At 35.3% G+C, this 108,426-nt stretch overlaps 7 protein-coding genes across 12 annotated transcripts; 5 read left to right on the forward strand and 2 right to left on the reverse strand.

Annotated features, from left to right (window-relative positions):
• Positions 1 to 13,164: 13,164 nt before the first annotated feature.
• On the forward strand, positions 13,165 to 32,445 carry LOC128231842 (keratin-associated protein 5-9-like). 2 transcript variants are annotated; one of them, XM_052945068.1, is made up of 6 exons: positions 13,165 to 13,241; positions 16,575 to 16,712; positions 20,269 to 20,415; positions 22,426 to 22,497; positions 27,552 to 28,423; positions 29,031 to 32,445. In XM_052945068.1, exons 2-5 carry the CDS (start codon positions 16,620 to 16,622, stop codon positions 28,398 to 28,400), a joined length of 1,161 nt encoding a protein of 386 aa, XP_052801028.1. In that variant the 5' UTR covers positions 13,165 to 13,241; positions 16,575 to 16,619; the 3' UTR covers positions 28,401 to 28,423; positions 29,031 to 32,445. The 2 variants fall into 2 exon arrangements, with proteins under 2 accessions (XP_052801028.1, XP_052801029.1); XM_052945069.1 differs by lacking the exons at positions 27,552 to 28,423; positions 29,031 to 32,445 and adding an exon at positions 23,495 to 23,569.
• A 9,316-nt stretch (positions 32,446 to 41,761) lies between these two features.
• On the forward strand, positions 41,762 to 49,656 carry LOC128232174 (INO80 complex subunit E-like). The gene is made up of 8 exons (XM_052945583.1): positions 41,762 to 41,887; positions 42,474 to 42,610; positions 43,038 to 43,108; positions 43,903 to 44,025; positions 44,479 to 44,557; positions 45,000 to 45,042; positions 47,343 to 47,493; positions 49,043 to 49,656. The coding sequence occupies exons 2-8, from the start codon at positions 42,542 to 42,544 to the stop codon at positions 49,104 to 49,106; spliced, it is 600 nt and encodes a 199-aa protein (XP_052801543.1). The 5' UTR covers positions 41,762 to 41,887; positions 42,474 to 42,541; the 3' UTR covers positions 49,107 to 49,656.
• A 2,709-nt stretch (positions 49,657 to 52,365) lies between these two features.
• LOC128232801 (uncharacterized) lies at positions 52,366 to 63,973 on the reverse strand. Its single transcript, XM_052946538.1, has 11 exons — positions 63,803 to 63,973; positions 63,082 to 63,218; positions 62,286 to 62,414; positions 60,920 to 61,063; positions 58,842 to 59,171; positions 57,436 to 57,628; positions 56,742 to 56,932; positions 56,015 to 56,138; positions 55,333 to 55,493; positions 54,399 to 54,551; positions 52,366 to 54,238 (listed from the first exon to the last, which is right to left on the reverse strand). The coding sequence occupies exons 1-11, from the start codon at positions 63,921 to 63,923 to the stop codon at positions 53,594 to 53,596; spliced, it is 2,328 nt and encodes a 775-aa protein (XP_052802498.1). The 5' UTR covers positions 63,924 to 63,973; the 3' UTR covers positions 52,366 to 53,593.
• A 1,480-nt stretch (positions 63,974 to 65,453) lies between these two features.
• Positions 65,454 to 68,729, reverse strand: LOC128229813 (uncharacterized). Its single transcript, XM_052941632.1, has 4 exons — positions 68,554 to 68,729; positions 66,792 to 67,298; positions 66,270 to 66,348; positions 65,454 to 65,963 (listed from the first exon to the last, which is right to left on the reverse strand). The coding sequence occupies exons 1-4, from the start codon at positions 68,727 to 68,729 to the stop codon at positions 65,631 to 65,633; spliced, it is 1,095 nt and encodes a 364-aa protein (XP_052797592.1). The 3' UTR covers positions 65,454 to 65,630.
• Positions 68,730 to 75,480: 6,751 nt separating this feature from the next.
• On the forward strand, positions 75,481 to 90,399 carry LOC128232232 (uncharacterized). 2 transcript variants are annotated; one of them, XM_052945673.1, is made up of 9 exons: positions 75,481 to 75,560; positions 77,070 to 77,629; positions 78,232 to 78,457; positions 78,889 to 79,059; positions 80,058 to 80,217; positions 81,178 to 81,308; positions 82,148 to 82,255; positions 88,171 to 88,312; positions 88,815 to 90,399. In XM_052945673.1, the coding sequence occupies exons 2-9, from the start codon at positions 77,388 to 77,390 to the stop codon at positions 88,943 to 88,945; spliced, it is 1,311 nt and encodes a 436-aa protein (XP_052801633.1). In that variant the 5' UTR covers positions 75,481 to 75,560; positions 77,070 to 77,387; the 3' UTR covers positions 88,946 to 90,399. The 2 variants fall into 2 exon arrangements, with proteins under 2 accessions (XP_052801633.1, XP_052801634.1); XM_052945674.1 differs by lacking the exons at positions 75,481 to 75,560; positions 88,171 to 88,312; positions 88,815 to 90,399 and adding an exon at positions 86,632 to 86,724 and having other exon boundaries at positions 77,056 to 77,629.
• LOC128232233 (tRNA-specific adenosine deaminase 2-like) lies at positions 75,567 to 76,992 on the forward strand. Of its 3 annotated transcripts, none has more exons than XM_052945676.1 (2): positions 75,567 to 75,770; positions 76,264 to 76,992. In XM_052945676.1, the coding sequence occupies exon 2, from the start codon at positions 76,387 to 76,389 to the stop codon at positions 76,987 to 76,989; it is 603 nt and encodes a 200-aa protein (XP_052801636.1). In that variant the 5' UTR covers positions 75,567 to 75,770; positions 76,264 to 76,386; the 3' UTR covers positions 76,990 to 76,992. The 3 variants fall into 3 exon arrangements, with proteins under 3 accessions (XP_052801636.1, XP_052801635.1, XP_052801637.1); XM_052945675.1 differs by having other exon boundaries at positions 76,361 to 76,992; XM_052945677.1 differs by having other exon boundaries at positions 76,386 to 76,992.
• Positions 90,400 to 90,747: 348 nt separating the features above from the next.
• On the forward strand, positions 90,748 to 98,647 carry LOC128232234 (ganglioside-induced differentiation-associated protein 1-like). 2 transcript variants are annotated; one of them, XM_052945678.1, is made up of 5 exons: positions 90,748 to 90,834; positions 94,873 to 95,065; positions 95,831 to 96,013; positions 96,415 to 96,621; positions 97,717 to 98,647. In XM_052945678.1, the coding sequence occupies exons 1-5, from the start codon at positions 90,763 to 90,765 to the stop codon at positions 98,064 to 98,066; spliced, it is 1,005 nt and encodes a 334-aa protein (XP_052801638.1). In that variant the 5' UTR covers positions 90,748 to 90,762; the 3' UTR covers positions 98,067 to 98,647. The 2 variants fall into 2 exon arrangements, with proteins under 2 accessions (XP_052801638.1, XP_052801639.1); XM_052945679.1 differs by lacking the exon at positions 90,748 to 90,834 and adding an exon at positions 92,759 to 92,877.
• Positions 98,648 to 108,426: the final 9,779 nt, after the last annotated feature.

Here is a 108,426-nt window from a genome sequence, read left to right on the forward strand (position 1 = left end):
AATTGGAGTTATGGTCCGTAAAAATCAGGACGGACACATGCACGCACATATAGCGAACATCAAAACCTGGCGACTAAGGGTCGAGTTCACCGAAGGTGGGCTCGACAAAAATGGAAGGAAAATAAAAAAGCACTACTCTGTTTCTTAATAATATCTTTCTCAAGTTTACAGTTGATATGTTCTATACAAACTACTTTAAGAAAAAAATCCCCCATTCATTTCGCTTGAAAATTGCAAATTGCTAGTCAAATGCTATAACTCTTAAAAAAAATAATTGAAATCTGGCCAATAGTCTTCAAGAAATAGCCCGGAAACAAAATTTGGACGGACGGACAGACGGGACAGACGGACGGAGGGCAATCCTATCTCGGTTACACCGGTAGGGGAGTTCCATAAAAAAATTCAATGTACTTTTGGAGATATAGTGGAATCCAGTTAGGTTAAAGATGTGTTGAATGTTTTTTAAAGCAGACAGACAGACGGACGCAAAAACGAAAAAAATAAATAAATAAAAAGACGTGCATAATCTCCATATTGCCCTTTATCACTATTCCAAGTTTCATGAATTTTTTTTAAGTATTTTGAAGATATCGCGGGATCCAGATTTTCGGACGGACGGACGGACAGACGGACGGACGGACAGACTGACGGAGGGCATTCCTATAGTCCTCGTAGGGGACTAATAAGCCTGATCATATTTGACTGACAGGTCATAAACAGCTGGTACATTGACATATCAGCTGGCAACCGTCGACGGCGTTTAAGTTACAGAACTATCAAAATTTAATTTAATAAACTATGGTTTTCCCGTAAAAATACAGAACTATCAAAATTTAATTTAATAAACTATGGTTTTCCCGTAAAAATACGACATATATTTACAGTGCTTAAAAAGAAATGCAGTTGCTTTCGCACATGGCCCTGTTTCACATGGGCGGTCGCTTTGCTTGTAACTAATCGTAAACTGCGTAAAATCTATTTCAGTTTACCACCACTCAACAGGTGCATTACCGATACGTCTCTACCGCTCCAGTAACTAAAAATCTCAAGTTAAACTGACTACAATGTATTACAACGTTTCAAATGAGTACGGTGGTACAGAGGTGAAATACCCAGTAGGTTGTTTTCCACCATCATTTAGCATTAACTTCACCGTCAAACCACGTGAAGACTGGACATGGTGATTTTATCAATATAAGTATATTGTAACTTAGCAAACTGATCCTTATAGAAATATGAGTCGCATCATTACTTTTATGCATAATAGTGACTAAAAATGAGCAGTGCAACCGTTGGTACTATGTGAAGGGCGTTTTCTATGTGTAGGGGAGATGTAAAATTATGACCCCCAGTCACAGTTTATGACCGGGGGCACAATATTATGACTCTGCCTCACACAGAAAATAACCCTCATATAGTGGTTTGTGTGAGACTCATTTTCCTATGTGTGGAGGAGTCGTAATATTATGACCCCCGGTCACAGTATTATGACCCCCCGGTCATAGTATTATGACCCCCGGTCACAGTATTATGACCCCCGGTCACAGTATTATGACCCCCGGTCATAGTATTATGACCCCCAGTCATAGTATTATTACGGGGGTCATAACATTATTATGCCCTGTGGTGCCGCATAGCGGTGTTGCCGCATAAAGGTGGTCGGACTCGTTTATGCGGTGATTTTCAACGCATATAGAGGGTGACCACCTTTATGCGGCGACATGCCACGCATAAAACAACTAGATATGTGTCCATAGGACACTGGTGCACCCCTACATGATGCTTAGTAACATGTTATATCATTTGATCTTTAGCGCATATTAAGTTTGTCTTAAAAAGGTTGTTGTGCTCAAGCATGAAGAAAACTAATAAATAAATAGCAAAGTTTTAGTCACTTTTGGGAAATTTCAAACTTTAAAGTCCCATAAGGCTTTTATTTTTATGTTAAAAATGGGTTTAACATTTGTCTAAATAGGGAATGTCAACAATAAAACGTAAAGAAACACTCACTTTTAATTATCCTACATGTAAACATATAGTAAAAAGAATTAAGGGAGGTAATAAAATATTTTGTTTTCCTTATAATGCTTATTGGATATACAAATCTGTTAAAAAGCTTTAAGAAAACAGTTATTTCTTATATAATTTAACTTGAAAAATATATAATTTCTTTAGTATACTTTAGTCACAAAAATAGTGGCAGCCACTCCAAACACAAAGGCCTTATGAGGCTTTAAATTTGAAGGTCAAGGTCATTCAGAGGCCAAGGTTATCTTCATATTAATTTTTTGAAGGTCCAGTTCAAAGCTTTGTTGTGTTCAAATATGAAATTAATAAGTATATTAATACCAAAATTATTACTTCACAAATATTTCCTTATATAATGTATAGTGAATAAAACAACAAAGGGCCATAATTCTGCTAAGACTAAACGCAGCAAAAATTCCTGTCTGTACGATCATCAACATATTAAGGTTGATCATCTGTGAAAGTTTGAACAAAATCCCCCAAGCGGTGTAGGAGGAGTTGCGTTCACAATTTTTTTTCCATATATAATGTATAGTGAATAAAACATCAAAAGGCCATAATTTTGCTAAAACCAATCACAGCCAAAATTCCTGTCTTTACGATCATCTACACATTAAGGTTGATCATCTGTGAAAGTTTGAACAAAATCCACCAAGCGGTGTAGGAGAAGTTGCGTTCACAATTTTTTTCCCTATATAATGTATAGTGAATAAAATATGCCCCCACTTAAGATGGAATGACCTTCGGAACTTAAGACTTTTTCAGAGGAAGAGAGAGTGAGTACATAAAACTAGATCCTGGTCTGGTTGAAACTTCATAGAAGTAACTAGTAATTATCGTTTATGTTTTAATGGGTTTCTTTATGCGGCGAAAGGGGGCCTTTCTGCCGCCTAAACATGCCCTCTGCATGCGTTGAAAATCGCCGCATAATTTTGTTTGACCATCTTTATGCAGCAACACCGCTATGCGGCACCACAATGCCCCGACATATATTGTCTACGAGTCAAAGTCACCAGGGTCTACCAAAGCAGCCCAACAAACCGACAGACAAAACTTACCCTGATAAGAGGTTTCTAGAGGACCTATAAGGTCCATGCCCACTTGCTTGAAAGCCTCGGCGGGAACTGTGATAGGTCGCAGTGGCTTCTTTGCTTTCTTCAGGTTCACCTTTCTTTGACAGTTGTCGCAGTTCTGTATAAACGTGTGTACATCTTCGAAACATCCTTTCCAGTAAAACCTAGTCGAAATCTTTTCCCATCTGAAACAAAGCAAACATAACTATTAGTCCAGATAAGTTACCAAAATACAGTCAACCTTGCCTTAGCGACTCACTGATTTAGACAACTTCCTGCCGTATACGACCCTGTTTACGACCGCCTGACGTAAAAAAATCTATATAAAGTCACTGACTGAATTAAAAGACTCCCTGTCTGACGCCACAAACGACCGTAATGTTTGCACCCCGTGATGATAATATGGCTTAATTAAACGAATTTCATGCATTTTTCAGTCATTAACATATAGCGCTTCGGATCTTGGATTTCTTACCAGCGTGTTAACTTTACTGTGTGCTATGGCAAAAATGTTTATTTTTCTCTTTTATTATCTGAGTTAAGTCAATTTAACCATAACTTCTAATATGTCCAAAATTGGACGATCTGTGGATGCACGAGTTCATTTTATATAATCCGTACGAACAACTTTTCTTGTGAGAAAATCGAATTGGAGCTACCAACCTAATTAAAATTTCGAAATTTCAAAATCCCTGCTCCTTTTAGTATTACCAAACAATAATAAAATATGATGGAAATATAATCTCATATAAACCTATCCATTACCCGATGAATAAACGCGGGATTTGAAAACTCAACCGATGTGCAGTAATATGATATCACGGCAGACAAAATGGCTTGCAAAACAAGTAAAAAGGAATTAGACAAATAATAATGCAAATACGTATACATATTCTAAATAGGGAATATCTTATATCAATTTAAATACCATAATCCAAGAAAAAGACAGGCATCAGGATTTACAAGAACAAATAATAAATTGAAACACTTGACGTTAGTGGACCTGAATTAAAAGACTCCCAGTCATACGTGACCTTTTTGTTAAGGTCTCACGGAAAGTCACCTATTACAAGTTTCACTGTAGTATCATTACTAAAAATAAAGCTAGCCATGGATGCACCTGAGACAAGTTGAAATCCAATACATGTTGTTCTAAATGTTCTAAATGACGATAGAATTATTAGAATTAGTTTTGAGTTTACATAAGCAACTTTCAATGACTGTGGCGTAGTGGTATAATGGAAGAATGCGGAACACTACACATGTTATGATCATGGGTTCGATCCTCATAAGTGCACAGATACAACCTTTTCCTTTTCGGCGGAATTCAAATACTTTCCTGGCATTCTTATAGTTTACTTGGAGGATACTGTCTACTTATTATGTGTACTCGGACCTTATTTGAATTATACATGCAAAATCGAGATAAGTGAGGTTCTCGTGATTTAGATTTTTACATAACATTACTAAATACAAACTATGTAATTCTTTCCAAAAATGAAATAACAAGAGCTGTCACTGTAAGAGACAAATGCCCCCCTAGCACATTGACCTTAATTTGACCTTTGACCTTGAAGGATGACCTTGACCTTGAAATGTTTGAACTCAAAATTTGCAATTCTGTGAAGTTTGATTCAAATCCATTCAATAGTAAAGAAGTTATGGCTGAGACACGAAAAAATTGAACTTTGACCTTTAAGTGTGACCTTGACCTTGGACCTGGGGGACCCGAGAGTTGGATGCGACACACCGTCTCATGGTGCTTTACAATTCTGTGAAGTTTGATTCAAATCCATTCAATAGTAAAGAAGTTATGGCCAAGACACGAAAGATTTGAACTTTGACCTTTAAGTGTGACCTTGACCTTGGACCTGGGGAACTGAGAGTTGGACGCGACACACCTTCTCATGGTGCTTTACAATTCTGTGAAGTTTGATTCGAATCCATTCAACAGTTAAGAAGTTATGACGAAGACACGAAACGGGACGGACGGACGGACGAACGAACGAACGGACGAACGGACAGACAGTGCAATCACTATATGCCTCCCACTTTGTGGGGGGGGGGGGGGGCATAAAAAAAACTTCCTCACTTGAGGTTCGAACCCACAACCGCTATCGTCATAGATCTGAACGATACCACTGGGCCAGCGACTCTATATGAGAAATTAATATCTGTAATTTCATTAAGTACAGAGCATTTTAGAGGACAATTAAATTAAAGTGAATATGCTAATGCATCAAGTAAATAAAATACTTATCAAAACAATAACATTTACCTGGAGTCATCCGATCATTACACCCCTATTTATTGACAATAAACTCGTATCTCATAATCAGCTTTTTTAAACGGACTATACTTTAATATTGCACACTGCATATCAAAATAAACCAGTATCATTTACTATTGGCATGAAAAGCGGACAATATATAGACAAAACACTTTATTTCAGTTTTATCTAATAATGGAATGATCCAAAGACCTGTTCACCTATATTATAAACTTTAAAATCAAGTACCGTTATATATTCTTTACCTTTTTCAGTATAATGGTTTTGTCAGCGAAAACCAAAATATTGCGTTCGGACTGTTCTCACAATATATTTACAGTTATTATAATCGAAAATTAATCATAACTGATACAAAGATCTAGAGCTTAATGTTAGTTTGTAAAACGACTCATCTGATACGCCTTATTTATACATACATGACTGTTTTAAAGCATGAAATAACTTTGAGAGTATCCCCTGCCTGTCGGTTGTTCGCTCTCAGTGTCCGTGTCCGTCATAATCCGTACAAGTCTAATAACAAGATAGTTGTCTCGTTATAACGAGATACTTAGTCGTTTTTACGAGATATTTATCTCGTTATTACGAGTTCAGTCACGTTTTGACGCTTTTGTTATTCAGCTTTCGTACTAATTTAAATAATCTTAAATGTCATATCTAACACAGGCTCACAGGAATCACAAGTTCCTTTTTGGTCATGATAATGAAATCATTATATCAAACTTACGTTTTTGAAACTCCCAAATGTCCTCCGTGATCTGATGCATGCATGCTCTGAATGATGTCATCTGTCTTCCCTTTCTTAACAACTTGCAAACGTTTTGATGAGCTGGTTTTCTTATAATACAACCCGTCATCAAAAATAAAAGGTTTGCACTTTCTACGAAAATTCCTCTTTTTGTTCTTGTCTTTTACAGAAACGGGATACTTCCCATTTTTTACAAACTCTACAACATCTGTGTAATCTTTCTCGTCCATGCTGCAAGGTTGGACTGACTGCTTACCACAGACCTTTATATATACACGCGTTTACGTAGAACTGCTTTCGGTGTCGCTGTCGTTTTCTTTGATGTTGAACGAGCGGCTTTTCTGAGGTAAATCAAAGGAACTATTTTTAGAAATGATGCAGTCTGCATAAAACATAAAAAACACCGCTCAGTGACATCATGGACTTTGATGTAAGTCATGGCACGAACAGTGACTGCTTAAATAGCTCCTCAAAGCCTTGCATTTTTAACACATTCGTTTTAAGCAATGCCTCCACGGTATGAACAAAGGCTATCTAACGTCAGATGAAGTAGAACAATGTTGTCTTTGAAGTTGAATCATATACAGCTACGTTAAAGCGACTTATGTATATTGTATTACATTGATGATAATTTAAATGAAATTCAAATGGAAGCAATTTTATATTTCATTTCAATAGATGTAGACACAGCAGCTTCTGCAGCAGTAACATGCAGCGGCTCCAGAAGCAAAAACAACAACAACAAATATAAAAGCCATAGAAACACGACAGTGACTTGAATTGATATAGATATGTTAGTAACAGGCTAAGTGGGGGGGGGGGGGGTCAATATTTTACAGATAAAATCGGGGGGTCATTATTTTATAAGGGGAGTCAGTATTTTATAGAAAATGGTCATTATTTTATATAAAATAATGACCGGGGGGTCATTATTCTATGGGGGTCACTTTACAACGTTACACCGGCATTCCATCTTATCTGAAGATTCCAAGCTGAGCTAAAAAAAACTTGCAGCATGGCCTGCTATTCTCCGGTCAATAGACGCGAAATCCTTTTATATTCAACTACAGCTTGAAAGAGCATATCTTAGAAGCGGATACATTCACCAAATACTAAGGTGTCCATCTTTCTGAAAATATCTCCTAAAATACAAACCACAGGCCAACGACACTTAAATATGATTTCTTCGACGGAATTTGCGAATCTATAATGCAACTGTTAAGAGCAATGGCTATACGTTTATCTGTCCAACGACGCCATTTTTATTATTACTCCACTAAATTATGGAATCTATTAATCAAAACCCAGACTCATAAGATGATAAGCTATAAAAAGGAGAGCTCGTACCTAAGCTATAAAAAGGAGAGCTCCAAGGTACGCCACCAACCGCTACTATAACCATAATAGCAATGAACCCATGCTGGATCAACTGCAGACGGAAACACGGAAGAACAGATAAATCAAGGCAACCCTGAACATGCTTTTCATGATGGTCAGTGACCTAGTAAACATTAGGCACGATCAGTTCTTAACACCAGTCAGAACAAACACTCCAGCTTCAGATTCTCCGAAGTACATCAACATCTTCATCATAAGTTACTGTTTGTTTCCAAGATCAACAAAAACTTAGAACAACCTGTCTACAGCCAGAGTACCCTTCAAGCGGCTGCTGTCAAAAGTATATATAAATATATTTCAAATGTAGGGTCCCAGCTGCAAGAAAAATGGCCATTGATTATGTCTGTGGTTGAGTTTTATAACCGGAGAGACTTTGGCGAGTAAACCAAACACGCAGAAGGGTAGTACTTCCTTGTTTCCTCCTTTTATATATCAAGATGTTCTTTTCAGCCTTCACTAGCGGATCCAGAAAAAAATCGTCCAAGTTTACGTTTCAGTTAAATATATGAGAAAATAATAACAAAATACTCCCAAAATGCACCAGTTCGGGCTAGATATTGGTAAATTATCTGGTGGGGGTACCCGCAAACCACCATGCTCACACTTTTAACCAAACAAACTTTCGCTTCTGAGAAAGGGGGCAAGTCAAAATGTTACGCCCTGTAGTTACGCCCCCTCTTACGTGAAAACTGCCCCTGGCCTTACTTACTTCATTGCTATTCATGCTTTATTTATAACCAATTACCACCGATCACATAACATCCAAGTGGGACAGAGACAATGTTACCTATCAGTGGATGCAACTATAAATGTTAATTTTGCCGTGTAATAATGCACTCTTGCGCACAGTGGTCAGGAATTGGCTCCTGAAGTGTGAGCATTATTTGATAAGCTCATAGAGAGCTGAATTTTCTACCTTCTGTACCCTGTGCGTAGGAGTGAATGGCACGTCGTCATAAACTCAACATGTCTAATATACATGAAAATTGTCAAATATCGACAAAATTTAATGTTTGATGATCAAATCAAATTTTATTTTCAGTCGGTATGACATAACAGAGAAAACATGAGCTATGAATATCTATTGACCGACTACACACACACACACACACACACACACACACACACAGATATATATATATATATATATTATTACAAGCATATATCTATAAAATATTTAAGTATTAAAGAGATTGTATCTAATTAAGAATTAGCACATGATTAAGACAAAATACAGATATCACATACTTATACATATGTACAAAAACTAAAAGTGAATTAGCACATGTGTTGTACCGTGCGTTTTTAGCTATAAACGCGTTATTTGACACCTATGGGGAATTAGCTATTGAAGTCCAAAACAAAATCCTTTTCACGACACCAAGTTCTTTTCACGATTTTATTATGTTGTTCTTTCATTAACAAATACTTGATGTAATAACACAGTGTGTGTAGTCCAAAAATTAACACCAAATATATTGTACAACAGCGACAACGCTATAGATTGCTGGACTGTGGTAAAACCACCATCGATCTCAGACAAATTTCAAGAGTCCGTTTTCTATGAAGAACTACATTTTTTTGCTCTCTTTTTTAACAATTAAAAAATATGTTACTTTATATTGTTCAGCCCGGTCATGCCTACCATAAATTAAACCAATAGAAAAACAGGAAATACTTCATAAATGCTGTCAGCTCAGCTCAAACTAATTACTTCTGATTTCAAATAGTTCTTAATCAAAACGTATGTCAAGGTGCTAAATTAGATACAAAGAAACAATAAAACAGTAAGCTAAGGTCAATATGGCTTCGACTGACACCTCCTTTGTTTGGCAATTAGCAACATCCTAAATCGTTGGCGTTTGCCAACCTGTTACAAACACAGTTGCATATTTCAAATAACAGGCGTCAAAACATCTAACAAATAATTTGTAAATAACCCAACGCTGAAATTATGAAAATGGTTTCAATTAACAAAACAATTTTAACCAAAGTATAGCGTGACGTACAGCATAACACATGATTAAGACAAAAAATACAGATATCACATACAGTATACACATTTAAAAACTGGGATGCTGGCGCTAATCTTGACCGTAGTCTAAAAAGATCTTGAGATGAAAATTTATTTAAAAAAAAAAACTGAGCGGAAAAAATAGCGTGCATTTCTTAAAAGGATACTAAAACACATATCAGCTTGAATCAGATTCAAGATGGCCTGATTAGCACTAGTCTCTCAGAAGTTGCAGCAAACATTTATGCAGTGAACATACAAGCACATAAATATAATTTAAAGCAAAGGATATCTATGACAAAAACACTGATTAGAAATAGATATGATTGATGCAATACAGGCTAAGTAAGCACTAAGCATAACTAAACCAAAAAGCATGGCAAAAAGCAAAGCATGACAAAAATCAAAGCGTGGCATAATGACAAAAACAGTCAGGGTAGAAACAAAAAGAGGGGAAGGTTTAACTATGAAAAGCGCAACAAGAACACCTACAACTCTGTCCGTTCCATGCGTTGACCAAACTCCGAAACTGACTCAGGTTTGTTTCGTCACGAAAGTGCTGAGGTAGTGAATTCCAGAGTTTGGTCGCTGCTGAACGGAAAGAATTGAGGCCATACTTTGTGGTCCCTACCTGGGGTACCTCTGCGGTGTTACTATGCCTAAAAGAATAAGAGTTTTTTTGTTTTATTTTAACTAAATCGTGAAGATAAACTGGTGTTTGTTTGTTTGTGATCTTAAAGGTTTCTAAGGCAATAGTTCTCAGTCTTCTAATTTTTAATGATGGTATATGTGACTTAATTAATAAAGAAGAATAATTTGATGTATGATCATTGTAGATATTAACCGTAATGCTCTCTCTTGAATCTTTTCAATCTTATTAGTATTTACTTCTTCACAGAAATGCCAGGTTAAGGCACAGAAATTTAAGTTTGACATAATAAAAGAGTAGTAGATGTTAAGTTTACCTAATTTGCAGAGATTTTTCTCAATGCGTTTTAGCACATTTAATTGCCTTGATGCTTTCTTACAGGTGTTTGAAACATGAGTATTGAAATTTAATCTAAAATCTATAGTAACATCTAATAATTTTACTTCTTCTTCGCACGGGGTGATACTATTCTCAAGTTTGATGGTTAAATTGCACTTTTTAGATTAAGGTCTGGACCTATAGCTATGGCTTGAAATTTGTCTAGGTTTAATTGCATTTTGTTATCTGAAAATTTGATTAAGTTAAGTGCATTTTCACGGCGCGTTCAAATTTTTTTGACATTACTGGAAGAATACTGACTGGACGATAGTTGCCCTTCTCGAGATTACTGTTCTTTTTATGTAAAGGAGTAACTTGTGCCATTTTTAAACTATCAGGAAAAGTTGATGTTGAAAATGTCTTGTTTACGATTGGCGATGACAGGTTTAGCTAATTTGATCAGTTTAGATGAGATACCATCGGCGCCTGTTGCTTTTTTGATACATAATTTATCAATTTGTTTATCAATAAAGCTAGAATTCACAGGTTTAAAATGAAGTTCGGTTTGTGTTAGGTTGTTTTGTTTAATTCATACAATACTTGGATGGTTTTCATTTACATCAAGAGAATTATTTCCAATATTTTTGGCTACGTTGACAAAGAAATCATTGAAAACATTGCATACTTCTTGTTGATCTGTTACTAGTTTTGTGTTTTCAAGTATGATGGTATCTTTGTGCTTTATGTTCCCCTTATAAGTAAGAAAAGGTTTGACAGTAGGTCAAAAATCAGCTGATTGGCAACCCCACACATCTGTCAATGAAATATTTATTTAAAGATTTTCTACTCAAACTAGTTACTAGGTTTCTTTGTTTCCTGAAATTTTCCCAGTTTTTGGTTGATTTGTTCATATTGAATTTATTGAAAAGCATTCTTTTTTTATAAATGGCATTTTTTATTCATGAATGGGTCTGGTATTTGGGGAATCTTTCTTTTTTAATGGGTCATGTTTGTTTGCAGTTTCAGTAAAAGTTTTGCTAAATTCATTTTACATTTTGTTTACATCTGTCTGGCACATATCTACAGTTAAAAGGTTTTTAGATAAATCATGGTTAAAATTTTCAATATTAAGATGTTTAAAACTTCTATAAGTGCAGAACCTATTCTTCATCTTATCTATTTCCTGTTTGAACTGTACACCAATAAAATTATGACATGAAATTATCACTAAGTCCACAATCAAAATTAACAATGTTGCCGAGTAGGTTCTTGCTTGTGGTTAAAATAACATCTAATAATGTAGAGGGCTACTGTTAACAGGGTAGCAAGTAGGATCTTTAACAATAGTTTCAAGGTCAAAAATATCACAGCAATTTCTAAGAGGTACACATTTGTCATCAATAAGCATGTTAAAATTTAGGTCTCCAATAATTAACAAGTTGTCATGTTTGTTTAAAGACTTATCTAGAGTTAAATCAGAGTTTTCTTGAAAAACGACCTTGTTCAAAGATGGTGGTTTATAAGTACCATAGATGATCCATTTAGAATTGTTTAATTTTACCTCAACACATACAGATTCTATGTCTTTGAACTCAAGTCCTGGATTTTCTTTTACCGGCAATGTCTGAACGCAGGTGGGCTATGATGCCTCCTCCCTTCGATGTCCTGTCAGCTCGCCTCATATGGTAGTTGTCCACTGCGAAATGAGAATTAGGAAAGGAGACATCAAGTTTAGTTTCTAGAATAAACAATAAATCAACTGTATTTTCCAATAAAATTTCCTGGATGCCATAACATTTATTTCTTAAACTGTTTATATTTAAACATGCGCATATGAATCTTCTAGGGTGTTGTTGCTGTAGTTTGGTGAGAGGTTCGAAGTTGTTGATTTTTTTTCTCTGAAGATGTTGAACAGAAGGAATCGTTAATAGAGTGACATGACTGATAAAAAAAGCTGTCTGTAAAATGAAAGTTTGAACACTGGAAACATAGCCATGGGGTTTCACTAGTTACAAGTTTGTTATATTCATTTGAAGTTACACGGGCATATTCTATATGCCACCAGAAATAACAACCATCACAGTATATGGCATGGTGGCTTTAAGCAACTGGCTTAGCGCAGTCTCCACATGGATACCGGACAGGTCCAGGGTTTGTAGCAACATCACCTGATAGCAGGATCAAGAATAATTTGACACAGTATCTAAAATTAACTGGTCGAGATCTAACGCGCCTGGAATGGTTGAAATGGAAAAATATCATGTATGACACCCTAATATTCCACTGGTTACTAAAATAGATAGAGGAAGATGGTATTCTTGAGTCTGTTAACTGAAATGTATGGTTCAATAAGTCTTTCTTAGAGTGTTGTGCTATAATAACAACGTTTTGTTGGGTACATGTGCTGTTTGCTGGCTCCACTCGGGATGTATAATCATCAAAACTCACTACTGATCACTCATTGTTATATGAAATTGATTATTGAAATATACATGTATATCTATGCTTCATTTATCGAACACATAAACCATGATATGCGTTTTTCCGAGCCGAAACGTACAAATAAAATTAAAGGGTAAGAACCGGTGCATGCTTGTGGAAATGTTATATAAAAAAATGGTAGTCTGTAGCCGCATTGTCGTGAAAGGCGCTTTGCGGTATGTTTGATCACGTGACATTTCGTCCTGCTGCAGCTTGATTTTCTGTCAATTTTTCTACATTTTCAAGTACGTTATGGTACAATATTTGCAGTCAAGCTCTTAAAAATGATATAAATCATATTTCCCCTTTGTCTGATCATTGTTCAATACCCACTCAACGACTCAATTTTATTTCAATTCCATTATTCCAAGAAAAAAATATAGCACCTCAATTTCAGAACACTGAACAGATGAATTTAAATGTCCAGAAATAAGTCAGTACAACCTAATTCAGACAATAACTTTAATTATCCAGTCTTGAAGAAATGTAAATCGCATTAGTAACTCCACAATGTTATGCTTCTTTTGCGTTATTTAAAAAGTAAACAGCCTTGTTTAGACGACATTTTCATTATTTATTATCCAATCATGATAAACATTTTCAAGACAGCATTTCAAAGCATATTAAATTGCTCAAGTTTGTTCGCCTTATATATTACAAGTTACAAAAGCACCGTCACAACACATGTATAATAAAATTCAATTGTAGCTCAATTCACCACAGTTACTTGGTATTTGGACTGCATTTTTTGTCCAGTCAAACGATTGGTCACTAGGGTGATCTCTTGGACTGATACAGTACACTCAACAAGTTAGACCCACTTTCCTCACTCACTCCGAGGGATAAAGTCGATGATTGCGGGTTTCCTCCGAGGGTAAAACTGTTGCCCTCGCTAAAATCCCCCTGAGTTCCTCCGAGTGGCTGGCTTACCGCCGAGTTTAATATGAACGATAGCGTTGAGAATCGTCCAATTTTATGATCCCACGGCGGAACTCCCAAGTCTAATCAAATAAGCAAGAAATCGTTCTTGTTTAAAAGTTATTTATTTTTATGCTTATCCACATTGTTAAGCGTAAAAGATTCTTACATGTACCAATGTTTGATTTGTATTTATGTCCGTAAACACCAATTGAATATTTCTGAAATTATAAACATTGAATCATTAAAGTATATCCACTAAGTTATTGCATTATAAAGCAGCCGACTATTTACACGATTCTGAAACATGACCTCTGACGTAAAGCGCGTGATCAATACAATGTAGAATATACTATTTATTATTGGTGGTTAAAAATAGCTATGACGTTTCATGGAATTTTCCACATAAAACGAGGCAAGAAGGCCTTCAAAACCATGCGCTGTGAACTTTGAACGCGTGTTTGACCTCCTGATTTTCCGAAAATGTGTAATATAGAATTTCTCGGAAGAAATGTGTTTATCAGTCATCAGCAAAAACACGTTTATAAGATCATACATGCCATATCACCCGGAGGGGGATAAAATCCCGCGGAATTTCGGTCCATCCCCCGGTCCCCCGGCGGGAGATGCAAATCCCCCGGAATTTCCAAAAAAAAAAATGATTATTTTTTTTAAACCTCCGCTTACGAGCGTGTTGTCACTGGTTTTATTACCCGAGATTTGATCCGCGTATTTACGGTAAGGAATTTGATGCGCTGTATTTTACATCTGGATTATCGATTGATGGTGTGTATACAGCCTTGCACAAACTGCCAATCAGTAGGGTACATGTTTTGATTGTTACACAGTGTGCCATGATAGCGCCTTTGATCTCTGCGTTATACGGTCGAAAGGTCGCAATAAATTTGTATAGGGGTCACTAATTGTTTGTTTGTTTTTAACCCTGTAAGGGTGTTGACATTAAATTACAAATGAAGATGTTAACACGCAACTATTGGACAATTTTCCGACGTGTGAAAATGTTACGGTATACTGTACTCTTTCTGATAATGATGGATTATTCGACAGACAGCTGCCTGGCAGATCACAGAGGCAGTTTCCTACCATTCCAAAGGTTGCTCTGGCATGCTTGGCAATTCCGCATTCAGATGCTGACCCAGAGCGTTGTTTCAGCATCTTGAGAAAAATTCAGACAGACTCAAGGTCAAGATTGACTTCAGAAACAATTCACAATCTGCTGAGTGTAAAGTTTAATGAACATAACATTTGCAGCTCATTTGTTCCTTCCAAGGACATGCTATATAAATCAATCAATTCATGCAATTAAATGTGCATGTGTTTGCTATCCTGATTGTCATGTGGACCTAGTGCTGTGAAGTGCCTAAAAATTCATTTTTTTTAGTAGTGCTTTTTGTAAAAATTCACTTTTTTTATTATTTAACATTTTATATATATATATATATACATTGAAGTGTTATATGCATAATATATTATGAATTGATGTTAGTTCAGTTGTCATTGCAATATTGAATGAATATTTTTATATAATTATGTGAATAAAATACAAAAAATTGATATTTCGTGAACTTAGACTTTCGATATAAAATCCCCCTGAATACTTTCCAAATCCCCCTAAATTTTAAGCATTTTGACCAAATCTCATGGAATGGTCTCCAAAAAATATGGCATGTATGTAAGATACATGTGCAACTAGTGAAATACGACTGCATTCTTGTGGTAAGCTAACTTTATGCAAAACGGGCAGAGGAAAAATAATAATAGCATTTTACTGGAGCTGTCTTAATCGGTTTAAAATATTAATAAAATAAATATAACTTTAGCGTAGATTCTTATCTAGTGTCGGCAGAGTTTCGCGGAGTTAACCCCTCCGAGGAACGCCAAGTTCGTTATTCTTCGGTCGACTGATCACCCTCCGAGGGCCTTAAATTCAAACTCCGAGGAACGCGGACAGTTGATAAAATCATTGTGTTGGCCGCGATAGCAAAAATCCGCAGAGGGAAACGGAAAGTGGGTCTAACTCGTTGAGTGTAGTGTAATCATAAAAAATGTGTTTTGGTACTTTATTATACACATAATAAACAAATAATCAACTTTTTGTGTTCTTGGCAGAGTTGTCAAAGAAAATTGCGAAAACGCTACTAGTTTGTGCTTGTTGAGCGATTGCACCTTGGAGATAACTTCCTTCTGAACATGCATGCGACGTATACAGTTGTTTTATCGAAAAATTCTTGTAGGTCTGAGCTCGTTTCCACATACATTCTTTATCATTCACAAGTTATGAAGGTTAGCAGATTGTATACAAAAAAAGACACACATTTTTTATAAGTTCATCATGAATACTTCATTGAGTGTAGGCAGAACAAGAAAGGATCGTTAGTCTCTTTTAATCGTGCAGACACTCAGCACCCAATTGGCTAGAAAACAACAAGATTGCATAGCCTTAAATTATGAAACATTAAGTAAAAATAGTGAAACTACAGACATTGACATACTTATTCATACTTATGGTATCCAATAAGTTGTTATTCCACCAGCTACTGATTTTTTTGTACAGATCTAAATTCCTCAGCCCAAAATTCAAAGCAAGATTATAATGTTACATGAAACCTAGACATACACAACTTTCTATTTTTTTGCAGGTGACAGGTTGAAGCAGAAGTGACCATGGACATGCGGTGATCAAGATGGCATTGCCTATTGCAGCGATAGTGTGTATCGTGCTCGCATGCTGGGTGCTGGTAGTTTTAGGACTATTTGCATTATACATTTTCCTGAAGGTAAGATTCGTTTTAAAAGTGAAGTGTTTTTCTACACAGGAAATTTTGAAGTATGAAAGGATTTTTTTGAAGGGATGTAGGTGATAACAGCAGTCATGGAAATTAGAGTTCTGGCTGAACAAGCCCTAATTCTTCTACTATCGCTCGGCATCAAATTTGTTAACAAGCCATGCTATAAAAATTCAGAATTTGAGCAGCCTGGAAGACAATTAAACAGTGCAGGGAGTGGTGTCCCCTCTACTTTCCAAAAAAATCTTATTCATTAATTGTGCAATCCTTACATTGATTTGCATAGTTTCCAATTTGATCCAGGTTTTACCATGTCTAATGATAAACTCTTGAGAACTTTTAAGAAGTGCTTATTAGTTTTAGTGTGTTCCGGCATAAGTACTATACATAACAGTTACGTTTGCATGGGTTAGAATGTTCTTACGGGGTGTGTAAGCACCGAAATGTACTTGCTATGCAATCAGTTCTCAAAATATGCACAAGTCTTATTCGGGAGAAAAGCTCCTGGCACCACAGTTTGCACAATATTGAAACAAAATAGTAACCAGCCTACAGTAGAAGTGTTCTTACACGGTACCACATTCTCCGATTTTCGAAATATGTCCGTTTAATGAAATTATCAAATAAAATATAAGTCATACTCACGTTTGTTCATGTAAACATAGGGCACAGCTCCATCACGAAAGTGTTGACAGCTCTTTTTCTTTGCACCACCGTAAAGTGGTGGAGCTGGCATTTAGAGGCCGTGTATTAAGAACATAGTTTTAAGACAACAAAATCTATAATTTTGAGACCAATAAGTATATAATAACTAATCATGAAAGATTGATAAAACAATTCTTATCAAAAAATTAAAGATCAGGAGTATCCCAATAAACACATTTATAAATACTGGTATAACTTTATATAAATTATTATTGCCTTAGAATATTAGAGGAAAATGATACCAAAACATTTGAGATAATCAACGATCAATGCAAGTAAAGAACAATTTTAACACTATAGTACAACTTCATTTTTTATTTTTTTAATGTAATTAGTAGCCTTTTTCTGCATTTGTATTATATAATAAACGATACCTTAAATCTAATAAATTTTAAATGCTATCACAATTAATTAGTAAGTATGACTATAAAACATTCGTTCTAGTAATTTAGTAAAGTTAAATAAAATAGACGTTTGAATATTAACTTAGTGAATACCATAACAAAAACAAATTTTTCACCTTAATAGTCAAATCAAGCATCCGAACATTCATAAACGTGAAGACAATTTTAATGATAATTATCATTCATTTTCTAGTATTTAACCCCAGCTTCACCGGTAAGATTAACAATTAGCCAGAAAAGTTCCTGGGAAAAGCAGATACGGTAACTGATTGTAGCACCTCTGTTGTTGAATAAATACAGCCTAATTTATTGGTAAAAGGTTACAAGTATAGTTAGCACCTTTTTCCACTGTAAATAGTTTACATTTTGTTTGGATGAATGTATCAACTGTACTTGGAACCTTTTACCTGAACAAATTTTTCCTGTAAGTAGTTGCTAAATATAATTCTATTAATTTTGCCCAAATAAGGAATGAACTTGAACTAGAAAATTTACCCACACATAAAAGGTACATTGTATAATTGAACAAACACAAAATGTCATATTTGACCAAAATTGATGTTGGCACTCTTTACATTTGAGCCCTTGCATTGATGGATTACCATATTACTTGGTACAAATTTTGTCCTTATTGAGACAATGTGCAGTGACCTTGACCCGGATCCATACCTCAATGGTCAAGGTCACATCTGACATTTAAAGGTCATAGTACATAGTCACATGCTTTTACATTTACATTTAGCAGTGTATCCATGTCAATTCTTACTGGCTTTATTGACCTTAAACATTTCATGTACTTTTAGCAACAATAACTTTAATGATCAAAGTGAAGAACTCAAACCAATTGCAATTTGTGCCAGTAATCCATCATGAAGTTTCAGGTCCATATTATGACATTAATGCTTAATAGAGGATAAGATATAAATGTTAATTGAAGGTGTTAAACAAGTGGCACAGATTGATACTTAGTGCACTCTACCAAGCATTATCATTATGTGCAACAAGTTTAATATTTAAAAAAACAATGAACACAAATGTGAAAATATATTTATAACATGTGTTATCTCTTCAAAAGCAGTAAAACAATGTTATGACGTCACCACAATATATATGTATCACTTTATCGAAACTACTTAAGGCTTGCTATTTCATCGATGTTATAAATCAAGGACTCATTTTCCTTCCTATTTTTAGCCAAAATAACCTTGACATTGATCTTGAATACACTACACACAATATGAAAAACTTTAACAAATATCCTTTTATAATATCATTTTATATGTTCAAATATCCAAGAATATTTAAGTTACCTATCAAACAACTTGTATTTCCTATATTCTAACTCTTGACCAGTGGGTGTGTACAATTTTTGTCAAATTCAACGTACCTGTCAGGTTGCGAGAAAAACAAAATATACAAAAAAAACAACGGAGGGGGATATAGCCGTCCTTTGGAATGCCTTGTTTAGATTATAATTGGTCTGGCTTACGACTAATAAATATCCTGCTTTTTGTTCTTGATCACTTGATGGTCTGCATCGTCAAATGTAATATTTTTTCCCTCTTCAGCACCTGGACAGTCTTTACAGCAACTGCATATGACATTGGAATTCTAAAATATATTGCATTCTGCTCAAAACTGGGGCAATGTTTAAAGTGCCAATCTACTACAATGTAATAATAAAATTAGCAACATTTTTGCTTATTTAAATCCTAAAGCAGAAATTGGCGTAAAATATAGTTTTTATACATTTGAGCATGCTATTTTATATGAATAGGCTAGCATTTGCAATACACTGCAGAAAATGTTCTTTGTAATTATTTTTTGACATACTAAATACATGTAAGAGATTGCAACGAAATGGTACCCAGGTTTGAGGAGAGAAATTTTACTCACATTTTACAACTTCATAGGCAGCTCTTGACCACTGGTTTAAAGCTGCACTCTCACAGATTTACCATTTTTATAACTTTTTTATTTTTTGTCTTGGAAAGAGCAAATGTTTTCATAAATATCTGCAAATCAATGATATAAGTTTGCTGACAAAAAATCAGATCTTAGATTTTCATATTTCCGTTCGAAAATTTATGTTTAATGGCTTAAACCGTTACTAACAGTTTAAGAAAAATGCATAAAACATCATTTTTTAAACTTAAATATAAAAATTTGCACTCTAATATTTTGGCAGCAGTCTTATATAACAGGTTTCCATGGATTCTCGCAAAAATTGGCTCGTCCCAAGACAAAAAATAACAAAGTTGTCAAAACGTTCAATCTGTGAAAGAGTAGCTTTAAAGGAGAGTGAAAACAGTTTGATACACTATAAAATATGATACACTATAGAATATAAGGAGTTTGTATCCAGAATTCAGCCATTCAAGCTCTGAATACATTTCATTGTCTTTGATAAAGTTGAATAAATGTTTTTATCTTCGTAGGGTCGTGGTTCGTGTCAATGTGAGTGTCAGGCGTGCGGCAAAGAAGGAGACGAGAGCTGTACTTGTTGTAGAAACCTTGGTCAAGCTGAGTGTTGCGCCTGCGATCCCAGCTTGCAACGCTGTCTCAACTCTTGTTGTCCAAAAAAGGTTTGATATATATTTTATAAAACCCCTGAATGTATCAATTTGAACTGTAGATTGTCATAACTTTGTGTCTATTTAAGAGTACTGGCAAAATTGTGAGGTTTAAAATTTTGCAACTCTTGCATTAACATTGCAAACAATGATAAACTGATGTTGCATGAGGTTTTAAACTGCAACTTGATCCATTCTTGAATTTTATTTAATAATAACCTTGAGCAAAAGATCTGTATATAAAATATAGTTTTTCACCATTCCTTAAATAAACTGCCTTTTGGCAATTGCAGTTATCATCTGATGAACGCAACATCTTCCGATATGTTTGGAACACAAATCATATTAAAAATCATTTATCTTGTAATTGTTTGTATTGTGTGAGCAGGCACCAAAAACTTAAATCAACATGTTAGAAAGTGTATATTTATTATGTGTTAAATGTATTGTTGTCATTAGTGTTGAATTTCAAGTTAAAAAGTGATTTTAAATGATTGATTTTTATCCGTGTAATTGTGACGTCATTTGATAAACTGTTTCCGATTATGGACGGTTCGTTCTATTTACATGGATGAGAAAGAATTACTGTTAAGGTTTTCTTTAATGAAATGAAGTATTTTTTTTAACAATTCATGAATGAAATATTGCTGGTGTTGATATAAGTAATGAATTGCGGGATTGATGTCATTATCAGGGATTATGTGGATATGAACACAATTGGGCTAGTTTTAGTTTTAAGTGTGGAGTCCTCAGGAGCAATCCTGCAATTTTTTCCTTAAGTGAATCTATTATGGTTAAATCATGAATGTATGTTTTAACTTCTTCATGACTGTGTTTGTTTAAGGAATGAATTGCGGGCTTGATGTCATTATCGGGGTATGAACGCAATTGGACTGGTCAAAGTGTGTGGAGTCCGAAGGAGATTCTGTAAATAGAACGACCCGACTGTTACCGGAAGCATTTATTTCAAATGACGTCACAATATCGCGGGAATAGATCAACCACTTGAAATCACTTTTAGACGTAAAATTCGAACAGTTACGGCAACTACACATTTAAATTTAAGAAAAATAACACTTTCTAAAATGTTGATTTATCTTTTACGGGACCTTCTGACACAATACAAACAATAACAAGATAAATATTTGTCATGTATATTGTTATGTAATGAATTTAGATCCGAACATATCCAAAGATGTTGGGTTCATCGATTGATGAACGCAATTGCCAAAAGGCAATTCATTTAAGGAATGGAAGTTGAGGTGTAAATATTTATTGTTAGAAATGTACTATACGCATAATGCTGAAAATGGTGTATGTTACAAGAAAATCTCCGTGTTAATCAGTGTTATAAACTTGAAACAATGAATTAGAATTTCTTCAAAAGGACTTGGAGATTGATATCTGCCTAATGGAAAAGCAAAGGAATCTTAAATTACTGTTTGGTTCCCTTAAGGCTCACTGTTTCTTCCTATTATTGCTTAAAAAAATCATAATAATAATATTGTCCTTATTTTATGTGGAGAAGATATTTGACAATGAAATACGGTCCACTCATAAAATAATATGAACTCAGCGTCCACACGAGAGGGCGACTCGGGTGAAGTTGTCACCTAAAATCTCCAGGCTTTCGTCATATGTAACATCAAAGTAATATTGACTTCTACAATTTTTAGATCTGTCAACCAGCGAGTATTTGGTCACTGCTCCAGTCAAAACATGGCAATTATCCATTTATAATCAGTAATCTCCTAATCTGATAATTGGGTCGTGAATCATCCAATTATCGAACAACGCCAGTTGGTGGAGCTATTGAACATCAACTAATCAGAATGTTCATTCAGAAGACCTTGTTATAGTGAAAAAAGTACAAAATGAACACAGAAATTTATCATTTCTAAAAGAAGTATGAGCTCATTTTAATATCATATGTACATATCAGTACAACAGCAAACAAGAATTAAAATTCATGAATATTTTATGCACATGGTTATATTATAAAATACATGTTTTATATTACAGAAGTGCAGTTGTGTTGACATACTGCTGTGCCAGTGTTGCGCTGAGGAAGGCCAGGACTCATGTCTTGTGAATGTAAGTGAAACCTGTCTACTTTCTCAATGTTGTTTGTTGTTTTGTTTCATTCCGGTTACAAATGTTAAGCATCCCCCTTCAATGTTCATCGTGCTGTTAGGATCTGATGAGATTCATCTAAAATTTAAAATAATTTCAAATTTCTAATGCAGAACAATTTGCTAACCTTTGGCTAAAATATGAGATCTAAAATGTTGTACACAATATTAATGTCAAAATAAGTATAGGCCTGCAAGCCAGCCCTTCACTGGTAGAATGTTTGCAGAGCTAGTTCAAATTCTGAATGTTGTATAGCCGGGCCTGTTACGAAATCGGGCTTTAACCAAAAGTCTCATTTCAATGACTGCAGTTTGTGCATGATACTAAACATGTTAAGCTAAGTCTCTATACAAATATAAAATATCGGATTGAAATTTTACCCGTACACTGTATTGATAGGAATAAAATGTTAAAACGTTAAGGCTTTTAGAGCAAATTATAAAAATCGTTTTCAGTCAATGCTATACTTGATTTCTTTGTGTCATTTGTTATAAGGATGAGCATGTGGGATGTGGCATCTAGTTACAAGATGCATTGGCTGCACATATTATATCAATTAAATAGTATAAGTATTGCAAAAGGCTATAAATGCCCTGCTTTCTTTTAAAAGCAAGCTTTGTAGGCATAGATTAACTTTAAATTTAAATGCTTTTTCTTCATTTCATTTTATGGTTTGATTTTTTTTTTGTAAATTTATGATTCAGTATTTCCAATAATTTAAATGTGTCTTTTTGAATATTATCTATGTATAAATGTGATAAAATAAGCCACCAAAGCCAGATATCTAACCCAGGTCGCTGGATTGCTGGTCTAAGCTATTATATGTATACAGGGGTAATAAAAAAAACCGCTGGAATTTATAATAGCACCTTTTCATTTTGACTAAGATTTATAGATCATCATTACTTTTTTCTACTGTTCATACCTTTCATGCAAGCATGTTTCTTTTTTTGTCCAGTTGTGCAAGGACTGTGGAACGCTGCAGAATCAGCCTATAACAGGCAGATAATCGCACAGACACTTATTTCCATATAGTTTCATACACTCATGTGTTGTCTTTCTGTTGTAAGTATGTCAAGGATATAGAGCAAAGGGGATATTGCCAGCCTTGATTTTTGATACTCTTTTAACAAGACTTCACTATCATAATTACTTCCCTTGGTATCAAACATGGCCAGGTTCAAGCATTAACTATGAAAACTAAGGTTCACTCTTGTCCTGTCAATCTCAGTGTTTGATATTAGCACAAAGCTGCAAGCCCTGCACTTGTCCTTGAAGTTGTCGAATTCTTGACTTTTAATAGGAGGTCTTAATATAATTTGAAATGGCAAGCACTTGTATAAAGACTCAGAATTATTCATCCAAAAGTCTTATTCTAATGACTACACTCTTCAATTGAAAGGAGGAAAAGTTGTACAGAGGTAGAATATTCAAAAGAAAACAGACTTTATTGCTATAATACTAATAAAAATAATGATATAAATTACAGGGACAAGCCCAGTATAAAGAGTCCAAACGACTGCAAGAGACAAACACATACAAACACTATAAACAGATCATAGACACATAGCTTACCACAGCTTAAAACAAAGAAAAATAAAGAAAAACTTGTAAGTTTTGGGTCATTTATAATGTAAAGTCGGAATACCTCCGTTACATTGTATAACTTTCAATACTTGACTGAAGTGCTACAAGAGTGAAAAGATTTGAGTCTAATTAATATGTGTAATTGCGTGAACCTAGTTACCATAGTTAGCGCTTAAAACTGGCCACTATATTAACATCATCATTAACAACTGTTGGACACTGAAGTATTTCACTGTATCATTTCTAACCTGTACTTGTATACTTGTACATACATTAAATAACATGTGAACATAATAATATTAATTTGTGTTTATATTGAGCTAGAATGCATTATTCGCTTGACATTTGTCAGAATTTTTGCTGATTTTTTAATGAACTTTTTCTTTGTGAAAAAAATGTGATAATTATTTCAGAAAAATGATAAAAATTCTGGCAATGTAAGTAAACTATTTAAAAGCATTAATCATGGGGCAATTGTGTGAGCAATATGTACTAGAATTCATCAAACATTTAATAATACCATAAAGCTTATGTTGAGTCAGAAAAAATGCCAGCTTTCATATATTCAGTCTTTCTAGAAGTGTGTGTTCCTGTGAGTTTTAAGACGCTATTGCTCTCCAGGTCGTGGTGCAACCATTTAGAGCAAAATGATAAGCCAAAAAACTACTCATGCACAGAGTTTTGCTCATTTTAGTTTTTTTTATAATGATATATAATATAAATTACAAACATGAACTTGACGGGTGTTCTGTCAAATCTACTGCTTTAGGGGACACTTGTTTTTATGTAATTTATGAACAATTGTTTTTTTTTAAGTCGTATCAATTTTCAAATAAAAATTATTTGATTTCTAGAGTCCTCTTGTATTGACAACACATTAAAGTGCTGCTGCTGCTGCTGCTGTAAATAACAGAAATATAGGTTTACATTTGCCTACATAGATCGAAGAGCCTTCTGAATAATAATCATTTAAACAGTTTTATGTTCAAGGGAGTACCCCCACTAGAGGTGTATTGTTACAGAAGTTTCTGTGAAACCCACAAGCTCTAAATCTTTGATCATTGTTTTGCTTAATAGACAAACGCTTATATCGCTTTACCTTTAATTTTAAAGATACATGATTTAGCACGATTGCTTCTGACACACAGTCATGTTGCTTTATTTTGTTGATAAAATCATTTTATGCTTAAAATGTTTCTCTGTGGCAAGTCTTTTTTCTTTTATTTTTACAATATTAAAATTTAGAAAAATGCAGGAAAGTGCCCAGTAGTTAAACCTACAGTCCAAACTTGCTATGTCGAATTTGTCGGGACCTAGGAAAAAAGTTCGAGAAAACGAACAATCGACACATCCGCATACAAAAATAAAGCACCAAACCCAACCCATTTGAGTCTGAATTTTGTCTAATGTTTAAATCCTCAATGTAATATATCGAGTTTGGACTGTATTAGAATTTACAATATAAATCAGATTTAGAGGTGCATGGTGAGGGCACAAGTGACACTGCTAGTGATGCAATCACCACAAACAGACCTCATAAACCACGACTTATATTTGCTCTTCATATGATCCATTTTCATTTTTTTTTTCAATTTGTTTGTTTTTGACAACCAAGTAAATTTCTGCTTTTTAATTGGGCTTTTTCCTACATAGTTGTATTACACATTTATAATGGTCACTTTACATTCAGACTTTTCTCTCTATTTAGAATATGCTTTCCAACAAAGTGCTTTGGGTGCTTTGCTGGTGAAGGTTTATTAATTCAGCATTCCCTTACATGAATGTAACTGGCAAGGGTTATGAGCAAGATGTTGTTGAACTTTTTATGTGCAAGTTTTTCTCTGATATAATGACACTTTGATTTCATACTGCTTCCATACAAATTATTGTGAAGTAAAATAACTAATTACTTGTTATTACTGTTAGCAACATTTCCCAAATCAATGGATATTACAACATTTCATCCACAATTTGTTACTGCTGCTTAGAATTTACGTTTTATGTTGCATTATTCATACATGATTCACATCTTCCACACACTTACTCAATTCAAAGTTAATGTGTCATGCAGTACAAATGGACTAATCTTTAAACATTCTTTTTGAGTCTTTATGCCAACAAAGACTTTATACTTCAAAGTAATCAAATTACATTTAACATAAATTAAAAAAATAAACTTATTTGTACTTGATGGCCTGTGCTTTAAATCCAACATTACCACAAAATATACGAGTTTCGAAAAAGGTATATTTACTTAGAGAATACGTCGCCTCACCTCTTTAACTTGTTTTCAATTATTAGTAGAAATGTAGCTGTGGTGACAAAAGTTGATCAGATGATTTTATGTTTTGTCTTAGTAACTGTTTTGCTTTTGCTATGTTTTATGTACTTTGCACAGTAATCATACACATGTCAATTAATAATAATAAATCAATGAAAATGTGAAAAATATTTTATTGAAGTTTTGTCTTCATATTTGCGGTCTGTTTTCATTGACTGTCGGTATAGTACTGATTATATAGATAGACATATTTAACATATTGTGTAATCATTAGCATTCCGTTATTTTAACATGTTTATGATGTGTTTGTGTGAAGGAAAAAAGTACAGATTACAGTTTGTAATATTCATGGGATTAAAAAAATTTAGAATGCAATGATTACACAAATGATAGTGATATGATACTAATCTTCATCAACTAACATTTTGTGTGCTTTTCTTAGGCAGTGTTTGCATTATTTGTGTTGCACAAATTAACTGACGAAATAAATTCCATTTTAAACCTAAAATACTAATGACGATTTATTCAATATGTGTTTAAGAAATAAAAGTTCAAATTATTTCATAATTGAGGATTTGTTAGGTCTATTATCTGCTTACCTGTTAACTCTGTTCAATTCAAGAAAATTATTTGCTTAACTGTGTTCATTTCAAGGAACATTATATTACATTTCAAATTTTATCAGAACAATGTTTATTTTGACTATCAAGGTTAGCATTGATTACAAGTTTTTGATAAAATACAGTTTAATAAACATAATAATAATTATACTAGTATCACTCCATTTCCTGTAGGTGTTTGGGGTTCATAAATTGTACAAATATCTGCACTTTGTATATAATAATATTTCCCTCTCCTATTAACAAAACTTTTTTGCTGCTTTTAATGAGTGTATGGAACTGTCCGTTTTTCATAAGCTTCGATTCTTGTTGCAAATGGAAGTGGAAAAAAAAACATGCTAGCTTTGATATGTCAAAATAATGTGTTATTTGCCTGTTTGTTTTGTGTATAAGTTTTGTGAAATTCAATCATTTGTCCGACTTAAATTTTATAGAAAGATTTCATGAATTGCTATAATTTTATCAGCATGTTTATGTTTGAATGTATGATATAACTTTTAAATTCAATATTTCCTTTCCTTTCCCAGAAGCTAGGCTGCAAAACAGGGCTCGGGTGTTGCGGTACTGATTGTTGCGATTGTAGGCCTAGCTGCGATTTGTGTAATTGCTGTGAAAGCTGTGGACCTTTTATATGCTGTTGCCTAGAGATAAGACTTGTTTCCAAATCTTCATCAACTGCAAAATATAGAACACAGTCTTCTTCATCGTCTGTTGACCAGGCTGGTATTTTTAAACCCCAAGAGGAGAAAGAAACGCCAAGAATTGTTCCCTCCGAAAGAAATGCAGTACAGAACCAAAGAAAAAGGCCTGTGCAGACCGTGAAAATGCATAGTGACCCTAATGTATCTTTAAACAAAATGAAATTCAAAAGTAAAAGTCAGCCGTTTGATATAAAGGACAGTAAACCTGTAAGAAAGGTAACTATAGATAGAAAGACTCCGGGAAAGACACCAAGGTCTTTACCCAAACCTCCGGATCTTGGAGAAAATAAATCCGTTCACAAAGCTGCTAGAACTAAACTACCAGCAGCCAGTGAATTGAAAGAAGTGCCTGTCAGTTGTCTAAATAATGTGCCTTTACATCACTCTAATGGTAGACATTCAGGGAGAGTTCAAAGTGATCCTGACCTTATACTTGGACTACCTCAGCACTGTGACATTTTATCTCTTTCATATGGAAGTAACGCAAGTATGTCAAATATACGATTGAGTATGAATGAACAGTTGGAGCCTGGTTCTATTCTTGATGGTTCTGGAACACACAGAAGTTCTGCAGGAGACTCTGTGTTCTATGGTGTAACCAGCACACCTAGAGTTCAAGGTCAGGTGCCTACCTTGACCTCTCCACGACCCCTGCCAGTGCCAAAGGATAGATAGCACATTCTCATGTTCTGTTCTATGTAAGTTTTACATTGGTAATCTATATTGTATGCGCATCTTTATGAACACATTAACATAGCTTTCTTTCTTAAATACAGATTAACAGACTTAGTGAATTGAAAGGTGATATGGTAAGGCATGGTAAGGGTTATGTTGACTGTTTAAAAGTTTAGTTAAGTTGCTGTTATTAAGAAAACTACATCACAATTGTATTTGCCAACTGTTGCAAAGGAGCTGTGAAGAATAACACGATATTGTTAGATGTAAATTTTAGGAATCGAGTAATTATTGTTCTGAAAAATAATTTACCTTATATGAAAATATGTAAACAATTTGAAAGTTTTGAAATGATAACATTTTTACTCTTTTCTTATAAACATTAGAGTAACTATTATTACCATTTTGTAGATAACCTTAGTTGGGTGAAATATGTCTAAATTGGCTTTTTCAAGCAAAATGATCGGGGTTTCTTTTCTTTTGTGTCTTTCAAGCTTGACGATTTATTTTAACACATTACTCTCATGTCTTTGAAATAAGTAAGCTACAGCCGGTTATTTCTTATTTACCTGCTTGACCTTTTATTCTTCTCAAATCTTTTATGTGTTTTTTATCATTGTTTGCTTTCAGCTGTGTAAATGCCAGTATGACTGCAAATATACCATCGACGACTGGAGCGACAGACTCCAAATGAAATGTAGCCAGTGCCAATGCGACTGTTCTCGCTTAGCCTTTAATTCTGCCTGCTGTCTTTGCATCATTGCCAACAACTTGTTCAGTAAGTTTAAAACAGACTTAACGGAGTGCCAGATTGACCAATCCAACTATAAAGAAGTTCTGATTTGCTGCAGAAGAATCGTATGTTGTTGGCCCACTGACAACTACTGTGCACCATGTTGTTACTTTTGTAAGCACCAACTCTGTAAAAAGAATGATAATTGCTGTAAAGCTCCAGATTGTTCTGATTGTAAAGATTGTAAAGATTGCAAATTTGATTTAGATTGTGATTTGGATGATTGTTACTGTTGCCAAGATAGAACACGTTTCAAAAAAGGTTGTTGTAGCGACCAATTTAGTAACATTTGTACATGTGTAAATTGTCTAGAAAATGGGAAACAAGTTCACTGGGATGTTACAATAGACAATGACACCTTTAAAGTTTGTCAAGGGTGTCATATTGTGTTTCAAGAGTTATCCGTTAGTGATGCAGAGTGCTGCGATAGTTATGAAAGGCTTCATATGCATGGGAGAAGATGCACATGTTTTGGATGCCACATTTATGGCATCCTACCATACCCTTTAAATGGCAAGTTTAAATGTTTAGGGCTACAGAGGAAAGACCAAGACTATTATTCAAAATGTCCACTTCATTGTACTGCTAATAATTTTGTTGTAGGAACCGTTGCAATTGCTTTCCAGATATGTTACTTCTTCGTTTATAATGTTATCTCGATTGTGCTTGCCATTTTAGCAGTGCCACTTAGTATATTGATTAAGGTTTTCAAAGTACTGTTTTGCAAGTGCTCCGACTTGGTTGACAGTGGGTTTATCCTGTGTCTACATTGGAAACAGACACAGGGGGAAAGTAGTGAATCTTCAGGTATACCCCAACCTGAAACTGTTACCATAGATGAACAGTACACTGCATGTGAGTTCTGCTGCTGTTGTGCATTGCACTATTGTAATATCTTAGACTGCGACCTTAGTCCAAAATCTCGGAAGCAATTACATCAGTCTATTGACCAAACGAGGCGTGCCCAAAGTGAGCCTGGGTTTAATAGTGGCTTGATACCAGCTGGATTACAGTTGAGGGCAATACATTCATCTCCCTATCCAGGATCAAACCCATCGCATTATACCGGTAGACATCCCTCTCCACTTTCTCTTGTGGTTGAGGAGAATGAAGATGAAGATCAAGCAAATGATGAGGCTCTTCAGAGAAGTAAATATACACATAGAGAATCTAATTTAAGAGCACAAATGGGTAGTCAACATTATGATTTACCAGATAACTACTTTTCAAGTGTAACCCAACAGCCAAGTAGATTACCAAGCACAAACCTCGATGACATTTCTAGACTTTTTAATCGCCCGGAGTCGCGATTGACTGAAAGAAATGGTGAATATTATGAAAACTATGATCCATACGCTGAAACAAGCACCCCTTTGTATGCAAATATTGATCGTGGTCATTTAAGGGAACATTTCCCCCAAAGTGATGATTCAATTCAACGTCCAGCATCAGCACATGATTATGAAAACATGCAACAGATAATTACTGCACAACCGTCATCAAAAGGAAGTTCCCATGCTGCAACTTTGTCTAGTAGACATTCAACACAGGGCAAGCCTGGACCCATGGAAGACAGAACTACTTTTAGAGAACCAACTAGTATGGATGAGCTGCCGATTCGTCAACCTTTGGATAGAAGGCGTTCTCATGAGATTGCCAGTAACCGATCTCTACGTCACAAGTACTCTCAAGAATATCTAAATAAACGAGAATCTCGTGGCGAGTTGAGATCACACTTACGATCAAACGCTGAAGAGTTGAACAATTTATCCAGCATGTCATGTGAATATGACGGAAGTGATGTTACTAGTACTGAAGAATCTGAAAACGAAGTGACACAAAATCAATTGTATCTAGATCATCTTATGAAAGACGATAAAACAGTCCGCATTTCAAATCAAGGAGCTCGTTCAAAGATGCTAAGCACGAAATCAATAAATGTAAATCAAAGTAAGCTTAGTTCCCAGAGCAGCGGTTACTTAAAACCACGAGTGGGTCGACAATACTCAGAGCATGATTATGATGAACCTGTGTTCTACGAAGATTTGCAGAAATATTCCAGTGAAGAAGAAAACATTTATGCTTCACCACGTAACTTAAGTCAGGCATGTATGCCCTCACAGAGAGCCAAAAGAGCAAGTCGCGAATATCAAAATCAGAAAAGCATGGAAATCCTAGTTAAAAAGTCAGAAAGTAACAAACGAAAAATGTCACCAGTAAAGAAAAAACACGATGTAGAATCGAATGGTGGTCTCGAAAAAGGTTACAAAGATGGAACAAATGAAAATGGTAATGATGGAACAGAATATGGAAAGGGTTCTAAATCTTTAGAGAAGTCCGGGACAATAAGTGAACGGCTGAAAAAAATACGGTCACGGTCATCAGTTTCAGTAGATCCAGGTACTAAATCGTCTGCCTTTGAAGAGGAAAGTTCAGCTAATAACTCGGCGACGGTAAGATCCCCATTTGAATTATTCCAAGCAAAGTCAGTAGGTGGGGAAGAGATGACTGTTGTTGACATTGAAGGTTTTGAGGAAGATCGATTGTAATGGAATGTATGAGCGTAAATGTGGTGCACTCGAACTTGAGACATGCAGAATGGTACTAAATGAAACGTATTATTTTAGTTTAATTAGATGAACCAGTACTGCCTTCACGCGTTTAATATAACTGATTATGAACATAAACGTTCAGCCCTACTTGCTCATATTCTTTATGCATGCATGTGATTTTGTGCATTGTCACATGGAATTTTATTCCTGTGTAATTTACGCAAAACATATTACGAGCAACTGTGATGTACTGTATTCCGTCCAAATGTTCTTTGTTTTATTTTTCCTTTCTTTGTTTTTGAACACAGTATAATATGTAATCCATATTTTATTGTATTTATGTTTACACTCTTTGGGAATGTTTTAATCTTAGTCATGTAAATGTTATTGCACTAAATGTTTGCTTTTATGACCCATTATTCTCTTAAGTAGAATTTCAATTCAATTTGTTTATCGATTTCATGCATAATTAGGAATGGTTATGTATTATTATGCCATTGAACATTTTAAGTATTATTATGAGGAAAACTCTTTTCTTATTCACTGATAAAGGTACCTGTCATTTTTAGTCATTTATAGATAAATTGCCTCATAATATTTCTTGAAATGCGTTTTGCAAGTTAGTTTATGCATCTCTTTCATCATGTATTAATTTATTATTGTTAGTTGAGAGTTTGAATAAATAATGCTATTAATTGTACTATTCCCTTTCTTGTTTGATTGGACCGTTTAAACATGAATACACAATGCATACAATCAGTTATAAACTGTTCATGGTCAATTGTTGAAAGTCACGGTGCGGATATTGAAATAATTCAAGAAAAACATAACGCGATGACAAACCTTATGAACGTCCTCGATGATAACATTTTGTTGTCCTCGCTGATAACATTTTGTTGGCATTATGACTTCGTGTATATTGATGTTTGTAAATGCAAATGGTGATGGTGATGGGTTGCGTGCAAGTGTCACAGTTTGGGTATTTACGACAACGTTACAATTCACTGATACAGTGTGTATATACCACGTGTTAAATTGCGTCATAAATGCTTTGTTGGAAGGCAATATCTTTTCTTTTCTTCACCATTTTAAATTAAACATTGCGCAGTCTACTCCGCTTACAAGATAATTATTTTGGAAACAGGTTTGTTGAGAAAACTTCATCATCTATTCAAATTCCGGTAATAAAACGAAGTTTAGGGTTTAGTTGGCATTTTCACTGATATCTCCAATACCCTTAATTCAATTCGCTTAATACTGCACATAGTTGTTCAGGACCATCTTACAATGAGGTTACATATATCCCTATAACACGTATCCTAAATACACATTGTGGTACCTGATTGACCCAGGAACTTGTTAAATTGTTAGGGCAACTTTTGTCTGGTTAAAGTTCAAGGGCAAGTTATATATTCACTCATCACTTCTATACCCTCTGATTTAATTGACTGAATACACATAGTTGTTCACGGCCATCACACATTTAGGTTACATAACTGCGTATTTACTCTAAATAGTAAATACAAATTATCACCCTTAATTGACTTGGTATTTTAATTGCCTTTGACTGGCACGTTTGTTTTTATATTTCTAACCAAAGTGAAACCTGGTTATAAGAATGATGAACGTCGTCGCTAAGGTCAAGATCAATGCTACTGAAAATAGATAACCGTTTGGTACTGAATAACTTGAGTTAGGGTTGACATATTGTGACCAAACTTGGTATAAAGATAGAGTTTATATAGACCTTTCATGGAATTGTGTATGGACACAGAGAGTCATGGTCAAGGTCACTGTTACTAAAATAGAAAAATAGTTAGAACTGAATAACTTTATAGTGCTGACATATTGTGATCAAAGTTGGAAGACCTTTCATGGGATAGCGTTTGGGGCCCCTGGGGTCAAGGTCACTGTTACTAAAAATAGAAAAAATGTTGGTTACTGAGTTAGTTAGGGTGACATATTGCGACCAGGCTTGGTATATAGGAAGAGTTTATGGAGACATTTCATGGGAATGCGTTTAGGCCCATATGGTCAAGGTCACTGTTACTTAAAGATAACCGTTTGGTACTGAATAACTTGAATTATGGTTGACATATTGTGACAAAACTTGGTATGTAGAAAGTGTTTATGGAGGCTTAACATGGGCTTGCATTTTGGGTCCATAGGGTAAAGGTCACTGTTAATACAAACAGAAAAGAAGTTAAAACTGAATCTCACAACGAAGGCTGAAGTCTTTTTGTCAATCATTGAAAACCTGATTTCCTGGCATTGTGGCATTTCTTGTTTACTCTTCAATTTGCTTTTTATTACTTTTGCCTTTTGAAAGGCGCATATTACACCATAAGTATTATCAGTTCTAAGACGAATCGACGTATAGTCGAGCACGCTGTACTACGACAAGTCTTATTAGTAGATGAGATGTATCGCTTTCAATCAAAAGGTCAATACAGTCACGTCTAAGAAAAATGTTTCCCCAGAGAACACAAGAAAAAAGTTGATGCATAGCATCAAGTCAGCGCAATGAAATTAGAAGAAAAACGTGCATGCAGATAACAAAAAAATGGTTATTATTTCAATGATAATATTTTTATGTTGGATGTAGGACGTTATGGACATAATGGTTAACAATAGCCCGGAATTATAGATATTCTGTTGTTGTTTTCCTAAGCTAATCATCCGGTTAAAACTAAATTATGACAAAAATATACATACGTTTCTCGGAAGAAATAGAGTCAATGGTCTAATACATAGATTTCAATAGCATGAAATTCAACTTTTATTTGTACCGGTATGTTATGTGAATTCCTTGCTTTATATTTTGTATAAGATTTTGTAACACATTTCACTCATATGAGTATATAGAACGGGGATAAAAATACTATACATTAAGAGGGAACTAACTGGAGTTCATTCTTTCGAATGACATTTTCAAAACAAACAAACTCAAGGTTAGTTTTTCAAAACTCGGCATTTTTTGCTGTCACCAAGGGAGATTACTGCGTAGGAGGTTTACAAACATAAATGATATTGTAATAGTACCGTGTAGCCTTTATCTATCTGGACGGCAAACTCCGCGCAGTGTTACTTCCCTTGCAGTACAGTAATCACTGCCACCACAAGATTTTCATCCAAAATTGGATGAAAACTTTTAATGGCATTTTTTTTAATCATATATATTTATTCTTATATCCTTTCTTAAATAATTACTTTACGCCAGTTGATAGGCATAATATGTTTTATAAAAAAATAACAATTAAAAAAAACATTCGGAAATGTTCGGTCTTTTTTCAAATTGAAAGTAGGATTTACAAATTGCAATATCAACATGGATGTGTTGTTAGCTATTCAGACATGTATCGAACGTTTTCGTCTTCCGTTGCATTTTTTCCTTTTATGGAATAAAATCGTTTATTTTCTAAACAAATGAAACATGTTGCTGGAATTTCTTTTAAAGGTGTTCCGTCCATTTTGTAAATTGCAATCACGTGCCGTTTCTATCATCACGTGATATTTGTGAAGGCAGTGATTACTGTACTGCAAGGGAAGTAACACTGCGCGGAGTTTGTCTGGACGGATGCAGTCGGAGCTCCTCGGCCATTTTTTTTTCAAAAACAACCTCGGATGTATGCCGGTACATCAGTTGAAGTAGATCGTAAAATTTTGAATTATATCATTAATTAAATGTAGTGTTTTAGAGTTGTATTTATTGATCTAAGTTTAAATTGATTGCCATTGAATTTTATTATTGCAAACATAATTAAGAATCCCAAGAGTTAAGTCACAAAGTTTAACTGCTAAATAAAATTACTACGCGATCTACATGCAGCGGACTTAAACGTACCACTTTTTGAGTATGTAAACTGTCCCAATACATCCGAGGTTGTTTTTGAAAAAAAAATGGCCGAGGAGTTCCGAATGGGACGGATGGTGATATCAATCGGAACACCATTGCCTGTATCTATCTCGGAGATGGCCGAGTTGTTATGATTGAGTTGGTATTAAAAATCAAAATTTTCAAAATGATAATGAGGGCTATTATAATTTAAAGTTTCATTATCAATTAAAGTGTAAAGTTTTATAAAACATACTAAACTTCATATTTTATCATGCAACGTGGAAACTATTGAAGGCATTGTACTGCAATTTATGAACTAGTCCCTAAGTTGGAATATTTTTAAAGTAATAACAAATATAGTCGGCGCCCTTCTGGGCGCAGAAGGGCGCCGACTAATAATAAGAAACTACGTATTACACAGGGAAACAAAATGCCATATTGTAATTATTATAGTTAGATCTTGACCAGCACTTGGTGTCAATTCAATTTGTGCATTATGTCGGTGGTAAATGTAACAGTGACACTTCTATTAAAACTTCTTGTAAAAACTAGGACATAGCCTAGGATCATGATCTCAATAGGCACATTGCTTTTCAATAGTATTTGACCTCTCTTGAAAATCAGGACGAACGTTCAGCCATTTAACGGTACTTTGTTCAGTCAATTAAAACATAACGGGCCTTTAAATGTGATATATATTAACGTCAGAAGCAACGAAGGAAACAGTTCATGTGTGTGTGTGTGTGTGTGTGTGTGTGTGTGTGTGCGCGCGCGTACGTGTGTATGTGTACTTGAGTTTGTGTATGTGCGTGCGTGCCTACGTGTGTTTCCAGTGAAACTCACTTAAAAGTCGTGATAAAGTCGTCGTCAGTGCCACGAAATAACTTGGTCGTATTTCCAACACCATCGGAAGTATATTGACATGAATATTGCAATATAAACTAGGTACAACCCAGCAGCCTTAAAGAATATCACAATGACACACACCTTCTTATTCATAAGAGGTTTGATAATGATAAATGGTACGCATAGCATCATCACTCTGGGGACCGGGGCACACAAGGATCAAGGACTGACATACTCGACAAGTGGAGCAACTTCACCAGACAACAAACGCAACATTCAAAATAGCGTTATTTATAAATGTTGACATTGCCGCTGCAAAAGATATAAGGATAAAAAGGACGTGCTTTTGCAGCTGAGCATGACTGCATGCAATGGCTATGCAATTAATTTATAGCACATAACTAAGTAATCTAAATGCTTGTGCAAGGTAAATTGCGTTGCTACTTGTTATTTATGTTACGTTTAGAGACCACAACTGCTTGAAGTTGTTACTAATGTGAACGCTATTTATTGAAATATAAAATACATGTATATAAATTGAAAGTAAAGCCGAATTAATTCAGTGTTTACCTTGTTTTGAATTGAACGCCATCCTGCTTAAATCGCCTGAGATATTCAATAAAGTGTACTTGACAGAGAACGAGGGAGGTGTATGACTCTTTTTTAAATAAAAATAAAGTGCCTCCACAGCCTGTTTGTTGAAAAATTTATTCAAATGTATCTGAAACATACAATAAACAACAAGAAAATGGTGTGCCTGTATCTGTCACTCTATGTGTATTAGTGAACATTCATGCCTCCACTGGGTTGATAGGCTGGTGGCGGATTAGAGGGTATGACTTGCGTGTAAGGCGGCGGTTGGACGGGCAATTGGCCATAGGGGGCGGCATATTGACTGTTGATGGCCGGGTTAATCTGAACGACGCCTCCTGGAGTGCCGTACGGGTGGCCATATTGCTGACCAGTATACACCACTGAATAAAAAGATAAACAGAATAGAAAAAGATTGTGAACATCTGAAAGAGAACCATAGATCAGTTTTCACGCACCATTCAAGAAATAATGCTACACTCTCCTTAGAACTATTAAAGAACGATTTGACTACTTACATAGTCTGAATCACTGCGCGCATATACATGACAACCACGAATTGTCACATATCTATACGCACACTATTTTCACCACGCACTTAAGAGTTCAGCGAAAAAAAACATTTACTTTATTTAGTGGGAGAAAAAGCATCTACCATAGCCGCTGTTGCATGTGAGCTCAAATATTCCATCGTTTACCAGTTAGTGTTACATTAAAATATCAGCCACAACGAAACCAGCGTCGCCTTGCTCCAAAAATAATGTCGTGATTGGAGCTGATTATCTAGGCCTCCAAAAAGAAACGGATACTTAATTACATTAGCTTTATCGAAATAGAATTAAAATCTTTAGCTGGCTTTACAGTCGAACTGCATATTATTAATAATATTTGAATAATTAAATGGTAGCATACATACGAACCTGAAAGTGACTGGTTGACGTTTTGAGGGTTTATCACGTGACCGGGTCTCTTGTTCTTTTTGACAGCTAGGACAACACACAAGGCGCATATGCCGAGGACAACGAAAGAAGCGAGCACGATACCAACGATTGCTCCACCACCTAAGTTAGCGTATCTGCTGAAAGAATAACACATTGATTATATAGCCAGTATATTTACCAGTTTACATTTAACCGTATTTCTGAAGTGCCAAGTCATCATGAGTATACTGTTAACATATACTATGCTTTACGAATATTAATATATTCAGAGAAATCGTGACACGGAATATGAGTCAAAGAAGCTTGGACTGACAATACACGGAGCTCCTCCATTTTTCAAACGAAGAAGTAGTAGTAGATCGTAAATTTTAAATATTATTTATATTGAATTGTTGTGTTTTGACGTGTTTTTTTGGTATTACTAAGTTTAAATTGATCGCCAGTGAAGTGTATTATAACATGAACATAAATAAAATGGAAAATAGCCGAGGAGTTCCGAATGCCAATAGATGATCTTCATTGGGGCCATTCGGAACTCTTCGGCAATTTTTATCGAAACCAACTTCGGATGTATACTGGTACATCAGTAGAAGTAGTTCGTAAAATTTTGAATTATATCATTAAATAAATGTAGTGGTTTAGCTTATATTAGTTGATCTAAGTTTAAATTGATTGCCAGCGGAGTGTATTTTAGCACACATAATTAAGATTACCAAGAGTTAAGTCATTAACTTTAACTGCAAAATTAAATTACTATACGCGATCTACTTGCAGCGGACTTAAACGTACCAATTCCTGAGTGTGTAAACCGTCAAAATACATCCGAGGTTGTTTCCGATGAGAATGGCCGATGAGTTCCGTATGCATGGGGCTAGCTCATTCGGAAATCCCCGGTCATTTTCAATCGAAAACAACCTCGTATATGTCGGCACATCAGTAGAAGTAGGTCGTAAAATTCTAAATAATAGATAAAATATTTTGTAGTGTTTGAACCTATGTGTATTGCTAAGTCTAATTATTTGCCACTGAAGTGTATTATTGCATAAATAAATACGCTTCCTAAGTGTTACATGGCCACCAATTCCCCTGTTAAAAAGACAAAATATCTGTACACATTTTCATCTTGTATGTCTCTTTTTGTTTTGATCATATCCAGAAATGTGTCGTTCGTGGTGGCATAGATCATCACTAGCAGGCAAGGACTCAACGGTGCAATGTGTAGAATAATCGAGAATATAGAATTAATGAAAATGAATAATCAGATTTATTGAAAATAAATTATGACTTATACAATTAAGTTAAGAATATTTTTCCACTGTATTTCAAAAATGCAAAGAATGCCTTCTTACTAATACTATCCGTTTGATGTTGTTTTTTATCTGAAAATGATATTTTTGCCCCAAAGGAAGCAGTTCTGCAGTCCATGTCACAATTTATGTATTTGAACCTACCAGCACTGCATGTTATCCTCGCAGCAGTAGTACCCGCTCTCACAGTATGTATAGGCGTAGCCATAGTGGTAGCAAATGTCCGTGTCCGCCTTGACCGGCCACGCTGGAGATGTAGAATGTTCGGTTAAGTTTTATTGTCAACATACAGTAGTTCTGTTTCTTTGTCTTATAATCGTATCAATAAATCGTGTACCAATGTAATATGTTTGAAATTACTGCATTGCGTTCTGATCGATGTATTCGACACGAATATATTTGTGGTGATATCAAGAGCGTTTTGTGACGTCGTACTAACTTCGAGCAATGATACCTTTTAGGATGTGACGTCAGAAGAGTGGAATAGATTAACGTTTGTGCCTGCAGATTGTGAAAGTCAAAATGAATATAATATGATACTTAAACATATTGTGTACCGCTATGGGGCTGCCAAGCATTTGACCATGTAGCTATGCAAGTCTTTTGGGGGAAATGAACACGAATAGACATGAAAGTGAAATAAATGGGTTCAAAAATTTCAAGTGCACCCTTATTCAAAATCAATACATACACATGTATAACAAACATCCATTTTGACTGATAAACCTTTAACTACTTACTAAATAATGCATTTATGGAAAATATTAATTACTGATAACAAGATTATAACCGTGTATTTAACAGAAGAACACGCCAAAATGTTAAATGATTGGCGAATGCTAAAATATTTACTGTGATCTTTTATAGTCTCGCAAGGTAGAAATACCGTGTTTTATGCACACTTCTTTCAAATTATGCTCGGTGTCCGTCGTAAGAACCATTGTTTTTCGACATTCATTCATCCTTTTTGGAATATTAAAACACTATTATTCATTATCACGGGTTAGTCTTATTTGTGAGTAGGAGTGCATCTTCAATACACTTGCAAATGATTACAGGGGCGGATCCAGGAATTGACGTTAGAGATGTTGTAACCTAGGAGCACAACTTTTTGACCGTGATTGGCCACTCCCTCAGCACCGAACTAAACTGGTTTAAAATGTTAGCGGGGTTAAGGGGTACTCGCCCTAGAAAATTTCTTGTCCGGATTCGTGCATGTTTAGCGTATTTCATTACCTTTTTCTCAGATATTGACATAAAATGTAATCTTGGACGATTCTAAAGGGGCGAACGCCGGGTGCCCCCACCCCCCTTAAATCCGCTAGTGGGTCATACATTATTCAGCTGATTCGGTACCCTTCTGTGCCTAAGCATTTCCGTGGTCATAATACCAAATCATAGCAAAACAATCGTGACAGATGATTTAAAGATGCACTCTTATTTCCAAATAAGATTTACCACAATTAATAATATTGTTTTAATATTCCAAAAAGATGAATAAATTACGAAAACAATGGTTCTTATGAAGGACCCCAAGTTGAATTTGAAAGAAATACGCACAGCAAATATTTTAGCATTCACCAATCATTTAACGTTTTTGCGCTTTCTGCTGTTAAATACACGCTTACATCTTGTTTACAGTAATTTATATTTTCCATAAATGCATTATTCAGTAAGTAGTTAAAGGTTATATATGTTTTTTTATGAATAAAAGGATCACCTCTTAGTGATTCCAAAAAGAAAAAAAGTAGTTAAAGGTTTGTCAGTCAAAGTTGATGCCTGTTATACATGACAGTGTATGTATTGATTTTGAATAAGAGTGTCACTTTAATTAACTTACCAATAAACACTGTAAGATATATAAGAATAAATCCAAATGAATGAAAAGTATGTCTCATTTGGATGCAAATGTCCATTTTTAATTACAAACTTTTAAAACGTATATTTTTCACCAAGTCAGTTTAAACATTGTGTGTGAATATCTTATATAAAGTAGTACATTTATACGAGCATTTGTTGTCAACCGGTCAGCGACCGTCTATTATGTTTTGATTGAAGTTTATCCATTAATCAATACTGATCGGTTTAATAATTTTGACCATTGTCGATTACATAAAATAGTTCAATTGGTACCTCGGCTAAGGCCAATATTCAGCAATGACATTCATCACCGTACTTCCACATTGTAATGTCCAATACTTAATACATAATACTTGTGCATAGCTTTTATGGAATAAAAAATAAAACAAAATAGAACGAAACCTTGTTCTAAATGATTATAAAAACGGAATATGTTTATTACAATATCATATGTTTTATCATTTTTATGATTAATCCCTCAAAATCCTCAAAATATTTATTGCAAAGTAATTAATGCAGAAAATAATACTAATAAAGCATCACAAATACAAGTATCTGGGAGTAGGATTATTATTGGTCCGATTACATACATGTATATTTATCTAAATTGCCAGACATGTGATTAAAGTATTAGTTGTTTGTAGCCCCAATTTATTCGAAGAGTTACTCCCCTTCGACTGAAATTTGAAGAAGTGATGAAAACACAAACCTGATTTATTTCACAACTTGCTGGTTAATTCAATTTATTACTATAATCAGGTATGCTTAATTTACCTTTATCACGTTTGAAATGGACGAATTAATGATCATAGTATCATATGCAGTCGCTATTAAACTGAAACCTGCCCGTTTTCGGACGCAATTATGATTCGGACAAGCGTTTTATTTTACTTTTGTTATTGTCAATTTATTTTCCATAGTAGTAAAGTATGAAACTGTATGAAAATGACAGAAACGCAAAAAATGAAGTGTAAGCAAAAATGTCATTTCATATGTCACTATTATTTAAAAATATGTATCATTTTCGAAAGCTACCACACCTGTTTAAATATTGTGTGTTGGAAACTCGCACAACAAGTTTTTTTGTAATCCTTTACCCAACTTTAAACCACTGCATTCACGCTGCACTGCGGGGCCACCTGGAAGGTAAAAACACGTCCCATTTCATAATGGTGCATAAATATAAACTGATTAATCGTCGAAAAGCTTCAAGAATGGCTTGAACCAAGGATGCTCGTTTCCAGTGTGTGATACCTTCAAATTTGTAAGAAGATACCTGATTGTGCAAACAGAATCTATTTTTTCTATTATTCATGCAATAATTATCTACATTTATTTTTCTCAGTTTCAGCTTATACATTCAGTGACAGTCACTAGTTAATCCATAAGTCACCATCTAGTGCAACTTCTCGAATGGATAACCAAATTGACTACAAACAAAAGTACAAAGTCCTCAAAAAGAAATTGAAATTTCTTGTCTATGTGAGTATAATCTTGATTGTTTGAATCTTACAGAACCACATATGATAAAAAGTTAGTAAGTATAAATAGACGCCAGAGGTCTTGAAAATAATTAGTTGTGGTTTGTTAATCGAAGGGAAACATGAAAATGCCTTTATTAATATGATAAAAAAGTGAATGCTCTCTATTGTGGCTAGATAAACAGATATGTCATTTCTGATGATTGTGTTCATTCTAAAATCAAATATAATTTTGTATGTTAAACTTTTTTGTATTATTTATAAATTAAAAATACTGTTGCTTGAAAATTACCATTCGATAAAAATATTTTATGTTAAAGAATTAAAGGATTTTTTTCCAAGGTAGCGTCAGTATCATTAAAGGGTCATGATGCTTTGGGAAAATTAAGTTCCTCATGTTAGTTTACTGAACTCCTTTCATGTTACAGGAGCAGGAATGTTTTCTTGAAGAGCTGAGAAAGTCTCAACGCCGTTTGCTGAAGGTTTCCAGGGACAGAAGGTTACACTTTCCAACATAAATCATTATTATCAATATCTTTCATAACGTGTTGAGTACTGGTTGATAAAAAAAGTTTTACATCATGTTACATTTTTCAGGGATATATATATTGTATACAATGAATTATTCTTCAATAACCCTATATTGTCATTGTCTTCACAGCCAAGTGATCTAAGCTGCTGTTTAAAAGGGTACAATATAGGTTGATAGAATTTTATCTAATTTTAAGGCAATTGAGTTAAAAAGTGATAATGCATTAAAATTTAAAAAAAATGTATTAATTAACCTTTATTGTGCTCCTTTAAGTTTGTAGTGACAAATAATGCATAGTTAATTTAAGCTTTTGCCAGAATACTTATTTCTACAGGAAAACATTAGAGTTTCTATGCATATTTCTGCATTGGTACGCTGCAGAACCCTTGAAAAGACCTCATAAATTATTTTTGATTACGATATTTTTCAAGTCGCCCATGGTACAAAACAACACATAGCACAGTAGTTTATGGGGGGTTTGCGATGATGGTTATTTGTTTATCATATGTCAGTGAGAAAGATGTGGAATTTTAGTATGAAGAATAAATAATGTACCAAAATTTAGCACCGGTAAAAATCTATAAACAAACTAAATAAGCAACATTTTAGGATAAACACATTCTGAAATGTTTTGTATAGGCCCATTTCTGTGTAACAGTTAGATGGCAACATAAATTGCCTTTAATTTGTCTCCATAAATGTACATGTGTATTACTTCATGTGGAAATTAACTTTCTAGTAAGTTATTTTTTTTCCTTTAGTTTTCTTCTTGACCGGCTTCTGCAGTATGAAAAGGTTGACGAATCGTCGGGAGACTCAGACATGACAGCCTCCAGCGACAGTGAACCCGAATCTCTCAGGCCGGAAGGCTCATCTGCTAAAAGGTACGTTACCTTATCCCTCAGTCATGGGTTTGATCTTACTAGAGATCAGACAGCATTATTTCTTTCTTTATAAGTGCCTTTATAAAGAAAATATTTTTATGGTAAATTTATAATATTCTAAACTTTAGGACTATAGACCTTCTTTAACTTTAACTTGTTTGTGTGGATAATGTTGTATTGATTCAGGATTACCGTTATAAATATCATTTATTTAGGGAAAAATTGGTTATGCCTATCCCCAGTCCTGTATTGGAAGAAATTGAGGAAATTGTGTGGATACTTTATTTTCTCCCATTTGTTTCAAAAAGTTTAAGCCAAATCCAAAAACAAAAAAATAAAGCGGTGTGTTCTTGATTTATAATCTTGGTAGATACTGCAGAACACATTTTCATAATAAGTATCAGTTACCTTTTGAAATGGTATAACTACTGTATACATTTTTATTCCTGTCAGAAAGAGGAGCAGTCTACCAGCAGGTTTCGACCCCTCAGCAGTCCTGGGAGGTATGGGGTTTACCACAATCCCACAACAGGTATGTCAGTGTTATACATGTATGTATATCTCAAGTCTTAATGGCAATTAATCAAGATTGCGAATTTACCAGGTGGGATTTCAATGTTGTATACCACAGGCACTCTGCCAGTTGTTCTACATTTTTTGCTTGTCTTTTTTTCTGAGGGAAAGTGAAGATATTGTCATAGCCATGGTATTTTCGGCATTAGAGTTAATTTATATAAACTTTAATCTTGGCCATAACTCAAAAACCCTGCTGAAAAGTTTGAACGTACCATATAAGTTCATCTTCTGGAACCAGCTACTGAACGGTTCACAAACACTGAATTTGTTCACCTGATGGTACCAGTTACTGAACTGAAGGGTTACCACAAAGTGTATTAATGCACCATTCTGATGGTTCCTGTAACAATGAATGATAATTTATGTTTAAATAAATTCCATTATTTGTTATTTTGTAGGGATCGTCTAAAAAGAAAGCAAAGACAAGTATTAAAAAGAAACGTAAGTAATGAAACTTATGATCGATTAAATTATATGATTGATTTAATTTTAATTTCCTGAAACAAGTATAAAAGTGTTACAGTGGTAAAATACCTTTCAAATGCTATGAGAACTGATCTAAAAGTGTCACATGGTTTCATCTTAAATTTGGAAAAATGATACCATCCTGCAATAATTATTATAACAGCAGTTTAGATACCAGTATATGTACAGGGGTAATTTGCATTTTATAGTTATCTGTTTTGCGGAATAAAGTTTCAATTACTAAGGTATATTCTATTGTATAGATGCTAAGTGTGAGCTAAATGGTAAACTGCGAGGTATGTTCGGAAAGTTCCCGGACTGTACTAATAACTTTGTTAGTTTTCAACGTAGAGCTTTGAAACTTCGGCCAAGTTGAGACACATATATATTCATTTTGATAATAAGCGGACATTCGCCTAAGTCAATACATTCTTAACATATTGTATCCATAGCAACATAATATTTGCTGTTGTGGAGCAAGCCATATATTTTCCTATAATGTTCACATTAAACGCATTTTGTAACGTTAAAAAACGCGGGATACGTCATCTTGACGTCGAACCACAACATGACGTCATTAGTAAAATACGCATGACGTCATTTGAACAGACACCGCCTCGCAAAACAAACTCCAAAACAGGTGCTCAAAGCAAACATGCAACGCGAAATTATTGAAAAACAGCGTGTCGTGATACAGTTTCTCCAGAGTTTAGATGTTTCACCGTCGAAACATTGATACAGTTGAAGAAATCGTTTGGAGACCAAACTTTGAGTCGCACAGCTGTTTTTGAGTGGCACAGACGCTTTAAGGAGGGGCGCGAGTCAACATCCGACGACGAGAGATGTGGGAGGCCGGCACTTGTGGCGAAAAAGCGCGAAATGGTAAAGTGCATGCTTGATAGGGACCGACGAGTGTCTACACGGGAAGTGGCCGAGGAATGTGACATTGGGGTAGCAACAGTTAATTACTGTTAATTACTGAAGAGTTTAAGATGACAAAGGTGTGCGCACGTTGGATACCAAGGCTGTTGGATGACAATCAGATGAAGGATAGGGTGAATAAATCATTGAACTTTTTGAGGTCCTATCGACGTGAAGGGGACATATTTCTTCAAAGAATAATCACAACAGATGAAACGTGGTTTCAGGACAATGCCCCAGCGCACAGGGCCCGGTACACAGAGTTGGAGCTGGATGTTCTCGGGATCGGCAGATTGGAGCACGCCCCCTACAGCCCAGACCTTGCGCCACTTGATTTTGCGCTTTTCCCGGCCGTCAATGCCCAGCTACGCGGAATCCGATTCGACGATCTCGAGAGCCTACGTTGTCACGTGCAGACAATTATGTCTTAATTTGATAAACAATGGTTTCAAACTGTTTACACATCATTGGTCAGGAGACATGAACGTTGCGTGCAAGCACATGGCCGCTATTTCGATAAAGAGTAAACTGAATTGATGTTGACGTTATAAATTTTAACGTCGGGTTGCTCCGCCATATCGTTGGTAGATGTTTTAAATTTATTGTACCTTTTTTACTGTTATATGTATGGAATCAAAATTTTAGAGTGAAATGGAATAAAAGATGTAGTAAATCCGTACTAAATTTTATTATAATACAATGAGCCTTTCAAAAGGAATGCGTTCAATCCGGGAACTTTCCGAACATACCTCGTATATAATGTGTGTATACCACATGATAAACAATGTCATAAATGCTACGCCAGAAGGCAATATTTTGCTTTAAATGAAGACTCAGCCCTGCCTTCAGTCTTTTACTAGTTTGATTGAGAGTTTAGTTTCTTAAAACACTTTGACAAACCATTTTGCAGGACTGATGGAGCACTGTCAAAACATAATTTTGAAAATAGGTTTGAGGAAACTAATAACCTAATCAAATTCTGGTAATAAAACAAAGGTGGGGCTCTTGAAATGACATAGACTGCCATTTGTTTCATTTAAAATGGTAAAAAAAGGAAAAGTTACCTTTGTTTTAAGACATTATTCGAAACAAAATGTTGCCTTCGAAAGTAGCAAGTAATTTACACATGGTATACACACACTGTATATGGTGAAATGTCATATTTTCAGACCTCTAGTGAAGTTTATACACTACATATTCTTTACTGTTTGAACAATCAAAGTCCAAATATATTATACTTATCTTCAATAATGTTATACTAAAATATAATAAAATATATACATGGAACAACTTCTCCTGATATGCTACGACATAGTAGTTGCTCTCTTGTAACCACTCTAGATTTTTTTATTCAGCCACCAAGAAGCAAGCCACTAGTTCAAATCCAATGTCAAGGGCAGAGTTAGAAAGACATTTAGAGTCCAAACAAGAACTATTCAGCATAGAAAAGACGCCATCATTTCTGCCTTCAGAGATCTTCAGCAATGACAACTCTAACATAGACAGGTATTCATGCTTATATTGAAGTGCTGGTTCAACAGGGGAATAAACCTTAGTTTGGACTTGCACCAGTTGAACCTCCCTTGTAACTCAATGATAGTGTCTTTCTAGGCCAGGAAGGCATGGTGGACATATGATAAGTGGCCCCTTCACCTGGAACTCTGCTTAAAGAAATTTGGGGAAACTTGAAGTACTCTGACAGTACTGATCAAACCCAAGGTTGTCTCCTGTGTACCGTACATTTAAGAACCAAGGTGTCTGTTTAAAATAAGAGTAAAGATAACTCATCCTGACTCCCATTTATCGCATGGACCTGATCATCAATTACCCACCATTACCTGAATACTCAGCTGAGCAGTATGTTCACGACATATATAAGTAACCAAGAAACCATGTGGTCTGAAACAGAATGTTCACTTTGACAAGCAGCAGAAGAAAAGGCTTACTTAATAACACCCCATAAGCACCAAACTATGTCTATGGATGGTATTGCTGCATTGCTCTGGGTCCAGGAACTTGTACCAATGTATCTGTCAAAATGTGCCCTGCCTCTGAGTACCATGTCCCACTCCTGAGTAACAACTTAACAACCCTTCTGAATTTAAGAACATTGCACCTTCATGGGCTTTCTGCGAGCTGATGACCCTGGACCCGTATTCATTAACATCTGTCTGAATTTCAGGATCAGGTTCAGAAAAATGATTTTTTTCTCATCTTTCCAAATATTCGTTATATAACTTATTTTGACAAAAGATGTGTGCCTGATTGTAAAACAGATTATTTATAACCCCCCCCCCATTTTTTACGGTCTTTGCTCATAAAATAGCATTTAAACAACAAAAAATCATTTTTTTTTATTAAGTCTTAGTCTTATATTCAGACTCAAGACATTAGTGAATATGAGGAATGATACACATAAATACAGTGGAGTCTGAAGTTTTATTTATCTTACCAGGATATATATATAACAGATCTGTTGCTGTAACTTCAATGTCATAGTACTGATTAAGTTCAATATGCAACAATATATACATCAATACATATATATTGAAGTATAGATATAATGTTTGACAATATGGTATCGCAATACGATTTCCATCATGTCGATATATTGTTTATAAATTGATAAAAAATCAATGAAGTGTTAACTGTGTTTAGTTGTCAATGTTCATATTTTTAGATGATAACAAAAAAAAAGTAAAAATGAATGGTTTGTTTATATCATTTTATTTGAACCTTTATTATTTATGGAAATCCTTATGATGGGTGATTCAAATCTTATATTAAGAAATCTTAATTACAAACAGAAGAGGCGAAAGAAAATGATCAAATATCAATATATTGCAATAAGGCATTTGCATGTTGCAATATATTGCAAAACAGTAAACTGTATTTGGCATATAATTCTACTATGGTTTTATCAATGCATTCCCATACACACATCAATATTTCTTGAGAATCGGTCAAGATGGCTGAAGGTGGGATAAAAAGTATGTCATATTATTCATATGGTACTTACCGTATTTAACATTATGACTGTTTCTTCTCTTTGCAGTGATGCGATGTTAGAAATCAAAGATGAAGATGACGAAGATCTCATAATCGATACTCCACAATGAAACAATCAACATAAACATTGAATAATACTTTCAAGATGGAAACATTTTGGACGGACAAATGGCTTAAAAGAAGTTTCTTACATTGGATATCTGAATGTGATTGTAGAGTTTTGTTGCTAGCCTCCCGGAGAGCCAGGCTTTTATTGTCTGCCTTTTCATTTGAAAAGTGCAGGATGTATTGATAATGGATAATTTACAATGCAAAACATTTGTTATTTGAAAACAGCATGACTTATTGTTTGGTATTATTGCATGTATTGACACTTGGTACTTTGTTATTTGAAAACAGCATGAATATATTAATGTTAAGTACATTTTATTAATTTTATTTTCCTATACTTTTTAAATATTTAACACTTTTCCATGACTTTGCCATCATTCTTTTTTCATGATAATGTAGGCTAACATATTGTGTACACGACAAAATAAAACAGAACATTAAGATAGAACAAGAGGCTAGGAGCATGCAAAATGTTTTACAAGAAGTTGTATGTTTACTTTAACCTCTGTGAGAGTTAAAAAGTCTGCAAAATAAATGATTGAAAATGAGTTTTTGTCTTCCCCCTTATCAAGAGCAGGCTGGCATGTTGCTGGTGTGTTGAAACATCATACTGGTGTTTGGGTCTGTAAGTTTATTTACTTGCACTGGGGTAAGTCCCATTTAACCCTGGTTCGAGCTACACTGGTTCGTTAACATGCACGAGTGTAAAGCACTGTCACACAGGACTCCCAAAAGTATTTTTAGTGGTGCTGCAGGGAATCGAACCTGCAACCCCTGGATTGACAGTGAAGTGTTGCCACTAAACCACTGATCAGCCACTCCGTGTACTAACAGGAGTGACATGTATCAACGATCAGAATTTAGCAAAAGGATTGACCCTTGCTAAATAAAATGCCTATTCTGCTAGTTGTAAGTTTCAACTTACTGATTTGTTTATTGTTAATTGTATGCTCCGGTTTAGCACTGACAAGGTACATCGGTAGCTTGTGAACGGCCTTTTACCATTGCGAACTTAAGATGTATTAAGGAACAACATATTTCACATTCATAAAAGCCCAAATATACGTTATTTTGACTATTGAACCTTCAAAGAAACCTTGACCTTTAAGACTGGGTTTTGAAGCGCAAGAAAATTTGATTATTTACCCCAAAGTGTGCCCTTGACCTATGACTTACAGATCTTGATCTTTATTGCAACACAGTATCATCTTAACATTAGTAAATATTTTTGCAAAGTAATTTTAAAATCTGAAAGTGCATCAAGACAATCTAAAGCTAAATTGTTTTATTTTCATCACTGACCTTTCTTGTGCGCAACACTCGCTAGCCATGTGCCCAACACTCGCTAGCCTTATGCCCAACACTCACTAGCCTTGTGCCCAACACTCGCTAGCCATGTGCCCAACACTCGCTAGCCATGTGCCCAACACTCGCTAGTCTTGTGCCCAACACTCGCTAGCCTTGTGCCCAACACTCGCTAGCCTTGTGCCCAACACTCGCTAGTCATGTGCCCAACACTTGCCAGCCTTGTGCCCAACACTCACTTGCCTTGTGCCCAGCACTCACTGGTCTTGTGCCCAACACTCGCTAGACTTGTGCCCAACACTCGCTAGCCTTGTGCCCAACACTCGCTAGCCGTGTGCCCAACACTCACTAGACTTGTGCCCAACACTCACTTGCCTTGTGCCCAACACTCACTAGACTTGTGCCCAACACTCACTTGCCTTGTGCCCAACACTCACTTGCCTTGTGCCCAACACTCACTAGTCTTGTGCCCAACACTCACTTGCCTTGTGCCCAACACTCACTAGTCTTGTGTCCAACACTCACTAGACTTGTGCCCAACACTCACTAGACTTGTGCCCAACACTCGCTTGCCTTTTGCCCAACACTCACTAGTCTTGTGCCCAACACTCACTTGCCTTGTGCCCAACACTCGCTAGTCTTGTGTCCAACACTCACTAGACTTGTGCCCAACACTCACTAGACTTGTGCCCAACACTCACTAGACTTGTGCCCAACACTCACTAGACTTGTGCCCAATACTCACTAGACTTGTGCCCAATACTCACTTGCCTTGTGCCCAACACTCACTAGTCTTGTGCCCAACACTCACTTACCTTGTGCCCAACACTCACTAGTCTTGTGTCCAACACTCACTAGACTTGTGCCCAACACTCGTTAGCCTTGTGCCCAACACTCGCTAGCCGTGTGCCCAACACTCACTAGACTTGTGCCCAACACTCACTTGCCTTGTGCCCAACACTCACTTGCCTTGTGCCCAACACTCACTAGACTTGTGCCCAACACTCACTTGCCTTGTGCCCAACACTCACTTGCCTTGTGCCCAACACTCACTAGTCTTGTGCCCAACACTCACTTGCCTTGTGCCCAACACTCACTAGTCTTGTGTCCAACACTCACTAGACTTGTGCCCAACACTCACTAGCCTTGTGCCCAACACTCACTAGACTTGTGCCCAACATTCACTAGCCTTGTGCCCAACACTCACCAGACTTGTGCCCAGCACTCACTTGCCTTGTGCCCAACACTCACTTGCCTTGTGCCCAACACTCACTAGACTTGTGCCCAACACTCAGTTGCCTTGTGCCCAACACTCACTTGCCTTGTGCCCAACACTCACTAGTCTTGTGCCCAACACTCACTTGCCTTGTGCCCAACACTCACTAGTCTTGTGTCCAACACTCACTAGACTTGTGCCCAACACTCACTACATTTGTGCCCAACACTCACTAGACTTGTGCCCAACACTCACTAGACTTGTTTCAACACTCACTACACTTGTGCCCAACACTCATTAGACTTGTTTCAACACTCACTACACTTGTGCCCAACACTCACTACACTTGTGCCCAACACTCACTACCCAACACTCACTAGACTTGTGCCCAACACTCACTAGACTTGTGTCCAACACTCACTAGCCTTGTGCCCAACACTCGCTAGCCTTGTGCCCAACACTCACTTGTCTTGTGCCCAACACTCACTTGTCTTGTGCCCAACACTCACTAGACTTGTGCCCAACACTCAACTGTCTTGTGCCCAACACTCACTAGACTTGTGCCCAACACTGTCTCATTGTGGTGTTATTCTAAAATACTCTGCTAAATGTTGGCTGGATCATTTGCTGAAATTAGTGCTTACGGAAAAACTACTGTTGAAGGAGGGGTGGAAGTATCAGTTTTTCTTTTCGAGACAAGATCTTGTTTTTTAACTTTTATTTCATACTTTCTCCATCATTTGTATGTGCCTTGAAACGTGACCTGTATGCAAATACATTTACAATAAATGCTTGACATTTTAATTAATTTCTTACCGCCAACCCTCTGTTTTTTATAGTGCAAGTAATGATTGTCCAAACATGATATATATCGTTTATTAATACCAATTCTTCAACATTCAAAGTAAATACCATTATTATATTAAGTTTTAAACACACAAAGTTGCATGTATACCTGTTAAGTTTTCTTCACCAAAACACGGACAATAAATGAACTGTCATTTCTTAAATTTAACTCAAACTTGAGAAAATAATCTCATAATATAAAGCAACATACCAATTGTTCAGAATTAAAGGTAACCATAACAAATTTCAACAATATGATTCTTCTCAAAACAAATTTCTAAGTAGATATTGGCCTGGAAGGTCGATCATTCTCCTAAAATCCTAAAAAAATGTCCGTTTCGGGTAACCCGACCCTACCTTTAAAAATGCGCTGACCCTAACTATTTTTTCCGTTTCTGAGCAAAAAAATATTCGTTAGCGAATAGAGAGTTACGAAGAGTGGATAAATGCAGATTTTAATCAGAATTATTGTTTATATGATAAAACAAAGTCAGGCAATGACAGTAATGTAGGAAAGACTGCCATGTGAAAGAAAACACTCTAAACTTATAACAGATTTTGAAAAAAAATAAAAATTAATAAATCCCTACCTACCCTACCTAGAAATTTTGGGAAGGTTACCCTAAACAATTATTTTTTTTGGCCCCATATGAAAATTTAAACATTCTATAACTGACTACAAAGGTTTAATGCTATTTGAGGTGCTGTCTTTTGCATACACAACTATTTTTATTTCACAAATCAAATTAGGCATACCAAGATAGCACTTAACATTGATGAATAGCTTTAAATATAAATAAATGAAACTATTTCTGAATCGTATTACGACCATTTTACGCAATTTTATCAACAAATGTCCACAACTTGCATTGACCATATTCAGTTTCTGCAATAATTATCATTGAACACTATTATAATGCCATGTTTCAAAATCCATTCATCACTGTTTGAAATAATAATTAATACCAAACAATAATACACTTTATAACACAAAGGTCTGGGCAGCATTACAGAAGCATCACTTAGAGAAGCATCACAAGATAAAATTGTACCTTTTTTCATAAATTCAACAATTACCAATGTTTTGTTATACCACTGGTAGGAAGTGCAAATCACTCGCTACTGGTTTGCAACCTCTTTCCGTATCAACCTTGTTCGGGGTTTTTTCCTGACCGGTTCAACCACTTCTTCGACAACTGTTTCGTCATGATCCTGTTTAAACTCAGTTTGGAGATGGACTTCAATCGACTCATCATAACTGTGATCTGAAACCCTATCACCATCATCAAAAGTAACATGCTTTCCGTGCAAGTGTTCCACTTTCTCTGTACCATCGTCCTGTTCAATGCCATCAGTAGCTTCATTAATACTGTTACTCTGAATAGCACTCTCAACAATATCTGTGCCATGTTCTTGGTTCATGGTAGCTATCAAGTTACTTTCTTCCGCATTCCGTGTACTAATATTAACACTGACAGTCTGTGGACTGTGGAAGTTTAAAGCATGACCAAGACCAGAATTAAGAAGACTAGTTCCCTGAGGAATTGACTGGGTCATGGGGTTGAGTATTATCATCTTTGTAGTGGTAGTAGGTGTGGACTGGTTTGAGGTGAGCCTTAGAGTGTTGTGGACGTGTTTCAGCTGCTGTCGGATCAATTCCTTGTGCTGGTTTTCAAGAGTCTTACACATGTCCTGGATGGTTTTGTCATTTGGTAGAGCCATCTGCTCCAGCAATTCTTTTTCTCGAGCTTTATAGGAAGCAACCTAAAACAACACACAGAATATTGTTATATTGTAAAGAATATTAGGTTTGTAACATGAGTTTTACAATATATAAGAGTACCTCTTCATAAACATGGAGAGCATCTAGATGCTTTTTAATGAAATCCACAGAAACTGAAATCTTGTTTATGCAAACCCTAACCTTTGCCTCTAAAGCTTGAATTTTCATTTCTCTTATGGCAGCTTGTCTTTCGAGCTCAGAAACCTTGTCCTGTAGTTGCTGGATCCTTAGCTCGGAGGTAGAATCTATGGTGGGTGTGGCATGGATATAGGTGGGACTTGTTGACACTGTTTCCTATATAGAAATAAGCCAATGAGAGTTCAAATAATAACACTCATCAGGTGTATTCATTTCAAAGGACAGCAATCAGTGATTTAAGGTATTAAAGTATAAGTCACAATCACACAATACCAAACAATGTATCTGAAAATTTAAGGGCTAAGACTTATTTTTAAAAAAGAAATATGGTAATATACAAGTAAAAGTTCTGCCCATTGAAACAAATAAAATAGAAATTTCACTTTCAAAACAGTTGCACAAAATCTAGCATATAATGCTAAATAGCAATTAATTTCCTACATTCAGGGTAATTTTGCTGTCAGAGAATTAAGAACATTTTTTAAAATTTTTAACCCATCACAAAAAAAAAACTAGATACTGAACAAGTTTCATCGAGATACAATCAAATCTGAAGGCTGTATCATCTTAACAAGGCATTGTTTACAGGCGCACTGATTTTTTATACTATCAAGGCCCATAATCTAGGCATGCATGGACCGATCTGGCTGGTTTTCGAAAGGAACCAAGCTCTAATGGATATGTATATATACTGTACAAGTTTCATCGCGATACAATCAAAACTGAAGGCTGTATCATGTTAACAAGAATTTGTTTACAGGTGCACGGACGCACATACTACATACACATTTCCATCGCATAAGCTTTTCTGGCCTTTGGCCTGTAGACTAACTAGGGCATTTCAAAAAAGAAGAAAAAAGTGAAAAAAATCCTACTTAAACACTAAGGATAAGTAAAACCCGCTTAAAAGCCCGAACAGAGTTCATGGTACAGGTACCTGTTGGGAGTCTGACAAGGCTGGAATGTGTCCACTCTCATCCTGGATAATCATGATTGTTTGTGTGTCATTGAGTCCGACCGTCTCAATGGCCCCTACCCCAGTAACCATCCCGTCCAAGCCACGGTGAGTCATAGACATGTCCGAACTGTGCGTATACGCTAGAAAATGGGCAACATTGGTGATTAGCATTGCTGCATGACTATCAAATTATGGGCAGATCACTAGCCTAAATCTATATATGAAACCTTAACTTGATGTAATGATTCAGTATTTCGTAACAACTACCTACCTGTTATTTTATTAACAAAGAATAATCTAATCATGAATGAAATGGTAACAAAATAACATTGCTTGATTTTTGACCTATGCAAAAATACAAATGATTTTATTCTTAAGAATTGAAAATGTTGCTTCTACTATTGTGAATGGGGCCAATTTTTCTGCATGGCCAGTGTTAAAAAACACATTCACAGTGGTCGAAATTAGCACAAGCCCGCAAGCCCTGCACTGGTAAAATGTCTTCTGGGCTTGCTCAAATTCTGAATATTATATAGCAGGGCTTGTTCAAAAATTTGATTCCAAGCAAAGTTATAAGAATTCGGGCTTGTTCATCCAAAAGTCTAATTTTGATGACTGCATTCATGCTGATTTAAAGTGAGTCACTTCAAGTCCAACTTACGACTTAGGGTGTCGTGAAGGTTGACAGATCCAGAGTGGATGGAGTGGATGGAGAAACCCTCAGTAGGAATGGATGCTGCTGCCTCTTCATTCTCAAACCCCACAGATACTGGCTGGTTTATGTCCTGTTATGAAAAGAATGAGTATAATATCATAAAAAATATAACTTTAGATTTTAGCTGTGAAGGGTAATGAAAGGGTGATACACACTGTAATTGTGCCCTCGTTGAGAAAATGTGGGCATTCTTCAATCCATAGAAATGAATGATTTAACCTGCCAAATATTTCTTTTGTTTTGCTGAAAAATGAAAAAATGATTATAAAAATACACACATTACTTTAAATAAACACAATTCTTTACAATTTCTGTCAAATTCATTATGTTCAAATTATTCACAACCAACTTGGAATTTTCACCCTTTTCTGTAGTACCACGTCCTAAAAGCTTGGCTTAAACCCTACTTTAAATCCCCCACACTTGCCCACTTACGCATTATAACAGTAATTTATCCATGCATTATTATCAATTATCATGATTACCACAAATTGTTTTATTTACATAGGTTAGAAGTTTTTTTGTGACAATGTTATTTATTTTGACACAATTATATTTAAATTCAAACCTCATTACAGTAGTATGTACATCAAAGCATCCTGAACACAGTTCTTTTAAACTCCAAAATGCCTCTAACATTAATTTAATGCATTACAATGCTTAATTCGCCTACCTGTGTGATTTGAATCTGGAATGTAGTTTGTGGATTTCTGAAGTGTGTCTTGTAGTGTTTGATCGCCTCATCCCGCCTGTTGAAGCCATTCTTACACTTGTAGCAGTGCCAGTGAGCTCCCTTAAATCGCTTCTCTCCCTTTATAACTCCCACAATCTCACAGTTGGAACAACAGCGCAAGACCTTCAGACCTTGAAAATAAATGGTAGACTCAGTGTTTTCAAAAAGAACCAGCTGCTGGTCAAAAATGGACGGTTTATACCGCAATTGTACCGGTTCAAATCTTGAAAAATAAATAAATTTTAAGTAGAATAAATAAGTAGTAGCTGTTTGGTAGTTTTACTATTTGAGAAGGTTCAACCCGAAACTTATTCAGGGGTCGACACTAACCAAAATTTGAAATCAGGTGTCCCTTCCTGAAATTAGGAGTCCCTTCAATTTTTTTTACATTTTTTCATCACTTAACCTGTTTTAATATTAAATTAAATATGCAAATACCGTGTCTTTCAAACACCATATTATACATGTTTTCAACAGCATGTTATGACAAGTAAGTAGCACAATGTCAGACATACGAAGCTCTGGGAATGGCAAAAAGACTCAATCTTCTCATCATTTGTTTTATACATATAACTCTGCAAAAGTTAAACTGTCATTTTTCTCTTAAAAAATGGGAAATAATTTTCTAAGTTACCAGCAAACTCAATCCCCTTGTCAACATGCTTGACTCGGTAGTGTGCCTTGAGAATGGTAGGGTCAGTGTAGTATTCGGACTTCACACAGAAGGGGCAATGCATGTGGGGGGCTCGGTCTATGCAGCTTGCATCAAAACATTGCTCCGGCTGATAGTTGGCCTCTGTTCCTTTTATTCTTACACTTGGATGAGTCTGCAAGAGATAGGAATGTAGGACGAAGCGAACCACTTCCCAAGTGAACCAGGACTAAGTGAACCACTTGGTGAGACGAAGTTCACTTGGTCCTGAAATGGTACACTTAGGAACTGGTTCACTTGTGAAATGGTTCACTTCGTCTGGCACCCAAGAGATATCAAGCCTTCATTTAAAAACTTTGCAAGATCACAGCCTTCCTCTGACTGTTTTATCAACATTGGCACCAGGGCATGAAATATGTGGGTCATCAATGATCAAGGCTGTTAAACCACAAGCATACAAACTCTCATGCCTCGATCTACCGCTCAAGAACATACTAGTTAGTTAATGTGGCTAATGAACATCCTTACAAAAAAAATATTATAAAAGTCTTGAAGGCAAGAAGAAAATGAAATCCAATTTTCCTACTATGAATGTTGTCATTGCGGTGTATGTTGTATGTTCGCTAAGATGCCGATGGTGAAATAATTTGTTTGAATTGTAGCTGGGAAAATCTACTTCCTTTTCTAAAAACGTCAGCAAAATGGAGAAAATGGCGTCCAAAACAAAAATTTAAAACCCATGCCCTAATGGCTTTGGTTACATTACACTATTAATGTATGGCGTACCATTCGCGTCATATTTTCACGCAATTTCGGAAAAACGGATGAACCAAGCAGTTTCATCTGCGTCAATAATTAACAATTTGCAAAAGACACATTTCTTTTAATTTATATGTATAAAATATAGTTACTAGTTTTGGAATAATCAAATGGTTGCAGGTCAAGAAGTCCATGAGTCAAAACCATTCATCATTGACAAAGGTCTTTGTGTAAAATTGTAATATAATTCCCCTTAATTCATAAATTGCGATCGTACAGTGAAAAACAATTACTCTCTGAACAATAATTATTGTTCAACAAAATAGCATCTACAGTTCTTCTTAACAAGCTACAATGTACATGTAGGAATAAGAATAAATAATGAAAATCAGATTTTCTTTATTTTCTTTATTAAGAGGAACACTGTAGATTTATATGTTTTCAACTGAGTCCAGAGATTTAATTTTACTCAGTTTTGTTCATTTCACTTCCTTTGCCCTTTGTACACATTTTTTCTTAATTATTTATTCATTATTTTCTTCAAACTTGAGGTACATGTATACCCATAAAATATTTTTATTTCTATATATGTACAAAAAAACCTGTCAAGCATAAAATGTTTTCCTTACCTTTATTACTTCATTTCCATCATCATCATGAAAGGATTCACCGCCACTGTAACCCGCTCCAGTATCGTCATCGCCAACATCATCATCTTGATGATCATGTTCGATTTCCTTTTCTTCTTTAATCTTTGCATATCGTTTGATGTGGTTCCTGACAATTTTACCATCTGGGAAGAACCTCTTGTTGTATATACTGGTAACATCCGGACAGATTGTCAGTGCATACTCGTGCAACATTTTTTTAACTGTATGAGTGTCCGTAATACCTTGGGAACAAATTTCATAGATTTTTTGTATGAGTCGCTTGTCCGCATGTTCGAGAGCACCTCCTTCCTGTCAAAGTAAATAATATTCATGTTATGGTTTGACCTTCACAGTCACTCCTAACCTTTGTGAAGATCATATAATACTGGGAATTGGTTATAGAATGATGACCTTGACTCATGAACTTTATGAAGACCATACAATACTGGGAATTGGGTATGGAAGGATGATCTAGACTCATGACAGTTTTGAAGATCATATTATACCAGGAATTGGTTACAGAATGATGACCTTGCTCCTGACCTTTGTTAAGGTCATATAATACTGGGAATCGGTTATAGAATAATGACTTTGCTCCTGGCCTTTGTTAAGGTCATATAATCAGGGTTCCCGCTGGCGATCGCCAATGTCGCCATTTGCGACAAAATCGCAAAAGTGGCGACAACTTTTCAAATTTGGCGAATTTATGGCGACAACGATTTTTTTCTAAAATATTTTCTTAAAATGACGTAAGTGGTGACCATGCGGCCTGCATGATAATCGAATCTGTCACTGTCATAAATCAAGCGCATCTGCTGGTGCGACAACAAAAATTAATCCGATAATTAGGGCAAGCAGTCACGGCCCAGTCAACACCTCGCTAATTATTGCAGAATTTTATTGCTTTCACGGATAAACAATGACATCCTTTAACTGTTATGTCTCTTATTAGCAAACAATTTTAATATTTAGCTCAACAGCCTTGTTGTTGCGTAATTATCGTGTTAGTTTTAAATATGCAAATCGTAGAATTTTATGTTGTCGGAAAGTCACGTGATATGCAAATTTCGTAATGACGTTTACGCGCTAAAAATAGACTTGCTTTCGGTTTTGTCGCAATTTGTAATTGCTATAAATGCAGCATTCTAAGAGTTCAAAAAGTGTCAAAAAGATTAACAGAAATCAAATAAATAGGATTAAACCCCATTTGATAAGGCTTCTAATATGTTGGCTGGAGTAAAGAGTAGGTAGACAAATTTCTATTAGGAAAGTTATGGCCCTAGTTTGACAATGTATATTTCTTTGAGTTTCCATTTATTTTAAATTTATCTCATAATTTCACAAATGTATTCTTTTATTGTATGCAGGCATTAGACTGAAATCAACATATTGATGTTTATGTCACATTTTTTGCAATATTTTTTTATTTATATACTAGTCCATATACAATGAATTTTGTCAACAGAATAACAATTTGCTATTAATATCTTGTGCTTCATGTACAACAAAATGTTATGATTTGCACGACAATGTGCTAATTAAATGCAATTTAAGGCTCTTAAAATGCTTAAACCCCATGAGCTTCAGGGGGCTTCGCCCCCTTGGCCCCCACAAGGGCGCTGCCCTGGACCCGTAAGGGGGCCTATCGCGGCCCCCTTAACCCCCCGCGAAAAAGTGGCGACAACTTTTTAGAACCCAGGGGGAACCCTGATAATACTGGGAATTGGTTATAGAATGATGACCTTGTCTCATGACCATTGTGAAGATCATATAATACTGGTAATTTGTTATGGAATGATGACCTTAACTCATTACTTTTATGAAGATCATACAATACTAGGAATTGGTTATGGAATGATGACCTTGCTCCTGACCTTTGTCAGATTTATTTCCAATTCAAATAATGATTCGTTAGATTATAAAAAGTTAAAGTACATCATGTTGTAAGAATCATTTTCATCCATCAGGAATGTTGCCTTGTTTGTAAACATATGGAGCCTAATTTTTAATTATATAAATAATCAGCAATCTTGCAAAGCAAAATAATATCTACATACTAGACCAACGGGGTGGTTCTGATGTTCATCCTTCCCAGGTAGTGTGAAGAGGAACGCCTTCTTCCAAACAGCACTGCCATGTTGTATAGCCATCCTTAAGCGTTTCTTTTGATTTTCCTTAGTTGCTTGAGAGTCATCACTTGCCTAAATAGTCATAATATTTTTATATGGCTGCCAATTTAGTGTACAAATACATTTAATGATGTCAAACTCAATGAAATTGTTTAAGAGCTATGTACATGTACATAAAGGATTAAGATATAGTTATTGGAGGGTGTTGCACTCTTGGTTTTTTGAAAGCCTGATGAATGAGAATGCTTTAAATTAAATGGGATGTACTCTGTAAGATGAAATAGCCAAAAAAAAGAAAATTGTCAAAAACTGACATAAACTTGGTAATGATGTGTACATTGCGTTGAAACTTACTTACTGAACACAAGTTTACAATTTATTTATTTTTCACAGTTTTTTTCGAATTTTTCCATTAAGAAAGATTACTAGGTATGTCTACCTAGTAGAATTCATTTCTTATGCATGATTGGCTAGTTGATTTTATCATGTGATATTACAAAGTTAGGTGTTAAGCTTAAATATTCCAACTGTTTAGGGTAAGCCTTCGTAGCACAGTGAATACAACACTGGACTGCAATTTTGGCGACAGCAGTTCGAACCCGGTCTCCGACTCTATATTTTTTTACATTCTGGTATTTCTTTTACAATTGTGATATCAAAGAGTAAAACATTTTATTAAATAGTTGTCCAGAGATTTGATACAGAATTTTTTTTATGGTGCCAATCTTGTGTACAGTCCCTTTAAAGCTGCACTCACACAGATTTACCATTTTTACAACTTTTTTTATTTTTTGTCTTGGAAAGAGCAATTTTTTGCGTAAATATCTGCAAACCAAAAATTCAGATCGTAGATTTTCTGATTTCGTTTGAATAATAAATGTTTTATAGCCTAAACCGTTACTAATGGTTTAAGAAAAATGCATAAACATCAATTTTTGAACTTAAAAATACAAAAATCTGCGATCTATTTTTTTGCCAGCCATCTTATTTAGCTAGTTTCCATGGATTTTCGCAAAAGTTGGCTCGTACCAAGACAAAAAATAGAAATGTTGTAAAAGCATTCAATCTGTGAGAGTGCAGCTTTAAATAAAACCCCTCATTTTTGACAATAGGGAAAATATCAGCTACCAGGAATACAAATAAAGATGCAATACTCAAGATTTAAACTAAAATTTTACCTTACCAAATGTTCATGAAAGTAGTTTAAAAGCAATATAATATGTTCCTGCTTTAGTGATACAACTAATCAACCAAAGCTTAAAAAACAAATACTAATAAAATTCCTTGTTGTTACCTCAAACTTTGGGAAAAGAGCAACTTCTCTGATGTCTATAAGTGCAGGACAGTCTAACTTTTTTGTGGGTTTGATTATTACCCTTGACTTGACATCTTTTCCTTGGCTTGCCTCTAACTGCTTCATTCTCTAAAATAAACAAGTATATAACATCATGAAATACTCATCAATGGAGTATGTTAAGTTCTGTGTTTTTTATTTACCATTATAAACCAAAAGAAACTGAAAGTCTTTGTAAACAGTTTCAAAGGGGCTAGGCACCAGATTTACATGGGTTGGCGACCACATAATTATATTCCAGAATAGTATGTTTATCTGTACTCATAAACAGATTTGATTTAAACTGGCAAACCGTTATGCACTTTTAATTATAGAAAAACAGATGCGACAGCAGTATGTATTATCTGCCACCTACTAGCTTGCATTGCATTTTCTAGACTTGTTTTGAGGAATTTTTGGACCATCTGGTGTCTAGTCCCTTTAATGGTACACCCTTGAGAGTATTCACTTACTTGTTTTCCTTATCTTTTTCAACGCAAATCTTTAACATTTGGTAAGTGTTATATAAATAGGTGACCGTGTGCAGACGGTAAATTTTAACTGTCACAAAACGTATTACCGTAAACTAAAATATGGTTTTTAAAGTACATAATAATAGCAAACATTTTATTGTAAATCATACTAATTACAAGTGTACTAACAAGTAAATGTGTTCCATAAGTATTTGTAAACTATATAAAAAATGAAACACATAAACAATCTAATGTATAACAATATAATATATTGGAAATTTTACCAAAATTTCATTCCTCCTAGCTCTTTTTCGATTGTGATTCTTTCCTAGATGGCACATAATTCTCTTCCGTCCTTGATTAATGAATGGCATTCTTCCTTCCCAAAGGATTTTAAACGATTTGCCTGGGATCCATGCATCTGATTAAACACACACATAGTTATAATATATATACATTGGCATAAGTATAGTAAACAGGCTTGTAATCTTGTTATTTGAACAAGCCCAGATTAAAATGGACAAACCTGAAAATCTCAAACCCTGAGATGTGCGAAAAACACTACCAGGACTGAGTAAATCTTAACAACCATAAGGAACATATTACAGTTCAAAACGATGGATATTTTTGTTTTATTTGATGAAACAAACAGATGGAAATTTATTGAAGTTGAACATTTTCTGAAACTTGATTATATTCTGAGGAGAATGCAAGATGTTTAGAGACAATTGGTCAAAAATAAGTTAAAAACCAAAAAGGATAAAATATCAAAAACAATGATGCTTATGTAGAATACAATTTTTAATTTGAAAGAAAGGTGCAGAAAACCAGATGATAGTAGATAACAGAAAATCTTTTAGCACTCACCAATCAAAATATTCTTTTCTTTTCAGTTATTAAAACAGCAAGTATTTTCATTTGACCCTTAGTGTACGCCATACCATTATGCTCAAAATCATACACTTATGTTTATTTGCAAAATTACGGATTCTTGCTAATAACTACCCCATTTGCCGAAATCCTTCGTCGATGAACTGGCTGCATAGCGCGTTCCGGTGGCAAGTTCATGTTCGAGTATCGCTGCATTTACTTCTTCTTCGGTTGACAAACACAATCTGGATGCCATATTGTCGACCACAGATCTCGTGACGTAACACACATCTAGATCGCGGAGCAGTTTGACTAAAATACGAAAATATGTTCTAACATTCGCGAAAATAAGATTTTTAACTAAAAAAAGAAAATAAAGTTTATTTTCGTATTTCTTTTGTTTAGAAAAGTTTGTTATGAATGGATTTCTTGATAAGTTAAAAAAAAATATATCAATTTATAAATAAAGATAATGCTAATCAAGCTAATAAGATTATCATCGTTTGTTAATAAAAGAGAGCTATACTGCCCAGTATTTATAAAAGTTTTCATTTCGAAAAAATATGTAAATTAATAACATAATTTATTAAAGTTGTATTATAATTTCGACATTCTTTTTTAAATGAACTTTATATATATACGTAATAATAATATATGAAACAGAGCATTCTATATATAACAGTAATCAGATTATTGGTATCACAGGAGTAAGGTAAAGTTTAGCTCAAAACTTGCCCAAGTTGGGCCTTGGTGGGTCACGGTGCTCTGATAAGATTGTTCTATATTTTAAGTGATTTTATCAAATTTTATTTACAAATTTAAAGAAATAAAATTCCACACTAAAAGAAAGAAAGTTTGCTTCCATTAACTATTCTGAATATTGAAGTATTTGTTGCAGAGCACACTTTTGACCATTAGTGCTAAAATGGAGGTGGAAAATATATGACGACCGGACAAAATGTCATTACCGCAACATATTTCAAAGTACGAAATATTCCCAGATTTTAAAATAAAATGTCCATTTTTTCTTATTGTTATGAAGCTAATGAGCGTAATTTGTTGTACGCAATGACGAATATGTCCAATGGTGTCATAAATATGCTTTGATAATTAACTCAATTGCGATTATTCAGAAACAAACAAATTTGATGTATGAAAGTAGTCGATATTAATGATTTGCTGAACATATGTCATTTGATCGTTCAGTTATAATCGTCTTTTCATATGAATAACGTGTTTGCTAATAGAATAAGTTTAAAACAGTTTTCATTTCTGAAGGTAAATAATAAAAACACACTGTTTCGGTAATGACTCAATGTTGCGGTAATGACGTCACTAGTTGCGGTAATGACAAACTAGATTTGTATACAACTCATTTTATTAGAATGACGTATTCTTGATAATAATGCATTATAAGGACGTCCATATTCATGTTATAAGTTTATACATTTCTTATCTATATAAACAATCCCATAAAGGTTGGTTTTGATACCAATCAACACGCACACACATAACTCGTAAATGGTACATCTAACAATATTTCATTAACAAGAGCGCCGCAAAACGCCAACGCCTGTCCATTTATTTAAGTCGAAACAGACATAACTAAATCATTTTTAAAGTCTTAGTTACGCCTTTGCTGAACACATGCAAATGGTCTCCTATAACGTGTATTCCAAGTTCCATTTTGATATCGTAATTGTATTAATTATGGCTGTCGGTTTAAGATTTTGCATGAGGACGAGCTACCGCCGCCGAGAGTATCAAAATTCCTCGAAAAAAAAACAGATGGGGAAAATCAGTTAAATCATCTATAACAATAACGATTTGCCCCTCTAGCTCTACATGCAGTATATACAATAAAGTAAGTCATTGTGTGACAAATATTGCATTAAAACAATCAAAACATGAATAGAACAGCAAATTAATAACTAGTTTACAGTTCAACCAATGGGATAACACGTTATAAAGCCTTCTTTCCCGCTTCATCAAGCCCCATTTTCTCGAGGATGCGTTTCCACATACAAGAGTCAATGTGGCGGTGTCGCTTTGTGACCAATGCCGGTTCCTCTTCAAGTAGGGTTATAAGCTTTTCATTGCCGTACCACAGGCGGTCTTCGACGAGTGGCCAAAAGAAACGATTAGGACCTATTCTACACATGGCCGTGACCTCTACTGTGTCTTCGTCGACATCCATAATGAGGCCTGGATATGGAAGCCCCTCATAATCAACCACACAGTAGGAACCAATCAGCGAATCACTCAATACTAGTGGCCGGAACGGATCGTTCGTACTCTATAATGAATTTAATATACATGATATACATTTTCAAGCCATACAAGAAAACGATAGCCATATAAATCACCGTTAGGATATCGTTGTTTGCCTGTAATGGTTTTACACATTGAAACTGCAGATGAAACAGCATCAACATTGCGAGAATAATTGGTTCAAAATCGTAAAATAGTCTGAACTGTTAAGACATATAACTTTACATGTATGCATATTATGTTAAATGTATTTTGCAGCGTTAAAATATACATTCGTTTAGCCGATGTAAAGCGTTGATATATTAAGCTACACTACAAATTATAATCAAACCTGGATGAAATCGTCGGCAACAACATCGGCAGAACTGCCACCGCTGGAGCCCCCAGGATTCTCCTGAAATTGATATTCACTAAATTATTACTTGATTATTTCTTTCATTTTATATATATCGTAACAAACTTTAGGGTAAAATGTGTGACACTTACATGAGACACGTTCTTGCTCATACAAGTCAGAACTGGCGAGTAGCATTCGCAGTCTTTGAAGCAGAAGCAGCTCAGTGGTCTGGAACTTATCAGCCCTCTATTGACAACCGTAGCCTGTGGAAAGTAATGTGCAGCATAGTAATGACAGTATATTTTTGCCAATTTAAGTCGATTTATTACTTAAGGTATCCGACGCGCAAATTACGTTGTTCTTTTGTTTGGCCATTGTCCGTAATGTTAACTTTTTATGCATGGTGATCCCATATCATTATTTATGTATACATGTAGATAAACCTTTATCATTTCATGTACCTGGTGCATTTTCATAGTTTCAGGCACTGCTGGTATTGTCACATTGGCGATTTGCCTTTCGTAGTTTGCCACTGCCTCTTCCTTTATCTCGAACATTAGTATCGATGTAGTATCTTTCAGGCCATCTATAAGGTCCGCAGCGCACATGACGTCCATTCCTTTACTATTGACGAGCTGGTCAGCATGGCGTTTAATTGTTGCCCCTACGCCGTCAGGGGCCCCCCTACCGTGACCAGCTTCTAGAAAGTTCCACGTGCTATATTTAAATCCCATGTCGATTATTTCAGTCGAAAAAAGAAAGAAGTTCGACCTAGATCGATACTGAGTGGTTGGGCCATCGCTTACGAAATGCACAGAGTCAACTGACGATTTTGTTTTCATGTGTTGTAACACTGGATTCAAATGTGCCCATATGGCAGGTGGGGAATGTTTCAGGCAGTCTGATATAGTACTAAAGGCTGTTGCAGTCCCTTGCAAATATGCGACGCCTGTATGGATCGATATCTGGCGCTGTGACGCCCCAAAATGCATTGACTGTATTTCTTTCCCATATTTGCAATTGAAATTCTCCGAAAAATCTACGTGTATTATCATGCTTTTTTCATTTAATGTTTGCCGTAGCTGTCTAATTTCTCTGTACTGGTGCGTTATATTAAAGATATGACGGGCTATTCGATTCAAATCTTTCGTAAATTCCTGTACTAACGTTTCGATTGTCCCTTGTTGATTGGATTTCACTGTAACAGATTGTTTTTTCACTTCAATATTACCCGCTTCTCTGACCTTTTCCTTTTGTATGGTAACATTTTTCCATTCTTTCCAACTAACTTGCCTTCCACTTTCCAAATTGGTTGCAACCGTTATTTCTTTGCATGCCTGACATTCTCTATACATGCATTCTTTTATGCCCTTGTTGCAAACAATTTCTAAAATCAATTCGTCAACACATCGACTTTTAATGATTTTTTTCTGAGAATAATCTATTTATTTTGTAATTTGTGTTTTCGTGTATTTTGCAAAGACAAGTTTCTCTATCCTTCTCTGTTGCTTTAAGCACCCAGAATGGTTTCAGTTTACAGAATAGGCTATAGGAAACCTTGCTTTTTTGTTCGCATAGAAATTTTGAATGGAGATTTTTTAAGGTATCATTTAAAAGTCGTATTTGTTTCTTATCGCCCGACCGACTGATTGTAGACTTTTTTCCCGCCTTAACTCGCGAATTGTCGTCTCTGTCTAAGAAATTTACAACCATGATTTTCAAAAGAGACGGTCGTTTAGACGGTCGTTTAGACGGTCGTTTCTTGGTTTTTGTTTTGCTATTAGAGGATATTCCAAATATTTGCTTCTCATACTTGTTTAGTCTGTACTTTTTCAAAATAGACTTTTTCAGAGCGGCTCCCCTTATTTGTCTTTTCTCCTGCTTAGTTTTGGCGTCTTTATATGATTCCTGAATGTTTCTTACCGTTATAAGGCGAAGTGTTAAATGTTTTCTCAACTCTTTACTTTCCATTGTTATTTTAACCCTTCTTTCAAGTTCTGTTTCATTTGGTTGTTTTAAGCGATAGGCTCGTTTACGGTACTTTTCTTTTAGCCGTCTTTCATGGTCTAAATCTACTTTCAACCTAAATATCTCCCTATATGCTCTAGCCCTATCCCGCCTAGTTACCTTTCAACCTTTCTGTTTTCTTGTAATTTGGTCGGCGTCGTTGACTATTTGTATTGGCTCAGGAGTTTGAGGGGGGCTCAGGGTATTTTCAATGTGTCCTAAAATCATTTTGTCTCTAATGCGTTTATTTTGGGTGTTTTTCTTCCAGTTGCGCCTAGTTTTCCTTTTCTCCCTCGCATTCATATCTTTTACAGATTTAATATGGCCGCTTTCTTTTCTTTTTAAGTAGCGCTCTTTTTCTTTTTCTTTATATTGTTGATGCAAGTTAGGATTTTCCCGTTGTCTCTTCCTCCAGAGCGCAGACCTTTCTCCGCTTGTCATACCCATGATTTAATTGAAGCAGGTATAAACTTCTTTTGTCTTTTAAATTTGAAATGGAGTCGCGCAAATCACAGATATGTTTCGAATAAATGATGAATTCTTCGTTGTGTTTTGTTTTCAACAAATGGTACAGAATGCGCTCAGTTTTACCAATATTTATGTCTAAAGCATTGAGTTTTATCTTTAAACCTACAAATAAAATAATATCATTATAGATCTACATGCTAATGCAATTTTTATTCATCAGTTTTGTTTATATTACAAAACAATGTATTAAACTCAAATTATACGCTGCGTAACGTTGACAAAGTTTAAATTGTTTTCGATTTTATCGAATGCAAAATTAAGTAACACACTTGAAGAATATATCGCGTGGTCTATTTATTAAGTAATATCACAATGTTTGCCTACAATCCACGAAAAAAAAACATTATTAAATGGCTTGGTCTACCAATATTGTCATTACCGAAACATCTGTGTCATTACCGAAACAAAATATCCGTTTCGGTAATGACTGTTTCGGTAATGACATGTTGTAAATATATTGCGCGGTAAACATCCGGATTTAACATTGACAACTTTTATTTTGCGTTATGATAAAGTTGAACACTATCTTAGTGTTAACGATTTGTTTAAAAAAATGCTAGTTAAACGTAATGTCATAAACCAATGTATTCGGTAATGACAGACAAAAAATGTACGTTTTAAAAACAAAAACTTACCACTGAGCTGAGTATCGACATCGGCCATATCGATCCGGTTTAAATTTTCGCGCCTTTTAAACTATCTGATGACGTAAGCGCGTTACTGCTACGAAGCGTCATATATCGACTAATTGGATTTTAATAAGGCTGTTGCGGTAATGACAAATGTTTGGGACAACCCTTTTAATTTATTTTTATCATAGAAAACAGTGTTATTGAGTTAATTAAGCATGTCTTGATTTAAATATAAGGTATTTTTAATTAATCAGATAAAAAATGATTTAGTTCAGGAACATCTTTGTTCTTTTTTTCAAATTCAAACATTACGCTTTAAACAATGGGACATACATTTTCTTATGATTTTCCTGAAGGTGGCAAGTGAAAATAAATTTTTAAGAAGCCTAAGCCAAATATAAGAGACGTACATATAGATTGATTGTATTTTATAATGGCTCAAATTATACAGAAGGTCAGAAGATAGTAAAACAAATGTAAAAACGCCGTATCATTTAGAAGAAAATTTTATGGGACTTGAAAATCTCTTAAAATATAGAATTACCTGGCTCCATTTTGTGTTTTTTGGATCATATAGCCTGCACAGACAGAATGTAACCCTGGTTTGGGCTACCCTAGTTCTTTAACGACCAACAGTGTATAGCACTGCCACGCGCGACCCCATTTGACGTCTCTCCCTGAAGAGCCTACGACCCCTGGATTAAAGGTATCATGTCTACTCGGCCCATTTACCTTTTCGGCCTGTTCCAAATCGGCCTGAAATGCCTACAGTCCAGCTGAGCACAGTATATGTTACAGAGAGCCAGTAAGCAGAATGTTGAGCATCATGATGACGGTTTTGTTAGCACTACGCTCCATACATTTATATCCTGTGCGAAGAGGTGAGTAATCGGCGCGTGTTAAGTATATAGTATCATTTGAATTATAATACTTAAAAAAACTACTATATTGCACGAAATGCTATTTCGGTTCACTGAGGTATCAGCGGTGATCATTCAGGTACCACTACCGACAACATTGACGAATCGATGCGGCCTTCATGCGTTAAACACACAGTCAATGAAGTGTACGTACATGCATATCATAAGAGATGAGGTTAGTTTAGTTAAATAAAGTATAGTTTTATCCATTTGTTCTGGAGTAGGATTTAGTGTCGTACGCATGTTCAATCAGTAGAACGAAATATGCATATTTATTGTTACCGATACCAGACTGCCATGATGATTCAATAGTGCCAATCGCCGAGTCCACAATTTTAACCATTGACGTCAGTACCTTTACTGACGAAACCTCATCTTAATCGTATTTCTCTTTCTTTCTGAGTCCATTTTGTCTCTTGAAGAAACAACATCTCTGTTAAAGATGCACTCTTACTCACAAATAAGATTTACCACAATTAATATAATTGTTCTAATATACCCAAAAGGATGAATAAAAGTCGAAAACAATGGTTTTCATGAAAGATGCAGAGTTTAATTTGAAAGAAAGGTGCAGAAAACACCGTATTTCTACCTAATCAGACAATAGTAGATCACAGTAGATATGACCTAGTGACCTAGTTTTTGAACCATATGACACACTTTTAAATCGCAGTCGAAATTTAAAAGAACATTCTGACCATGTTTGAACTTAATTAGACCAGTCACCACCATAAAATAGTTTCGAACAAGATTTTTGAAAGATCAACATTGTGACCTAATTTTCGATCATATGTGACCCAGTTTAAAATAAGTCCAAGATTTCATCAAGGAAAACATTCTAATTAAGTTTTATGAATATTTGACCATGTATAATGTCTCAAGTATGTTCCTTTCTTTAAGATTTTTCTAAGATTTGACCTACTGACCTAGTTTTTGACCCACTTTTTAAGTGGTCTATATTTCATCAAGAGGTACATCATGACCAATTTTGAACATAACTTGACCAATCATTACCATGATATGGTTCTGGAAAAGATTTTTTAAAGATTTGACCTAGTGACCTAATTTATGATCATGTGTGACCCTGTTTTATCTACGACCAAGAGTTCATCAAGGAAAATATTCTGATTAAGTTTCATGAATATTTGAACATGTATAATGCCTCTAGTATGTTCCAAAAATTTATCCACTTCATCTATAAACGTTCAAGAGTATTTTAAAAACAAATTGATAATTGTAAGGGGTCACGGACATTACGTCCACTCTATCCGTACAAATAACATCATAAATCATGGTCCGTTTCTGAAGATGGTCCGTAATGTTCCTAAATCTGATCCGTAATGTCCCTAAATCTGGTCCGTAATGTCTGGTCCGTAATGTCCATGGTCCATCTTTTCACCGCAGACAAAGCTGAATCACTATCATCTAAATATTACCTACAGTAAATGTATATATAGTAATTCAAGAACTCATCTGAGTATTACATGACTACAGTTGTCTACTGTTATCTTATTTCGCGTGAATGAACATTATTTTCGTAGTTTTGTTTAGAAATCTAAATTTCGCTGAAATAAGGTGAGAATAACGGTTTCCGGACAATTCGGCACCAAACGAATTCGGCATACATACCTTTTCGGCACTAAGTTAATTCGGCACCACCAATTCGGCACCATCCGACTGGATACCAAGATAATTCGGCACCGTTTTGTTTTAATTTTTGCTCATGTATTTAAGCATTAAGGGTTAAAATGTTTTTCAAGAAAATAATTATTCCCCGAAATATTTATAGAGCAACTTTTTTTTTACTTTTTTTCAATTCTTATTTTTGAATTCATTTTCATTGATATACCGTACCGTTTTCAAAATTTTAAGTACTGGTACAAATATTTTAAAAGCATTCAAATCCGTTTTTGTTTTTGTTTTTTTTGTTATACTGAATTCAAAAGGAATGTTCGAGATAACAAACAATATACGTGACATAATAAAAATGTTAACATTACAACTTTATGATGAAACGTTCGTTGTTAAAAAAAACAAAAACAAAAACCAACATATGAAAGTATTTTGCAAAAATAAAAATAAGATGCTATGGTATAATACAAAATTTAATATGATTTTTATAAAAATGAACTCGTTAAAGTCGATTTTAAACGTAAATTCATTTACACGAAAATGAATATAATTATTATTTAAACTTAAATCATTTTATTGACAAATTGCTTTCTTATTCCATATGCATAGAATACTTAAATCGAATATCTCCATGAACTACTAAAACATTATGAAAATAAACAGACGACTTTAAATTTATTACAGAGTTATTTGTTGTGTGATGAGATTATTATCTATGAAAACACATGTCATAGTGTGTCGGCATGTGTCTCGTTAATTAACCCTATCCGTTCAATCCCTGGTGTGAAAATTAATAATAATCTTTAACATACCATTGTTTATTGATAACCATATGTTTTAATTGAGTACAGGGAGGTCGCGTGGCATTTTTCTGAATTATATTACTGTGCGTATATACTTAGTCAGACTGATTTTCATTTATAGTTGTAGAATTTTTCTATTTAACTGTTAACGTTCCGATTGATAATCTGTATTGGATTTAACAATGATCGACGATTTGTGCATAAAGTGTCGCCGTCTTGTGAAGCTTAGGCAAAAGGAATGGACTTGTATATCATGTGGAAAAAAAACACACAACATGAACAGTGCCTTGAAGGTAAAATCTTCCTTTTTATATGTTAAATGAAACTCTCTTTTTTCAATTATTATATTGTTGCAAAAATGGGTATTTTGTTAGTATAATAAGTGATTGTTTTAGTTTACGTACTTATTATTCATGTGTTTTCTTTTCTGCATAAACACATGTTATACTTAATATAGACTACATAAAAATAATTATGTTTTATCTGTTTTAAACTACAGATGGAGCTGAGACATGTTCGTTTGGGAGCTGAGACATGTTCGTTTGTGTGCGGGCCAAGCGAAGAAAATATTCCGGAAAGGGAATCATGTAAATTGCCGACGATAACGCATAGAGAGCGCATTCCGTCGTCTTCGGAAAAAGGCAATAACCCCCAAAATTTGAGATTCTCTGTGAATACATAGACGACCAGTGGATGGCCAACTCTTGCTGGACTGTGCGCGAGTAGTCTTGCTATCGTCAGTCTGTCAGGACAAACAATGACTGCGAAGGTAAGCAAAAATCTAAATCCCAACTTGTTAAATAAAGCATTATATTCTAGTAGCATTATCGTTCAGCTGCACCGACTTAACATTATGTGCAACTATAATGAACAATTGTAGAGCCATAGCATAACATTAAGATAAAACAAACTACCGATCGCGTGCAATAAATTTTGTTTATAAATAGTTTTATACCAATATATACAATTTAAGGATGGCACAGTAAAGCGGGTCGCAGTAATTTGCAGTTTTACGTTCTTGTGCCATTGCTGCAGCGTGAGGCCGAGACTGTTGGACGACATATACAGCTTCAGCCTTTCTTTAGTCAATACGGGCAATGTATCGACCCATTTGAAAATGCACAGCGGAGTATCACTCTTTATGTACTAACAAAAATCAAAGTACATTATAATTGTCACAAGACAAAAGTTATATATTAAATAATTTGTTTTAAAATAAGAAAATATGCATTCATTTCGAATACTACAAAATAAAGCAATTAAGTATACCTCCTAGATTTTAAACAGTCAAATGTTCGCTGACATCTGTTCTAATTCTCTAAAAATCTAAATGGAGAAAATAGGCTTAACATTGTTTCATGTTTTTACCCATTCATTTCAGATCCATTTGGTGTTACGTTTTAGCTTCTCGAAGAAACTTACGCCTCGATGGAAGATCAGCTCAAGATTTTTGCAAACTTTCATGTATATTCAATTATTAACTAAAAATTGTATTTGCAAATGATAATTTTAGAATTGCCTTTAAATTTTGAATTAAATTTTTGACAATGAACGTGTCTTGTAATTATTACTTACCCACAGCGCACGCGTTTTACTAACTTTAATTATTGTTCAAAAAAATAAGAAGTAAAATATCCCCCAATAAACAAATGTATGCGTATGCTATTAAAATAAGAACCGCTGAAATAAATTTAGATGTAAAGAAAGATATAGAAAACACAACAAAATACACTGCATAACAAAAAAACCCCAGATGTTCATAATCTTGGGCCATCTGTTATTACTGAAAAAAAAACGATACTGGGTGAGTACCTAAATCAGAACAGTACCTAAATATGGAACACCCATCATAAAAGTGTTTTTCTGATTGAGATCAGTTTATTTACGATTTAATCAATAAAGACGTTTGTCTTAGATATATATTCCAAAGAACACGATCCTCCGGTAAGTATTTCAAATACTGCTAACATTTGAAGTTTTTCATGTTCGAATGTCAATACATAGCACGCGGGGAAAAGAAGACTTCATGCTTGCCACAATCAACGCATACTGGTACAGCCTGTATTTTACTGAAATCATCAAATTTTACTGACAAAAATGACAAAAATAACAAGCTGGAAATAACAAAAATTATTAATTTACTTAAACAAACCATGGAGCAATAATTTTAAAAGAATACATAAACATAAATAACGAAATAAAACTGTTCCATATTTAGGTACTCCAAGGACGAAATTGGCAGTCCTTAAATATGCGGTTAATAAAGTACTTTTCATGCAGATTGGTAGTATCTTAAAAAATGCCATTTATATCAACCAATTATTCTTGAATCCTAGTATGCTGATGGAAAATTGTGTAGTTGTGGTGCAAGTCTAACTTAAAATATTTAAAAAATAGGGCCGAAAGTGTTCCGATTTAGGTATTCACCCAGTACATGATACTCATATTGGATGATCGAATGTTTTTTGAAAGGAAGATTAATTGAAATAAACGAACCATATAACGAATGAGAACAGTTGAGTTAAAGATAATTTGAATTATGTGCCGAATTGACTATGCTTTATGGTGCCGAGTTGACGGGGTGCCGAATGTGTTGGTGCCAAATTGACTATGCCGAATTCGTTTGGTGCCGAATTGTGCAGTTACCAGAATAACCTATTTTCGTATTTTAGTAATACAGGACCTAAAAATCGTGCTTACTCGCCATTGCGAAATAAATGAAAGAAATTACACATACAAATCTGCAATTCTTAGCTGATACTGGTAAGACACACGCAACTGATGCGTTAGTTGGTACATTTTACTGTACTGTATATAGATAGCTACAATAATGAGCGATCAGGGATACTTTTTTATTATTTTGACATTTCATGTGTATCACCAGTCTGCCATAGTCTAAAAATTGTCAAAAGACTGGTTGACGGCCATTTGGGTGGACTATGTATATAGACGGACATAAGGCGTACTGTATCGGTAAGCTGTCGAACGTAATCTATACTCTTCCTACAGTACAATTTATTGAAGATAATTTCGTAATCAAACAGATTCATACCAAATAATAATCTAACACTAAGATCATATTATGGTTACTATTTGGCTAATGGCTTGTTATTCCAAATTATCTTTTGGCACACATTCTTGAAACAAATTTTACCACAATAATGTGCGTCAAGAGATTTTATTTTATCATTTTAACAGTTTTTAAGGCTACAGCTAGCTAAAGAACTTTAGCGAACACGTTATATATTACCTTTTTGGATGTTTAATGTGTTGTAAACATCAAAAAAATAAATATCAACATTAAAGTTATGGAAGCCCGAACTAGGCTACAGCTTGCTATAAACAAAGTATTATTATTTACTGTAATACTTTTAAGATGAAATTCAATTTTAGATTCAAAAACTGTAATGATTTTCTTTTAAAAAACACATTACATTATTTTTTATTATATTCTTCTTTCTTAAAGTGTATCAAATAAAACTACAGCTTTGCCAAAAATTGAATTGATCTAGAACTGTGGATAAGATGGCTTCTTTGTAAAATTTGAGTGACTATATATTTAGGTACTGGTTTGTTTGAAATTTTAAGAATGACTGATCAAGAAATGAGACAAGGAGGTGGCACCTGTAACAATGTTGATGTTCAATGGATGGAAACTTCTTTTAAATATGCTGAAGATGCTTTGATTAATAAAGAAGTCCCGGTTGGATGTATAATAGTCTTTGAAAATGATATCATAGCCACTGGAAGAAATGAGGTGAATGAAACAAAAAATGCAACTCGTCATGCTGAAGTTGTAGCTATAGATAAAGTATTGAATTGGTGTGAGGGCAACGGAAAGAAATCAGCAGATGTGTTCAGAGGCAGCGTATTATACGTGACGGTTGAACCTTGTATTATGTGCACAGGAGCTTTGAGATGTGTTAGGCTAGGGAAAGTTGTGTACGGGTGTGGAAATGACAGATTTGGTGGTTGTGGATCGGTGATGGACATTCACACGGATGATTTACCAAATCTTGGTCCTCAATTTGAGTGTATAGGTGGTTTAATGGCAGGAAGGGCTGTGAACATTTTAAAAGAGTTTTACAAGGGGGAGAATATTAATGCTCCAGAATGTAAAAGAAAAGTGAAAGATGGTTGTGAAATTCAGTCTGAGTGTTCAGGAAATTCTAATTCTGATAAATCCAAATAAAATAAAAAATATTTACAAATGATAAACTCTGTAAAAATAAGTAAGTACTGAGTACGGTATTATATGTTTTGCTTTTTCAGGACTGGTGTTTGTTGGATTTTTCATGTTAGCATTAATTGAAGATTAACTTGTGCAAACCACCTTCCTATCATTTTCTTTTTGAAAAAAAGAAGGTTTAATTGATAAAAAACAACATCAGTACACAAACAAAAGGATGATGAAATACTATAAAGATTTACCAAGAAGCAAATTAATGACTTAAGGTGATATTGATTTGTCATCATATCATGATGAAAGACTAACATTCAAGTATTGAAGAATATAAGAGAGTTTAAGATTTGGAAGTACTGTTATATGTATCTGAATGTTGTGAAATACATGGTTATAAAAGTGGCAAGATGCAAACCATTAGAGCATTATCTGTGATAAAACATACAAATGTCCTTAGAACATTTTGTCGAAATGCAACAACAGGGGCGGAACGAAAGCGCCTCATAATTCTAGGGACAGGTTGGGGAAGCTTTAGCGTGCTTAAACAGGTCGACAAATCCAAGTACGACGTCATCGTGGTCAGCCCAAGGAACCATTTTTTGTTCACACCTCTTCTATGTAGCACCACTGTTGGAACTTTGGAGTTTAGGTACGTTTAACCTGTTTTATTTTCTTTGATGATAATTACTTTTATAATTATAAATTGGTTGCAAAAAAGATAATCAATTGTTTTGAATGAAAATCATGATACTCAAGACATTTTGTTTGTTTTTTCTTAAAAAATGTTTTCAATGCATTTTAAAAAAAAATGACATAACTGGTAATATTCCACTTTATATATAATCATATAGAAGTAAACAAGAAGCTTACAAAACGCCTTAAAATTTAAATATTAAAGTATCGTGCAGAGTCAGTGCTTGAAGGTTTGGCCTGAAAACAACATTTTGCACCGACCAAACCATTTACACACAGTAGTCAATTGGTATTTTTTTTAAAAACTGAACTTTTTAAGTTTGTTTTAATATGTAATTTAAAACCCTTAAGGCTTCTTACAGAAGATTACTTTACTACCATTTTCCAATGATGAAAATAATGTAAAGAATAATTAAATAATAAGCCTACCTACCCTACCAGTAGTACCTGTTTTTGAAAAGGATGTAACTCTAATCAAACCTTTTTTTTGGGCTTATATTAAATCGGTGAATTTTGAATTCAGACATTTGTATGTACCTTGTAAGTTCGAAATTTCAGATCCATAGTAGAACCAGTGAGAAATACTGTGTTCCGACAGACGGACCATTTTCACCTGTCTCGAGCGACCGGCATAGACTTCATCAACAGAGTCCTGCATGTGGAAAGTGTACTGAAGTCTGGAGCAAAATATGATCTCATGTACGACAAACTGGTGATCGGCGTGGGATCACTGAGTAACACATTTAACACCCCTGGAGTCAAAGAGAATGCATTTTTTCTAAAGGTAATGTTTTGTTTGGCATTTTTAATGATTTAATTGCTATAATTTCTGTCATTTTTGCAAGTGAAATTATGTTAAAGCATATTTAGACAAAATCAGTATATTTCATTTTTGACAATACATTTAGCTTAAAACCAATCCAATGACTTCTAATGACATGTTATTTCTCCCAAATTAAATGGTAATGAAAATTAAGCAAATTATCAATGGGCTTTTAGTAACTAAATGACTATTGATTTAGTGGGTATATCAGTGCATACGTTCCATTTGTCGCTTGTTTGGGGGAAAATGATAAGATAGGGCTACAATAAATGTTGATATTGCCCAGAATTTCTCAGAGCTAAATAACCTGGGAAGCCCCCCCCCCCCCCCCCCATATATATATATTATATGTATGGCTTATTTAATATTATACAGATTTTAACTGTTTTCAGGAAGTGGCTGATGCAAGGAGAATCCGTAACAAGATCCTTAGCAACTTTGAGCTAGCCACACAGCCCTCTGTTACCCCTGAGGAGAGTGAGAGACTACTGCACATTGTCATAGTGGGAGGGGGGCCCACAGGGGTCGAGTTTGGGGCTGAAGTGTATGACTTTGTACAACAGGTAAACACTGACAATCACAGACAACTCTTCTTGATATTCCAAATACATGTACATTCATCCATAATCAAATTTTTATGTGAATGCCTTACTTAAAGGTACAAACACAAAATTTCTTCATTACAAGGCTTGTGAAAGTTTCAGGAGTTATAGTTATATATTATGTACAGGTTTTCATTCACTTATTAAATTGATGTTTAGCACCAACTCCTAACATCAGTGCTTCAGCCAGGATTTGAAAAGGGCAGGGTGCTAGGTTAAAAAGGGCACTTTCAATGAGCCTTGATCAAGCACTTGCAAGGGCCAATGTTGAATTCTTATTGTGTATTTGTTGTAATTACTTTCAATCCTAATAGTTAGTTATGAATACCTTTATAGCTGTTTTCTTTAATTTAGTGTCAAAACTATTTATATTTATCATTTTCATACTTATTTCTGAAAACTGACCCTGTCAAACAAAAGGGCACAGCAGGGTGAAGTAAAGGGCAGCAGGGTGCTGGAAAAGGGCAGCGGGGTGCCCCACCCTGCTATTTAGGCCTAGCTGGAGCACTGCAACATATTGCATGTCCCCTGACCTACCTGGCTGGGCAGTAACTTTTAGATTAAGATTACTTATTTAGATAATACAAACCTGCTTTTTGTGTACCAGTATATCAAAATTGCTGAAAGGTTTAGTTACCAATTATTTGCTTCCTAAACGTAAGAAAACAGCCCTACTTTTTGGCCTTAAAAATCCCTACTGTTTGCCCTTTAAAATTTTTTCTACCTTTTGCCCTGAAAACCCGTATTTTTTCCGTTTAACATTCCATTTTCGCTACTTTTTATTCCTTAAATCTCTACTTTTTCGAAAACATGCTCCTGCTTTTTGCCCTTATTTTTCAAATAAATGCTCATCTTTCTCCTACTATTTTGTTGGTCACTTGAAAGCCTGTATAATATATTGTTGCTTGCATAATGTCTCACGACACTCATCATTTTAAGAAAACCTCTTTCTATTTCAGGACGTTTCTCGCTTGTTTAAAGCCAAAAAAGACGGAGTCTGTGTAACACTCATAGAATCCAATGAAATTCTCAGCTCGTTCGATGCTCGCCTCAGAAAGTATGCAGAAAAGAAAATACAGGGCAGGAAAGGCTTCACCTTGAAAAGGGACTTTGTAACAGGTGAAATATACATGTGTTTTCTCGGTGCTCTGGTGTATTTTAACACAGTGGCTTGATTTTTGGAAATGAAATGTTATTATTGACAATAGATGTGTTGTGACCATGCTCAATGTCATTGTTCATAATTTTCTATTGTAAAATTAACCGGGATAATGACTATTTTGTGGATGGAATAATGAACATGGTCACAACACATTTATTTTAAATAATAACATTTAATGTCCAAAAATCAAGCCACTGTATTTTACCAGTTGATGAAAACAATTTAAAAATAGATTATTCACATACATGCCATATCCCCCTTGCAGGGGGAGAATCTGAAAATGTTCATGTATCATACTTAAATGTCTATTAAAATCAATTGTTTTCCTTGGTCAAAGTTACTAACAGGGAGTTAAGCACAAATAACAGTAGGATTACAGTGTTATTTTTAACTTAAAATGGAGCAAAATCTCTCAAAATGTACAACAATTCTTTTGTAATTCAAATTCTTCAAAACCAGGAATTTTAAGGTAGTTCTGCTTTGTTAGATTTATCTTTTCAAAAGTAAATCAATGATTTAGCTTCTTGTTGTTATTTTCACAAAAAGGTGCCCCCAAAAACCTAGATTGAGCACCGATTCAGTTTTGTCACAAAATTAATTTGTTTTCACTGAGTGATGTAAAAGTTATTTTAACTTTGGAGTTTGCAACATATATGAATGTATGGACTTGTATATGATGTATATTACTTTAATGATCAAAACACAAAAAGCGAATGATAAAAAAGTATTAGAGATATTTTGGCGCTTTTTTAAACAGGAAGCTGTGGCCACGTAGCGATTAATTAAAAACTAACATCTGTAAACTTAAATATTTTTTATCCGTTTATCTATCAAAAAAAAAGTTTTTACATCAACCTATATTGTGCACCTTCAAGAAAACAATCTAAAATGGTTAAAGATGTTGTTGTGTTTTCCAGCTGTGCACGAGGATCATGTGCATCTTAAGAGTGGAGAGAAGATTCCATGTGGTCTGGTGGTCTGGAGCACAGGGCTGGCTCCTAGGGACTTTGTCAGAGAGATGGACATACCCAAGAACGAGAGAGGGCAGGTAGGCGGAACTGTTTGATTGTCTGTTTTCGTCTTCAAGGAAATGTTCAAGGCATTGTCTTGCTTATGGAGTTATGGTCTGTGGTGTTTTGTAGTTTTGCTGACGTTGTAATGTTGGCCATGACTTAAGATGCATAGAACATTTAAAGGGTAATTGTTTGATTCAGTGTAAGGTCTCTATTTCGTTGAGTGAACACCAAAAGCATCATGTACTTTTGGTGTTCTTGAACTGAAAATTATTGCAATCAAGTTTTTTTTGGGCCTTTTTGGGGCAAAAATTTGTATAATTCCCCTTTTTGCCAAATAACACTATTTTATCAAAGGGCTCTGCCGCTATTCCCTTAGAAGTGAAAAAAAAAACACTGCTATCTTACATGGACACTTAAACAAAACAAAAATTGTCTTAGTATATGCCTGATACTGATATAAAGCGATAGTTTATTGCAGTTTTTCATAAGAACACATTCAATTGTATATGAACCTAACCTTTTTTTGGAAATCTTGCAATTGAAATTGTGTCCCAGCACTGTGCATGCTAAAGTTTACCGTAATACTAAACTGTGAGCAGGCGAAACAGTGAAATATCAAATTGATATCTCTATTAATCACTGAAACATATAAATTAAATAATAAACAAACTTTACATATGTTTGCTCTGAAATTAGTCACATCACACACACACATTACAGAAGTGTGAGGCAAGTCCCATAACTACTTGAATGTTTCGGGTTTGCCCCATGATGAACTGAGTAAAACCGACAAGGATTATGTTGGCCTACATTGTTTGCTGTGTTCTTTAAAACTGTCACACATACACAACATCATGTTATATTCTTACAGATCTTGACGGACCGAAACCTGAGAGTGCTAGGAGATCCCAGTGGAAACGCTTTTGCTATCGGAGACTGCGCTGACATCAAAGACCTCACTCTACCTTGTACAGCACAGGTATACGACATAATTGATTTATTAAGATCGATACCAAATATATAATATTATATATATATATATATATAAACAAAATTGTTAGATTAAGCTTGTCTGCTTTCGAAGAAAGAAGTCTTAAGTTGTCATTGCCTTGCTGTCACTGGTTGTCATGTTAGCTATATCTTAAATGTATTTTTCTGACGGATTTGGTGCAGAAGTTCTGTCCCCAAACCAAATGCTAAACCATATATCTTTTTACCCTTATTTATTCATAAATATCAAAATAAAATTGCCATTTTTATGTTTTTAAATAAAACATAAATCTATTTTATAAATACCAAAAAATTGAACCCCAAACCACCCCCCAAATCATTTTGTATGGAAAAGTTGTTGTATGCTTAAAGAAAAACTGTAACATACTTTAATCTTAAAGATGCACTCTTACTCCCAAATAAGATTTACCACAATTAATACAGTGGAAACTCACTAAACCGGACAAGGTCCGGACTGGGCAAAATTTCCGGTTTAGTGAGGATTCCGGTTTAGTGAGGATTTGATGAACGGAGTAAGTTTACTCAAAATATTAACTGAGTTAACCTTTAAAGGGAAGTTGATGTTTAGACAGAGGTTGAGACATGATTAAAGCACATGCAAAAGTGATAAACATAATTAAACATTTCTGCGTTGTTATAATCATCTTTTTTTTTCAAGTCTTAAAATCAAAGTCAAGTTTGACTTTGACTTGACTAGTTCTTTATTTTCTGCAACAAACAAATTAATGTTTCAATCAATTTTCTTTTCACAAGTTTGATTATCGTTTGATTATCGCGCGGCAGTCAATGTACAGTGCAATCATCATTGTCGATTATCGAGTTATAACAACATCACAGGTGCAATATTTAACGACGCACCGGCTGTCAAATTAAAGTGACACATGATTCGCGAATTCCTAATACACAAATCATTTTGACATGTTTGAAAAAAATATACATCCGGTTTTGTGAGGTAAAATTACGTTGACAACTAACAAATTTTCTCGATTTTTGTCCGGTATCCGGAATTCCGAGGTTCTGGTTTTGTAGGGTTTATTTTACATTAAAAGTAGAAGGGGAATACCGGGACTCTGAAAAAAGTCTGGTATCCCGAAGATTCCGGTTTTGTGGAGATCTGGTTTAGTGAGTTTCCATTGTAGAATTGTTTAGATATATATTTCAAAAAAGATCAATATTAATGTCAAAATGAATGGTTCTTATGAAGGATACCGAGTTTCATTTGAAAGAAAGGTTCACAAAACACGGTATTTCTACCTTATGAGACGATGGTAAATCACAGGAAATCTTTTAGCACTCACCAATCATTTAATATTTTTGTGTTTTCAGCTATTAAATACACTGTTACAATCTTGTATCAGTAATAAATATTTTACATAAATGCATTATTTAGTAAGTAGTTAAAGGTTTATCGCTCAAAATTGATGTTTGTAATACATGTTTATGGATTGCTTTTGAATAAGAGTGTCACTTAGTTTAACCATCTATTTTTTAAAGCATTTTAAAAATTATTTGAGTTGAATGAGTACAAATTGTATCTTTTCTTTAATTCAAACTGTTTTATTCAAAGTAGAAAGATGCTTATTGTATATTCTACAATTAAAATTTGGAAGCATAATTTTTCAAAATTGAATACACTTGGAAAGCATACAGTTCAAAATTTGACACTTATGAACATTTTTAATTTTGAGGTTGCTTCTGAAATGTGGCCACTAGGTCCTGTTTCAATAAAGAGCTTACTGGTATACTTACTTGTTATTTCTTATGCCCCCGAAGGTGGGCATATTAAAATCGCACCGTCCGTCTGTCCGTGTGTCCGATAACTCGTGTCCGGGCTGTAACTTTCCCTTGTATGGACAGATTTAAAATAACTTGCCACATGTGTTCCACATACCAAGACGACGTGTCGGGTGCAAGACCAGTGTCCCTACCTCTAAGGTCAAGGTCACACTTAATGTTTATTCACAATGGAGTGCTGCATATAAGGACATAGAGTATAGGTTGGCGTGTCCGGGCTGTAACTTTCCCTTTTATGGACAGATTTTAAAATAACTTGCCATATGTGTTCCTCATACCAAGACGATGTGTCCCGTGCAAGACCCATGTTCCTACCTCTAAGGTCAAGGTCACACTTATGTGTTTATTCACAATGGAATGCTGCATATAAGGACATAGAGTATAGGTTGGCGTGTCCGGGCTGTAACTTTCCCTTGTATGGACAGATTTTAAAATTACTTGCCACATGTGTTCCACATACCAAGACGATGTGTCCCGTGCAAGACCCGTGTCCCTACCTCTAGGTCAAGGTCACATTTAGTGTTTATTCACAATGGTGTAAAATAACTTGCCACATGTGTTCCACATACCAAGACGACGTGTCGCGTGCAAGAGCTGTGTCCCTACCTCTAAGTTCAAGGTCACATTTAGGTGTTTATTCACAATGGAGTGCTGCATATAAGGACATAGAGTATAGGTTGGCGTGTCCGGGCTGTAACTTTCCCTTGTATGGACAGATTTTAAAATTACTTGCCACATGTGAGCCACATACCAAGACGACATGTCGCGTGCAAGACCCGTGTCCCTAACTTTAAGGTCAAGGTCACACTTATGTGTTTATTCACAATGGAGTGCTGCATATAAAGACATATAGTATAGGTTGTGGTGTCCTGGCTGTACCTTTTCCTTTTATGGACAGATTTTAAAATAACTTGCCACATGTGTTCCTCATACCAAGACGATGTGTCGCGTGCAAGACCCATGTCCCTACCTCTAAGGTCAAGGTCACACTTAGGTGTTTATTCACAATGGAATGCTGCATATATAAGGACATAGAGTATAAGTTGTCGTGTCCGGGCTGTAACTTTCTCTTGTATGGACAGATTTTAAAATGACTCGCCACATGTGTTCAACGTACCAAGACGACGTGTCGCGTGCAAGACCCGTGTTCCTACCTCTAAGTTCAAGGTCACACTTAGTGTTTATTTACAATGGAATGCTGCATATATGGACACAGAGTATAGTGTCGTGTCCAGGCTGTAACTTTCTCTTGTATGGACAGATTTTAAAATAACTTGCCACATGCGTTTGACATACTAACACGACGTGTCGGGTGCAAGACCCATGTCCCTACCTCTAAGGTGAAAGATACTCTGAGTGTTTATTCACAAAGGAATGCTGAATATAAGGACATAACAGTGTAGGTTGTCAAGTATGGGTGGTATTTTTTGATACTCAGAGGCAATTTAAAATAACTTGCCATATGTATTTGACACGTAAAGGCAAGATCAACTTTTCATGTACTGGCCTTGTTCATAGGTCATTGTCACATTCGGGGGCATTCGTAACATACTGTGACAGCTCTTGTTTTTATTTATTTAAAAGTGAACTGATCTTGAACCAGTATTAAAAAATAAAAACAAAGTTGAGGAAGTTTGTGACATTTATACAGAACTGATTTAAAATTCTAAAATTACAAAATAATTAATTAAATCCTTTATTGAAATTTGTGCCCAGTACTGATTTCAGTTTCATTCAGGAAGAATTCAGAGAAAATGGAAACAAAGGTTTATTTTGCAATCTGCACAATATTTCCAAACTTTAAGATTCAAAAAGTCTAAATAATATTTCGGCATCTAAATATTTCAAAACAGGTAAACAATTTAAAAAGAAAAAAAAAATCAGAAATATTTATAATTTTAATCTCATCAAATCTCTTGAGAAAAAAACAACCATTCTCTTGTATGTTTGGTAAATATTATTCACTACTATAATGAAGATTTTATTAGTTTTCGGTAAAAGGTTTGACACTTATTAGTAGGACGAATTAACGTCAATGCCAAGTTATATTACTCTAGTGGGATACATAGGGGATATTATGACAGTATCACGTCGAGTTTGGTGTCAACACCAAGCCGTTGAGACTGTGTTACTGAAAGAAAGTGTTATTGAAGAATAAGTTGATATTGTAAAAAACATTCATTTAGACATCATGTAAAAAGTAGCACTCAACACATGCTACCATGAGGATACTGGTTTGAATAACGACTGAAGTGTGATACGGATTTCTCAATATAGCTTTGTGTAATTTTCAGTGTTAATCATTTAATTATTGAATTGCATGTATAGGATATTGATAAGCATATTATAAAAGATAATATGTAATAGTTGTATCATTTAGAAACATTCAACTTTGTGTGATAAATGTATGTTTTCATTTACCAAATATATGTACTTTTTCCTCCTAGGCCGCCTTAAGACAGGGAGAGTACTTTACATGGCAGCTCAGTACGGGCTTCACAGATAAGTTACTATTGGTCATGTGATGGATGTATTCTTTTCTCCCTCCAGGTTGCCGAGAGACAGGCGGAGTACCTTATATGGCAGCTTAGTACAGGCTCTACAGATGAGTTCCTATTGGTCATGTGATAGATGTATTCTTTACTCCCTTCAGGTTGCCGAGAGACAGAGAGAGTACCTTATATGGCAGCTTAGTACAGGCTCTACAGATAAGCTCCTATTGGTCATGTGATAGATGTATTCTTTACTCCCTTCAGGTTGCCGAGAGACAGAGAGAGTACCTTACATGGCAGCTTAGTACGGGCTCTACAGATGAGCTCCTATTGGTCATGTGATAGATGTATTCTTTTCTCCCTTCAGGTTGCCGAGAGACAGAGAGAGTACCTTACATGGCAGCTTAGTACGGGCTCTACAGATGAGCTCCTATTGGTCATGTGATAGATGTATTCTTTACTCCCTTCAGGTTGCCGAGAGACAGAGAGAGTACCTTACATGGCAGCTTAGTACAGGCTCTACAGATGAGCTCCTATTGGTCATGTGATAGATGTATTCTTTACTCCCTTCAGGTTGCCGAGAGACAGAGAGAGTACCTTACATGGCAGCTTAGTACGGGCTCTACAGATGAGCTCCTATTGATAATGTGATAGATGTATTCTTTTCTCCCTTCAGGTTGCCGAGAGACAGAGAGAGTACCTTACATGGCAGCTTAGTACGGGCTCTACAGATGAGCTCCTATTGGTCATGTGATAGATGTATTCTTTTCTCCCTTCAGGTTGCCGAGAGACAGAGAGAGTACCTTACATGGCAGCTTAGTACGGGCTCTACAGATGAGCTCCTATTGGTCATGTGATAGATGTATTCTTTTCTCCCTTCAGGTTGCCGAGAGACAGAGAGAGTACCTTACATGGCAGCTTAGTACAAGCTCTACAGATGAGCTCCTATTGATCATGTGATAGATGTATTCTTTTCTCCCTTCAGGTTGCTGAGAGACAGAGAGAGTACCTTACATGGCAGCTTAGTACGGGCTCTATAGATGAGCTCCTATTGGTCATGTGATAGATGTATTCTTTTCTCCCTTCAGGTTGCTGAGTGACTTGGACAGTACCTTACATGGCAGCTCAGTACAGGCTTAACAGATGAGTTCCTATTGATAATGTGATAGATGTATTCTTTTCTCCCTTCAGGTTGCTGAGAGACAGAGAGAGTACCTTACATGGCAGCTTAGTACAGGCTCTACAGATGAGTTCCTTTTTGTCATGTGATAGATGTATTCTTTTCTCCCTTCAGGTTGCTGAGAGACAGAGAGAGTACCTTACATGGCAGCTTAGTATGGGCTCTATAGATGAGCTCCTATTGGTCATGTGATATTATTTTCTCCGTTCAGGTTGCCAAGAGACAGGGAGAGTACCTTATATGGCAGCTCAGTATGGGCTCTACAGATGAGTTCCTATTGATCATGTGATAGATGTATTCTTTTCTCCCTCCAGGTTGCCCAGCGACAGGGAGAATACCTTACATGGCAGCTCAGTACGGACTTTGCAGAGGAGTTCCTATTGGTCATGTGATAGATGTATTCTTTTCTCCCTTCAGGTTGCCGAGAGACAGGGAAAATACCTAGCACAGCATCTTAATACCGGTTCTACCAACAAGTTCTCGTTCACCAGTGCTGGCATGCTGGCTTACATCGGAGGGTACGATGGACTTACTGATGTACCCCAGACAAAACTGCGAGGTATGGCAGTAATATGGATTGTTCAGAGTTTTTTAGACTGTACCCTTAACCTGATTCGCTGTTTAAGTATAGTATTCAGTTGTGGAAAACACACATTATGAAAGGTTAGTTGTGGTAGTTCTTTTTTTCAGGCCACACTTAAAGGTTCATTTGTAAATCTTTGGAGTTATCAAAAGTAAATCGTTTTAATTCCCTTAAAATGTATTAACAGTTATTTGAAATAAGTTCTATATATAAATGATAAAAATAACAGTCAGCAACAAATTTGTAACTGGGACCTGGATAGCTGATGTAAGAATTTCGAATATTTCAACAATTGTACTTACCGGTATTAGGTTGTAGAATTGTAAATGGTTTTACAATGAAAACTTAGTGTTAAAATAAATTTGTTAACTATCAGACTTGAATAGGAATCTTCAAATTTACTGGACATTGTTTATTATTTTTATAATTCAAATTGCGGTTTGTGGATAATTGTATGATTTTAAAATTTCCTTTTCAGGATTCCCCTCTTGGTTTCTATGGCGATCTGCCTACCTGACAAAGTTAGGAAGTTGGAGACTTCGTATGCAGGTGCCCCTCGACTGGACTAAGACTCTACTATTTGGCAGGGATGTCTCACGATTTGAATAGATGGCCTTATAGTGGGTGTTCATTCATTATGTGTAGTGGTATCAAAGTTATGAAAGAATCCAGGCCCCAATATCACGAAAATACTCAAGTCAAATCTCAATCTCGGTCTCAACTCCTTTTTATCAAATTACAGCATCATATGATTCAAAATTGTAAATGTCTGCAGCCTTTTTAAAGTCGCATTCTCACATTCATTATGTTGATTAAAAAATTTGGTTGATATTTTATACAAAAAAAAATTGAGCAAAAATTGTACTTGAGTCCCATTTATTATTTTTGAGTTTTACTCAAGTACATTTTGTGCTATAGATTTTTTTTTTAGAATATTGAGCAATCATGTTAATCAACATAATGCATGTGAGAATGTGCTTTAAAAGATAGTAAAGCATTAGTAATTTTCGATAATGTCATACTGTAATGTGGAAAAATGAGATGAGATTGAGATTTGACTTAAGTATTTTCTTGATATTGGGGCCTGGTGCCTCAACTTTTTGTCTTACCTCACAAATGTTGACCTTAAAAAAATATACTGGCTACCCTTTTTATGTACATAAAACCAAACAGCCAGTGGCATATACTTGTTTTAACAGATTTTTTGGATTCAAGCTCTTAAATTATTTATATTTCAGTAGCTTTACTAATTTTAAATGCTTTTCAGCAAAATACAGAATATTTTATCACATTTTCAAATAATTATTGACAATAATTCTCTAATTTGAACTAATGATTGCTTTATCATTGTCCCAAGCATTTTGTTAAAATTTCATACAAAATTAAATCTTGCAATATCTGACCCTATGAAATGTGAACGAGTCCCTGTACGATAAAGATGTGATTGTGCAGAGATGTATGACTGACGGAGACCATTTGCTGACTGCTTAAGTGCTAACTTGAAAATTGTGCCATTAAAATATATTGTTTGTATTCTGAAATTTCGATTTCATTTTTGGATAAAATCAGATTATATTTTTATGTGTCGAGACATTCTTATTTTTCACTTGAATTTTATATGGAAACAACATATTCAAACATTCTTTTTCATTTTATTTAAAAATGAATATTTGTTATAAATGTTTTTATGTCACCAGATTTAATTTATATGTTAACTAATTTTAAGAATTTCTGTCTCTCATTTAGATGGCTGGGATGATTTTTTTAAATATATTTATTAACTTTGTTAAGTTTTGTTTCCATGTACATGTACGTTGTAATGTTTGTTTGGTCTATATACATCCACCTCAGGCTAATTAAAATTCTGTTCTAAACATCGAGTTCTTATCTGAATGGTGTCATAGGTAAATAAATAGTGTGCTGTGTTTTCGTCAAGAAGTTAGTACAGTAGTAGTAAACTCTGGCTCCTTATTGACTATTATCAGATCAAAATTTGTATTTTCTATACAGGGTTTTTTGTCATGTTTAATTTACATCAAAGGATAATGAAATAAAACAATAAAAATTAATGCTTGTCAAATGTCATAAACTTACATATCCGTTGACTGCACTAATACGTATACCCCCGCTTCAGAACATAGGGTCTATATAGGAATCACGAGCATTGTCACGTCTGTTCGTCCGTCCGTCCCGTTTTTGTCCGGTCCATATTTCTCATTCATGGTCAGATTTAAGATTATTTAGCAGACCATCAGAATGTGCCGCGCGCAGTATCTGTGTCCCTACCTTCAAGGTCAAGGTCCACAGCAACCTTTAGAACGTGGTATATTTTGCTTTATAACCCTCACTGATAATCTTGTCCCGTCCATGTCTTTGTCAAACAATATCGGATTTTAAAATTATTTGGCAGAAATGAGCACCATAGTATGAGGACGTGTCGTGCACAAGACCCGTGTCCCTTCCTTCGAGGTCAAGATTACATCAACCTTCTGAACTTAGTATGTTTCGCTTTATAAGCCTTACTGATATTATTTTGAGTCCTGTCCATATGTTTGTCGTGCAATGACGGATTTTAAAATAATTTGGCAGAAGTGACCACCATATTATGAGGAGGTGTGGTGTACATGACCCGTGTCCCTTCCTTCGAGGTCAAGGTCACAGCAACCTTAATATGTTTTGCTATAAAAGTCGTACTGATGATAGTTTGCATCCGGTCCTTTTCCATGCCAGATTTTAAAATTATTTGGCATTCCGAAACTCGAGTGTGCAAGGATATTTGCTACATTCTATAATAGCTCTAGTTTCTTATAGAATAAGTCTTCTCGTACCTTCAACGCCTTTGGAATAACTGTGACGACTCCGGCATGAGTATTTCGCTCTTTATACTTAAGTTTAACAATAAATTTGGACGGCAGAATCGCTGCGGATCTCCATCAGCGTTTCTAATGTCTTTGTCCTACTCGGCCATATTAAACCCTATTTCGGTCCCTGAGCGCGTGCGTTCCGTCTCGCAGACACTAACTAGTAATAGTTACTGCACTTACAACCCGAATTACTGAAATTATACACGAGCGCGTGATTTACAACACGAGGGTAGTGGATGGCGGAAGTGGTTTGTACCCTGTTGTCAAGGACAACGTTCAATAACCAGCGTGCGATATAAGTGAAAAGCGTTTTAATTCATGCACACGCACAAGTTATTGAACAGTCAAGTGAGAAAAAGAAAACGCTCAAACATTGTGCAGTCTTGTTTGAAGGCATTAGGATTAAAGTCCAATATATACATTGGTGAGACACACGGCCACACTACAACACAAATATTAAGATAAGATTAAACATTGAGCGTACGACCTTCATGGACCTTGGAACGCCAGTGATTTGTGTTTAGTAATCTTGGGGTATACCGGAAATCTAAAATGATTAAAATTAATGCTTCTGCTTAGTTAGTTTCAAAGTCCATGCATACCCATTCACTGCACTATTTCTTTGATAAAGAATAAAATATATCAATACGTTTACTACTCTTGGGTGTCACAATAAACAGCAACGACAAATCCATTTGATCAGTCGAAAAATTAGCGTCGAGTGGGTTTATTTATTTATTCAAAGGCTTAAACTTTTTATGACATTCGTCTTTTCAAAAATGCACGGACGGTCGGTGTTTGCTGTGCTATTTTTTAGACAGCGGGCGTTGGCGTTAAATTGTCCTGCATTTGGACTTCGAACGAGCATGAGTTTTTTTTCGGCATGTGAAAGATGCGTGCACGTTTTTCATACGACACCGAGGTCGCTAAAAGGCGTTTTCTTTCAAAACAATCTTTTCGGACATGTTCGACCTTGATGTCAACTATTTCATCAAATGCAATCGTCAGCATAGTTTCATCAGAAAGTTCACGTGCCAACTTTCTTCGTTAAAAATACATTTCAATAATGGACCAGCTTGCCCATTTGAACAGGTCTGCATTAGGCGACTATAAATTAATTGCTAGATTTTCATCCCCGCCCGCCCTCTCCTTTTCCGCCCGCCCCCTCCTTTTCCGCCCCCCCCCCCACCCCCATAAATTTGAAATTTTAAGTAATAGTAGATGGAAAATAGCAGTGGAGTTCCGAATGGTATGAAAGGATTTGTATCGTTCATGTTTTGGTTTGTCTAGAAATAAATGTATATGGTCCCTTATGCAATACGAAAGCGCGTGAACGCATATTCAACGGTTAAACAGCCATATAAGAAAAAAGTCACCCCGCCTCTTTTAAAACAGATTGGGATGAAAATCTAGCTAATAATTTATATTGGCCTTATATCTGTACCCTGGTAGTTTAAATATTTAACCGTGTACACTTTAATATAGATTGAAGGACAAACGGTGGAGCGATATAAATTGTGATCTCTTAACGCACATTAGTTATAAGCTTAGCATTTTAGTTTCGGTCATAAAGTAGAACATACAGTCTGTCCAGTTTGGTCACTGCATTGTCAGTTTGTTTTCAATATGGCTGACGTATCGTTGTATTATTTTCCCGGATCTTACTATTCTCTAAAGGTAAAACAGCTTTATTTCATAATATTGAACACGAACTTTTTGGTATAAATATATATGACTTTAAATGTTACTGCGATTTGTCGGAGACGGATTAATTCAAAGTTGAAATGTTATCTTAAGCAACATTTTTTATCGTGTCTTTGGAAAAATATAAAAACAAAAGGAAGCACACAACCGTGATTAAGTATTTAAAATTTGAAACATACATTATAATTGCATATTGAAGGCGTTTTTCTGAAAGTTCTCAAAAATTATAATATAAAAAATGTGAAAAACAAATAGTGAAAAATATTTTTTTTATAAATACGCATTTTGTACTGTATATTTATAGTATAATATACAGTTAAATGCCTATTTATAAAAATAATATTTTTCAATATTTTTTTTTACATTTTTTGGTATCATTTTTAGTTTGGAATTATAAGATTTTTTTTATTTAAAAAAATGATTGAGTATGAAAATACGGTGCCAGTGGTCCTATCGAAACAATTGTACATTTTTTAACACTGAACCTTTATCATTCAAAGTCATAGATTTGACTGTTTTTAGCCCATTTTAATTAGAGCATACATTTTTTATCAATGACACACTCAATTCAGTATAAAATAGCTTTTAGATTTTGATTTTTATGGAATATAATTATCACAAGTGAGCGTAGCGTGCGCCGTGCATTTTTGAACACATGAGCCATGTGAGCGATGATACTATGGGCACAGCTTGCGTTAAATTTATCATGGTCAAACCTCTGATGAATCAGATTGGCGTCGTGATATGTTCCATTAAATTCAAAATTTGAACGATAACAAATTTGCAGTTTTGCCTATTTGATCACGTACACAATTGTGTTTGCTCATGTAGACCACATACAGGAAAAATCACTGACTTATCTTCACCTGGCACAGTGATTACGAAGTCTTAAATCTGCACTCTCACAGATATACCGTTTTTACAACTTTTTTTTATTTTTATACACGAGCCGGCTCAAAAAAAGACAAAAAGATCAATACAATGAATAGTTTGCTGTGTTTATTTTTCATTTTAAAGCTGCACTCTGACAGACCTACCATGTTTACACTTTTTTTGTTATTTGTCATCGAAAAAGCAAATTTTTGCGTAAATATCTGCAAACCAATGATTAAGGTTTGCTGACAAAAGATCAGATCGCAGATTTTTCATATTTCCGTTCGAAAATTTATGTTTTATGGCTTAAACCGTTACTTACTGTTTAAGAAAAATGCATAACACATTATTTTTTGAACTTAAATATAAAACTCTACGATCTAATGTTTTGTCAGCAGTCTTATATAACTGGTTTCCATGCATTTTCGCAAAAACTGGCTCGTTCCAAGACAAAAAATTTAAAAAAGTTGTCAAAACGTTCAATCTGTGAGAGTGAAGCTTTAAGTCTGAGTTCAGACTGGCTTAAGACTCAAAACGGCAAAACTTCATTTCATTGTGATTTTTTTTCTATCAAAGCATTGATTGTAAAATTAGCTGAAATATATTGCTTTTTGAATATTTTACTATTATTTACTTATTGTTTGTAAAAGAAATGGTAGAAATTATTGATTTTTGTTCCTTCATAAAAATGCTCTTCTGAGTCTGAGTCTAGACTTGAACTTGAAACAGTTCGTAATCATGGCCCCAGGCGTCTTGTGAGAAATATTTTTTTTCAAATTAAATCCTTAATACAGCGATTTCATTTTGCGAACAATGAAGGGCAAACTGTCAATTGTTTTATTGTTCATATTAGACTAATTATATCTTAAAGATGCACTATTTTATTTACTCCCAGATAAGATATACTACAATAAATAATATTGTTTTAATATTTAAAAAATGATGAATAAACGTCGAATACAATTGTTCTTATGAAGGACACCGAGTTTGATTTAAAAGAAATGAGCATAAAACACAGTATTTCTACCTTGTGAGACTATATGATTTTGAACAATAGTGTCACTTTAAGTAAATGCTAGTTGCACTATCTTTCAGGCAGTTCTAGCGCTGTACGAAAAAGACGTAGAGTTTAAAGACAAGTATGTGAACATCCACGCTGGCGAACAAAATGAAGAATGGTACCTTCGAATCAACCCGAACGGGATGGTTCCGGTTTTACAAATTGGAGACAAGTATTACAGTGAATCGGAGCACATCATAGATGTCGTGGACCACACGTTTAGTTCAGGTAGAAATGGGTGATGGTCCGTTTTGGAAACCCTTCAAATGCAACAGTCTTAAAGTTTGATTAGCTCGTCTGTGTTTCAAAGGAAAAGTCAAGTTATGTTTTGTGATACTCTTGCCGTCGCCGTCTAAATTCATAACTAAAACCTGTTAAAACTCTCACTTCGAAACTTAGTACACATACTGTTGGAACAACACGCACATAGGTAGCAAGGCCGACAACTCTGGTTTAAATAAAGTTTGGCTTAGTCCCCTTTTTGGTTAAAATAATAAAACAGACGAGTATTGACATCCATGTGTGGTGCTCTAGTTTTTAGAATTACAGCAATGTATATGAATTTGTAAACTGAATACCAGTGGATTGATTTGTTTTTATTTACGGAAAACACAAGAAAAGAGCAAATATCGCTATACAATGTATGTAATTGCAATTAAACTTGATCGATTTACAGCCAATTCAGGTGCGCAGCTGACTGTCCGCTGTTGCGTAATAATTTTGACAGGTCACAGTTTTTGTCATACCAAAAACCCCAAATTTGAAATAAACAACCGAAATGGGGTATGGGGAGAAGGGGTTAATATGATGTCCGGCATCGATCTGCGTAATCCCAAATTGACCCTAGCTACGCGCCCGCAATTACATGGAAACCCTACCCATTTCGGCTAAAAAACTCGTTGCCAGAAGAAACGCGGTCGTGTATCTCTTCAATAAAATGTAAACTAGAGGGAAACAATTTATGCCATAAATTTAATGCCACATCCTCTTTAGGTCCAACACTTGTACCGGATGTGGAGACTGGGCTTGGAGCTGAGGTCAAACGATTTCGGGAGCTCCTGGATTCCGTCCCAGTGGATGTAATCACCTTTGGACTGCTTGCCAACCCTCAGCTTCGCACCACAGAGATGAAAATGCCAGCAGCATTTAAGAAGCTTACAACACCTGCAAATATCGGTAAGCTTGTGGAAACTAACTATACTATTTATATCAACGTTTCACCGTCATACGTTTTTTTTAAAATGCCATATTTTAATCTAATTTATCATGGACGTCCTTTTTTCGAAGACCATCAAGTCTTTGTCGGCAGTGTTGTCCTTGTACAATAACTTAGCTGAAATGCCGTATCTTTGTTTCTGTAAAGCATTATGTGTATACGTGGCCTATCTTGTAGGCTGTAAAACGTTCGAGTTATACTAATTATTTTAATGTTTTTATAAGTATGGTATAAACGTATATTAAATAAATCGCACGAAAATAAGACAACAGATGTTTAAATCATATAGAAAACACGCTATACCATGATTAACCTTATTATGCCGGATTTTGAATAAGAACATGCCATAACTATTTTTCAGCGAAGAATTTTGCAGCATCAATTGAAAAGTACAAGAAACAATTACAGACATGCCCAAGCGATCTTAAACAAAATATTGAGATGAAGCTTCAAAGGATTACCGAAAGGAGGGACAAAGTTATGAACACGCTCAAAGTGCAAGCCACCTTGGACGACTTGGAGAGTGTATTTAACCAACTGGCTGACAGGTTGAAGAAATCAGCGGCAGGTAATTCATTTAATGACGTGTGTTAGTACATTTGTACTGAGTGTGTGGACTGACTGTGGTTGTGGCGGATCCGTGGTCTAGTGGTAACACACTTGACTGTCAATCCAGGGGTCGGAGGCACAGTGATTTGGAGGGAATGAGCTGAATTTTGACCTTTACAAAATTTTGTGACATTTTACCTAAAATAACCTAAAATAAATATTTTTTCTTTAGATTCATCAAGGTATTAGTGACCTTTGATGAATCTGAAGAAAAAAATAATATTTTAGGTTATTTTAGGCAAAATGTAACAAAATTCAGCTCATTCCCTCCAAATCACTGTGGTCAGAGGTTCAATTCGGAAGCCAGGTTTTCAAGTGGGCCCTTATTTTCCTACTTTTCCCTACTTTTTTGGTTTGGCTCCTACCTTTCCCTACTTTTCTTGAAAAAGCGCTACTGTCCCTACTTTTTTGTAAAAATAGTTCGAGAAATAATAGAACAGTTTTAACTTAATGCGTTGATTGAAATTATCTAAATCTACATTTTAATAAGAAGCCATTTCTAGTATATTTGTAGGATTAGTTTGATGCAGTAAGTCTTCAGTGCTGCTAGAGGGGTTCTATTATGAGAATGAGTGGTGCATGTTGACAAGTCAGAGACACCAATTTCAGGTTCATCTGCTCAGCATGTGGCTGAATCCCTCTTGGAACACTGGTTTCTAAGCAAAGATAACTACATGTACATTACAGTTGATGAATAGGCTTAATAATGATTTATTTGCATCCAAAAAGGAATTTTGAAAAAAAAACACGCTACTTTTTGTTATTGGCCACTTGAAAGCCTGACTTCCCCGCCGCACCATGAAAACATACTAATCCTCTCCCGGAAGGGAGTTGCTATACAATGGTGCACGTTAAAGAACCAGAGTAACTTTAACCAGGGTTACATTCTGTCTGGGCCTAATATGACTTACTATCTAATCGTAGCACTCGCCGAATGGGCCTTGCCCGAGTGCGAGTATACACTAACTCAAAAGAGCTGTGAAAAAGTAAGCAATTTAAGTAGTCCAACTGATTTATGGTTGTTGCTTTTGAAGTTTTCAACTTTATTTTTCAGAGTGTTCTGAAGGGGAAGATGTATGGCTTTGTGGTGCGAGGTTTACCGCGGCGGACATCACAGCAGCGATGCTTATGTTTCGACTCGAGATGGTCGGAGTTCTTTCGCGTTTTGCATCACCAAGCGGGCGACAAGAGGTGCTCAGTTACTACACAAGACTTTCTGCGAGACCAACAGTTAAAAGAACCTATGCCCTAGTAGAGAAATCGAAGTCTGTGTATATGATGTATGCCGTGAAAAAGTATGGGAAAATTGCGTTGAAGATTGGACTTGTGGTTGGTTTAGTTGGTCTTGGATACCTTGGTGTTCGCGAGTACAGCAGAGCATATAAAGGCATAAAAAATGCTTAATTGGCGATGACTTTTAGGAGGTTTTTATGCTAAAATAACTGAATAAAAAATAGTACTTGCATCTTGCGTCGTACATACTATTCTGTATATTTATGTCACTCTTTATGAGGTTTATATTTCTTATTTTCTTCAATAATGATTATTTATAGATACTGGAGTAAGTGTGAGTTTAAAGCCATGTTAACTAGTTCAAAACCACAGTAAAACTCGTGTTCCAGTTAACTTGTGTCCCAGTAAACTTGTGTCCCAGTAAACTCTTGTCCCAGTAAACTCGTCTCGTGTACCAATAAATTCGTGTTCCAGTAAACTCGTGTTCCAATAAACTCGTGTTCCAGTAAACTCTGTCCCAGTAAACTCGTGATACATTTAATATGTGTCCCAGTAAACTCGTGTTCCAGTAAACGCGTGTTCCAATTAACTCGTGTCCCAGTAAACTCGTGTCCCAGTAAACTCGTGTTCCAGTAAACTCGTGTTCCAGTAAACTCGTGTCCCAGTTAATTCGTGTTCCAGTAAACTCGTGTTTCAGTAAACTCGTGTTCCAGTAAACTCGTGTCCCAGTAACTCATGTCCAAGTAAACTCGTGTCCCAGTAAACTCGTGTTCAAGTAAACGCGTGTTTCACTGACCGTTCCAATGCAGTAATCCGATCATTTATTAATAAAGCTATTTCGATGCTTGTTTGGTCAGCTTGTGGTGTTTGTACGTGTGTTTGTTTCTCTCGTTGTCGCCGTTTCTGACCCTTGCACTGTGCCTTTAGACAGAGGTTATATTTGAAGTTCTTACAACTGCGTTTGTCCCTTTCATTTTCTTTTTTTTTTAATATTGAAATAGTATTCATAACATTTATAATAAGATCAGTGACACTCGTTCTGTCGTGATCAAATACATGTAGTAAAATAACCCTGAATACATTTTGTTACATTTATTTGGATGAAAGAGTTTATGTAATATCCAGCAAACAATTGCTTACAAGAGTCGAGTATATTTCACCTATTCAATTGAATAAGTCTGCTCTTTTTCAATGATGAAACATGATCTAAATAAAATAGCCCATTAAAATTATTATTAACTTTAAAGGGACTAGACACCCAGATGGTCCAAACATCGGCAAATACATTATTTCCAAAACAAAACAAGCCTCGAATTGTCAATACGAGCTAGAATGAAGGCGATGATACATCATTTAACATGATTACACGAATATTTTGTCGCGGTCTGAGCTGAGTTAACACGTTTTAACATAGCGCATAATGGTTTCCCATTTCATAGTGTTTATTTTTAGCATGTGGAAGTCACTTGATTTGTACATATAGTATATATATTATACATATACCGACGCTGTTTTTAAATTAACCTCGATTTACGTGATAGAAAACCCCCAAGTAAATTTCGAATTTGAGAAAAACACCCGCAAAAGCTGCGAAAGATACACGTGTCATAAGCGATGTGATACACCAATAAGTCAGATTCACACCGTTGTACACACCGATATCAATTTTATGTAAGTTTTTTTTTCTTTTTGTCTTGCATTCGTAGCATCTGGTGTCTAGTCCCTTTAATGTGAGCCTTTGAACAAAACATTAGTAAAACGCCTGTTGAGGCTGCGAATGCACGTTGCTCATTGATCGTTAATTGTACAGCGAATATCATTTGAGGGAGCAATATTCCAGGTCCTTTTCTAATAAAGTTGGATTTGCACACATGGCTTTTGAGAACATGCACCTGCAAAATAAATGATGTGTTATACCATTTAGTGTTATATTGGATTTTAAAGGTTTCTTTTGCGTGATAACAGAACAAGAGTTTATTTCAGTTCCATCTAAAGTCACAACAAATAAAGTATAGTAAAAAAGAATGTATTTTTCTACTTAGTATGTATGTTTGAATAATTATGGGTTCTGCAAATATTTATTGAATAAATTATTACATTTATAAAAAGTCCTCATCTTCGTGTTAATTAATTAATCACTATTTTACATTGATATACTGTAGCGGTATATAAATACACATAAACTGTTGAAGTAGGATTACCTCTTTGAATAAAAACGGCTATCTGACCCACAGACGATGTTGACGTCGCTGTTACAGTGCATAGCTTGTATTTTCTGGCAAAATGTCTTGAAGTTCTCATTTGTTTGCAAGGCTTGTGTGGAAGTAGATTGTAATAATGACGAGAGTGTACTGTGCCTTGATGTTGCCGTCTGCATGAAATGACAGAGAGATAACATGTTATCAAAATACTTACTATTATTTTATTTCTCAATGCTGTTTACGGAAACATAATCGAAAAAGTACTCCCCGGAAGATTTACCTTAATTAATATAATGGTTTTAATATTCCAAAAAGGATGAATAAATGTCGAAAACAATGGTTCTTTTGAAGGATATCGAGTTTAATTTGAAAGACATGAGCATAAAAACAATATTTCTACCTTATGAAACTATAGTAGATCACAGTAAATCTTTTAGCATTCACCAATCATTTAATATTTTTGCGCTTTCTGCTATTAAATACACGGTTACAATCTTGTTATCAGTAATTAATATTTTCCATTGGTGCATTATTTAGTAAGAAGTTAAAGGTTTATCAGTCGAAGTTGATGTTTGTTATACATGTGTATGTATCGATTTTGAATAAGAGTGTCACTTTAAGTTAAGAAATGACGTGAGTAGTTTTATGAATACCGACCCAGGGGGTATAACCATAAAGCATCTTAAGTCATTTCCGAACGCAAGTCGATTTCTTAAAAAAATAAATATTTTTTTAATAAAGTCAATGAAAATAATTAAGGTATTTTGAAAATTCTTTTTTATGTCGTATGACTAATGAGATACTAAAATAAGGAAAATGACTTAGTTAATAAATGACCGAAGAAGTTTTATGAATACCGCCCTAGTTAATGAAACACGCGTGTAATAACACAGAAACTTAAATATAATACAAAATGATAATACCCAAAGGTAACATTTCAGCTTGTGATCTAGAGTTATAACATGAATAAAACTATTTAGCCAGATTGTATTACTTCGTTTCTTTACATGTGAGCTTTAAAGGGACTCGCTCATGTTTTTGTAGACTGCACTATTTTGTATCATGAAATAAAGTGTGGCAAATCATTAGGAGTGTTAAAACTAAGATAGCAAAAGCTGGAATCCTTCAGCAAATAATGTTGATATCTGCTCAATTATCGTCTTTTAAGTCCACAATTTTAAATAGTGTTAATAACATAACAAACTTTTTTTGGTCCAGAAACATGAGCGAGTACCTTTCAATAAACCAATAGAAACATTCTTACCACGCCTTTAGTTGGAGCAACAAAAGGATGCCCTGACATTGTTCCGGTACAAGGCCCGTTACAATTCAGGCTGAAATAATGAATACAACAGGGTTACTTCATGTGTATGAAGTACAGTCAAACTATGTCTGTAAAGGAGATAAAATGTTAGAGGGGTACAATGTTAAAAGGATACAATGTTAGAAGGATACAATGAAAATTACATGGACAAGCCTATCAGCGCAAACGTTTTGACCATGATCCCGTTTGAAAGCAAGTTAATCAAGGCGCATCGATTCATAATGAAGAAGCCTATCACTCGGTATCAGCCAAAATGTTTCGAACAGTATCCTGTCTGTTTGAAGGGACGTTGATCAGGGCATATCGATTTGTACTGGGCAAAGTCTCCATCACAAAACAACCCAAACGTGTCCAGTCACGTGTTCGCCTTACCTGTATTCGCAGACGTATTTTGTTGGTCTGTTGCAAATGACGTCAGCAAGTTGGAAGTCATGCCATTTCCCGTCACCATGAAACTGATCCAAGACAGCGCAGTCTTCCGTTCCGTCGTGGCTATAGTGATCCGGCTCCCCTGGTGCCCACATGTCGAACTGAATGTGTAAAAACATACATTACCTACATCTTTGAAGTATTAATTTATAAACATTGTATATTGTAAATATAAAGCTTTATTTTAATATTCAAATGAAACATACAACCTAGCAGGACTGTTGTTTCGAATACCAAAAACAACAACAACAACAACAGCTAATTTGTTAGAAAACGCCAATATATTTTATGTATGTTTATGTAATGTGCTCTTTGAGCACTCTTAATGTCTTTTCAGTTTTCACACAAAGATTTATGTGTTTCAGTTCGTGTTGCAACTTTTGATAAATGGATCGATTGTTCTGAACGTTTTTAAAATGAGCAACGTTTTTAACTTTAAAATATACAAAATAAAACAAGTACAGCTGAATCATTGGTTTCAAATCTTGTTAGAAATACTGCAGATCAAAAATGTACCCTTAACACTTCCAGAAAAGAAAATATATGAAAGATAACAACGATGATGTTAACAACGGCTATCTTAAACGCTAAATATTATATACCGCTGAAGTCCTTGTGAATACAGAATGGCTTGTTGCCCATTCCCAAACGTTTTTCTCGCGTTTGTCCGACAGTCCCACCCACACGCTACTTCCTGTTTAAAATACAAATAAGAAACTATTTTATTTAACATATTTCTTCATGCATACAGACACCAAAAACAACATTGAAACACATTTAGCAAACTTATACACGCTTTCAATTATACCGTGTTTGAAATTATCTGCCCTTTCATGACGTCACAACAGCGCTATTTATGCGAGTTGCTCAAATTTTAGCGTAGAAATGCCATATAAGGTACAGAACAAGTTTGAATTTTAAGGTATATTTATTCATTCATGTAAACACGTATCTCGTATTATTCAACCATCGAAGCCGCATTTTGTATCTTATTAACGGTTTTTCACATATTTTCGCGACTATAGAAGCTTCAAAATTCCAAAGCTCACAGGCATGGTCATACAGATAATATTAGCATGGGAATGACCTGTTGTCTTTATTTTAAAGAAGTAAATACATTCTACACAGTTGTTCTTTTAAACACGAACGAAACGAGACCATTTCTATGATTATATTTATCATGCATTATTATATTTATGAGAAGAAATTAACGTGAACTACCTGGATCAGCGTTTCTTGCTAGTGCCCGGATGTTCTCGAATTCTTCGGGGGTTTCAATTTCCGCCAGAAAGGCACCAAGAATCCGACAAGACATCTGTAAATTTAGATAAAGCACTTGTGGAAAGTGTAGATGGAGAAATGTAGGAGGTAAGATTTTGAGGTGGGCGGGAAATGGTGAATTTAAGCAACACTATAACATACTATTGTAAATTAACTTAGCATTTCAATGTACTCAAGACGTCAATGCTACTCCTCAAACCACCAAGTTTATTTCGAATCAAGTGCAGCAGCTATGCTCTGTCAATCGACGTAACACTGACTGATGCCGTCATCGCCGATTTGGCGTATTATTTTATGTATCACGTGATACTTTCTACTGGATAGGCGGGCTCATTATCCCGTGAAGCATCCACATATGGACATATTTCTTTGGTTTACTTCAACTGGCCAATTTAATAATTGCTTTAAATTACGCTCACAATAACTGCGCGGAGACCAACGAAACTCTTTGAAAATTTAAACTGACTTCTCGAAAGCACCGTTGAGGTGCGAACTTATAAAGCCTTCGGAGCAAGATGGCAATGCGACCTTGCTTTGTTTAACTGATGGGCATGCACGTTTTGCCAAGTTTGTTTGCAAACATTAGTACCACCAATGTCATTTAACCTGAAGTTTCTTTATACCATAGAAAAAACTTCAAAGGGATAGTACCTAGTGATTGAATAATACATACCACTGCGTTTGTCCAGGGTTCAAGATCGTGACTGAAGAAATAGCAAGAACCATTACCACCATCGAGGAAACCAGATGGGCATAATAAAGCTGCAAAGGAAAAAAGAGGAAACTGAAAATATAGGCGCCATATACGTGTGGCAATGCATGTCGGGCGTTGTATTTTAAGTATGGCTCAATTTCACGAATGTACTTTTGTAAGAGTAAGACGCCAATTGCCTGCAATTATTTTAGGGATTTACAAATTGAACCATCAGGGGTTCCAATTATTACTTTAATCGGTCTTACCAAATACATGCTTGAAGTCTGATCGTTTGATGGTATGAAATAAGCGGGAATGATTCAGTTCAGCTGTTTTAACATTCATAACCACACACAGCCTTTTAATTTATGACTACTGGTACACTGTATAAAACAGCCTCCGAAACGACGAACGTTAGTCGCTGACAATCGGAACTCCTCGGCCGTTTTCCATAAAAACACCGCCAGATGTATATGGACAGTTGACAATGTCAGAGTTATTACATTTAACTACGCTGCAAGTAAGTTGCGTAGTAATTCAAATTGAATATGCAAATATACACTTCACTGGGAATCAATTTCGTTAAAACTTATTTATTTTTACAACGAATATGAAATAAGCGATTGCAATTTAGTTCAATCACTTAGCACGAGAGTGTGGTCTTGTGGGGGAAACCGGAGAACCCGGAGAAAACCCACTTGTCCGGCTTGGTGACCACCAACCAAACTCTCAGGCGCCCAGGCCAGGAATCGAACCCGGGTCGCCTAGGTGAGAAGCGAGTGAACTAACCACTGCGCTAACGGGACATCCGAATCACTAAGTACTTAGTAAAACAACTATCATGTTAAAATACTACAATTAATCAATATTATGATTTTTAATTTAACGAACGACTACCACCGATGTACCGGCATACATCCGAGATTGTTTTTGATGGAAAATGACCGAGAAATTCCAATTGGGTCGCCGATACAATAAGAACAGGTCTACAAGATGAGTTTAAGAACTTACTTGTTTTTGTAAGTGGAATTGCGATGAAAAACACCACACTCGTTGATCCAATGTGAATATTCATTGTTCTTGCTGCTCTCGGAAACTAACAACAAAATATTGAGGCTCTACTGGTTTGCTCTAGGTAAGCCGACGTCTTATATATGTTCAATCACTTGATGTAAAGCAAATGCTACAGTCATGATACTTGCATATAGCTGAACCATCAGCTCATATCGTGTTGTATTACCGAACACTTGGTATTTGGAGAGATTATTTTCCTATTTTCAATGTTTACAGGTTTTGATCAGATTCGCCTGTCAGACCAATATCACGCCTCAATCGCGTTTTTACTGCCCCGGTCACTTTCAAGTTCATACTGTCACCAAACATGAGAAAAGACGGTGATGACTTGACCTTTTTGCACCGGACGTTTGAGGGGTCTCAACGTAGCGGCGTTATCGTTTGAATTGCATCCCTCCGTCAGAACCGAATTTATTTGGTATTTTTTATAAAATGTTGGCAGGCGGTTTCGGTCACCCCACCCGAAAAAAAAAACATTTTGTAGTCCAAGATGGTGCATTTTGTGTGCGTATTTTGTTACCTTTTTTCTTTCTCCTGTATTGAAATAAAACTTGGACGATCTTAGGACCTCAGATCTTTAACGCCGAGTGCGTCACCCCCCCCCCCCCTCCCCCTCCTCGGATCCGCTAGTGCAGTGTTTTTATTCAAGCCATTAAGCTACGATAAGAACTAAATAAAGGAGTTTAAATACAAATAGGGCCTTGCAGAACGAAAAACAAAACAAAACAAAACACAAAACGGTACTGTCATCGAACTGAATGTTCAAATGCATGCAATTTTCATCTAAAGTAGAGATATGAAGGACTATATTGAAAAGACATCCACGCTTCACGACTGTAGTTGATAGATGTCATGAAAATATCAGGCGCACAGCGATAAGGTATGGCGATCGTACCATTCGATCAATTCTGGCGTCCTTTATTGAGGTCGCAATTATTGTATTCCTTCCAAGATGAACGTGTTTTCGTCATTTGAAGGGCATATATATTGATAATGTGTGGGTACGCGTAATGAAAGGTTAACCCAGGCATAGTTGTTTTATATCTGTATGTGATAAAGAGACAGTTTTCATCTCTTGCTTTATAATGTGATAAGTGGTTGGTGTTTGCAAAATGTATCAATAGCAGCTGTAAGTCGATAAGGGTGAAACACTCCATTTAGGAACGCCGGACTCGGGCTCATTTTGGCGTTTGCGATTTCACGCATAATTAAACTACATTCGCATTCCAATACATAAATGTGGTAATAGTACAAACGTATACATATTTTTTTATAATTGTTTGGCTAAAGAGAAGAGATAATACTCGATTTCTACGAATCAAACGTCAAATCCGACTACGACCTCGACGTCAGTTCCGTCCACGACCCCGACGTCAGTCCGTCTATGAGCACTAGCACGACATCAGTTCCGACTACGACCCCGACGTCAATTCCGTCTACGACCCTGACGTTACTTCCGTCTACGAACACGGCGTCAGTTTCGTCTACGACCCCGATGTCAGTTCAGACTTCGACCCCGACGTCAGTTCCGTCTACGAGCACGACGAGAGACGAGGACGGTGTCAGTTCCGTCTACGAGCACGGCGTCAGTTCCGTCTACGAGCACGACGTCAGTTCCGTCTACGACCCGACGTCAGTTCCGTCTACGACCCCGTCGTCAGTTCCGTCTACGAACCCGGCGCCAGTTCCGTCTACGACCCCGACGTCAGTTCTGTCTACGAGCACGGCGTCGGTTCCGTCTACGACCCCGACGTCATCTCCGATCATGGTCGGTATTCATAAATCATCTTAAGGCATGTCCTAACCTTAGTTGTTTTCCTTCGTTAAGTTTGTCACTGGACATATGGAATCGTAACTTAATGATAGCTTGAATACTTTTTTTATTAATATTATGTGATTTACATACTTTAAACGGAAAAAATATTGAAGTACTTCCCGTTAAATTTAACTTAAGTTAAGAAATGACTTAGTTTAAGTTGTTTTTGAATATCGGTCCAAGTGTAAACAAAATTAAGCAATCAAATGTTGACAATTGCCGTTAAGATAATAGCAGTTTGTTTGCATTTTGTTTAAATCCCAACTCCAATGTAAGTCTTTTTCTTAATATAAATGGTATTTGTATTGTAAACATGCATTGTAGCTAGGTAAAAAAATATAGTATAAGGGAGGCAACCTCTATTCTTGGAGTGCAGTTGGTCATTTGGTATTTATCTACCTTTGTCACTTTTTATTTGCGAAGGCATACATGTCATTTTACTTTTTATAAGCTTAGATGTTTCACTATTTAATAAACTTTTGTATAGTTCCTCACGCTCAGATTGCCCGTTCTTAATCATTATGATCTTACTTCGTGTCATCTTACTATTACATATGAACATAATTATGTTGGTTTGGAAACAGCTGGTAGCAGGCATGGCAAACGAATAGTCACAAAAAGCGAACGAGTGTTCGGTTCCATAAATTGGTATATTCAAAGTTAATATTATGTTTGTATTAGGTTTTATTAGGTTTTATTTTTTATGTCATTTGTCATATGTGCGTGTGTGTTGTGGATTTGACTGTCACTGAACACGATTAAGTCGGTTTATAAGATGATAGACTGTTTAAGATGTAAAACAATTTAACTAATTATAAACTGCATTATCATTCAACATTATCTCCAGGTTGTTAGCCTATATGAGGTTCACAGTTTATTGACGTTGAATCGGTACAAACTGAATCCATTTATAGCGCAAACAATTATCGTCTGTCTTCGCTACTTAACTGCTGAATGGTAATCACACTGAAAGGGATTCGCTCATGTTTGGGCAGCAATTAATTTTTCCCGGCCGAAAACACTTATAATATCACTATTTTCTTTTATTCCGAAATTACAGAGAACAAAAAACACACTAAAATAAAAAAAATCTTTGGGACCGAACCAACGCTAGAACAGTCAATGAACATTTAGAAAAATGGCAACTATACCACACACCCACAAGGATAAATACACGAACTTCAGGATAACTGAAGATTTAAGCCTCTTGTTGAAGAGGGTATTTTTAGAAAAAACCCTCAAGCTTAGAACTTCATAGACAATATTTGAGCATTTATCAACATTTGTTGAAGGGCTCCAGCCGTCACTATCTAAGTTTTAACACTCCTATAGATAATGATTTGCCATACTGTATTTCATCATACGAAAAAGTGCATTTAAAAAATTTGAGCGGGTCCCTTTAATCCAGCCCGCCAATGATTTGTAGTATTCCTCTTTAATCACGAATTAAATACGTAGTAACACAATTTTTGTTTGAATTCGCATAATTATCATGCATTTCGCAGGACCAAAAACACAAATAATGGTGTGATAGCCCCCTGCTACCATGTGCCGACGTTTTTAAACCAGGTGAGCATTTAAAATAGATGATTAAATGCAGCCAATTGTATTAAAACTGATTTATTCTTTGGTTTAGTCAATGTGAGCTGAAACGTTTATTGATTGGTCAATATTTAACAAATAATTACTATGAGCCAATCAAATTATTTAAA

This window comes from Mya arenaria, chromosome 4 (genome assembly GCF_026914265.1).
Source record: "Mya arenaria isolate MELC-2E11 chromosome 4, ASM2691426v1".
NCBI classification, from domain to species: domain Eukaryota; kingdom Metazoa; phylum Mollusca; class Bivalvia; order Myida; family Myidae; genus Mya; species Mya arenaria.

Coding starts and splice junctions, on each gene's coding strand:
- LOC128231842 (XM_052945068.1), top strand. CDS start 16,620: ATGGCATTGCCTATTGCAGCGATAGTGTGTATCGTGCTCGCATGCTGG. Junction 20,416..22,425: donor ACTCTTGTTGTCCAAAAAAG/GTTTGATATATA, acceptor TTTATATTACAG/AAGTGCAGTTGTGTTGACAT. Junction 22,498..27,551: donor AGGACTCATGTCTTGTGAAT/GTAAGTGAAACC, acceptor TTCCTTTCCCAG/AAGCTAGGCTGCAAAACAGG.
- LOC128232174 (XM_052945583.1), top strand. CDS start 42,542: ATGGATAACCAAATTGACTACAAACAAAAGTACAAAGTCCTCAAAAAG. Junction 42,611..43,037: donor AATTGAAATTTCTTGTCTAT/GTGAGTATAATC, acceptor TTCATGTTACAG/GAGCAGGAATGTTTTCTTGA. Junction 43,109..43,902: donor AAGGTTTCCAGGGACAGAAG/GTTACACTTTCC, acceptor TTTTTCCTTTAG/TTTTCTTCTTGACCGGCTTC.
- LOC128232801 (XM_052946538.1), bottom strand. CDS start 63,923: ATGGCATCCAGATTGTGTTTGTCAACCGAAGAAGAAGTAAATGCAGCG. Junction 59,172..60,919: donor AGAACCACCCCGTTGGTCTA/GTATGTAGATAT, acceptor TTACTTTGACAG/GAAGGAGGTGCTCTCGAACA. Junction 54,552..55,332: donor CCTTGTCAGACTCCCAACAG/GTACCTGTACCA, acceptor ATTTCTATATAG/GAAACAGTGTCAACAAGTCC.
- LOC128229813 (XM_052941632.1), bottom strand. CDS start 68,729: ATGGGTATGACAAGCGGAGAAAGGTCTGCGCTCTGGAGGAAGAGACAA. Junction 66,349..66,791: donor GCAGTGGCAAACTACGAAAG/GCAAATCGCCAA, acceptor GTAATAATTTAG/TGAATATCAATTTCAGGAGA. Junction 65,964..66,269: donor TTGCCGACGATTTCATCCAG/GTTTGATTATAA, acceptor AATTCATTATAG/AGTACGAACGATCCGTTCCG.
- LOC128232233 (XM_052945675.1), top strand. CDS start 75,737: ATGTATATAGACGGACATAAGGCGTACTGTATCG. Junction 75,771..76,360: donor ACATAAGGCGTACTGTATCG/GTAAGCTGTCGA, acceptor CTATATATTTAG/GTACTGGTTTGTTTGAAATT.
- LOC128232232 (XM_052945673.1), top strand. CDS start 77,388: ATGCAAACCATTAGAGCATTATCTGTGATAAAACATACAAATGTCCTT. Junction 77,630..78,231: donor GTTGGAACTTTGGAGTTTAG/GTACGTTTAACC, acceptor TCGAAATTTCAG/ATCCATAGTAGAACCAGTGA. Junction 82,256..88,170: donor CTCTACCTTGTACAGCACAG/GTATACGACATA, acceptor TTCTCCCTTCAG/GTTGCCGAGAGACAGGGAAA.
- LOC128232234 (XM_052945678.1), top strand. CDS start 90,763: ATGAGGACGTGTCGTGCACAAGACCCGTGTCCCTTCCTTCGAGGTCAA. Junction 95,066..95,830: donor GGACCACACGTTTAGTTCAG/GTAGAAATGGGT, acceptor CATCCTCTTTAG/GTCCAACACTTGTACCGGAT. Junction 96,014..96,414: donor TACAACACCTGCAAATATCG/GTAAGCTTGTGG, acceptor ACTATTTTTCAG/CGAAGAATTTTGCAGCATCA.